At 43.4% G+C, this 121,896-nt stretch overlaps 2 protein-coding genes across 2 annotated transcripts in view; one reads left to right on the plus strand and one right to left on the minus strand.

Moving 5' to 3' along the window:
* The window catches only part of DSCAM (DS cell adhesion molecule), a 432,936-nt gene extending 396,324 nt beyond the window's left edge, over positions 1-36,612 (plus strand). Inside the window, exons 28-33 of the mRNA XM_056502042.1 lie at positions 831-861; positions 6,490-6,605; positions 8,867-9,016; positions 12,645-12,842; positions 17,617-17,919; positions 35,725-36,612. Of these exons, the coding sequence (XP_056358017.1) occupies positions 831-861; positions 6,490-6,605; positions 8,867-9,016; positions 12,645-12,842; positions 17,617-17,919; positions 35,725-36,068 (1,142 nt within the window). The 3' untranslated portion in view covers positions 36,069-36,612. The remainder of the gene's footprint in view (positions 1-830; positions 862-6,489; positions 6,606-8,866; positions 9,017-12,644; positions 12,843-17,616; positions 17,920-35,724) is intronic.
* Positions 36,613-73,680: 37,068 nt separating this feature from the next.
* On the minus strand, positions 73,681-121,638 carry PCP4 (Purkinje cell protein 4). Its single transcript, XM_056486104.1, has 3 exons — positions 121,515-121,638; positions 103,197-103,248; positions 73,681-74,488 (listed from the first exon to the last, which is right to left on the minus strand). The coding sequence occupies exons 1-3, from the start codon at positions 121,521-121,523 to the stop codon at positions 74,361-74,363; spliced, it is 189 nt and encodes a 62-aa protein (XP_056342079.1). The 5' UTR covers positions 121,524-121,638; the 3' UTR covers positions 73,681-74,360.
* Positions 121,639-121,896: the final 258 nt, after the last annotated feature.

The following is a 121,896-nucleotide window of genomic DNA, read 5'->3' on the forward strand; positions in this document are numbered from 1 at the left end:
CAGTGTCTTATTTTGCAGGGCTGATCCATGTGGGAATAAACCATTTTATGTTTCATGTGTAGACCATACTCTGAAGACGCAGTGGTAGTTTTTAATTATTGCTAGTGGACAAATATTCATATTTGAGTGCAACCAAGCAAGTTTTTTCCAGGGGAAGTTCAGGTTGGGCATCAGGAAGAGTTTCCCCATGGAAAGGGAGCTCAGGCCTTGGCAGGGGCTGCCCAGGGGGTTTGCAGTGCCCATCCCTGCAGGTGTCCAGGGAAGGGCTGGATGTGCCCTCAGTGCCCTGGGCTGGGGACAGGGTGGGAATCAGGCACAGCTGGGACTCTTGGAGGTCTTTTCCAACCTCAGGGATCCTGGGATTCTAAACTGGCTCCTTGGAGACCTCCCTTGCTTGGTTTGGAAATGACCTGTTGGCAGCTGCTCATCCAGCCTGGCTTCAGCTCTTGCCCAGAGATGGATATCAAAATCCCTATTTTCTTGCCTTTTCTTCTTCCTTCACCTGTTCATTTGCTACCCACAGCATGAAAGAACTCAGATCCTTGTTATTGGTCAAATTGTTCCTATTTCCAATATATTTAAGTAGCTTTTTTTCTAGTTAAGCCAATGGTAACTTGTATTTCTCTAATTATCTTTGGTGCTACTGAGGAACTAAACTGGGCTGTTTGGAGCAGAAATGCAACTTCAGCAAAAGGGACTTTTAGACACTTTTATTGTTGCCACTGATGGAGAAACAGCAGTGGTGTTACACATGGCTGATTCAAATCATTTGGTCATAGATTTGCAAATAGATTTTCATTTGTGATGACATTTCTTCTATTTTCTTCTAGATGCAAAGAGTTTGGCCGAAATGCTTATGAGGTAAGAACAAATTGAATTTTATGTTGGTTTTTTTTTAAATTGAAAAATGCCTGTCAACTATAATATCATATTTAAGAATTTTTATAGGGACAAATGGAGAAGTAAACTTTTTCCTAAACCCTTTTCCAAAACCACACCATTTTTCTGTCTGTTAAGAACTGTGATGCACTGATGGTCAGACAGGATAGAAAAAAGACACTCTGGACAATGTGAGGGGCTACAATGATAAAAAAAAAAAATGATAACTTGTGTTAGTAGATTAAATCATAGAAGATATGTAGGTCCATTTGGACATTTTTCCTACTCTGAAAAAAAAAACTTGTAATATGTATCAAAGTAATTGCTCTTCAGAGATCATCTGATTAAAGGCAATAAATTTCTGACTGTGAAGATCTCTAAACTTTGCAGCTCTGTTTATGTAATTCACTGTTGTTAGCTGCTTATGCCCAAAGGAATAAAAGAGCAGGTAAATCCATTTATTTTTTTCACTTCTGTTCCATCAGCTCAGCATTCAGAAATCTAATTCAGTTGTTGGATTGCATCATAATGACTATTCTGGCACCACAATTCTTTCAAAGATGGAAATTTCATAACTTCAATGTTTATTCTTTTGTCTAGGGAAAATATTGAACTTTAGAACTGCTGCATATATTTGAAACTGGGATCACCAAGGGATTATTTTTGAGTTCAAATGAATTTTGGGTTGCTAGAAAATATTTGTTATATTCAAGCAACAAATTTGAGAATGTCATAGGTATTCCACCACATGGACCACACTCCAAACCTCCTCACCCATGATAAACTTCACTTCTGTTGTAAGAAAAAGCAAAGACATGGTGACAGAAGGGTTTGGTGTAGATTCAGCTCTCTGCCATTACATCTGAATAAGCCCAGTGATGCTAACAGGACTGGTCATGCTGTGCAGGTCACCCCTCCCTGGCTGCCCATGGCAGCAAATTGTGGGATACAGCAGCTTCAGGAGCATTTGCCCTGCTGCTGTCTGGTGCCACAGAAGACAGCACAGATTAGCACACACAGCAAGTGAAGAAGAACCCAGCAGGGATCAGCTGAAACCCCTGGATGGAGATTTCAGTGCCAGCCCCTCAGAGCCCCTCTGCAAAACTGGGAATGCTCTGCCCTGGCTGCTCCACTGTCACCACTCTGCCATTCCAGAGCATTTCTGACACTCAGGAAACTTCACCAAACTTCCAGAAGTGTCCAGGTTTTACTCATTTTTCCTTTGCTGATGGTTACCAAATGAAGGAACCTTTTCCTCCCTATCTGATGTGCTCAGAGAGCAGCCAGGTCCCCCCTCAGTCCTTAGTTCAGAGCTGGTTTTCCAGGTAACTCACCTGCCACCATTTCATTTGGCTTTTGCCTTCACCAGCATTGAAACATGACCATCAAACCAGTTCCTCTCATCCTCTTTTATTAACAAATAATCTTGTCTTTATCACATAAGCATATTTCACATTTCTTTGCTAAAAGTTTGAGCAAAGACAAATGACTTAAATCAGAATTTCAGAGGAAGTAGGGGATATAGACTTACATTTGCAGACATGCCAGAATTGGAAACTCACATTTGTGAAAAATCTGTGAAATACCTTCAACCAAAACCTGAGCTACCCACAAACACCAGATGTTCCTGAAGATGTAATATGTGAATAATCAAAGGATAATAAGCCCTCTCCAAAGCAACAGTCATGTATGATAAAGTTCCTGATAATTTTTTATCTTTAAGATTTTACCAAAATCTGCTGTGATAAAAATATCAAGAAAGGGGGTATTTGGGGAGAGGGCAGAAAAGATGATTCCATGCTTGGAGGCCTGGAGAGAGCTTTGAGTATCTTTCCCTTTGAGGAGATTTTCATGAGTGTGTGTAAAGCAGATTAAAAATGGAGCTTTAGTCTTTGCTTTGAGAGTCACTGGCTTTGGCTGTGTAAGTCAAATGTCTGTGGAGCAGGATAAATCAGCAGTTTAATGTGAGCTGCACAACTCATGTTGATACCTTAAACTCACAAATAAAAATCCCTGCTGCTGGATAAGTACAGCTTTTTAATGTTTCTTTTGGGTGAAAGCACCAGTCTAGCTACATTCTTTGTAACAGCTCACTGTGAATCAGTTTAGCAATTCACTGAATTTTTAAATTTTCAACAGAAGGTGAAGAATCTTTTATCCCCAAATATTCTGACTGCTTACAAGATTTAGTTTCCTGTATGTTTTTACAACAAACTGTGGACTCTTTCAAAATCCCCATACAATGTACTTGCTCTGTACATCTTAAAAGAAGGCCTTTTTATTCACAGACTCAACATAAAAGCTGTAATCAGACCAAAGTACCACCTGCCCAAATACCTGTTTTAAATAGTGACAAAAGCAGGAACTTTAGTAGAATAAAAGAATACAGCAAAATACTGAGAGAGCTGGGATTCTTCAGAATGGAGAAATCTTTGGGGAGATCTCATTGAGGCATTTCAGCAGCTGGAAGGATCTTAGGAAAAGGAGAAGGACTTTTAATATGGGCAGACAGTGACAGGAACAGGGGCAAGGGTTTCAAACTGAAAGAGGGCAGGTTTAGATTAAATATTAGGAAAAATTCTTTACTCAGAGGGCAATGAGGCACTGGAACATGTTGTCCAAAGAAGTTGTGGATTCCTCCTCCCTGGAATGTCCAAGGCCAGGCTGGACAGAGCTTGGAGCAACCTGGGATAGTGGGAGGTGTCCCTGCCCATGGCAGGGGGTGGAATGGGATGATCTTTAAGGTCTTTTCCAACCCAAGACATGATTGTGTGATTCTGTGACTCAGCCTCCTGACAGGCTCCAGTGCCTGAAGATTTGGAGCTCAGAGATTCTTTGAACTAGATGGAATTAATTCTGTTATACACAGATCTTTACAAGGTCTGATAAGTAAAGAAAAGCACATGCTTATGTTTGGGAATTTTATGTCTGTAAATACAAAAAAAATAAACATAGATACATTTTAGCCCTTTAAAAATATAGTCATTGGACTCCTCATCCACCAGACCATTAAAATATTTTTGCCTGAATTCAGTTTAGGAAATACTTCCAACCAAGCTTCAAAACTGAAACCTTAAAACACTTTGCCCTCCTTCCAAGCTCTAGAGGCATTTCATTGCTGTGGGCACTTTAGGATTTTCTAACTTGAAAGCTGAGCTGTTGTGGTCTGCAAAAAAGAATTTAAAATTCACTTAGCCAGAATGAGACATCATCCTAATCAGCACCAACCCCCTTGCTTCTGCCTGAGCTGTGTTTGGACACCCCATGTCACTGCTGCATGCAGGGGAATTAATTAGATCAGCAAGGAGGAGGAGAGACAGCCCACAAACCAAGGAACAACTCTCAGGAATAGCAGGGAATATTCCTGAATATAGAGAGGCCTGGGTTCCAGTTCTGGCTTGAAAGACCTGCCACATATTTTGCATTAAGATATCCCTGGAGCCAAGGTTGAGATTGGGAATTCTCTCTGGTCAGGTGGAAAACTCTGCTCCTGCTCCCTGTGGTCCAAACAATGCTTCCTGTGTTGGTTGTACTTTCTAATAATGGAATACAGAGCATTCATCCTGCAGAAGAGGCTCTGGCACTCTGGGATCTGCATTCTCTGAGCAGGAGTCTGATCCCATCCCTTCATCTCCTGCATCCCCAGTGAATGCAGAGGGGTGCAGTGATGCATTTCCCAGGCTCAGTTATGTGCTGCAAAGATTCTAGATGCATCTGACTCTGTGTATCCCATTGGATTATTGAAATTGGAAAAATCAGTTTCCTACTCTAAACTGAAAAAGGGCAGGTTTAGATTAAATATTAGGAAAAAGTTCTTTACTCAGAGGGCAGTGAGGCACTGGAACAGGTGCTCTGTGTTTGCTCTATGACCCTGGGCAAGCCCAGAGCAGTCCAGCTTTCCAAGGGCCTGTGTCCAATCATATTTGGAATGCAATTAAATTATTATTGATAAAATATAGATAAAATATAAAACATTATAATATTTCAGCAACTTGAATGGCATCCACCCCATGCAGAGATTTGAAGAACACCAGTGTGGAATTTATCTGCATTTGACAACACTAAATGTCTTTGAAAATTTATGTTCTTAATAAGAGCCTGTGATGACCATTCTCCCCTGATTATACATGGAGAAAAGTCTGGAAGCCTTTGGGAGGCTCTCCTGATATTTTGCTTCCTTGATGATTGAATGAGGCACCTGTGGCCTGTTTGAATGCAGGGAGCAACACCATCTAATCACCCAGGAGAAGGGAGAGAATAAATTTTGGATATATAGATGGTGTTAATGCTAGGGATCACATCAACAGGGAAAGGCAGGGGGTGAAAATCAGATGAGTGCTCCTATGTGCCTTGTGGGTCTCACCCTTGGATTTGAGCAGAAGCACTGACCACATGGCCAGAAAATTCCTCCAAAAAGTGACTCCAGGAGAACCTCCAAGCCTGAGTTCATCAGGTGTTGCTGATGTGGAGACACAGCAGGAAGTTAACACAAATTTCCTGGAGATGTGAGCTCATCACACTGGATTAATTCTTTGTGCTCACAGAAGAACTGAGCTCATCACTTTAACAGTCCTCTGCTGATTCCTTTAACAACAATAATTCTCTGCCAAAGCAGAATTAAACTGAGTGATCTGCAGCTATTTTAAACTAGAAAATTAGCTTCCACTTGGATCTTACAGCTCTTTGAAGCCTGAGCACCTGGATCACACTGCTGCCTGATTTGTCTCAGCTCTCCTCAGCCTCCTGCGTGAAATATTTGCAAATATTTCATTTCATCCCGAGAGTAATTACATCTAAAAGGGCAAAATGTTCCTGGGTTTTTAGTGCAATGTGAAGGTTTCTTGGTGCAAGCTCTGTGCTAGAAATGATTGTGGCACTTGGTTTTACCATCCATTTTCATTTGCTTTTGGTAGACAGCTCATTTAAGAAGTCATTTTCTGGTACACAAACTTCAAAATGAAATTGTTTCAATTTGCATGATGATAAAATAATTGGTTTACGTTCTTTTTTAGATTATTGCATCAATCAATTAGACATAATCCACAAATGTAAACAAGATTTGCAATTTTTGTCTTGGAACATCAATGGGACTAAAGCCTTTATTTATTTTATGCAATCTATTAATAGTACTCCTAGTTATTAATTTGCTTTTTCATTTATCAGTCGAAGTGATATTTGGAACTTAGCTAATTAAAAATAATGAAAAGATAAAAAAACAATTAGAAATTACTCAAGACATCATTTTCCTACCAACCTGTTTGATCAGCTGTGTCTTGCTTTTACTCAGATTCCTGAGAAGTGAAAGGTCCATCTTCCAAAGTGCTTTTACTAATTTTATTATGACAACACTTGAAGAAAACTGTGTGAAATTCTCAGATTCCTACTGATGGAGGACAGACCACATCCCTCCACACTGTGCATTCATTAAGTGCATAAATTAATACCATGCACTTGTTCTGAAGAAGGCAAAATCAGATGTGTGAGTGGTTTTTTTGCTGATTATGGTTACATTGAGGTTTCTTGAGCTGGACAGATTGAAAACGAGGAAGTTTGCAAATATCTTTTAATTTAAGCTGAATGTTAACATGTTCACTTCTCTTTTGTTTTCAGCAAGAACACCAGGACATCAGACACACTTAATAAGCAGCAGCAAACACTGAGGATGCACATAGACATTCCCAGAGCACAGCTGCTGATAGAGGAGAGGGACACCATGGAGACCATTGGTAAATCTGAGCTTTTTTCTCCCCTGCTTAATGTAACAGGTTCTTTTAGGCTCAGTTCCTTTACTCCTCACCTTTTCCCTGCTGCACAATCAAGAGTAAAGAGTAATTTGAAAACCAAACTGGATTGTTTTGGGCTTTTTCCCCTTCTCTTTGAGTCATTTCCCAGTAAAAGTAATCTCAGTATAGGATCTAAAATAATGCAGGACATTAGGAAAATGAAACTGTTGGAAACAGTTTGTTGAAGAAAATGTAATTGAGGACTGGCAGTTTTATGATTTTCATACTGATTTCTCATTTGGCTCTGACTAGGCAGTTGGATCACTGACATTACTTAAAGAAAAAATGTAATTGTGAAACTGCACTCTCAGTATCAGGATTTGCTACAGCCAGCTTTTAAAATTTACACATTACATATTGTATCCACCTGTTCATAGCACATGATATTTCAACATTTTGATCAGTTTTCAGCTTCTGTGTATCCATGCAAAATTGAAATCTAAACTGTTTGACGCAGCAGAAAACAAGATTTCTCATGGGGCTGGTACTTAACTGAACTGTCACAAGAAATAGAATTGTTTGGTGTTGGGTTTTTTTTCCCAAATGATTTAAAAATATCTGAAAACCCAGAATGGAAATGCAGCCTGTTGTCATGACTGTATGAGCACACACTGTGACAAGACACTCCTGACTGGCCTTGTTAGACTTCTAATTTTACTTTTTTGGGATAAAAATCTGTATAAAAGAAGCATCCAGGGATGGTGTGGCCAGAGAGGAGAGCCAGCAAGCTGAGAGCAGCAGCTCTGTCCATGCCCATTCCAGGTTTGAAAAGGAGACCTACAGATTTTTTTAAAATCATTATTTGGGCTTTCCAAAATCTGCCCTTTGTGCCAGGCTTCATCCTAAAGGCAGCTTTAATTTTTGAGAGGCAGATGCTGAGCAGTGGGGGGGTTACAGTGAAAATACTCTTAGAGCCTGAACTGCAGCAATGTGATCAGGGCCTTGGTAAGAGGCAGCTTTCCACCCAGAATAAGCAGGGATTTTGGCAGGGTTTGACAGAGTTTGCTGCCAAGAGGCTTTATTCCCAACCTGAACAAGAGCTCATCCTTTGCCAGAGACAGAGTGGTTTGATTCCTAATGTTATTCTATTTATAGCCTTCTTTGGGTAAAAAATGTGACTTCTGTTATAGTGCAGGACTGTTCACCCTAATGGTGTCTTGTCAAGTTGAAAAAAAAAAAAAAAAAAAAAAAAAAAAAAAGCAGGAAAGCTTAAAAGAAGTGGATCAACCTCTGCTGACTAGTAAATGCCCAGAAGTCACATTATAAAACTATATAGCAAGCACAGCAGGAAATCCCTGAGGCTTTTATTGCAATTCTGAATGGATAAAAAGACTGTAAAGATTGCAAAAGAGAGTCTGATATCACCCCAAACAGTTGTTCTGCAAGCATAAAGGCAGTAAAAGATTTATTGTTATTAAACCATCCATGATCAAGTGGACCAGATTCCTCCTTGGATCAAAAAATAAATACGATACAGAGATCACAACTGAAAAAAAGTAATAATTAAAAAAGGAAGCAAGTGCTGTATAGCAATGCAATGATCAAGGTCTGTGTAGAAATTTGGTGAATATATCCTACCTCTCAGGGAAGAACACAGCAGTAAAGGTTAGTGTTCACCTTTTTCTTCCTTCCCAAGGTCAGGCTTAACCTCACACCTTTTTTTGAAGCTGCAGAAAAAAAGAAAAAAAGCCCTGAGTCAGGGTCATCCCTTCTGCCATATTGTGTCTCTGCAGAAAAAGGGGAGAGAGGGCTGGTTAGCAACACTCCCTTATGGTGTTGTAACACCTCCTTTTGGGAGGATGGGATGGTTTCACTGAGGACATGGCTAATCATGCTAATAAAAAGAAATAAATGGAATACGTTGTTAAAAAGCTCATCTGAGCTCTCTGAAAGTGAAGGGGAAGAAGGCAGTGTTCAAAGGATGGGAATGAAGGAATGAGGGCCACAAATCAGGTCTCTGTGAGGACGTTTGACAGTCTGCCCCACGTCTCTAAGGTGAAATCACCAGCAAAAATGAAAGTCATTCTTTAGTTTTATGTGGGCTTTGAGTTTAAGTTCAGAGGCTGCCTCCCTTCCAAGGCACCTCAGCCCTGCAGGGAGCAGCTCTGCCCGTGGTGTCACTGCCCAGGGACCCTGGGGACTCGCTGCAGAGAAGGCAGAACCAACATTCTGTGCTCATTATCTGGTTGTTTTTCCACTTCCAGACGACAGATCCACGGTGCTGCTCACTGATGCTGACTTTGGAGAGACGTCCAAGCAGAAGTCCCTGACTGTCACCCACACTGTCCACTACCAGTCAGTGTCACAAGCCACGGGGCCACTGGTGGATGTCTCTGATGCCCGGCCTGGAACAAGTAAGCACATCAGAAAAAAGAGGTTTTTTTAGAGAAGATAAAGCTGTAACAAAAGAAATACTCTGCTCCTCCATTTGTGTCCTCATCCTTGTGTGTGAGAGTGGAGAGAAATCTATTTAGGTCAGCAGAGGCCATTTCTTAAACTATTGCATTTGTGATTCAATATGGGGAAAATTGCATATGCATCTGAAATGGAGGTGTAATTCGAAATAATTCATACCTGGCCTTCATTAAACCAAATGCATGTTAGATTTTAATTTCCAGAATTTATTGGGTAAATTACCCTAATGGCTTTTAGTGTCTAATATACTTTTTTTTTCCTCTGTGATCAATCTTTATTGTATTTCAAAAACAGCTTTCCCCCTACCTCTCCATCAGGAAAAAAAAGCAATTCTCATTATTACTTTTTCTGAAAAAGTTATATTTCTGGCTTTAGTTATTATGGTAAATTACTTTTCCCAGATATATTCATGCCAAGTAATCCTTCCAGTGATTAAAATACTATCATAAATTAATATACTGATGCAATCCATTCTTCTCATTCTTCTCATGAATATGTTCCATATCTATGTAAATGGCTTAAAAAAAATACTAGGTTGATTGATTAGTTATGAGTTAGAAATTTTACCAAAATGTAGTTCACTGCAGTGTGCAATTTCTGAAATCTCTTGGATTATTTCTGTCCCCTGATTGTTTCAGAATTTACTTGTTGAATTTGGTGAACATAAATGCTGAAAGCTCAGTTGCTAGACTGCAGATGATTTGAAAAATCCATTCCCACCACAGTCTTTTAAATAATAGGTGTTCTAGTCCTGGCCTTGGTGTTTTTATAGCTCTTCCATCTTTTTTCAGGTCATTCCTCGAGGACTAGATTTTCTAATAAGGAAAGAGGCATCACCCCAAAACTCATGCCTGTGTCATACCACAGAACTTCTTAGCACCTTCCTTACTAATGGCTCTTTGTGTGCAGTTCTGTGCTTCATTCCTCTGCAGCCAGAGAGAGAATTCCTTCAAATTAAATGTGGATTAACTCATGTGTAAGAATATGATCTGTGTCCTGCCCTGCTTGGAAATAAAAATCCACCAGCACTTTTATTAAGCAGTACAGATCAGATTGCAGCAGGGCACAGGGCTGGGTCAAAGACTTCCAGGTAATGTTCTCTGGATTTAAGGCACTAATCCAGCTTTGCTGCAGGCTGGGTGATGGGACTTTGTCTAGAGCCACCACTTGTGCTGGGAAGAGGAGAGCAGAGCCCAGCTGGGTGGCTCAGAGGTTATGGACCCTCCTGTCTGAGCCCACTCACATTCACTGAGTGACAAATATTCCTTTACAGCTGTTTTAAGTTATTCAATTGTCCTTATTTATTTACTTATGAAAGAGATGCTCTGTGAACCTTTGCCTTGCTGACCTCAGCTCTCTCCAGTTGTGTTTGAGAGCAGAGCTGCCATAACCAGGCACCAGCTGTGTTTGCAGCCCACTGCCAGCTCTGGACTTGCTGTGCCTGTGCTGCACAGCCCCTCACAGGGCACAGCAGGGCTGGAACACAGCTCATCAGGAGGAGGGCTGAGCTCCTGTGTGCTGCAGAGCCTCTCCCAGCTCATTCCCACTGCTGATGAGATCCTCCCAAGTCACAGGATCAGAGGTTGAGGTCCAGAGGGACATCTGGGCACTGGTCAGTCCAGCCCCAGGTCAGCAGGGGCTGGCTGCTGGCTCAGGAGCATCCCCAGGTGGCTTCTGGATGTCCCCAAGGGGGAAACTCCAGCACCTGCATGGGCAGCCTGTGCCAGGGCTCGGTCTCCCTCACATTAGTGTTTCCTGATGTTCAGGACAAAGCTCCCAAGTTTCTCCTTGTGGCCATTTCCCCTGCTCTCCTCACTGGGCACCACTGACACTGACAGAAACTTGGCTCTCATCCTCTTGCCCTTCAGGTATTTCTGTACATTGCTGGCATTCCCCCAGACCTTCTCTTCTCCAGACCACTGTGCCAGGAGCTGTTCCCACCAGCACTCTCCTGCTCTCCACGTTCTCCCTTGAGTGAGGCTCACTCCTGGCCACACCAGAGCCACGTGCCACATTCCCCAGAGTTGCTTTGCACCACACTGAGCACGGATTTGGATGCTGTCCATGTCAGGCAGCTCTGTGCTGCACTGCCAGGAGGATCACTTATCAATGGCACTGGCTTCTAATTTTTCCACTGCTGTAGGGGGAAAAAAGGGAGAAGGATCAGACCATTATTTGTAAATAAAAGCCTTGTTTTTCTAAGCAGCAGAATACAAATTCTCACTGGGGATGCTTAGGCAGAAGCAGTGCTCTGAGTCATTATCTGGGTGTTGCTTTTTCTTTCAATTTCTTCTGCTAAAGTCTCTTACCTCAAAGACTGACAACTTCACCATTTGAATGTCAAAGAACATTTTGAATAGATTTGAATTTTTCATTTCTAATACCCTTTCTATTGTTAGTGATATTCTTTCAGAAGCTTTGAAGAGAAATCCTTCAGTGCTGATGTAGTCACTCTCTGTTTGCCACATAATTATTTTTTTCTCTTTCCCTTGCTTTGTTAGACACACTCTTAGGGCAGAACTCTTTATTAATAAGTTCAAGGAGGTCGATTTTGGCACACAGTTTGCTTTTGCAATCTTGGTCACTATATTATCTCTAAGTTAATTTAAAAAGTGCAACATTGCTGACCTTAAACCAGTGGCAGGTGATTTTTAAAGTTTGAGAAATTGTATTAATTTACTAATTGTTCCAAAGCAGTCAAATCTTTTTGAACCTATTCCCACTGAAACTCTGATGGCATGATTACACCTTATGTTTTATGTCTTGGCCACTTGTTAAAATAGGAAATCTGTAGCTGATCAATACTGTAATAAAATAACAGTATGTCCAGAGCAGGGAGTTACAGCCCCACATTTCTGAGCACATCTGTTTAAAAAAACTGACAGCAGGTACCTGGTGCAGGGTGTTTCTGAGGGTACATCTATGCTGATAATTTGCCTTGCACTTCACTTGAGCTGTGAAATCCCTGACCAGATCTACTTGCCTTGTGCTCTTTCAGTTCTCAGGGTGGAGAATTGCTTGTCTTGGAGTAAAGGGATAATTAATGTGTCAATGGAAGAATGATGGGGCCTTCAGCTCTTCAGTTCCACCCTTGATAAAATGTAGAGTTTCATTGGAAAGAGGGCAGTTCTAGAAAAGCATCAGCAGTTTGGTAATGATCAGCATTAACACTGTTCGTTTTTTTCTCCTCAAAAAAGAATGTCTTGAGTTTGTTTTTTTTAACAAATATGATTTCTGGAAGGGGGAAGTGAAGGGCCAGGCATTGATCTCTCTAATGACCAGGGAGAGGACACAAGGAAATGGCTGGAGCTGTGTCAGGGAGGGGTTTGCTTGGATATCAGGAACAGGTTCCTCACCCAGAGGTGGTTGGATGAATGGTCACAGCCCCGAGGCTGCCAGAGCTCCGGGAGAGTTTGGACAGCACTGCCAGGGATGCCCAGCCTGGGATTTGGGGGGGTCTGTGCAGGACCAGGGGTGGGACTCAATGATCCCTGTGTGTCCCTCCAGCTCAGGCCATTCTAGGACTCAGTGATTCTGACAGGGCTGCTTTGTTCCCATCCCTCACAGATCCCACCACGAGGCGGAATGCCAAAACCGGACCCACCGCGCGCAACCGCTACGCCAGCCAGTGGACCCTCAACAGACCCCACCCCACCATATCAGCCCACACCCTCACCACGGACTGGAGGCTGCCCACGCCCAGGCCAGCAGGCTCAGTGGACAAGGAGAGTGACAGCTACAGCGTCAGCCCCTCGCAGGACACAGGTACGGACCGGGCTCCCCGCAGGGACAGCAGCAGCTGCAGGACCCCTCCTGCTCCTGGCTGTGCCTTTTTGGAGCCCAGGTGGTGTAATTCCCTTGCCAGGGTGGTTTTTGTGTAGGTGTCCTGGTTTGAAGGACAGGTATCTGCCAATAAATGCAGAAGCTTCTCTTTGAAATGGAGAATGTAAACACCCTCCCTCCAAATTATTATAATTTTGAAATTAAGGGGCTCTCAGGCAAAGAGATGGGAATTAGGAATAACAGTTCTTTACTAGGAAAATTAAAATAGAAATGCAGTATTACACAGAACAATCCCAGCCCTGCCAGAGTCAGAATCCAAGCTGACACCCGTCAGTCAGTCAGGGTGTTGGCACAGTCCCATTCAATGGTGGCTGCATCCTCCTGCAGTGGCAGATGTGGTTCAGCTGGAGCAGTGCTCCTGGAGAAGGTGCAGTTTCCTCTGAAGCTCCAGGGATGATGTGGAAAGGTCTGGTTTTCCTCTGGAATCCAGTGGGAAGAAGGTTCCTTGGTGTCCAAAATGTCAGTTTTGATCTGGGCAGGAAAGGCTTGGCTCCTCCCCTGGCTGGAGCATCTCCCAGTGGGATGATGGAATTTTATCAGTCATGCACTGGGACTCAGTGGCCCAGCAGCAGATGATATCTTCCTGGAGGGAGTATGGGTTGTGGAAAAGAGAAACATGATTGCAATCTTATCTTAAAGATGGCCCATGAGCAGATAATGTGTGCCATGGAGATAAGGAAATCACTACCCCACCTGGTTTTAACAGATGGTGATAGAATACACATTTCTGGCCACATCAACCCAACACACTAGATTATTTATGAGGAGTGCCACAAATGCTTGCAGTGATAATGATGACAAATATTTTGTCTCTGGTTTCTCATTCCACATGCATCCTTTGAAAGACGTCCTTCCTTTAAAAGAAAGGTGGTAAATTTAACTGTAGCTTCCCAAAACAAACAGCAAAAGTAGGAGAATTTGACTAGGAATGGACAATATTAGTCTGCAAGAATATCCTTGAGTCATATTTGGAGTAGTTTTTAGGATTTGAACAACCTTCAGGTTAGTATTTCTGTTTTCCCATTCATGTAATATGTTAATTATCAATGGGGAAAAAATAAAAGAAAACTCTGGAATTAGAGTCCAAGTAAAAATCCATTCATAGGACTGAATTCTGCAGCAGCTGGCCAGGATTTTCCTGAGAAATGGCGAGCATGGCGTTTATTCCTCTAGATGACAAGTGGGGAGACACTGAATACATATTCTGCCTGCAGTACTCATCTCTTCTTGATGTCTTTACATCACAAATGCAACTGGAACTGGAAAAAAAGCTTTCTCCACTGTCCTATGCTGAAAAATCAACAAAAAAAAAGGCAAATAAATGAGTAAATTATTAACTAGAAGAACAATCATGAAGTAAATCTGATAAAGGTTAAAAAGGGAGAAATGTAAAATATTTCTCAGATGGAAATCTGACCAAAGGGAATCCAGGCTTGGTCTGGCTTCCTCAGAAGGAATTGCCAACTGTCTGTCCTGATTTTAGGAGAAAGGTGCTCATGATGTGTTAGAGCTACAAAGCAGTGGATGTGAGTAGCCTGTCACCATAAAAACCAGTATGACTGGTTTGTTTTCTGTATAGGAACAAACATTTGACTTCATTCATATTTAGTAATTTACAGCCTGGAGTTCTCAGTGTTTCATAATTCACCCTCTTAAACCCCAATGTTGTCTCCATGGGGTAATGGCAGTCACTAGATACCTCCAGCCAGCTGACAACATTCAGGTAGAATTACCATAAATTGTTAAGATTATTAAATAGACAAATCTAAATATAAATAGAAAATCTCCTCTCAGAAGCCCTTTCTGTAGATCCTCCAGATTTCAGGTGCATTTGGATGTGTTCCAACCTCTTGTCACCCAGGGATATTTTCCAATATGTGTGGCAAAGGGCAGAAATTAAATTTACTGTGTGGTTTAGTAGATAAACTACATCCAATTATGTAAACAGACTCTATAATCTATATTTTAACAAGGCTGCTTTTCTACTCTGTGTCTACCTTTGAGCTCACAGTGATTTATGTAAGGGATAGCAAGCTTTAGATCAAGAAAGGTTTTCTTGTGCCAAAAAGCAGCTCTATTACACCACTTGGTTTCTGGGAAAAGAGTCCATTTAATTTAAGTGCTTCAGAAGTTTAAAACTTTCAAATAAACATATGTAGCCAAATTATGTGTTCAAGAATCAATTGAGCTAATGTGCACATTTGATCACTTCTCCAATCTGGAGCTGAGATTTCAGGAACTGGTTGATGCAGCTGATATTTGGCAGAATTTAGCACTTATCAAAACAATTCCAGGCTTACAAAGCAGTAGCTTTTGAGCTGAGCAGAAATGCCTGGCAGCAGTTCATAGCTGTGACCGAGTTCTAATGTTCTAACTAGAGGCCATTAGAAATTTCCTGATCAATCTGTACACATGAAGTTCAAGAAGTTTCATAAAGTTCACCCTGGGCTTGGATAAACTTTCCCCAAATCTAAAGCAAGTGCTCAGGCAGATTGGTTCTGGAATATTCTCCCTCTTGGCATGGGGTATGGGGAGCTGCAGGTGCTGAGCTTCAATGGACCAAGCTGTGACCTTTGCATGACCATGATATTCACATGCACTGCTCCATGGCACTGGTCAGCTGCTGCCTCCTGGGAGTTCCCAGCTGACCACAAACATGGGAAGACATCACTGAGGTCTGATGTGCAAATCAAATGTGAAACACAGAATGATGTTTCCTATGGGTGGAAAGACAAAAAAAAAAAAATCTAAAGTAACCCTGTTAAGTTCTGGTCAGCTCCAAATCTTAAGTGAATTACAGCATCTTGGAGAAGTACTTGTCATTTTAAATAATGGATGGTCATGTTTAAAAGTGGCAGGAATATCATTCTTTGTGCACAATGAAAACTGATGCAGGGGTGCAGGCACACAGTAAAAAAGATAAAGATTTGCAATAATGACACACTTGCCTCTGGCTGCTGCAGAGGGTCCATTTTTATGAATTAGCTATTATACTGTGCTTGTTTATTGAACATCACCAAAAATGTCTGAAATTGCACAGATCTTGTGATGAAGGAACTGCCCAAGGAACTTTTCTAACTCCTCTGCTCTTCCAGCCCACTGGAGTAGAAACACTGTGGGTACAGCAGCCCAGCAATTCTGTCCCTGCAGAAATGAGCCCTACATTTCCAGAGTACTTTTTAATGTATCAGTAGCCATTTACATCTTCAATAACAGTGTTGTTTAAGAGACATTGATATTCTCAGAAACTCATCAGCAGAAAAGAACAGCTTGTAGGTCATAATAACCTGTGTGTCAAATATGAATTCCTCTATTAGCTTCAGAGCACTGAAAAAAGGCTACTGAGTGACTGCAGGCTGTAGTTGCCAAATATTGCTTTCTGAAGACCTTTGTTCCGAATGAAATGAGTTAGTGTTTTACCTGGTGTCAAGAGAGACAATATCTGAGAGCTACTACCTTTCTATTTGACCTTTGCTCCAGTACTTTAAAAAAAAAAAAATATATATATATATATATATATATGTATGATGGAAACAGGACAAAAAGACTTTTCTTTCCAACCTGTGTGTAACCCCAGTGAAATATTTCTGAGATGCATTAAAAAGATAATGGAAAGAAGCTGTTTCTTATTTTGCTAAATCTGGTTTGTGGGTTTGAAACCTTTTGAAGGCATTAAAGATTGAGAGAAAGGGGGTTTTGTTGTTGAAAAAGTAACGTTTTTCCTGTAGTGAAGGTTATTTTTTATAAAAGTGTCCTGGTTTTGAGGACAAGTGTCTGCTAAGAAAGGCAGAACCTTCTCTTTGAAAAGGAGAATGTAAATCCCCTCCCTCCAAATTATTATAATTTTGAAATTAAGGGGCTCTCAGGCAAAGAGATGGGAATTAGGAATAACAGTTCTTTACTAGGAAAATTAAAATAGCAATGCAGTATTACACAGAGCAATCCCAACCCTGCCAGAGTCAGAATCCAAGCTGACACCCGTCAGTCAGTCAGGGTGTTGGCACAGTCCCATTCAATGGTGGCTGCATCCTCCTGCAGGGGCAGATGTGGTTCAGCTGGAGCAGTGCTCCTGGAGAAGGTGCAGTTTCCTCTGAAGCTCCAGGGATGATGTGCAAAGGTCTGGTTTTCCTCTGGAATCCAGTGGAAAGAAGGTTCCTTGGTGTCCAAAATGTCAGTTTTTATCTGGGTAGGAAAGGCTTGGCTGCTCCCCTGGCTGGAGCATCTCCCAGTGGGATGATGGAATTTTATCAGTCATGCCCTGGGACTCAGTGGCCATGAACAGGAGATATCTCCTGGAGGGAGGATGGGCTGTGGGAAGATAAAGATGATTGCCCAGCTGGTTTAAAGATGGCCCATGAGCAGATAATGTGTGCCAGGAGATCAGGGGCACTGCCCCACCCGGCTGCAGCAGATGGGGACAGAATTCACATTGCTGGTCACATCCTGTATTGAAACCCAAGACAAAAAGAGACATGAATTTAATGCTAAGGTGCTCACAGGATAAGGCTTCACTTTCCATTATCTGCAATTATCAGGTTCCTGACTAAACTAACACTTGTGCAGGCATTTGAAGCAGATTCATCTAAATCACCTCAATAACTTCAAGGGCTTTACTCTGAGATACCATGCTTGTGGCTTTCCTCCCAGAAAGGGCCTGAGCAGATGTTTTCTCTCTCCCGTTGTTCCTGGCGCTCAGATCGGGCGAGGAGCAGCATGGTCTCCACAGAAAGTGCCTCCTCCACCTACGAAGAGCTGGCGAGGGCCTACGAGCACGCCAAGATGGAAGAGCAGCTGAGGCACGCCAAGTTCACCATCACAGAGTGCTTCATATCAGACACCTCCTCGGAGCAGCTCACGGCAGGGACCAACGACTACACGGACAGCCTGACGTCCAGCACGCCGTCCGAGTCGGGCATCTGCAGGTTCACAGCGTCCCCCCCAAAGCCTCAGGACGGAGGGAGGGTGATGAACATGGCAGTTCCCAAGGCACACCGCCCAGGTGAGGCAGCACAAAGAGCCTTCTGGGCACTCTGGGGGATTTCATCCCATACCCAGCTTGGGAAGGAGAGGGTGGGTGACAATATCTCCTGTAGCGGCTCATGATATAACTGGGGTGTGTGGTGATGTTTTTTGGGCTAAAAACAGAGGCCAGACAAAATTAAGGGAGTAATGATGCCTAGACCTAAAACAGAGTTTAGACACAGTTAAAGGAATAAAGTAGGGATTTATTAAAAGGCCTTCAAAGGTTCATCTTGGGCACTACAAGAGCCTGGCCATGGCTACACCCAAGATGGATGGCGTGTCAAAAACATGTCAAAAGTATTCACACTTTTATAAGTTTTGGTCCATTCCCATATTGGGGTTAATCATCCAATCCCAGCTCCAGGCTCTGCAGTCCCACCCTCCCAGATTCTCTCCTCCATTCTCTCTGTTTGCACTTTTTGGGGCTGAGGCTGCAGCGTGTCCTTGGTTCTGGGGCTGGACAAGGATTGTTTTGTGTGACTGAGCTGTGAGGAGAACTTGCTAACACTGTATGAAGTTCAGAGTTACACACCAATGCAGTGCAGAATCTGGAAAATATGAAAGCTAAAACTGACATCAGTAAACAGTATAATGGTAAAAAACAGTTATATTTATTGAAAGGTACATTTCAGGCAGATGAAGCCCCCCAAGGCTACACCCAAAATAGACAATGGGTCACAAGTTTTCACACTTTTATAAGTTTGGTCCATTTGTATATTGGGGATTAATCTTCCAATTATAGCTTCAGGTAATGAAGTCATTCACCCCAAGTTTGCCTCCCCCCCAACTCACTTTTGTTTCCATCTCTCAGGGCCTGAGGCAGTGAGGTGTCCTTGATTGCCAGGCCTGGAGAGGAATGGTTGTGTCTGGCCAAAATGGGAAAGCAGCAGCTAACACTCTATGTGGAGTTTAGAGTTATACACTGAAGAATTGCAGGATTAAAAATATATGAAAAATATAAAAGCTAAAATCCTAAGGCATCAGTCCCAGCTAATGGAACATGTGAGCATATTCTCCCATATACAGAAAACATGAGAATTTAGTAGCAGAAAGAGGCTGAGCCATCAAATCCTCTCCTCACACTTGCAGCCATCAGGCCATTACCCTTCTGGGATAAATAAGACCATATGTGGGTGCATCTGCCCATCTCCAGTGAAACCAGCCTCTAATAAACCGTGTCTCACTGCCGTGCTTGGGAGCCAGAGCTGGCTCTCATCAACTGCTCATAAGGACAGATTGCAGGAGGTGTGCTTGTCCCTTCTGCCTTGGGGCTTGTCAGACTTGTAACAACCCTCTGGTGATGTCCTGGAACTGTTCCACTCTCTCTTTTTGACATCACCTAATATCAGACTCGGGATATCTAAATCGGGAGGGAACAAAATAAAGGAGAAAATTAAGATTTCAGCTCTTTGCTGACTGAAGGTACTTGAGGTGCATGAAACTTTTGTGCTTAGCCAAATTTCCATATCACAAACAAACACAGTGTTTCTACTGATACCTTAGTTGCCAACAGCACAGGTAGGTTATTTGTGGTACTCTGAGATCATCAGGTTATAAAATCTCAGAAGATTTGTCAGTCTTTGTTACAGGATACAGGATGTGACAAAGCAGAGTAGGATTCAAATGGGAAAAAGGCATAATTATATTGTATGCTTTCTGAAAACATAATTTATTTTATTTTATTTTGTATTATTTTATTTTATTTTGTATTATTTTATTTTAGTATAGAATTTTATAGTAGTATAGTACAGTATAGTATATCCATTTGCCAGTGTGAGTGCTGCTACTCAGATCCACAGAAAGCAATCAGTGGTGCTCACCTGTGTGAAAAAGAGTACTGAATAATCTGTGGAGGGTCTTTTGTTCACTATTCACCATAACAAGCAGTGGTTGTGAGGACAGAGGAATGGAAGGGAGACAATGGGATCAGGAAGGGTCATTCAAAAGCAAGAACTCTGAAAAGAAAGCATCAAGGATTTGGCTGGAGAAAGCTAAAAGAAAAATGTGGGAAGAAAAAGCCCAAGCAGAAGGTAGAGACAGTTATAATACTCAAGGCAGGAAATTAGTGTGTCAGATAGATAAGAGGGAAAATAAGTAGGAAATAAAGTAGTGGGAGAAATTGCTGATTTCTGTGTAGTCACAGGGTAGAACCACAAACCCAGGAGCTGTAGAAATAGATAAAGATGGAAATACTTTTCATTTCTAACTCCAAAGAAGTAAGATAAATATTTGTCCCTGCTCTGCTGAAGGGAAGCATCTGCATTCACAGCTAAGTCAAAACTGAACTCTCTCCTTCCAAGCAGTCAACAGATATTTTTTATCATTTCTTTAACAAATATCTTGCTCTCTTTCCTTTCATGTTCCAAATACATTACTTATGCATATTTAGTATTTGGAAATATTCTAATAAATTCCATATAGAGCTGATTTTCTTGAGGGCAAATAGAACCAAAATTTGGTCCCTGTGCTTGAGTAAAAAATCTTTCAGGAACAACTGCAGAGTTCCTCCAGTGATTTACAGACTTGTAGTCATGTTTAGCTCTGTTAGTTTTAATGGCTTTATTTTTTTTCCCTACTTTTCTTGATTAGCTTTAGCTTTCCTTTGCAGCAAGGAAATGAAATATTTTATAAAATTAATAATTAGCTTCATTACCTTGAAAGAATAATTGAGGGTTCCAGTGGGGCCATTTGAATGTTGGCCCATAAATATTGAATAATGCATTATTAAATGTCACTTTATTTTAAACAAAACATATGGATGGAAAGAACTTTCAGCAGTAGCAGACAGACCAATATTTTAATTTTCAAGTCAGTGAGGAAACACTGGGCATCTTCCCTCTTTTACCCACCACTTCAGAAATTTGCCAGAGGTAATTAGTAATTCAAATACAATTAATCAAAGTCATTCTCTAATTAAGGACATGGCGAAGAAATAAAATAACTTAAGGTATTTGGTTTCAGTGGATGAGAACATTTGAGATAAATCACTCTGCTGCTTCAGCACACCTTTATTCTTCCTTGAAGTAAATCTTTTCTTTCAAGAGAACTCTTACCTGTTTTCATGGTGCTTTGCTTTTCTTCTCAGCCAATTCAATCTTCCTGGGAAAATGTCACTTTCAATCACTTCTGCCTCCTCCTTCCTGATTTCTGACCTCCCTTTTCAAACTGCTGCCTGCTGCATCTTATGGTTGCAGTAAAGTTTCAAGAGTTTGCAATATGTACTGCTTGTTTCTCAAAATAATTCCCAAGGATTATAAGACAGCTGGAAAAAAGACTGTTAGAAAAAGTTATTTTGATAAATGGGGCATTTGGAAATGAATCCACCCAATGGCAAAGCTGAAATTTAGTTCATGGAAGGTAACAATGGAGTTTGCTGGTGAATTCCCAGGGATGGAGATGAGGCTGAGAGGATTCTTGCTTCCTGCATCCTCTTTTTTGTCCTTCTTGAGGACAGGCATTTGCTTTTCCCCAGTCTTCAGGCACTTCCTCCAGTCACCATGACCAATCAAAGACTATTTGCATTCTGGCATCTGCCAGTTCCCTCTGCACTTGCAGGCACATTCCATCAAAGCCATGGATTTACCAGTATGCAGTTTGTTTAAGCATTCCCTGACCTGATCCTTGTCAGGGCTGAGTCTCTGGCTCCAGACTGTCCCACTAATCTCTTGGACCTTGGCATTCCTGGAGGCTGCTCTGGCTAGTGAGGACTGAGGCAAATTCAGCCTTTTCCATGCCCTGTGTCACCAGGTTCCTGTCAGCAGTGGGGCCACATTTTTCCTGACCTTTCTGTTGTCACCTATAAACTTACAGAATTTTCCTGTTGTCTTTGACATCCCTGGACAAATTCAGCTGGGTTTGGGCTTTCCTAGCCAGGTTTCTCAATGTCCCTGTATTCCCACTGGGTTATTCTTGCCTGCTTCCACCCTCTTGGGTACTCCCTCTCTGTGTCTGAGTTTTGCCAGGAGCTCTTCGTTCATCCTTAGAGGCCTCCTAGAATTTTTGCCTGAGAATTTCTGCTCACTGAGCTTGGAGAAGGTGATCCTTGAATATCAGCCAGCTCTCCTAGACAGGAGGATACTTTAGATGATGGTACAAACTTTAGCTGATGGTACAAGCAGCTGTAGGTGTTTTCTGCATCATTGTCCTTACACCAGGCCAAAACTTTCAAGTATACAGAAAACATTTTTCTAAACAGTCTTAAATTTAAAAAAAAAAAAAAAAAAAAAAAAACAACCAAACTTTAGGAGTTTTTCTGAGTTTTCAAAAGTCTTAGCTACAAGAAATGGAATATGGAAGTAAGATTTTTTCTTTTGATAATTCCTACATTTGGTGTTTTGAAAGCATGTCACACACATCCTTGTGTTGTGACCTTTGCAACAGCCCAAGCAGATATTTTGGAAAAAGATAAGATTAGAACAGATTCCTAGAGCAGCTGTGGCTGCCCCTGGATCCCTGGAATGTTCAATTCCAGGTTGGACACTGGAGCAGCCTGGGACAGTGGGAGGTGTCCCTGCCATGGCTGGGGTGGCACTGGATGGACTTTAAGGTCCTTTTCAACCCAAACCATTCTGACATTCTGTGATTATTTGTATTCATGCTTCACCATTAACCACACCACCATTATTTTCCCTTTTATAGAATCACATTACAAATCAAGCAAACTGGAATTGCTGCTTAACAACAGCCCCTGCACAGCTTCCAAAAAGTGAAGGGATGGATGCAGACCTGCACATGAGGTTCTGTGGACTGCACAGAGCTGTCAGACCTCATCTGCCCAGACCTTGAAGGTGACCCACTGTAGATGGTGACATTTTTCAGGAAGCCATCAGAACAGTCATGTGTCCCAGGAGGCACCTTAAGAGAGAAAATTGAAGCAGTTAAAACAGCACAGCAGGATTTTAAAGCTGTGGGATAAATCACATTTTTTACAAAAGTGGGTCTTCTTAGCTCCTGCACCATGTTAAAATCTTTCATGCTGTAAAAATGGTGGCAAATCATTGTTTTCATTGCATCTTTCTCAGCATCAGAACTCCCAGAAGTTTGGGATTTGGATTATTGTTCTCCTTCCCACAGCTGTCATTAACTACAAGTTTGGTTAGTAAGATCAGGTCCTCAAGGAGTCATTTAAGCAGAGCAAAACTGAGGCAGTTTTTCACATAAATATTAATAAATTTCAGCAATTGTAACCCCAAGTTTACCTGTGAGGTTGACAAATGAGTCAGTCCCTCATCCTCCAAAAAAGGGACAGGAATTGGAAAGAAATGCACTCTCTTCCTACCTCCCACTGTGCCATCAAAGAGTCTGTAATGTAAAAAAATGGAAGATAATTGCAGAGGTTCAAAGAGTTTTATAATAATGTTCCTTTTTTTCTCTTTTAAGGACAATAATCACAAATTGAGTTATCATAACAGTTATTCTTCACTGCAATAAACATTGCTGGAGCAGTTTATTAAAAATAGATTCCCATTATTGTAATTTTAAATCTCAGTAATAGCCTCAGCCAAGAAGCCTGCTGGGTTTTTTCTTCTCTTTACTCCTAAATCATTGTGCTGGAGAAAAGAACCACTATTAACTGGGAAATATTTTGATATTCTTTGCATCCCAAGTGCTATTTATGTCTGGGGTTCTTTAGTGGACAGACCACTTACTTGCATCCCCTGGCAATGGAGTTCATGCTTGCAAGGAATAACATCAGGGCTTGAAGGGGAGATATCTAGAAAATTATAATTTCTTTCAATTTGTAGAAACCTCCTTTCCCACAGGGGTACAGCAAAAGTCAGACCCCCAATTATATTTTTCTCTTTTGCTAATCAGCAGTAAAAAGAACCTTTGCTTATATATTGTCCTTAAGGGTTTGTTTGATTTGGACCAGGAATTTCTCTACCTGTTGTCACAGAAAAAGTTCAAGATCATTTTTGATCATCCCACCTCCTCAAAGTGGGGAGAGATCACATGAATATAAAACCCCTGAAGGACTAAAGCATCCCAAATATCATCCCAGGGAAGAAATGCCTCTCAAGGGGTGTATCAGACTAGTAGATTTGGAAATCCATTTAAAGCATCACTAGGTTTTATATCTCAGAACTTCCTCCAGAAACTTTCAGCTGATGAAAGGAACCAGTTTGGAAAGAAACCTGCTTGTGAGTGGGGGAAAATGGCATTTTTGGAGAGGCAGGCTCTGAAAAAATGAATTTTCAAGGTTGTGATTTCACAGCCATGAGGATGTCAGAGATTCCCCACTCCTCCATAGGGAACCTGAGTGCTTTCCTGGGTCCTCCACCTGCACAAAGCAGGAGCCCCCCTTCTCCAAGCCCCTGCTCCCTTGGAAACACTTTCCTCCTCTGTCCTTGTGCAGGATCACCATTTCTCTCCTCTCCATTTTCCAGCCCTTCTCCTTGGCCCCCATGTCCCAGAGGAGATTTGGCCAGCTGACATTGCCTTTTAACATAGCCAAGGACAGGCCAGACCTGCTCTCAGACTTGGACACTTTTTGGGTTTTTTACAGCTGGGCACCTCAGTCCAGCAGCCCAAGTCTAGCCCTTAAACCTACTGCATATTAACTAGGAAAAAATACTGATTTAACTTCTCCAGCTTTGCTGAATGATCAGGTTCTCTCAGTTTTTCAAATGCCTTAATTAGCATTCTTGACCCAATTTAGAAGTTTCTGGCTGTTTTGACTAATCCAGATGATTGAATAGCAAAGCCTTAACATGCAGACAAGCCTTGAGCTAAAGAATGCAAGTATTTTATTAAAAGATTTACAAGGGTCCCTTAAATGCAGTCTGGATATCACCTGCAGTGCCTAAATGTTGTTTTAAACACCCAAGTCAAGAAACAAATCTTCTTTTCCAGCATTCAGTCACTGCAGCTAAAAATAAGCTACTTAGCATAATGAGAAAAATAAGAAGCAGGCAGCAATAGAAGGCAGTGCAGTATTTTTCCAGTGTCAGCCCCGTAACCCGAGATGTGAACTCTTTTCCAGTGCCCTGTGAGTTCAAGGGTGAAGGAGTTGTTTCCCTCTGACACTGATTGGAGTCTATTTAGGGACTGGGTTTTTGTTGGGAAGCTGCTGACAGAGCTCCACTGCTGTGACTGAATCCGAAACAAATTCGGCCACTGGGGATTCAGCAGAGGCTGGGACTTGGCTGCTCACTTTTAGCCTTGCTATATCATCCTGCCTTGGCTGAAAATGGGGAATAATTCCATTAATTCCATGGTTTCCACATCCAAAACTGAATTTCTTGAAGTTACAGAAGAATCTGTGTATCTTCCTGTTGTTGTTGTTGTTCAGAAATCCCTACAAAGCACACAGAGGCTGAGATATGGGTTGTTTTCAGGTTTAGTTTTACATTTGCACTGTTTAGTTTCAAATGCAATAGAATATATATGAAAAAATATGAATATGTATACACACAGTGTATATCATGTGCATACAGAACAAAGAAATCAGCATCCTGACTCCACAGGAGACCAAGATCCACTTTTGGGAGAAGTACATAAGGAGACAAATCAAAATAAGCAGGTGGAAAAACAGAAGGACAGGCACAGAGTGGGGAATAAACCTTCTTGCCTACATTTTACCAGTAGTAAATACTCCTATGACTGATAACTTGTATATTTACTTATGTGATGTATCCTGAAGTTACTCCCCTAGATGAGCATCTCTAATGTTTCCATATTAAATCCTTCTGTGCATGGAAAACCCTCTTTTTATTTTCTGCTGCACTGTTGGAAAAGCTGGAGCATGTCACAAAGAGACAGACTGTGCCATTTGCTGCTTATCCTAGAAATGGCACATCAGTGATGAGAGGAAATTGCCTTTATCTTGTCTCAGGTTTTATTTCTGTGGAGTATCAGGAGCTTTTTCTCCTTCAGCTGAGAAAAGCTGAATGTTCTGCAGGGATGAAAATCATTTAATTCTGCATTTAATTTGACGTGACTACATACTTGATATCATTGGCTTTTCATTTTTATTCTGGTGCATTTGCAGACAGGAAGGCTCACACTGCAAGTTTTTTAACCTTGCCAGTACAATAAAAATGAACTTACACAGGTTCAGATCAGAGACTAAAATATTCTGAGATCAGAAAGGAGAACTATATTGGTGTGAATCTTGATTTTAAATAGGGCAGCTGTTCAGTTACAAGGTTTCTGTGCAATTGTGATGTGAAAGTTCCACTTTAGGAACTATAGAAGACAACTGTAACACAAATTGAAGTCATTGATGGCACTGAAACAGGTTTTCCAGAGAAACTGTGGCTGCCTCATCCCTGGATGGGTTCAGAGCCAGGTTGGACTGGGCTTGGAACAACCTGGGATAGTGGAAGGATTTGAAACTAAATGATCTTTAACATCCAACTCAAAGCCTTCTGTGAATCTATGTTTAAAGTAATCTAAATTATTTTTACAATTGTCACCCATGGATCAGTGATACTGCTATCAGGAAGATATTTTTTAATTAGAGGAGAGAAACAAGTGGTACCAATTCCTCGAAGACTCTGTGAGGAGTGTGTAGCAGCAAAATTTCCTGTTGCTTCCTAATTTATTCTTTATTTTGATTTTAAAATTAAAACTGGCTTTGGAAAAAAAAACAAACCATTCCAAACTGTGCTGGTTCAGGATACTCTTGGGAGTTTTCCTTTCTATTTCTTCTAGACTAAAATTTGCACATTAAGAAAACCCCCTATTCCCCCAAGAATGCCCATTTCCTATCTTTTGATTAGCAACAAGATCTTTATTATTAAAAAGTGAGAGTTTTTAAAAATTTAATTTCATTCTGATTTTCTAAAGTGGATTATTTGCTTTGTGTTCCATATATATATGTGTGTGTGTATATATATATATATATATATATATATGCTGCAGCTATTACCCATGTTGTCTGTAGCTGTAGACACATTTGACTGAGATTTAGTTACTGAAGAGTTTTATGCCTTAAGCAAGGATTACATTTATCAGTAAATTTTCAGCTACTTTCATGTTCTTACATTCATAACTTCACTATTAAATTGTTAAAACTACCAGCAAAAGTTCCAAATCAAACCAAAGATGCTGTGTCCAATTAACACAACAGATATTTTAGAGCACTTCTGTTAAGTGTCCCTAACTTGAACCTCACTTCTACAAAAACTAGATTTTTAATTTAGAAAATGCCAAGAAATTTCACCTTTACAGTGTTGGGACAGAGTTTGTGTGGTTTTTGCAGCAGCAGGGGTTTCCATGCAGCCCTGAACAGACCCAGCCCTGCTTTAAGGTCCTTGCAGATATTTACAGCCATTCCTGGTTTAACTGATGTCAGGCTCTGTTATTTCCCCCGTGCCAAGGGAACCTGAGTGTAATCTGAGCTCTACAGGAGAGCTGGCACTACTACCTGAAAATGGAAACCAAATCTTACCTGCAAGAAAGGTCATGCTTGTGCTCTTCTTGGAAATTAAAGCAGGCAATCATATCACTAGGAAAAAAACCCTTTAGTTTTCACAGTCCTAACCTGGCTGTAGTGATGGTCTGTGCCATCCATGGAAGAGCTTTATGTGCTGGCCTTTAAAGCACAGCTCTGCAGATGTATTCCAATTCTGAAATATTTATTCAGCATCCCTCATTTAAGTGTGAGAGCTGTGAGAACCCCTGATCCCAGGGGTTTGATTAACAAAAATGCAGTGCTGCACCTCGTCAGCATCACCCAGGGGATTCAGACTAATGGAGAGGGGAGACTGAGTGACAGAAAGTCACCCCTAACTCAGAGGAGCAGGGCACTGCTGGTATTGCTGTCCCTGACCTGCCCAGCCTGTTTTGCTCTCCCGGTGCCGTGGCATGGTCAGGTTCAGCCCTGAACTCACAGCAATGACTCAGAGCCTGGAGAGGTCAGCAGAGCATCTCCTGCTGATTCCAGTGAGCCCTGAAAACTCCTCACCTCCCCAGCCTCTCTGCTGAATCCAGGCTCCCAACTTCTCTCAGGAATAAACTTGTTTCCATGGAGTCACGATCGATTTAACCCCCAGCTGACGTGATGTATAATTGAACAGTTTCTGTTCACTGCACCCACGGCCAGCAAATGAGTTCTAAAACTCCAGCCTTGCTAACCAGGGGCACCTCACTGACGTTTTCAGCAGTTTTCCAAGTTTTCCCAGCCACTGGGCAGGAGAGTGCTGTCTCAGAACATCCTTAAAAATGCATGAAGCCTCTCGCGTGGCAGGCGCAGTCGGAACGGGAGCGCTCCTGGGCTCACCTTTTCTGTCACCATTTCATTATTTATTGACAAATTTGCTGACTTTAGTTCTGAGGTGGATATTGATTTACACAGTGAGGCCCCTTTTACATGTTTTTATAATTTAGACACCTCATTAAATCCAAGCAGGAAGGGATCAGTTGTGCAGGTGCCCCAGCCCTGCATGGCTTATCTGTAGGGTCTAAATCTATCTGACCCCTGGAGTTAATCAATTTTTCCTTCCTTACTCAGCTCATTGTCAGAAAAGCCCTTAAAAATACATCAGTTCTCCTTAAAGTTACTTCTGGAAAGGACAAAGCACCTGGCAGGTCTTTTGAAAATGCAGCACTGTGTTAGAGACCCGAGTTCTGCTTAGAGAAATGCAAGCCAAAAACGTGTTTCCATTCCTGTTCCATTAGATCTTCCAGGAAGAGGTAACAATGTGATAATCAAGGCTCCTGCCATCCTCTCAGGCAGCTGCACAGTCTGTTATGTCAATGGAGTTCAGATGGATGATCTCAGTCCAGCTACAGCAGTCATGCTTTTGCTTTAAGACATCTTGATCAAAGGCTTTTTCTTGGAATCAGAAGGCTTAAATCTAAATAACAAAATGAATCACCTTTAAAAAAAAAAGAAAAAAAACCTCACATTAGTTGGAATCCTCATTTTCAGTCACTTAAACCTAATCTCCAGCAAGTAGAAATCAATTTATAGTCTTGCTGAAATCAATAGAGTCAGTGATTTATAGCAGCAGCAAATTTGGCTCCTGAGCTCCAGATTTACTGATACCCTGGTGTTCTTTAAGAGATAACTCCAACGATTGTAGTCAACAGCAACTGTTGTTTTTATTTTGCTCTGTGAATCACAGCTGGTATTTTGAGTATTTTTATGAAAATGCCAGTTTTAGCAGACTGCATTGTGAAACATTTAACTAGGTGTTATGGATCTCCAAACAGTCTATGAGGGTGCAGTTTTTGTGTAGAAAGTTATAAACTACAGCCCTGCAGGGCTGACAGGGAATTGTGATTTCTCCAGCTAGAAATGGGAAACCTGGCTATTTCTCTAGCATTTTTCACTTATTAAGGTGAAAAATATAAACTGCATAAGGGTGAGGTGTTGTTCTACCTGCTGAAACACAGAGAGAAGCACAAGAGGATGCTGTGGGTCAGAGAGCCAGGAAGGGCAGGTTGGCAGCTGAAATGAGTCCTGAATTTAATCAGTTTTAAAGTACCCCAAATGCTGAGCACTTCAATCTTTTTTCCTGGACACCTGAGCAGAGGCTGAGGCTGCTCTGGAGAAGGGAAGGGCACGTGCCTGCTCTCACAGCAGCTTTTGCACTAAAGAGGAAGCTGTGCCCTGTGTCCTCCCTCCTTCCTTTCCCCTCCTGCTGCTTGGCTGTTCTCAGACCTTCTGCCATTTATTTTGGATCACCTCAGAGAATTACTAAATCCAGTTTTTGTCTTGCAAACCTCAGAAGGAGCCTGTGAGCTCCTGAATGTGCTGGTAATGGTGTTCTCCTGTTGACAGAGAGTGAGCTGAGACTGTCACTCATTTTAGCCAGTCAGAAATTTGCACATGGAAATTCCATCTCCATTTTGCATTACTGATCGAGAATGGCTCTAGAGAGTGGAGCCCTGGCATTCAAAGCACTCTTCAGAAATTTTTACTCTCTACTTGTGGCATTTTACTGCAAGAAAACAACAATCATCCAGCGAGTTGGGAAGGCAGTTCCACGCTGAGCAGACCCTGGGGCTGAGCAAGGAGGTGCAGGACTGATCCTCTTCACTCCCCTTCTTGGCTGAGCAGGACACAGGCCCAGCTAACCAGCTAACTGGCTTTACTGCTCACTCAGTGTGTTTGTCCCTGGTGCTGCAGAGCCTGGTGAGCCCTGCAGGCTGGGGATGGTTCGGCGCAGTGCGGACGGGGATGGACGGGAGGGAGCACCAGCAGCTTTCCAACCCTGACAGCAGCAATTGTGAGAAATGCTACTGCTGCTATCAGCCTGGCTTCAGACCAAGCTGATGCTGTCCAAGAAAGCTTTGCCTGCTAGTTTTTTAATGGTGTGTCAGTTCTGGATGTGACAAAGGCCTCTGAGTATCACTTACACTCTTTTTTTTTCAGCAAACTTCTCACCTTGTCCTTGCAAACCCTCCACTCTTCCCTTGTTTCTAAAGCAAGTTTTCCCTTACAGGCAGTCTTTGTCCTGAAAAACAGCCTGTGAGTAGCAGCAAAGGCTTCACTGATTTATTTATTGTGCTAGTGAGCTGGAAAAACCAACTCTAATTTTTAAATCAGCATAAACCTGAGTGCAGAACTACGTCAGCAGCTCTGTCTCCTTTAGTTCTCTTCAAAGGAAAACACAATATCCCATCAGTGCTTCCCCTTCCAAAGTCAGCACAAGCCAAGAGATGCCCAGCAGAGTGGGACCCCATCTACCCAGCACTTGTACACCCCCAGCCCTGCACAAGGTCAAAATTTGCTCCTAAATTAACATAATTACACCAGCACCTTCCCTGAGCTAACAGGGCTGAATGGACTCACCCTGGCATGGTTTTTGATCCCATGGAATCAGCCCAGAGAGACCTCTGAGAGTTTTATTTTTTTACTCACTCACCTTTTTAAAGCAGGATGTGTGAATTCCCTATTCAAGCAGCCTTATCCTCACCTTTGTTAAATAAAACACCCTGTCATAGTCACCAGCACTACTTCTCAAAATTTTCTGAGATAACCTCTCAAATAGCACAGAATTTCCTCCACATGGCAACCAAAACTTGAAAACCCTCAGGCTGTCAGCCTCACTCTGTTGGAGTGTTGTGAGGATAAATTGCTTTTGCTTTATTGGAGGTTCTGATTCATGAGAAAATGCATAGACCTCTCAGGTAAAGACTTGGTAAGAGCATCCTTTTTTTGCAGTCTTTGATGATCCTTGTATTGAAAATGGCACAAATACTTAGAATTTTTTTTCTGGAGTAGATGAAAGCAAAAAAAAAAAAAAAAAAGAAAAAGAAAAAAAACACCATGCAAGCTCTCTGGCATTTGAAAGAGGAATGAGGTAAATCTTTTGGGAGAAAGGAGTGCTTCTCAGCTTGGTTTAGTTCTGCAGATGAGATGAGGCTATCTTGAATAAAATCCAAGAAAAATTCAGCAGTGATCTTTTTCCCTGCATGTAGCCTGTCAAATTCATCCCAACCCTTCCCACACCTGAAGCTGACCTCTGGAATACAGCTGAAAATGTCTGGTTTTTTTTTTTTTCAAAGTGTTTTATATCAGCTTAGCTGTACTGAAATAAGGATAAATTATTTTTATTCAGAGTCTCATTAACTCAGAAAATACTCCCTGTTTGGTAGATTGTGTTGCTCATTGTAAATATCACAGTAAGTGATTTTTAGCATTTGTTTACAAATATTTATTTGAACTAACATTTTCTTAAATGTACTGCACTAAATAATTAATTAGAGGGCTGGCCATTTAGGAAAAAAAAAAGACTGAGGTAGCTCAGGCTTAAGTTGCAGCACTCAGATTGGACTGGATGTTTATTATTTCTGTACAAACAAAGAACTCTAAGGCTCTTATAAAGCAAATTCTCCTTTCTTAAAAATTGCAGAATCACTGAAAGGTCAGGGTGGGAAGGGACCTCTGAAGATCATTCAGTCCAAACCCCATTTTTAAAAATGCATCAGAAAAATATAGTTTTGGAATGTCTTTTGTACTAATTAAGCCAAAATGCATGAATTATTAAACATGCTCATTTGCAGTGCTCATGCACTTGAAAGGTTTGCTTTCATTACTAATAAGGCACAAACATAGCTGAAAAGAGGTAATTAGAGCATCAAAGGCAATGAACCATCCTGAAACTTCATAATGTTTTGCCCAAAAAACATCATTCAGCTGAACAGCAAGAAACCAAAAAAATGCCTGTACAGTTGTGTCCAGAGGATAAGAACCAAAGTCTTCCCAAGCAGCTCCAGAGATACAGCAAGAAGCTTTTTTTTTCTGCTCAAAAATACCTTCAGAATTTATGTAGGAATGGCAAAGGTGAACCCCTGTGGTTATATTTCAAAGATTGTGTTTTCAAGTCAGAAACCCATTAGTTCTTCTAAATCAAAGACTTTTTTGTTGTTGTTTTATCCTGTGAGACCCTTTCAACCTTGCACAGAAGGAAAAGTTCCATTCTCAAATTTTTTCTTTGCCAGTGATTTTAATAATGTGCCCTGTTTTGCAAGCAGTTGCAGGGAGAGATGCTCCTTGCAGATGAGAAGGAGCACTGAGGCTTTTTATGATGGGAAAATGTGTACATCACATCAAATAATGAGGGCTCTGCATAAGCCATGTCAGAGACTGTGCTCTGAGTACCCAGCTTTGGAGAACAAGTTACACTCTCTGGTTTCTCATTACTGAAATCCTGCTGGAACTTTGCCCCCAGACATTTAGAAAATTGCAGTAAAATGACTGCATATTGTTTACACAGATTATTGACTATGCTTTCTTATGCAGATTCAAGGAGGGGGGAAAAGGGTCTTTTTTACATAGCTTGAAGCTCCTAAATACACTAGAGAAATGTCTAGACAGCAGCTTGAAAACCAACCTCCATCTCTGTAGGGTTCAATGCTCACCTTTTTTGTAGTCCACTCATACCTGTGGCTCTCAAGAAGCAGCAAATGTGCCAAGGCACAGGAGCAGCTCCGAGAGGAACCCACGGGGAGCTGCCAGTGAGCCACGCTGCAGCTGCTGCTCCTTCCTGGAAAGTCAACAAAACAAGCAGAAAATGCACTAGAAAGAGGGAGGGGGTGTGAAATGTCCTGGCTGCTGTTGACAAAGCAGTGGCAGCCCCTCACAGGCAGTGAGGGGTGACAGACACCTTTGGGAAAAGGCCCATTCTTGTGGGAAGAAGAAACGTGGAGGGGTTTGGGTTGGAAGGGATGGCAAAGATCATCCAGTTCCAACCCTCCTGCCATGGCAGAGACACCTCCCACTGTCCCAGGCTGCTCCAGCCCCAGTGTCCAACCTGGCCTTGGGCACTGCCAGGGATCCAGGGGCAGCCACAGCTGCTCTGGGAATTCTGTGCCAGGTCCTGCCTACCCTCACAGGGAACAATTCCTGCCCCATATCCCATCTAATCCTACTCTCTTTTAGTTTGAAGCCATTATTCATTATTGTATCACCCCATGCCCTTGTCCCCAGTCCCTCTCCAGCTCTCCTGGAGCCCCTTTAGGTCCTGAGCTCACCCTGGGTCCTTGTCTTCTCCAGGCTGAACAACCACAGCTCTCCCCTCCTATCTCCACAGGGGTGCTCCAGTACTGGGTTCAACATAGAAATTCTTCCTCTTCTGCTGGGGCTGAGGAACCCCTGTGGAGCATGGGAGTGGGAGAAAGATCCCCCTTTCTGCCCCAGCAGTGTCTATAAACATTCCTGGTGAGAGGGAAGTCATCACTTTGGTATTATAATTAATCACAAAGCTCTCACACCTGCTGTTGCCATGCTCTGAGGTGCATTTTGCTGGCCTTGACAGTGAAATCCCAACTCCTCAGGCAGCCAAATCAAGCTCCTGAAAACCTTCATTAGACAGAGAGCAGAGACAGGTGTGGGGAGCAGCACATCCTGCACTCCTGCCTCTCTCCCAGTGGGGTAGGAACAGGGCTCCTTCTCTGGATATTGCAGTGCTGCACAAGAACAGCCACAGGGAGCAAGTGACACAAGAACTTCCCATCCTGGCTGTCTCCTCCCCTCACAGGGAATGCTCTTTGGAGCAAACCAACCCCACAACTGCATTTTGGGAGGACTTGGACTACAAGGGGATGCAGAAGCAGAAGAACTGATGTGGTCAGGGTGTCTGGGTCTGGGTGCCAAGGGGACAGCATGGATGTACCCACGGGCAGCTTGGCTCCATGCCTGGGCAGAAGTGCAGGGATTTTGTGCCTCCCTGCTCCTGTGCCCATGTCCTGCTCTCCTTCACCCCAGCAGCAGCAGCAGCATTGCTGTCTCAGCTGAAACAGGCCTGACATGCAGAATTGTGCTTGGCATGAAAGGTACTGTAGGAGAATCTGGCACACCAACGAGTAAAACCAATTAAAGTTAGCACAGCTCCTTTTTCAAGAGGCAATCAGTGTGATTATCATCACAAACCTCCCCCTCTCCCTCCAACTCCACGGTGTGTGTCAGCCTCATCCTGATCCTCCCATCTTACTCCACGGGGGTAAAGCACCACGTGCTGTGAGCCTGTGCTGGAGATGCATCCAGAAAAAAACATATGGTGTTAGACTGTGCCTGAGGGATTTCTATAGGAATAAACACAGATTCTGGCCAAATGCAACTCCTCAGCAATTCTCTGTCTGTGACCTGGAATTACAGACAGAGCAGATGCTGTTGGTTTTTAGGTAAGATTTTTGCCTTGACTTACGTGGGAAAGCAGAGGACCTGTTTTATTTTAGGTCATTGGACAGCTTTTAGCTGGACTAGAAAGAACAAAATTGTTATACATTGTTTTATTATGAAGAACTGCTTTCCTGGGCTGTTGTTTATGCCACTGGCACAGGTCAGCCTTAATTTCTCCTGCTGTAAATAGCTCATGGAGAGCTACACAGGTGCTGTGGTGCCAAGAGTCTCCTACTTTAAACATTCAGGATGCATCCCATCTGTAGATGAGACTCTAGGTTTGATATCAACCATAAAAAAATGAAGTTCCATACCTGCAGAGATCTGTAAAGATGAGAAAATACTGTTCTGAATGCTGCTGTAACTGTGCTCTTTTTTTTATACATAGGTGAAGTTACACCATCAAATATTTTTAGCAGGGAATGTCATTATGTGCCTGATTGCCTCTCATTTCCTTGAAGGAATGTCATGAATGCCTAACAGGCCCAGGAGTCAGAGAAATAATGAATAAGAGGTTTTCTTGACAATACAAAGCAGAAAGTTGATGCAAGAACTCAGGTGCCAGTCCCAGTGCATTTAGTTACCACAAAACCAGCAGCATCTTGGTGGTCACAGGAGTAAAAAAATTATTAGTGAATTAAACTCAGTGGTGATGATTGACATTAAATTTTGTTATATAAGGACAAGAATTTTTCTGTTTTATTCAGAAATCTCTTGAAGACTATGGTCTTATCACTCTTGCATCCATTTTAAATAATTCAGTCATTCTTACTCATGACTGGGGCTCGTTAATTGGAATTGTGAAGGTTTCCATTTGAAATGGAAAATAAAAATTGGAAATTTACTAAGCCTCTACATTTTCCAAGTTTTTGACAAAGGAAAACCAAGATCTTTTCAGATTTTGAGAAAAACTCCTGGTCTTTTAATTTTATCTCCTTCATGCCGTGAGTGCGTGTAAAGCACATCACACTCCTCATTTCATTGTGAAAATAAATATTAACAGTGAATCCTCGTGGATCTGCCCAAAAGGAGTTCATTGCACAGTTCTGTAAGATCACAGCACAGTAAATGGCTGACAAATTCAAAGTCAATTACAAATTTTGATCACAGATCCTCCCTTTTGGTGGCCAAACCAGCTCGAGCCGCTCTCGCCACACAACGCGCGACCCGAAATAAAGACTCACTTCTCCCTCTTTGCCTCCCCAGGTGATCTCATGCATTTGCCACCCTACCTTAGGATGGACTTTTTATTGAACCGTGGCGTGCAGGGCACGAGCAGAGACCTGGGTTTGGGGCAAGCCTGCTTGGAGCCGCAGAAAAGCCGAACCTTGAAGCGTCCCACCGTGCTGGAGCCGATCCCCATGGAGACATCCTCCACGAGAGATGTCCAGTCATGGCAACCTGGTGCTGTGGCAACGTTACCTCAGCGAGAAGGAGCTGAGCTAGGACAGGCTCAAGCAAAAATGAGCAGCTCCCAAGAATCCCTGCTGGACTCCCGGGGCCACTTGAAAGGAAACAATCCCTACGCAAAATCTTACACCCTGGTATAACGAAAAGAGCATGGCTGGACAGTGGCTGTAAATATTTACACTGAAAAACAAAACACAAAAAAAAAAATTCCATTGAAAGCTACCTTTTTTTTATTGAATTCCAATATTTATAATTAAAGAAGAAGATTGCCAAAATATTTGACAAAAAAAAAATAATAATATGAGCGACAGACAGTGCAAAGACTCTCTTGCTTTTTTTCTGTCTGAGTGTGAGCTTCATCTGACTGGGCATCTGAATTTTTGGGTAAAAGAGTCCAGTTTTCTGATCTTCACAAGCGTTTGTGTTTTTACTGATTTTCTACGAAGTGCATGGAGACTTAAAAAAACATTTTAACTGGAAGTTCCATCAGACAAGATTTAAAAGGGAAAAAAAAAAATCACAAAAAAAAAAGAAAATCACCCTCTTTGTGAATTCAACAGGAACATTGATTTGGAAAAACAAAAAGTCTTTTGTCATGTTTGCACTTTTTTTTTTTTTTAATTAGAAAATGGGTCCTTGATTGTTCTTTTTTTGTTGTTAATTAGGATGAGTGATGTCAGTGGAGTGAGGAGATTGATTTGGGTTTTTTTTTAAATATTAATTTAATGAGACACTCTTTGCATTTTGTCTATGCGAAATAAAAGGGTCTTCTGCCTTTATTTGTGATGTCTGCTTCCATCATCTTTTGCTGTGGTTTTCCTGAAATGTGACAATCATGTAAGTGCCATCCTCTGAGTTATGTCTCCTTGTGCCTTGGGGAAAAAAAAGAAGAGGAACTCAGGGGTCACATTTTTTGAAAAAAATTTGGGTTCACTCACTTTTTTTTTTTTTTTTTTTTTTTGCTGCCATGGGGCAAAGAGGCAGAAGGGTGTGAGCCCTGAGTGCTCTGAACCAAACCCACTCAGGGCTCTCAGCATTTGGTTCATCTCACACCAGAAGGCTTTGGTGCAGCTTCAGTAATTTTTTGGATCAGAAGAAATGCGTTAACATTACTTTACTTCCTCCTTAGAAATGGATCTTTAGTCCGTTTGGGGGCAGCTCTTACGGAAATTCTTTGCTTACGTAAGAACCAGGGTGGAAAAATACGACAACTTTTCCCATAATAGGAAAAATGGGAGGAAAAAGTTATTCCAGGTCTTTCTGTTGAGGGAAAAAAAAGCTTGTTACGTGGGAGCTGTCAGCTCATATTACTTTGTTGCATCCTCTGATTCCGTGAGAAGTGATATTGCGTGTTTTATGCAGGGTGTAAATGATTGAAGACCACAGTTGGTGTTTTTAACGCAACAACCCCGCAGCCGCCTCACTAACTGCTCCCTGTGTGTGTCCTGGTCACTTCTGTGTGCCCTGGCCAAGGGAACACGGAGCAGAGCATCCCAAATTGGTGCCAACACGCTGTTGAGCACTGGCTGAGGTACCAGCTGTGCTCTGGCAGCAGCAGAGCTCAGAGCAGGGCGGGAACTCCCCGTGATTTCCCTGGAGAACATTCCTGCACCGTGCCCAACTCTGTTCTAAAACAGAAAAGTGCAGCAAGGCATGGTTGTTCTGTCAGTTTTTAATGGGATTATTATGCTGTTGAAAGGGCACTAAGTGAGCAAAGTGTCTTGAAATGAATCAGGTTGCTCTTGCATCCGTAGCTTTGCCAAGCCCAAGGGCTAAAGGTCTGCAGAGTTGGACAGAAGAGAGCAAATGAAGACATCCTCAAGGTATGTACTTCTTCTAGACCTGCAGATTGCTGAGGTGTCACTCAGTTAAGGGATCATTTCCCATCTAGCCTGCATGTCTGACCAATATGTTTGTAAAACATTAAAATATTTTTTTTAACGTACCCCAAAAAATAAACAAAATCAAACCCACAAAAACCCCCAAACAAAAAAAACCCAACAGACAACTTTTTGCTTGCAAACCAGAAATTAAAGTGTTAAGGATTACCCATGAAGTGTTTCCAAACAGAATGAAGTAACTATCTGTTAGCACTGTGTTTTAATTGATATGGGGGTGTTTGGGCAAAGGTTGGGCTCAATGATCTTGGAGGTCTTTTCAAAGCTTAACGACTCCATGAAAAAAAAAAGATTAAGCTATTCATTTGCTTTGGTTTGATGTGTTACTTCTTTTTTCCATAGAGAAAAATGGTGTTAATAAGAACCTAATTAAAACATGCAGAAAGACATTTCTTTTACTATTTCCATTGAAAAAGCACAGAAAATGAAACTTTTATAGAAGATTTTGGGGCAATTCAGTCCTATTTTATTCCCTCAAAAGTCTTTCTGCTGTGCTCAGCTTGAGGTGGATGGAGCATTAGCACTGCATGAAGAAATAAAATTTGATTTACTCAGTAGCATTCAGGACTTTTGAGTCTCCAAACACTTTTATATTCTATATTCAAAGCTTCCTCCTTGTCCTCTGTAAAAAGGTGAAAGGCTTTTAGACAAAATTGAGGTTTGAGCATTTGTTCCTGTGGCTCTTGGCTTCCCTCAAGCACAGGGGTGGTGGGTCCTGTGGCTGCCCATCAAAACTTCAGTGGCAGGCAAGAATGAAGCAGCAATGGAGGCAGGAAATAGCCACATTTTAAACTCCTGGTGCCTGCTGATAGTGGAAATATTCCAGCATCTCCTTGCATCTACATTTGGCTGATGATCTGGAAAAGTGTCAACTGTCCTTGACTTAATGAGACTTCCTCCTCATCTGTATTCAATGTGCCAGCTAATATCCATCCTCCTCATGAACTCAGGATGCCTTTGGGGGGCCCATATTCAAATAAATTCACTGCAAGTCTCCTGCTGGTTGAAATCAGAGTGGGAGCAGGCTGCTGCTTCCCAGAGGAGCTGCGGGGAGCCTGGCTCGCTGCCCCCATCCCGGGGATCTCCAGCGCTCACAGCTGGGAACAAGAGCACGTTCCCCCCTTGGCTTGGGGCTTTTATTGGCTTCTCATCTTCCCAGCAGCACTGGATAAACATGGAGCAGGGCTCGGAGGGACTGCCTGTTCTGCTGCCATCCAGGCCAGCTACAGGAATGGTTTCTTGGATCAGTGCAGCTGGATGCACGGATCTGCAGGACCCAGGTGACAGGGACAGAGCTGGTGTGTCTGTGCCAGCACCATGTGAAACACTGGAAGAGAACCGTCAAAATCCATGGATCCTGTGTGCCTGTATCCTGGTGTGTCAGAATCACGGAGTCATTGAGGCTGGAAAATCCCTCCCAGCCCGTGCAGTCCCAGCTGTGCCCATCCCCACCTTGTCCCCAGCCCAGAGCTCTGAGTGCCACCTCCAGGTGCCACCTGCAGGGATGGGCACTGCAAACCTCCCTGGGCAGTTCCAACCCCTGAGCTCCCTTTCCATGGGGAAATTCCTGCTGCTGTCACCCTGAGCCTGCCCTGCCCAGCCTGAGGCCGTTCCCTCTCCTCCTGTCCCTGTTCCTGGAGCAGAGCCCGACCCCCCTCCCTGCCCCTCCTGTCAGGGAGTTGTGCAGAGCCACAAGGTCCCCCCTGAGCCTCCTTTTCTCCAGCCTGAGCCCCTTCCCAGCTCCCTCAGCCCCTTCCCCAGCTCTGGCCCTGCCCTGGACACCTCCAGCCCCTCCAGGGCTCTCCTGCAGGAGCCACAGCTGGACACAGCCCTCGAGGGGCTCTCAGTGCCAGCACAGAGGGACAATCCCTGCCCTGCTCCTGCTGGACACACAATTCCTGAGCCAGCCCAGCTGCCAGGGGCCTTCTTGGCTAGCTGGGATCACCACTTCCCCCATTGCACCAAATGCCCTCTTGGAAAATATTCATAGAAATGAGAACAGCAATTGGCATCAGCAGGAGCTCTCCAAAGAAAAGCCCTGAAGGTATCAGAACATCAAGGTATCAGTGGGAGCACATCTTGCACAAAACTGTGACTCCACCTTAGTCCTGAGGGCGATTGGAGAATTTACTTCAAAAGATGAATTTAAGAGCTAAAATTCTTCCCTGTCTTCTGTCTCCTAGAAATCTTACATCTTGAGAGAGACTCACTCTTTTCCATGTTACACTTTTCCTCATACCCCAACCTCAGGTAACCCTTTAATGACTCACACATAGCAATTAAGTCTCCTTTTTTGTCTCAAATGAGTTAGCAACTCCCTCACTCCTTGCCTTTTCTAAGAACCCTTTTATCCTTTATTCCATTACTGCTTCATTTAAATTGTCTGATTAACACAACTGCAGTTTAACTCAGTAGAGTTTTTCCCTCTCCTTGTTTTCAGGCTGAAACTTGCTTTTCCTATCCAGACCTGAAGAAATTTTGACTGTTTCAATGTTTATCTTTTGGTCACTTAGTTTTTTACACAGGTGAGTTCCATGGCAGCAGAACTATAGCTAAGAGTTAGGAATTATGAGCAAGGTGAGGTATTATTACACCAAATAACACAGTTGAAAAACAAACAAAACAACCCTGTCTGGGACAAAAGAGAGTCCAGAGGAGCTTTGTGCAACCAGATTTCCCATTTTCCAGGTAGCTGGAGGATTGATGTCAATCCCTGACTTGCAGGTGGGCAACAGGTCTCTTCTTGAATCCATTAATTCAGTGATTAGGGGTAAAAGTCCCCAGCCTTTGACACCCAACTCACTTTGGCAGCACAGCCAGGTGTGTATGAAGAGGAAATTTTGCTTTTTATTTTGGGGGGTGTCTTTTTTATTCTGAAGATATGAACAGCCAAGATGTGGGAAAAAGGGGCAGCTGGACAGGCAAACTCTGCCAGCACATTTTCCTGAGCAGGCTGAAAAACTCTCCCAGGAAAGGAAGCTTTATTTTAAAAGGAAGGAGAGGCAAAAATAAGGAAAAAAAAACATAGAGCCTGCTCATAGTTTTAGTGCTATTCAGGTTATTTTAGGTCACAGCAGTTGCTTAATGGGCTCTCTTGGTTGACTATGAAGCATTCCAGCAGGGAAAAGAGAGTGCTTTTCACCATTAATTTTCTCTGAGCTTGCCTGAGCCTCCCAAGGGAAATCTCCCCTCCTGCCCAGAATGAAAATGCCTTTGCAGGAAGGGCAGGAGCCCAGCACAGGCTGCCCACAGTGCTGGGGGGTCGTGCAGAGCACCTCCCTGGGGAGTGGGCAGTACTTCCCAAACTATTCCTCCTTTTTCCACACTGAGTGTTCTGCTCACTGCTTTCAGGATTTCAGGACAGAAGGTGCTAGAGTGGACACCAAAAATGGCCCCATAACTATTTTCAGGGTTGACAAGGGCCCTGCAAACCTCCCAGCAGGAATTCAGTATGGACAGTTTGACACATCCTGCAGCACCCTCCTCCTGGCTCTGCCCTCCCAGGTTAAGGATTTTCCCCTTCACAGGCACCTGATTTTTGGGCCAGATGGTGGGTAAGGGGACAAGTGACAGGCAGGACCTTGAGATAGGGCTGGCCAAACACAGCCAGGGTGAGAGGGGACAGATTTCCCTCCTGTTGGAGCAGCCATCCAAGCAGAAAATGCAGGCCTGTCTCCCTGCAAGGTGTTTTTCAGGGAAAGCTACTGCAGGTATTTGTTCTGGTGGTGCTGGATGCTCAGGATTTCTAGAACTTCGAATTTATTTATTTTTTTTTTAATTAATGGGAAATAGATGGACATAAAAGATTTTGAAATCTGTGACTGAGCATGAGAGAAAGTGATCCCTGCCCTTGCCAATGGGACAGTAATGCCAACACCAGTTTCTCACAGTACCTAAACTAAAAAACTTGATATGAGAGAAATTGGCAAATTTCTGTTTTTACATTGGAACTGCCAAGATTTCATCCCCTGAGCCTGTCAGAAAGCACAACCCACCCCCTCCAGAGCTCAAACCTTTGGACTCTTGTTTAATTGGAAGTGAGAAAGATAGGTGTTTCATAAAAAGATAGCACATGATGGTGAGAGAAATCCACTACACAATGGCAAGAAAAAGTGGGAAACCTGAAGAAATGCTGTCATCACAGCAGTAATATGAGCTTGGAATATTGCCCAGGCTCATTCAAGCCACATCTTTGCACCTTTTCTTTGCTCCTAAAGTTTTCCTGTGTGCTTTCTTTAGGGGTTCCAGTCTCAGTGGGATAGCAAAATCACCTGATTCAACACTTTGAGAAAGCAGATATTTCAGTGTAATTTGTAGTGCAATGGATGCTTTGGATGGTGTGGGGAGGGAAAAGAGCATTGCAGCACATATTGAAACATGTATTGCCATATTTTTTTCCATTGCCTATGGCTGATCCTGCAGATTTTCCATGAAGAAAGCACATGGACAGGCTGACAATCATCTCTCCTCCCACACCCTTCCAGGTCTCATCCTTTCTCCCCCATCCCATCCTGCCCTCAATTTTCAGAGGGTTGAAGAAACTCAGTGCAGCTGCCTCTGGATCCTAGGGAACACCTTCCCCTCTTCTCTGCTGGCATCTCCAGCATCTCCCAGTCCCTCTCACACCCCAGGCAGAGCTCTGCACCCCTGGTGCTCCCTCTGGCACCCACCACCCTGCTTCTGTAAGACCAGAAAAGTGGGGCCAGGGGCTCCCCTGTGGCCAGGACAAGTCTCAGTGCAGACCATTCCCAAACATCCTGGAGACTGAAGCACAGACAGCTCAGCTCTGATGGATAAAGGTCTGTCCAGAGGCTGGAAATCCAACAGCCACCCTGCCTGCCTTGCCCAGCAGCTCCCAGCCTTCCCAAATAAAGCAGCTCTGTTTTATTGGAGAAGATAAACAGCCTGGCAACATTAAAGACCTCAGCTCTGTTCCTAGGTGGGGCACTTCACCTCTGGTCTGCCTGGAAAAGTGGGAGCTCACTGGGACTGTGGTGGATTTAAATAAAATTACACCAAAAATACAAGGCTGGGACATTCTGCTCATTCTCTCATAAGAGAAGCATTAGAGAGCTGTAAGGTTCTGCTCTGCACCAGATTCTTCACCCCTGTGTAATTGCTCCAACATTAGTAATAGTAAAATTATATGCTTCCATAAGGAAATTGAAATTAAATGTAACCTAAATCAATTTAAGCTTTAAAACACTGAGCTCGTACCACCCGTTCTTCCTATAGAACAAAATATATTTAAGCCCCAAGGTCAGCAGCAAAGGGAAAGCCTAATTAAAGTTGGTGGCAGACTACCTAATCACACCTGAACCTACATACAAATAGATGAAGAAGCACCAGGAGCCACTTATTTTATTCTGATATCCTTGCCTGGGCTCTAATAAGATTTTCCTTTTAAAATGGCAACAGCTCCAGTTGCATTTCATCTTACACAGTGCAGGAGGGAATGGATCCCTTGGCAAGCTGCTCTCCACCAACCACAAAAGCTTCATTAGTCCCTGACACATTGGGCCATAGCTCTTTGCACTTGTAATTAAAATATCATCTCTGAAGGTGAACCCTCTCCAGTGTTTGTAAGCAGAATCACCTCAGGTGGAGGAGCCAATGTGCTCAGAACACAGAACTGATGAGGTGCTGCTAAAAATAACTCTGCAGCTTTCCTGTCACTTCAGAGAGAGCCAAGAGAACGCTCCTGAGAGAGGGTGAAGCTCGTTTTGGATTCTGTCTGAGGAGGATTTGGGACTGGGCAGCTGGGAAAGAGTGGGAGTGACCCCACAAGGGGGTCAGCTTGCAACACATGGGGTGGGTTGGGATTTAGGGGTGGGTTGGGATTTAGGGGGGGGTTTGGGATTTAGGGGTGGTGTTGGGATTTAGGGGGGGGTTTGGGATTTAGGGGAGGGTTTGGGATTTAGGGGTGGGTTTGGGATTTAGAGGGGTGGTTTGGATTTAGGGGAGGGTTTGGGATTTAGGGGTGGTGTTGGGATTTAGGGGAGGGTTTGGGATTTAGAGGTGGGGTTGGGATTTAGGGGAGGGTTTGGGATTTGGGGGGGGGTTGGGATTTAGAGGGGTGGTTTGGATTTAGGGGTGGGTTTGGGATTTAGAGGGGTGGTTGGGATTTAGGGGGGAGTTTGGGGTTTAGGGGGGAGTTTGGGATTTAGAGGGGTGGTTGGGATTTAGGGGGGAGTTTGGGGTTTAGGGGGGAGTTTGGGGTTTAGGGGGGGTTGGGATTTAGGGGAGGGTTTGGGATTTAGGGGGGAGTTTGGGATTTAGGGGTGGGTGTTTGGGATTTAGGCTGCTCTTCCCAGCACAGCTGGGTGTGTTTTCAGAGCAAACAAGGAGTTGGAGCACTGGGAAGGGGTGGGATTGTGGGTTCTTTGTGCTCAGCCTGGCCTTACAGACCAGCTGTCCCCTGCTCTTTGTGCTGATGGTGTGGGCATTGTCCCCAAGTGTCACAGGGGCCATCACAGCCCTTCCACTGCCTTCCACGTGGGGGAAGGGAGCAGGGAAAATGTTGAAACCACAGCACCAGCTCCTTCCAGCCACATCCCTCTCCTGGGTTTGTCTCAGCCCTGTGTGAGCACAGGCAAATCTGAATTTTTCTGGCTCACCCTTCAGCCAGTATTGCCCTATCCAGCAGACAATGTCCCCTGGTTATCTTTACACATTTTTATTCTATTCTTTCCCCCTCACAGCAAAAATTGAGCTCCTTAATCCATTCAGCAGCAGATCACAAGTCAGGGACTTGGAGAGACAAAAGCTCAGGGCAAGGTGAAGGGAGTGATTTACACTGAGTAGAACTAGAAGACAAGAAAAAGAATTGGATGAAGTCTAAGTGCTAGAAAGTCTCTGCATCAAACCTTAAAGGTATGGACAGCCCATGAACTCCCCTCTCAGCTGTGAACCACTTTTCAGACCCACATGTTCCCAGCAGGTCTCTGGGAGCCACATTCAGAGCTGCCCCATCCCTTCCAGGGCAAAGAGGAACCCCACAGGTGAAAAATGGAAATGGTCAGTGTTTTCCACCCCAGGAAAATGCAGAAAGCTTTATGCCAGAGCTGCCAGTGGCAGCAGGAACAGGTTTGGTATAAAGATTGCTGCTACTAATTCTGATTATTCTCACCAGATTTGTTCCAGCACAGCCTGCTTAGGGATCTCACTAGAAAAGTCCACACAGTGGACCCAAAATTTTCATGCCAGTCCCCCATTTTCAGGAACAACCACCTTAAAACCAGCTGGTTTCCTTCCAGTTCAATCAGCAAGCCCAAGATGAATAAGGCCAACAGAAGCTCTCCTGGCATTCCAAGGCATCTGCCTGTTGGTAGCCTCTTTCTCCTGGATTTGGGCTCTAGCAGAGGCTTCTGGGGATTCAGCTTCCAGGTGGGGCCTTTGAGAGCCCCTTCCCAACATCTGGGCAAATCTCCATCCTTGGGTGACCCTGGCACCTTCCCTCAGTTCCCAGCAGCCCAAGCCTCCATCTGCAGCCACAACAGCCTGGGATTGGAAAATAAACATTTGCATTTATGGTTCTGCAGAGGTTTTTTTTTCCTTATAAAATGAAGTAAGGCAAATTTCCATTATCCAGATTCTTTTTCCCTTAGAGGCAAATAAAGGATTTACAGCACTCCCATTACCTAAGAGGAAGGGGTGGTTTTGGCCACATCCAGTGATGACCACACTGACAGATTTTCTCTGTTTTGTCTGGAAACCAGAGCAGCCAGGACAAGGCTGGATAAAGCCTGGGGCACAGTGAAATCAGTCCTTACTGAGCCCAGGGTACCAACACTGAGAGTTCCCAATTTTTCTAGCTGTCCATGCTGGGCCTGAGAGAAGACTGAAATTTTTCCATGCAAATTAATAATTGCTCAAATGGCCAGGCAGTGAAGCAGCAGAGCTGGAGCTGGTGCTGAAATGTTTGAATTTAGCCGTGAGATTGAGATCCACAGAGCTCAGGGCACATCCCAGTCCCAGGGGCAACCTCCAAACACTAACAAAAAGCAAAGTTTCTGGAGGAAAACAGCACATTATGTGCATGAGAACGAAACCACTTCCAGCCCATGAGATCTGAAACAGCTCAATAAAGAGAATTAGCCAAGCTCATGGAAGAAAAGAGCAAGTCTTGCCCATTACCTAGCAATACATTGACTTGTTTCTTACATGGTTTCACAACAGAAACTCATCTCCAAAGCCTGCATACTTCCAGTTTTATTTCCCAGTAAAACAAACATCTGGTTCTGACAGGGCAAAACCCATCTTATTTTCACTGAAGACCCAAAGTAGGGGTTTGCAATGAGAGAAGCAGGCAGATAAATAAATGGGGGATAAAGACAAAGTGACCCACTTGGGGAAGAAAAATGGCAGAGACCAGGAGTTAAGACATTGGCAAAATTCACCACAACTTCAAATTCATTAAGATGTGCACAGCTGGTGTCTGTATTAGGAAGCTGCTTGACAATACAGCTTCCATCCTTGCAGTTTTAGTCAAAATCAAAAATTTCAGCATTTAGTAACAGCAGCATTAATAATTAAATATTCATGTGATTCTGAGAGTGACATGATGCAGTCTCCAAGACAGCAAAACGTTAAAGTCAGATGTCTCTGAGCTTTTAATTTGGTGTTATTTGCACTGATAAAGATGGTACTCTGCCCCCTGTATAGGTGCAGCAACATTTCCTTTGCTAAAAGCTCAGGAGCTGCAGACCTCAGAGGGGAAAGCTGCAGGTAAAGTCTCTGCTGGAACTTCTGCAAGACATTTTTAGGGGTGGAACCAAATAACTCAGGAGGCTGAGTGCTTGACAAGCCCCCACATCACAGTCATGGAAGGGAAAGCTGCAGGGATCAGATGATTTCCCCAAGGTCATTCTGGAGATTTCACCCTGCTTTACACCAAGGGGGTTTGGCTCAGACTGAACCTGGTGGCAGGTTGCCCAAGGAAGTTGTAGATCAAAGAACATCAGGATCTTAAAATGGTTTGAGTTGGAAGGGGCCTTAAAATCATCTCTTAAAGATTAGCCTGGCCTTGGACACTTGCAGGGATGAGGCAGCCACAGCTTCTCTGGGCAACCTGTGCCAATAGCTGCTTCATAAATGAGGGAGAGGACCAGAGAAAGGAGCCTTAAGCTGAGGCAGGGAAAATTCAAATCACATATCAAAAAAGAAAAAAAAACCCACAAAAAAAAAAATAAAAACAAAACAAAACAAAACAAAACAAAAACAAAAACAAAAAAAAAAAAAAAAAAAAAAAAAAAAACACCATTAGGGTGGCCAGGCATGGAACACCATTCCTGGAGGTGTTCAGGAGGCATCAGGAGGTGGTGCTGGGTGATGGAGTTTATGGTTTAGGGGTTGCAGTGTCGGTGCTGGGTTAAGGGTTGGACTTCAGCATCCTAAAGGCCTTTTCTAGCCTTGATGGTTTTATGATTCCAGGATTTTAGGAGGAGAATTGAAATGGAGAGGAGAGGAGAGGAGAGGAGAGGAGAGGAGAGGAGAGGAGAGGAGAGGAGAGGAGAGGAGAGGAGAGGAGAGGAGAGGAGAGGAGAGGAGAGGAGAGGAGAGGAGAGGAGAGGAGAGGAGAGGAGAGGAGAGGAGAGGAGAGGAGAGGAGAGGAGAGGAGAGGAGAGGAGAGGAGAGGAGAGGAGGAGTAGAAGGTCTATTGGTCTTTCTTTTTTTGTGCATTTTTTGCGAAATGATAATGTATCATAATACAACATATTGTATATTCATGTTTTTATATTATAGACTGTATACAAATACACAAAATATAATAAAATAAGTAAATTTGCTAGTTTTATTTATTCACTCGTTTATTTTCATTTCTGAATCCTGAAATTATGCTTATTTTTCTCATTCTCCTTGTTTATAACTACTATTCTTTGCTATTCTAACTACTTCTTCTTCCTTTTCTTCTTCTTCACAATTCTAACTATTCTTCTCCGCTTCTTCTACGTTTCTAAATTTTTATTCAATTCCTATTCCTATTGCTATTGCTATTCCTATTCCTCTCTTCTTCTATGAATTCTTAAATTCTTACAACTATTCCCCTGTTCTTAAACTCGTGACTATTCTTCTCATATGTATTTTGAAATTATTCTTCTTTGTCTTCTCTGTATTCTTCGTCTTCATCGTCTTTGTCTTTGTCTGCTTTGTCGTCGTCATGTTCTTTGCCTTTGTCTTCGTCTTCTTCTTCGTCATCTTCATCTTCATCTTCATCTGCTTTGTTGTTGTCGTCATGTTTATCTCCTTCATCTTCTTCCTCCCCTCTTTCAGTCCTCGGGCTGTGGCCTCAGGCAGCCAGAGCGGAACAGCCCCCGCAGCGCCCGCAGCGCCCGCCTGAAGCGGGAGGGGCGTTTCCTGGGGGCAGCCGGCTGCCCGGGGAGGGCCTTCTATTGGGGACAGCTGGTGATCACTCCTGCTGTCCTCTGGACTGATGTCAATGTCCTCTTCCACTGAGGACGTCTCCACATCAGTCATGTTGTCCTCTGGAACGACATCAATGGTCTCTTCCACTGAGGACAGCTCCTGGTCATTAATGCTGTTCTCTGGGCCAACCTCTATGTCTTCACCAACTGGGGACAACTCCTGGTCACTTGAGCTGTCCTCTGGACCGACCTCAATGTCTTCTTCTACTGGGGACAGCTCCTTCTCCCTCACGCTGTCCCCTGAAACCACCATGACATCTTCGTCCCCTGGGCACAGCTCCTGGTCACTCCTGCTGTCCTCTGGAATTACCTCAATGTCCTCTTCCACTGAGGACGTCTCCACATCAGTCAGGTTGTCCTCTGGAACAACATCAATGTCTTCTTCCACTTGAGACAGCTCCTGGTCATTAATGCTGCTCTCTGGACAAACCTCTATGTCTTCTTCTATTGGGGACAGCTGGTGGTCACTTGGGCTGTCCTCTGGACCGACCTCAATGTCTTCTCCTACTGGGGACAGCTGGTGGTCGCTTGTGCTGTCCTCTGGAGCAACTTCAGTGGCCTCTTCCACTTGGGACAGCTCCTCTTCACATGCACTGGCATCTGAAGTGGCCTCTATGGCCTCTTCCACTTCAGACAGGTCTGGCTCTGTGTCACTGTCCCCTGGAGCGAGCTTGATGGCCTCTTCTACTTGGGACAGCTGCTCGTCACTTGCGCTGTCGTCTGGAGAGAGCTCGCTGTCGTCTTCCACAGGGGACAGCTCCTGCTCACTCAGGGTGTCCCCTTGAAAGAGCTCGATGTCTTCTATCACCTGGAACAGCTCCTGGTCAGTGCCATGTTCCTCTTGGGAACCCTGGTTGTCATTATCCTGCCTCTCAGGCCTGTGCCCCTGAGGCTGCGCTCCACGGCTCCAGCCCCCGCGGGGATGGGTGGCAAAGGCAGCAGCTGCCAGCTCAGGGACACACGGGCTGTGCCCTCCGGGGACACCCTGAGCGGGGGCAGGAGCACCCTGAGCAAGGGGCTGTACGGCTGCCGAGGACAGGGGCTGCAGGGCTGCGGCCCCTTCTCCCCTGCACTGCCCAGCTCTGTGCCCCGGCTCTCAGTGTCCCTGGGGCTCAGCAGGCGGGGCAGTGATGGTGGCCGTGGCACAGGTGACAGCGGTGGCAGCCTGTCCCCACAGAGGGACAGGGCCTGGCTCCGGCTGCCCTGCGGCGCTGCCTGTGACTGCCTGAGCTCCACCTCTGGGACTGTGAGGGGTTGCATATTTTTGAGTCCCGACTTTGGCTGCCCGTGGTGCACTGGTGGTAGCTTGACGGGCACCAGTGAAGAGCAAGATGAGAATGAGGATGAGGATGAGGTTGAGGATGGAGACGGCTCCCTTGGCAGAGCAAAGATCCTGGCCTTCTCCATCCACTGGCCACTCCTTCCTTCCTCATCCATCGCTCTTGGCCTCCTCCTCAGGCTCAGCAGTGGGCCTTGGGTGGCCTGGCTGTTGGGCTTCTTGTCCATCCTCTCCAGAATTTCTACTGTCTTCAAGCGGAGACAGGTCCAGGGAGCTGCTTCCTCCTCAGAGAGCGACTCTCCTTGGACTGAGCACTCCAGGGCTCTGCGCCCCTTAAATACCCCCAGGCCAGGATGGGGCTCCCTGATGTCACAAGGGTCTCTGGCCACCACCATGTCCCACGTCACAAAGGGCCATGACACGACGTGTCCGTGTTACCAAGGGCCACTCCGGCACCCCACGAGCAGTGGAGCAGCCAGGAACTGGCTCGGAGCAGCCCCGCACTCGTGGCCTTGTGGCCCCTGCTGTGCCCAGAGCCCTGAGAGGCTTTGGCCACGCTGGCACACGGCAGCCCCAGCCCCAGGCTGCAGAGCCCTGGGTTTGCAGGCTGCGCTGCCCAGGGCACGAGCAATCGGTCCCAGGGACGTGCCGGGGCCTTGTGGGCAGCGGCTCCGCGTGGGCGGGAGGCCGGGGAGCAGGGCTGTCCCTCAGGGCTCTGCCCGGGCCCGGGGCTCGTCCCCGCCTTCAGCAGTGCCAGCCGGGGGCAGCGAGCGCAGCCTCGGCGCCTTTGCCGGCCACGGGAAGCTGAGCGGGGCAGGGGCACCAGGCGAGGCCGGGGCCGTGCACGGGCACCCGGCCGAGCTGCCCAAGGGGCACGGCGAGAGCCTCCTGCGCTTCCCCGAGCCAGGGGCGGCTGCTGCACCCGCCTCGGGCCCATGGCCGAGCATGGCAGCCGCTCTCGCAGGTGTCCCCTGGGCTCTGCGGCGCCGCGGGCACAGAGCCCGGGGCCGGGGCTCGGTCCCTGCTGCCAGCAGGGCGCTGCCGAGGGCTCCCCGCCCGCCGGGGCCGGGCCCGGGCGCTGAGGGAGCGGCGCCGCCATCGCTGCCGCCCTCAGGGGCTGTGAGGGGAGCGCGGCTCCCGCCAGCCCCGCTCCGCCCGCACGGGCAGCACAAACACGGAGCACAGAGACAGACGGCGCTGAAATGGTGTCCTGCCCTTCCAAATGCACTCAGACAGCGGCCCCAAGGGCTGCGCTCGGCTGCGGCAGCATCGCCACACGGCTGCCCCGGGACACATCCCCTGTGCAGATACCGGGGCCGGGGCGTGCGATGGGACACGAAACACACGGGGTTCAGTCTCTTTGGGGAAACAAACACACTTTGGGCGTGTTTTAGCCTCTTTGGCAGAGAAAAGTACTTTTGATGGCACTTGTCTGTTGTACCTGAAGTTCAAAAGGCACAATAAATAATATTAATAAATAATTATGAACATGTGTGGTTCAAAAGTCATCAAGAGGTTGTTAGGAGCAACATGTCTACTCACAAAAAATTTAACAAAAGAAAAAGTGCTATAAAATCTTACACAGTTTTGTTTCCTGTTGTCTTCTTGAACTTTTGAATTTGCTCCCCGTGCTCTCTTTAGTTTGGAAACATTGAAGGCAAGCGGAGCAACACCAGGGAAAAAATCAACATCTGGGTCCAGATCAAGTGTAGTTCTGGATAATTTGCTTTCTCTCACGTTTTCCTCACAGTTGGCTGTGCACTGGCAACCTGCAGGTGGGACCACACCTGCCATTTCCTGAAGCCTCTCCTCTGGGATGGAGCCCTGCAGGGCAACTCCAGCAAGAACAATTGCTTTTCCCATTGCAGGAGTCTCCTTTGGTGTGTGAAAGGAAGGAAAGAAAAGAAAGAAAGGGAAGGAAAGGGAAGGAAGGAAGGAAGGAAGGAAGGAAGGAAGGAAGGAAGGAAGGAAGGAAGGAAGGAAGGAAGGAAGGAAGGAAGGAAGGAAGGAAGGAAGGAAGGAAGGAAGGAAGGAAGGAAGGAAGGAAGGAAGGAAAGAAAGAAAGAAAGGGAAGGAAAGGGAAGGAAGGAAGGAAGGAAGGAAGGAAGGAAGGAAGGAAGGGGAAAGAAAGAAAGGAAGGAAGAAAGGAAGAAAGAAAGGAAAGGAAAGGAAAGGAAAGGAAAGGAAAGGAAAGGAAAGGAAAGGAAAGGAAAGGAAAGGAAAGGAAAGGAAAGGAAAGGAAAGGAAAGGAAAGGAAAGGAAAGGGAAAAAGGAAAGAAAAGGGAGAGGAGAGGAAAAGGAAAGGAGAGGAAAAAGAAAAAGAAAAAAGAAGAAAAAAGAAAAAGAAAATTAAAAGAGAATAAAGAAAAAAAGAAAAAAGAAAAGAATAGAAAAGAAAAGAAGAAAAGGAAAAGAAAAAAGAAAAGAAAAGAAAAGAAAAGAAGAAAAGAAAAGAAAAGAAAAGAAAAGAAAAGAAAAGAAAAGAAAAGAAAAGAAAAGAAAAGAAATACTCTTCTTGTCTGGCTGGCAGGGATGTGATGATATGATGATATGATCCTGGCCAGCCCTGTTTGATCCATTTTCCTTGGCCTTTCACAGACAGAATGCTCCAAGTATTTTCCAGCTCTGGCCGTTCTGTCAGGTCCCAAAAGCCAGGTGGGGCTTTGTCCTTCACGTGCTGCGTCATCTCACTGTGACCCCGTGCAGGGAAGCTCAGAATCTTTGTGGAACACCTGGACACTGTCTGCCAGTGTCTGGGAAATGAAATTAGAGTCAGGGAATCTCCAGGGAGACAGTGAATAATTTTATGTTCATTTCAGCCTGTGAACAGTGAATTCTGAATAAAATGCAGGTAATAGAAAAGAAATATATCCCTTTTCCTATGAATAGGAGTGGGCTGGGGGAGGGGGGACAGAGGGTGGTGGAGTCAAAACCTGTGTCATAACACATTTCATCATGGAAGAGCAAGAACCATTAATACTGCAGGGGTATCTAATTCTGGCCTTTCTCCACTTCAGATGGCTGCCTTTGCAACCCAGTTATTTCTGATGTGCTTTATAGTGTGCAGAAACTTTCTGATGGGTTCCTAACCAATGACCTTGCCTGAAAAGATCATTGATGGTATTTTAATGACTTTCAGATAACTTTTATAGAGCTGAGGTTTTCAACCAGCAGGGTAGTCTTGGGTCTATACCTAAATATATTCTGTCTGAAGAAGTGTCAATTTTAAAAAAGCAGTGAAGGATGCCAATTACATCTCATTCCCCAGAGTGCTGGAAAATATCAATACATATATACATTTGTTTAAAAAAAATCACAACAAAACAGCAACAAAGTATGTTATGCTGGAGAAAAACTTGCAAGCTTGACTTATTTATAAAAATTGAAATATTTTCTGTACTTTTAGGAAAAGATTGCTATTTATCCCTCTGGTTTTTTTTGCTACGGTATTTATTACATGATTTCTACAGACATTATTTGCCTTATGGATGTAATTTTTTATGCTGTCTGAATACATTCAGAACATTCAGTATATGAATATAACCAGAATGTCTTGTGAACACATTCAGGATTTATTCAGTAGGCTTTTACTGCAGGACACTTTTATTCCAATACTCTTCATTATCAAAATCAAATTTTCACATATACAGAAAACATCCTAGGATTTTCAAAAATTGGTCACATCAGAAGATTTCAGGTATAACTGAATTCTTCAAATTCTTTAAGGCTGAGCAATCACCTCAGAAGAAGATTTAAAGGACAAAGACAGAATTTCTTTGACACATGCAGCCCAAATGCCTTCCAGTTGCAGAGACAAATCTGTATTTGTGGAGGGTTTCCAGCATTAAATGTCCTGGTGGGGTGGTGCTGCTGGCTGCCAGGGCTGGGCTGGGCTGGGTTTGGTTTTTCCTGGGCACTCAGCTCCAGGGATGCTGGATGGGACAGTGATGCCACCCTGCTGCTGGCACTGGCTGGTCCCTGCTGGGGATGCTCCAGGAGCTGTGGCTGATGCCACTGAAGTCATGAAAATGCTGCTGCAGGCTGCTACAGCAAAATTTGGGCTTTTTTTTTTTCCCTTTAAATGCAAAAACATTTTAAAGGTTATCCTCTCTGTGACATTTCCATGTCTCTCCTCTTGCTGGTGACAAATTGAAGCCAAAGTGTAATTTGAATAACTGTTCTCTGGAGTCCCCTGTTTTCTCTTCTTGGCTCCCTCTGAGAGCTGGGAGTGTTCCTGGGGCTGCTCAGAAATGCTGCAGAATGCTGAATGCTGAATTGGGCCCCTCACAGCCCAGAGAGCATCTCTCAAATGGCAAAAAACAGCTCCTGACTAAGAGAAGAGCAAATAAAAATCAGGGTGTTGGGAACAGCTTCTAAACCCATGTGATCATATGAGAGAATATCCAGCAAGGCTATTCCATGTTTTATGAAACCTTTAATAATTGTCATTGCACTTTTGGAGGGGCTGTTCTGTCTCAGATTTAACCTCCAAAGAAGTTATAATTTCTGCAAGAAAGCTTTTCCTGAACAGCTCCTGCAGAAAGATCCCTGCTTCCCTTCCCTGTGTCCCATAAAATGGGAGCTCAGGCTGCAGGCCACATCCCAGCTGGTAAAATTCAGCCCTTCTTGTCCAGCTGAGGACAATTTCTTGATTTACACTACTAATAAAACAAGTCTTCTCCTTATATTTTATTTTTTAGGATTGTCTGACTACAGGTACAGAAATGTTTTTGTATCTGTGTACAACACATACTCTTTTAAATTACAGGTACCTATGTATGCACAAACATTTAAATTCCTGTGTGTTTATAACATAAACAGCAAGCCTTCAGTTCAAACACGGGTATTAGGTAATATATTACCTTATACATAAAAGTAATTGAGGTAAAGTGTATGGGGAATAACTTCTGTTAGACCAAAGGCTGGAAAACAGAGAGGTTTCAAGGCAGGTGAGTTTTCTTCAGGTCATTTTCAGGGCTCATGTACCTTCAGACTTGTCTTTCTTCTCTTTTTAATGTTAGGTAAGCTAAAAATAATTGTGTTTTTACCCCCAGGCCTTATCCCATCCTGGTTACCCAGGGCTGAGCACAAACTGCTGCTTTTTCCTGGATACATTACAGGCCTGAAGCAGTCCCCATTTCCTCTCTTTTTTACTTTTCTGGGGTGTGTTTGGGTGGTTTGTCCTCTCACAGTCCCAGGGGCTCCTCTGTCTGGGGACTACCTGAGATCTGCTAATTTCTGTGGTGACTGAGGAGAGAAGGGTTAATTAAATCTGTCCATCAGGAGGTGAAAACTTCCCTTTCCCATTTTTTTTTTTATTTTTTTTTTTTTACAATGGGAAGATACACAAGTAATTGCCTGTTTTGTGTCCCCTCCTGTATCAGGGCTGCTGGCAAAGGGCATGAAGGAATTGTTCCCTGGGACTCAGAGAGAAAAGGGGAGAAAATGTGGGGGATTTGTCCAGTTTTGGAAAAGCATCTGGGAACAGCCTGGGAGAAGTTCATCAGTTCTGCAAGATGAAGCTCAGAAGCTGAAGCTTTTTCTCTTTTCTAAAAGTAAACCAAGATTCTGCTGCAATGAATTATTAAAAGCAGTTCCTTTAACATCATTGTGATTTGGCTGAAGTACAGACAGGGCAAAGTGGTTTCCCAAATCTTATTGACTTCCCTAAGTGTCCTATTAGAGGACAAAAATGTGAGTTTGTCAGCAAAAAACAACACAGAGTAAAATTCTCTTTGGAGAAACAAGAGAGTTGAGTTGGAGCTCCTGGCGAACAAACAATTTTAAAATTGCAATATTTTATTTTTAAGCGGCTTGTTAAATAAAAATGTGCTCTGGCAGTTGTGTCATACATCAGACTCCCCCTCTCCTTTGCCCTCTTCTGCCCTGGACACTATTTTAATGAGTCATATTTCACCATCTGACTTCAGAGCAGGATTCAGGGAATCACAGAATGGGTTGGGAAGGACCATAAAGATCACCCAGTTCCTGCCATGAGCAGGGACACCTTCCACCATCCCAGATTGTTCTGAGTCCCATCCAGTTTTGGCCTTCAGAGTTTCCAGGGATGGGGCATTCACCACCTCTCTGGGCAGCCTGTTCCAGTGCCTCATCCTGCTCATCATTAAAAATTCCTTCCTTCCAGCTAAATCTGCCCTGATTGAAACTATTGCCCCTTGTCCTATTGCAACAGGCCCTGCTAAAATGATTCTTCTCAATTCTTGCAGCAGAATTTTTCACTTTCTCCAGTTGTTCTTTCCTTGCAGTTCAGTTCCTCACAGCCCTGTTAGCTTTGTCAGCAGGGCTTTTAATTTCTGCAATTTTTAATTTTGCAACCACGAGTCCCAGATCACTGAGCAAAGCCAGGCTATGCCCCAAAACCCTAAAACTGTGAAGTTCAGTCTCCAAGGCAAAGCTCCTGTTAATTCAGGATGGCCAGAACTTCTTGTAATGGATCTCACATAAAAATGTGTGGGTAACTCACAAGTAAAGCTCCTAAGTGCTTTAATAAATGGATAATGGTGCAGAAAGGCTTTAGGGCTCCTCTTTTTCTCTCCTTCCATTTTTCTGTTCTTTAATATATGACAGAAAATAATAACTATCTCCAAAACAATTAATTAGAAAGAAAAGAACCCTGTAAATACACATTACCAACTGAACTGTTGAATAAAGAAAATTTAAATACACAATCCCTGAAGACAGTTCCAATATGTTTTGCATTGCTGCTACTACCAGGAAATTAATAAAATATGCAGAAAACCACATTCAGTTCATATCTGACTGAAGATTTAAAGGGCTCTGTCAAAAAACCTTTACCACAAACATTTGTTGAATTTTTGTTTCCTCCTGATTTCCAGTGGGATGGTGCAAAAATTGTCTCTGGAAAACTTTCCCATCTTTAACATGAATTGTTGTCTTCAGTAAGTCTAATAATGGAAAAGGATCTGGGAGGGAGTTTGAACAAGACCATCTTTATCCCTTCTAACCCTAACCATTCCATGATTCCATTCTCATGTGTGCCTTTCTAAAGCATGATGGCAGCCAGGATTTTTAACATCCACAGGCAGGAAGATCCTTGGGAAGCACAGCTGTACATGGAATACTAAACCAGGTAGAAGAAGACATATGGTGCTTTTAATTTCCTGGTAGTTCCCTCAATCTCGTCAAGAATCAGTGGAAATTAACTTCCTAAAGAGCTGCATTTTGCAGCTAATGGGAGTCCTTGGTTACCACATGATTATTTCCTAAATGGAAAAAAAAAAAAAAAAGCACATTAACATGAATATTCAAATGAGACTGCAAATCATTAAAGAGCCATTTGTTCTACAAATAGAGCTGCAGTGACTTTTGGAATAAATTCCTCGAGAAAAGCAGTTTTCTCTAGATGTGAGAGGCCAGAAATTATTTACTCACAGTTGTTTTGAAAGAGAGCAACTAAACAGACCTAGGAGATCAATCTGTTTTTCTGCCTAGGTTTTCATAATTGCTGGTTTTTGCCATTTTCAACAGGATAATCAAGTCCCTAGGTGAACTTGAATAAAATTCTGTGTTCTTTTGAGTTTGATGGACTGGTTATTTTTAGTTAGGTTTAGATGCTAGAAGCAAATTCCAGTTTTTTTAGAGAGTTTGCACAGATCCTTAAGGATTTTTATAACACTTTAGAAGCACAGGGAAGAACATTCTACTGCACTTATGACGCTTTCAAAGAAGTTTAAAATGCTTTCATGAAAAACTTGACAAAATCTCTCCAAGAAACAAGAAAGATGCAAGAAAGAAGGAATGAGATTATTTACAAGGGATGGAATGACAGGACAAGGGGGAATAGCTTCATACTGGAAGAGAGTGGGGTTAGGTGGAGTATTGGGAAAAAAATTGTTCCCTGTGAGGGTGGTGAAGCCCTGGCACCAAAAAGTTGTGGCTGTCCCATTCCTGGAAATGTCCAAGGCCAGGCTGGATGGGGCTTGGAACACCCTGGGATAGTGGGAGGTGGAATTGGATGATGTTTAAGGTCTTTTCCAACCCAAGCCATCCCATGATTCTATATATCTGTATATAAATATATGATTATTTTTATTGACATGCCCATGTTTACTGTAATATAAAAAAGATTGTTAAAATAAGAAAAGAAAGAGGGAAGCCCCAGGCCAGCATCCTCAGACTACTCCAAATAATTTTGATTCACAAAAATGATACATTTCCTGGCATATCCAACAGTATTTGTGTGCAGCCACAGGCTCTGGGCATTTGTAAACTACATTTATAAACCAGATAATAAACATTGCACAGACTTCTGTACACCCTGCACATTTTCCTTCCTATTTCCTCCTGATTTTCCTCCTGCTTTTCCTGAGGAAGTTTACACATGGATGCTGAAGCACTGAAACACGAGGTTTGCTCTTTCCTTCACCAAGTGAGTGTTTTCCTCTTTAGATGGCTTTTAAGGCTTGGAAAATGGATATTGCAATCTCAGTGCACAACTGATGCACGGTGCACAGATGCAGAGCCTTGGAAAACATTTGCATTGACTATCATGATGCTTTCCTAATTAGATGCCTCTGAATATAGATCTATTTCCAGCATGGTTTTTACGTCGAACTGCACAACAAATTCAGTTCAACTGGCAGTTTAGCTTATCCAAATGCCATCCACGGGAGTTAGCTGAAATAAATTAAAGAGGCAGTAATGTGCTCGTAGCGTTAACATTAGCATTTCGTGGCCTTTAGCTAGCTCAGGCAATAAACAAGGCAGGATTGTGAAAAGTTTCCTGCTTCTGTGGACAGAAGGGTGTCTGATGGCTGAGGGCTGATTGCTGCTTCTCATCAGGCTCTGCCTGGCTCCCCTCTCCTGGCAGGGCTCCTGAGAGGGTGGAACCATCCCAGAGAGGGTTAAAGGTGGGAAATCAGAGGAATTTCATGGGGTCTCAAGGTGTGAGGTGCTGCAGCTGGATTGGGGTACCAGCACTGGGGTTGGGGATGACAAAATCGAGAGCAGCTCTGCCAGGAAGGGTTTGGAGGTGCTGGAGGAGTGAGAGGGTGAGATGTCCCAAAAACCTTCATGTCCTGGGCTCATCCCAGTGTAGCCAGCAAGGGAAGGGGGAATTCTGTCCCTGTGCCCTGCTCAGGTGTGACTCCACCTGCAGAGCTGCCCCAGCCCTGTCCCAGCCCAGGGAGGAGCTGGAGCTGCTGCAGAGCCCAGAGGAGCAGCAGGATGAGCAGAGGGATGGAGCAGCTCTGCTGGGAGGAAAGGCTGGCACAGCTGGGATTGTTCACCTGCACAGGAGAAGCTTTGGGCTGAGCTCAGGGTGGCCTTGCAGGGCCTGAAGGAGCTGCAGGAAACATGGAGAGAGACAATTGCCAAGGGCTGGAGGGACAGGACACAGGGAATGGAGGGACAGACACAGGGAATGGAGGGACAGACACAGGGAATGGCTTCCCACTGCCAGAGGGCAGGGCTGGATTGAATATTAGGTGTAAATTCTTCCCTGTAATGGTGGGCAGGGCTGGCACAGGGTGCCCAGAGATTTTGTGGCTGCCCCTGGATCCCTGGCAGTGCCCAAGGTCAGGCTGGATGGGGCTTGAAGCCACCTGGGATAATGGAGATTGTCCCAGCTCATGGGAGGGATGTTAGAACAAGATGATCTTTAAGTTCCCTTACAACCCAAACCATTCCATGATCCCCTCATTCCATAAAACAGAACAAAGGAAGGCAAAAGGGGGATGGATGTCAAAGGAACCTCGTAATGAGCTAATGGAAGGGGCAGCTCAGCAGCTGGGGATGCAGCAGGTGCCACTCCCTGGGTGCTGCCTGCAGGGATGGAGCTCTGCTGACAGAATCCAGCCAGTGTGAATTGCAATTAAGTGTTTTTCCCTCTGCTTGTCCTTCAGCAAACAGCTCGAGTGAAACTCTGGCTACAGCGACAGTGAGACGACCTCAGTCAGGATTTTTGGGGAATTCAGAAGAGGCATCAATGTTTTCTCCTATCATCCTCCTCCTTCCACAGCTGATGGAAGCAAAAATTGCTTTTAAGTACCTGGAGCTGCAGATATAAATTACAGCTGAATTAGGCTTTGAAACACTGCCTTGGGCTGCTTTCCTGGAGTCTCAAACAGCCAGGGACATATGTGGCAGAATTCTTGTTACTGAGAGAAAGTGGTTTTTCTAGAAATTACCCACCATAGAGGGAAACATGATTTTGCTCAGTAATTAATGTCATGACTTTATGAAATTGTGGCACAGGAAAGGAAGGGACAGTGCAGAGCTGGCAGAAGGCACAAAGGGACAGAGGAGCTTTTCTGGCAGGACAAAAGGGTGTCAAAAGCTGAGCAGAGATGGGAATTAGATGAGAAGGAGAAAAGGAAAAATATCACCTTTATGAAAGTCCAAACTGTAGAATTGCTGTCATTTTATATCAAATTGCCTCTTTTTCTTTTTCCTCCCCAAGGAACATGGATTACCTCAAGTATTAGGAGTGAAGAAGTACTGCAGCAAAGGAAAAGCTCAAAATGGAGTTGTTTCATTAGGTGAACCCTATGCTTTCCCAGGAATCGTGCTGGAGCCCCAGATTTGGGTAAAGAAGGAGAGCTGCTTTCTGCCATGCTTGAAGCAGATTTCCTGCCCCAGGTTTAACTTCAGATGAACAGGAATGGAGTTTGGCTCTGACAAGAAAGCCTCAGGAAGGAGCAGGGGACAGGAGTGGTGGCTTTATGGCCCCTGGGGCTGATGGAGCACTGGAACAAGAGCCAGAGAGGGGCAGGGAGCTGGGATGAGCTCCCTGATGATGGTGAGATCTTCCCCTCAAATCCCAGAATGGTTTGGGCTGGAAGGGACCTTAAATCCCACCCAGTGTCACCCCTGCCATGGCAGGGACACCTCCCACTGTCCCCAGTGTCCAGCCTGGCCTTGGGCACTGCCAGGGATCCAGGGGCAGCCACAGCTGCTCTGGGAATTCCATCCCAGCCCCTCCCCACCCTCCCAGGGAAGAATTCCTGACTCCCAACATCCCATTTAAACCTGCCCTCTTTCAGTCTAAAGCAATTTCCCCTTTTTCTGCCACTAAATGTCCTTCAAAATGTTTCTCTCCACCTCCTGAGTGTCTGAGCTGGCCACCACATGCTGCTTAGCTTCTCCCAAATGAGGTCATTGCTTGAGAACAAATTCTAGCATGTTATCACAAAAATTCTGCATATTGCCACCAAAGAACCATCAGTATTTCCATTAATTTATATAAATACGCCTTCAGCCACCACGAGGACTGCAACTCCAAAGAGCAAACATTTTAATCGTGTTCCAGAAGATTGCAGTTTGCTCAAGCACCTGCCAGCTTTATCCTGGCAGACCAGGCTAGGATTGCTCTGGCATTTTATTGTGACTTGCTGTTTGATGATCAATTTATCCCTTTTTTTTTTTTTTTTTTTTTTTTTTTTTTTTTTTTTTGGGCAATAAATACTTGCTGTATGTGGCAAAGCATCTGGAGCCACTTGTTAGTCCAGCACACAAGGGATGCAGAGCAGTCAGCACAGCCACTGTCTAATTTTGAAGCTAGAATTTATTTATTTATGTCAGCTGGTCAAGCTACATCCTTTCCTGTACTGTGATTGTAAAAGTAGCTGTTACAGTCGTGGTGCACAATTTTGAAAAGCAGTAATGGCCCATCAGTGAGGCAGCAGCACCTGCAGAAAGGAGAAAGGGCTTTTTGGACAGGTTTGTGTGGCAGAGCAGGGAACAGCCCTGAGATTCAGCACAGCTCCAGCTGAAGCCATTGGCATCTCCTTGGTGCTGAACCAAGGGGATGATTGCCAGGGCAGCAGAGATCCAGCAGAGCTTGGAGAACAATTCAAAACCCACTTTTGCTGCCTAGAAATGTGGGAATGCAGCAGGCAACATGAGTGCTGCACCATAAAAAAAAAAATTACAGCCTGGTGTTGTTCAGGCTTGATCTCATCTTTTAATTAGACAATGACAAAAGGTTGTTTTCCAAGACTTTACACACCTTAAAAATTAAAAACCTTGATAAGGAGTGCATTCCTGCCAGCAATATATTAGCTGAGGAAGGGAGCAAAGACTGAAGAGAGGGGAGCTTGGTGTGGTGTGGTCACTGCTGGCTCAAAGCAAAATCAAAACGTTCCCAGAGTTTGCTGTACAATTATTCCAAAGGGGAATAGGTTTGCATAAATATTTCCAAGACTGGAGTGGATGGTCAGCACTGTTTGCAAACACAAACACTGTGGCACCATAAAACTTCCTTGGCTGGGCCTCGTGCTGATGTGCACTAAAATCAACTTTTGAAGAGATCCCTGCGTCCTCAAATGGAAAAAGGGAATTACTGAGTGCTTGTTGAGCTCAGGCACTGCAGGAGCAGCAACCACACTCTAAGGCAGGAGTTTAACTTTTAAAGACAGGACAGGAGGTTTCTGTCACGTTTCCCTCCCTGCCAGCAGATTGCTCCTGTCAGCCTTGACAAAGGGGAAACTTGGAGGCAAAGAAACTGAAAACGTTCTGCAGATATAGCAAATGACTCTTTAATATTAATTTATATTTGCTAAGTTGTGATTCTTAAGCCTCTTAAAGACTGTGAAGGTGCAGATGGGCAAATGCAGATTTTTTTAATATTAAAAACTAAAACAATCTTATAATTAGAACAATCTCATCTTGTACGTGCTGAAGTTTGACACAGTGCATTAGCTGAAGGTTAAATTACAACCAAGCACAGCTGAAAAGTTCAGAAGAATAAAACTTCTCTAAAAATATATATTAAATTATTTAATTCACTGCCACACATTTGTTCTCCAGTAGCTGGATTCACATTTTGATTCCTGGGAGGGAAATTTTCATTCCCTGTTCAAAGTGGTTTTTTGAAGGAAGGAAAAAGGTCACTTTGAAAACTGTTGACGCCTGCAAACGGGGGAGAACTCCTGATTGATTTATGTTTGTTTGTACCATGTGTGATGGGAACTGAAATATTAAGTAAAGGGTGTGGGGAGGGCATCAGGAATCCTGTATTAGAGAAGGTCAGGTTCTATTTTCAAGCATCTTAATTTTTCAGGACTCTGGCTTCCTCTCACACTTAATAGTTATGGCATTTGCTGTGTAAATTCCTAACTCAAATATATCAGCAGAAAGATGACCTTGCCAGATTGCAGAAATATGCTAAATATTAAATCCCTTAAGGCTTAGGCTTCGCTCACACATGCAAAGAAGTTTCAAGAAATGGTTATGAAATACAAATACGCATCACAGCTACACTGAACTTACATAATATCTTAGACAAGAAAGTTAAGTTTTAATAACTGACTTTTAGATGTCACTGCCACAGGAAAACTCAGGAAAAAAGATCATGTTGGGATGCTAAGGGAAACATACTCCACCAAATCCCCTATTTTTCATCCAGGAAAGGCAGCAGCTCTCTTAGTTTCCCTCAAACTTGAGCTGAATCAAAATACCAAATCAAAATGCTTTTATCCCCCATAATTATTTAAATATCCATCTGTTTGTTCCCATATGAGCAATATCTGGAGCTAAACACAACAGCTGGATGCCCTGGCCAAAAACTCACCTCATTCCTTCATATCTCAGAGCTGGTATCATCTTTAATTGATTGATTGTCCAGAAAAAAAGAGCTGAAAATAACCTGTGCTTTGACTGACAGTTCAGTTAATGAGCTTAACTAGATAATCCTGTGAGGTCTGAAATTAAATACCACAGCTAAGGAAAGGTATTACCCCTGTTTTTCTCCTCACTCTGACTTCACCAAGTGCACAGTTCCAAGACAAAAGACAAGGAGCACAGCCCAGTGCCCAGAAAAAAATCCCAACTACTTCAATTCTTTTGTTAAAGAAGAACAAAGACAGCCAACTTCCATCTCAACAAAGTTTTAAAAGGTGGCTTCTCTTTTTTTTTTCTGGGAGAAATTACACGACTCTTGAAACTAGTAAACAAATAAAATAATAGAAAAACCCAAAAACAACAGGGAAAAAAAGAGAGAAAAAGAACTTGTAACCCCAGAGACTGCAACTTGCTTCTTATTTTAGCAATGCAGCTCTTACCAAGGTGAGGGAGCAGAGGTGCAGGGCACTTCTCTAAAACTTCAGCTGAATCCAGAATCTCTCATGTTGCACTAAGTGGGAGAGTAGCACAGTTATTTTGCTGAATAGGGTATTTAGAAAGAAACCTCTCTTAGATCAATTAGCTTGGTTGACTGTGTGTAGGCGAGAAACAGATTTCTCTGAAATGTTTGACCTTAGTTAATCAGAGAAGTGATCAGGCTGTGTCAGTGTCAGGCTGCAGCAATCAGCTCTTTTTCTTTCCTTTCAGGTTAGAGGAAGAAGGATCCTGCAAAAATTTTCAATTTCTCAATTATGATTCCTAACTAATTTTTGACTGCAGAATGAAAACCTCTAAATTGCTGTGAAGTCATAAATACCCTGGGTTATATAATACAGCCTCACATCCTCATTAAAAGTGATGTCTTCAGCATCATTTACTAATTCCTCACTTTTTCCCAGCTTTGGAGAAAACTGCCTAGCAAGGAGTCCACCTCCAACACCCAGCCCCTGTCACTGAGGGGTTTATTGGATGTGCTTCCAAGTCTCCATTATCTGTGATTTCCAGTCTATTAACTATTTACCTCTGCTAGCCCATGAGCATTTCTAACATAAATCCTGCTGCAGTCAACATGGATGCTCGATATAAATAAGGAAGGAGCAGTGGATTGGATCAGCTCCATCTGGAAATGGGATAAACTCCTCCCTGTCTCACCAAACTCAGGTGATTTTGCTGCAGGAGGCTGGACACTTTCAAGGTTTGGCAGCCAGACTAAAGTCTGAGGAAGGGCTTCAATAGGCAGTGGGTCAGCTTGGTTTGCTGTCTGAAAAAAGGAATTTGAGCACCAGGAAAAGGTCCTGCTCCTCCAGAGTTCCTCCAAACGCTCTCTGCAGGCAATTCCTGCACAGCAGATAATAGATGCTGATATGTAACCAGACAGAATTTGTTTGGCTTTGTTTCTGATGCAGCAGACACATCAAAAAACAATCAGATGTCACTGCAGCTATATTTACAAATGGATGGCTAATAACTGGAAGCTGGTGCAAATTAAGTCAGATTTATTTCACTCTAGGTGAGAGCTTGTTAATAACAGTGAAATGCACGAGGAAGAGAGGCTCTGCTAAATCTCCCTGCTTGGCAGAAGCCTCATCCATCACAGAATTGCTGCAGTTGAATATGGCACATTTACACAGTCTGTGAAAGATTTGCAAAAGCACCCAGGGGATTAAAGTGCACGAGTGCCAATGACTTTAAATGGTACTTGCTTTTGCAAATTTTATCCCCTGAGACTCCAGTAAACTTCATAATGCACGAAAATACAGTCTGAAGTGCAATCCAGCTTTACATAAGTCTTATTTTAATTTGGCTGATACATTAAGGGCAAAACAAAAATGACTGGTTGGGGATTTTTTTGTTGTTGTTGTTGTTGTTGTTTTTAAAAGAAATTATCAGATTGGAAAGTAGATTTTTAAACAATACTTAACTCCTAGGCTCACAAATACAAAAGTCCCTAACAGCCAACAGATTAGATTTTTTTTCAGTGGGAATCAACAGGTTTTATGTCAGAGAAGAGACAGGCAAAAGGAATTAAGTGGCCTTGACTAATCATCTCACCTAAAGAATATCGCTGCTGACAGAGCACAGGAAAAGGGAGTTACAAGAGGGAACAGAATAGCCTAAAGCACACAAACAAAAATAACCTTTTAAAGTTGATTTGCATCAGAGGCTGTGGACCATTGTCTGAAAACACTCGTGTTGACTCCAGCAACCCAATCAAGCCTTATGTATTGTACCAGGAGAAAAGCTGTTCAGCTGGGAATGCTTTAACAGGAAGCAGAAGGAAAATTGAGAGTGAAATTTGGTTGCTAGGACAAAGAACAAGCAAGCAAAGTGCCTGCCTGCTCATGCCACAATAACTGAGGCATGCCCTGAAAGCCTGGAAGAGCTGAGAACCCAAATTTTCTGTGTACACGAGTCCTCCTTGGCCATGTGGTTTTTATATTCCTGAGCTGCAAAAACATTTTTCAGTGGCGTTTTGCAAGTCCCAGATCCATCACCTGCTTATTGTCAGCTCCTTCCAGGGCAGACAGGGAGAAGGGCACTCCAGAAGTGGCAATTAGGAGGGGATGTCTTCAAGGTTTTCTGATGAATTATCTTCTTGGGGGAAGGAGTGGCTTCCACACACACAGCGGGTGACGTGTTTTGTATCATGTATTACAATTTCACTCAGGTCTGGCTGGGTGGGAAGACAGCAAAGCTCACCAAAACAGCCCAAAACTCTGCCTGCAGAGAATCCCAGAATCAGCTAGGCTGGAAAACACCTCCAAGACTGAGTCCAAGCTGTGCCCCATCCCCAGCCCAGGGCACTGAGTGCCACGTCCTTGGACACCTCCAGGGATGGGCACTCCACTGCCAGCCTGAACATCTGTCCCAGTATTCAACAACCCCTTCCCTGGAAGACCTGAATTTCAGAGGAAATTGCTCCTGATGCCCAGGCTGAACCTCCCCTGGCACATCCTGAAGCCCCCTGCCCTCCCCAGCACGGGAGGCTGAGCTCCAGAGCCGCAGGGTGATAAATTCTGAGGTGATAACTTTCAGCACCAGGAGCCAGGAGGCAGCTCCAGGAGTTGTATCTCACCTTTATGGAGCACATCCTCCCTCGTGCTGCAGCCCTGCAGTGAGGTGGCACCTGAGGAAAATCAAAATCAAGGGCAAGTTTTGTGTTGTGCTGGTGCACCCAGGGAAGCCTGGCTCTGACTGTGCACTGGCACTGCAGGAAATGCTGTGCAGATGAAAAAGGGATGTTTACCTTTTGGGGGATTGTTTCCTCAAAGGAGAATTATCTGTTTCTGTGCAGGCAGAAAAAAAAAAAAAAAAAAAAAAAAAAAAGTCATAAGGAGAATTTCCCCACCTCGCTGGATAACTTTCAGGATTTCCTTTATTCTTCTTACTTTTACTTTTTGCTTTGTTGCTAGTCCTTGAAGCTTTGGCAGCTCTAAACCAAAGATACTACTGAAAATTAGTACTATTGACTACAAAATGTGCAGGATTACAATTTCAATGTGCAGCACAGAATCAAGGAAATGGACTTTTAATTCAGATGACAGGCACTAAGTCATGTACATCTGTGAGAAGGAAGCAAAAGCAGGTAGCTCTCTGATGCCAAGAAAACTTGTATTAATGGAAAGTGCTTCTATGAAAGGACCATTAACTTCTTCTGTATAAAAGTGTGAAGAATATGATGCATAATCCAAGCTTTCCCCTTGTGGGCATCCACACAGCAGCTCTGAAAAAAGCAGAAATAGAGAAGCTAATCATCCATCTTCTTGCTATGCAGCAGATGTCAATAAACTGGAGTTTGTGTTCCATTCCACTAAAATCCCAATGTCCCAGGCAATAACCTGTCTTTCAATAAACCCAGGGCTAATGTCCATGGAGATGTGAGCTAATGCCGAGTGGAAAATGACTTCTCTGTTTACCTACACCCAAATTGCATTTTATTCATTTTCATTTACCAGATAAAAACAATTGATTGCCTCAGCTTATCCTTTGTAAAGAAAAGGCCTTTGTGAACAGGGGAGCATTGATGGCACAAGAATTCTAGAGGAATAAAATTGCTTTCCCTGCAAACAATGATTCTAATTTCTCCACAGATGATGTCTCCCAATTCACTTTTTAAGCCCTGGATGCAAGAGGTTGTTTGGGTGCTCTCCAGAGGCTGTGGGCACCATATGCCAGGAGGAAGTCTAGAGGGCAAACTGCAGGCTGACTGATCAAAACTGAGGCTTTTATGTCTGGCTGTGCCAGAATTTGCAGTGCACAGCTGTGCTGCTCAGCTGCTGCTGCCTTGCATAACCTTTGATGCTCAGCACTGCTGCCCAGGTATCCCTGAAGACAGCACCACCTTTACAGGACATGAAGGGGAAATCTCTGAAGCAATTCACCTCATCAGCACGGCAGTGGGTGGGAAATGAGGAGCTGCAGCTCCTCAGCATCAGGCAGCCACCTCCCATCCCTTCACCTCCCTGCCCACGCCCTGTGCCTCCCCCTCAAAGTGCTCTTATTTCATCTGTCACAGAATCACAGAATCACAGAATCACAGAATCATTGGGTTGGAAGAGACCTTCAAGATCAAGTCCAACCCATGCCCTGAGACCTCAACCATGGCACTGAGTGCCACATCCAGTCCTTTTTAAACACATCCAGGGATGGTGACTCCACCACCTCCCTGGGCAGACCATTCCAGTACTTATCACTCTTTCCATAAAAATCTTTTTCCTAATATCCAACCTAATTTTCCCTTGATGTAGCTTGAGGCTGTGTCCTCTTGTTCTGTCAGTGCTGCCTGGAGAAAGAGACCAACCCCCCTGAGCACAGCCACCTTTCAGGGAGCTGTACAGAGTGCTGAGGTCACCCCTGAGTCTCCTTTTCTCCAGGTTAAACACCCCCAGCTCCCTCAGCCGTTCCTCACAGGGTTTGTGTTCCCTCACCAGCCTTTTTCCCTCCTCTGGACGTGCTCAAGCATCTCAACTTCACCTTTTCCAAACCCCTTCCCATCCCAGTGCAGAATCCCCCTTGCTGCTCCCAGGCCCTGCTGCCATCTCCCCACCCATCCATGCTCTGTCCCTGGGGTACCCAGGGCTGCTCTGGGCTCCAGGGCAGGGTGGTGACTGCACAGCTGGTGACCAGCCCAAAGCTCTCGTGCTGATGCTATTTTGGCTTTTTTTTGCTGGTGTTTTGGCAATGAGATTTGCCTGTTCAGTGTGGGTTTGTTGCTCCCACAATACAACATTTCGTGGGGATTCTTTCTTGAATGAGACAGAGAGACAGGACTTTTAGTTGTTCTAGAAAGTGCAGTTTATTTTTCTTATCTTCTACATAAAGCAAGAATTTTTGTTACAGGTGTTGAGAGCATAGTTAGAAATCACAAGACTTATAGCTACAAGGTTTTTTAAGGATTTTTTAACTAATAAAACACTGCTAACATATTTATGTTTCTAATTCAATAGCAAGATATTTCATTTTATTGATTTATACTACTGAACTTTTTAAGCTAATCATATCACAAGACACAAACTTACATTGCTGCACTCTAAAACTTCTTGTTACCTTTGTAACTACTTTTATTCCTTCTATATCTCAAACTCTATAGCTAAACTTTTCTCTACTTAACATGTCTCTGCTTTAAGCTTTAAATCTACATTCTTGCCTCTAGCACCTAAACTTGGAAGCTTTTCCTAAGGCCTCAGATTAAATCCTGTGTTTATTTCAAAGCTTTGGCTTATGTTCTGAGAATTCCCAACTTTCTGAGAATTCCTTGCATTTTTAATTCCAACAGTTCAGGGCACCCAGGTATGTGCCACCATCATCCCCTAAAAGGCCATAATCTGCTGGTTTTTTGGGTTTTTTTTTCAATTATTCACTCCATTAAATACAGGCTTGGCTCCCAATAAGAAATTACCATGGCTCAAGGAATACAGGGATATAATTCTGCCAAGATCTGCAAACCAAGCACAGAAAGTCACTGTACTTTGTGTACTTGATGAGGCCACCAGTTCATGTGCTCACACCCCCTCCCTTTGTCACATTAGTCCTGAAGATTTCTGCAGGAATCTTCATGCTGGAAACTACCACAGAATGTGAGTAATAGTATCAGTTTGGCCTTTGTGAAAAGATCATTAAATCACAGCACACTGAGAAGGGACAAGAGTCCTCAGGCTTATTTCAAAAGCTATTTTTAGCTGTAGATGTGAAGACTTTTCTTATCAAATAATTACTCATCACCACTAAAGGCAAGTTAACTTTTCAGAATAAAATAGGAAGTCATTGAAACCTTTTCTGAGTTTCCAAAAAAGGTTGAGTTAATGATCATTGAAGCCTCTGCACCTGACTGTAATTATTTAGTAACAAAAAATGGGAAAGCACAAAAAAAAAAATTTGAAACTATTACAATTCCTGCCTTCTTGCCTTATTTGAAGGAAAAAGTGCTACAGATAAAGACATTTACCCAGATTTCTGTGTCATCCCGGTATTGCAGAGGTGCAGGGGGATTATAAAATTTAAAAAAAGAAAAAGATGTTTTACAGCCAGAGTAGGATTTTGCAGGGAAGAAAAAAAAAAAAAAAAAGGTGAAATCCTGACCAGCCAGAGATCACAGAGCAGCTCCATATTCTTGGGAAATGATGTTCTGACTAGAAGCCAGCACAATAATGCTGTCACAAAAAATGCCAAAAGTCGTGTAAATTTGTGGTGAGGGGCTCGTCACTTGTAAAATTGTGGAGATAAAATAATTAATCTGCTGTGCCTGCCACTGGGTCCATTTCATCTGGATGGCTGCATTTCATCCCAGGCACACAGAGAAATTGGCAGGGTTCAAAGGAGAATGACAAAAAATAACAAAAAGGGTTGAAAAGGAGACCTACAAGATAAGATTAGGGAAACTGGGTATAGCTGGACTGGAACAAATTAATCTATATGGCAGGAGGGAGGATTTAGGTTTTAAGTACAAACCAACCTTTTGTAGCTTTAAGAAAAGTTCAGCCATGGAACAAGCTGCCAAGGAAGGTTTTAGCCTTACCATCACTAGAGATACTAAAAGGCAGGAGACCATCTGTCAGGGAGAGTTTAGGGATTAAAAAAAAAAAAAAAAAACAGAAAAAAAAATGCACAGCCTTAATTTAAGAATTGAGCCAAATAACCCATTCGTGACTAGACTTTAATGGATTAGAAATGGCAGAGCTTCTCTTTTGAGGGGAAGTTCCTGGATCTCTCCACTCTGAAGATTGCCTTGATCACATAAACCAATACAAGGGATTTCTGCTGTTTTCAGATTGAGAAGGATATTTGCATTTAAATGCTTCCAGGAGATAGATGTCTAAATATTAATTTCACCATATTGATAGTACACTCTCTTTTTTCCCATCAGGCTTTGAACACTCATATTGAGCTAATATTGAAAAAAGAATTATGGAATGTCCTGAGCGGGAAGGGACCCACAGGGATCATCAAAGTCCAGCTCCTGGCCCTGCACAGACATCCCAAAATCCCACCCTGTGCCTGAGAGCATTTCCCAAACACTCCTGGAGCTCTGGCAGCCTTGGTACCACTGCCCTGGGGAGCCTGTATAACAAATTGTCACCTTACTTTTGTTTTTTCTGTGGGACCCTTTCTTCCCACACCTCAGCTCCTCTAAGAGGCACTCAAGGCAGTCCTGTTAAAACTCCTGGAAAATCCAGGTGCCCCTGGGTTACCACTTCCCACCAGTCATCTCCACCAGCAGCAGATTTGGGAATCAGTGTGGCCAGTGCTGATTACATCATATCCTTGTTTCTCTCTCAGATCTCCTAATGAAGTTGCTCTTTGGAATTCTCTGAATTCTGCTAGAGCCCTTTCTAAATAACATTTCTAAAATATGTTATTAATGTTCCCAGGAGCTGAAGCAAGTGGGGGCAATGGTTTGGACAAGGCAGGTGTTGTGCATCTGAGCTCCTCCAGCAGCTGTTGGGGAACCTCGTGCACTCCTGGTGATTTGTTGATGTTCATTTGCTGTTACTAAGAGAATCAGCTCAGATGGATATTGGGAATTAGGAATTGTTCCCTGGGAGGGGCTGGGATGGAATTCCCAGAGCAGCTGTGGCTGCCCCTGGATCCCTGGCAGTGCCCAAGGCCAGGCTGGACATTGGGGCTGGAGCAGCCTGGGACAGTGGATGTTCCCTTCCTATGGAAAAGAAGAGCTGAGCTTTAAGAACCCTTCCAACCCAACCCATTCCATGGCTTGATTCTGTGATCCTGTGACATTGCCAGGTTGCTCCAAACTCTGACTGAGTTGTGGGAGCCTCTGCTCTGGGCATTAATCCAAGGCTCATTTCTACTTTCTGTAAAACCTCCACTTCCCCACTTCCCCCACAGGTTTGGCTGTGGGTTGCTTTTCTGTCTTTAACTTGATAGACTCCACATTCTTTGCTGTTCTCCTTGTGTGGGCATTCCTGTGCTTTTTGATGGCTTTTGCTTCCTTCTGTTAGTCTCCTCTGTGTTTACTTCCACAGGTTATTTTATGGTCCAGGCAATGATGTGAACTAAGGATTTCAAAGGCTCAGGCAATTGTTCTGATCACTCAGCTGTAGGTTATTCTCATTTGGGATAATCTGGCAGCAATTTGGAGCAGAGGCAGCATGGATGTGTCTGGGGAGGGTGTGGGTGTCAGTGGTGGGAGCCATAACCCCATTTCCTGCAAAATCTGCTGCTCTGAATATTCTTCCATGTCACCTATGGGGACTTTGGGACTTACAAGCACAGATATCCCCCTAATTTAAATATTTCTTTCCATTACTGGGTTGCTCACAGTTAGGCAGAGCTCAGTGAGTGTCTGAAGTTAAAAGACCCACATTATCCCTGGAATATTTAACTGTCCTCCTTCACCCATCCTGGTTGAATCCAATTCCTCTTCCCACCTCAGCCAAACCCAGATAGGTCTTTGAAAAGTGTGAGTTAGTGATAAGAAAAGAAATTAACAGCTGTCACCTTGGATATGGGCAAAGGATGAGTGAAGAGCAAGACTCAGGAGTGAGAAAGCTGTGCTGGGAACATGAACTGAATCAGTGTGCAAACACATTCACATAAATAGGAAATTGTCTGACAGGGCCAGCCACAATTATTCCAAATTTCATGCCAGAGACTGTTTCCTCATTATGTTTCACTGTACATTAGGGCTGTGTCTAGAAGATGCACTCTGAACTTCACATTGAAGAAAAGCCCTGCTGCTGAAAGTGCCATAATTCATTTACTAACAGCCCCTGTTGCTGTGCTTCAATAATGCCATCATTTTCTCTGTCCCAACCATATGATTATTTCTGTTGTGGAGGAAATTTAAGTCCAAGGAATGTCAGATCAAATATAAAAGCCTAGTGCTTACCCATAGTTTTTATTCAATTAAGTAGCCATTACAGAGCTCATGCTGTTTCAAATGACATAATGCAGAACACAAATGCAGTCTTTTATTACAAATATATGTTCATCTAAACAAAATGGCACCAAAACAATCCAAAGCCATTACAATTTTCAGATTATTAAGCTTAGGCTATTATTATATGGTGAGCAGTTGCTGTGAAAGACAAGTGGGGGAACTGGGGCCTCCACAAACCACACTTTGAGCACAGCAGTGCTGTTGTTTGAGGTTTATTTGTGAAATTCTTAAATGCAGAGGAACAAAGCTGATTTATAAAAATAATGCAAGCAGTGAGCTGCAGCTTGGAGGATGCTGACTTTGCAGGTGATGAAAGTCATGCCTAGGGCCTGGACCTGACAAACAGAGGTGCTACAGGCAGGACCTGGGCAGGATTTAGGTGTTTCCCCCCAGATGAGTTCTAAAACACTCTGTGCTTCCCCACCCAGTCTCAGGCAGCTCACAGGTCATGTTTGCACATGCTTTCTTCACTGCCCACAGGATTTCTCCTGCTCAGCATCCCTGTAACCAGCATGGGGCCAGAGCTCTTGGCACCACCACTGAAATGGTGCCCAGCATCACAAGTGCCTTAACCTGCAGAAGGTTTTTCCTTTTCCTTTGTAATCCCACAGCTCTGCAGCTCTCCAGCACTGCTGCCCTGATGGGCTTCTGTGGCAAGGACATGAGATCCCTCCCTGCCCTCCATTCCTGCCCCCTGCTCTGGCTTTCTGTTCAAATTTGACTAATGATTCATTTGTCCCTTGCCTGGTGATCAAACCCTCTGTGGAAGGTGGGAGAGGAAGAAAAGAATCCCCCTGGGCAGAGCTGGGAATGACACCTGGATCTGTCCCCCCTGAAGGAGTGAAAGGCTGGCAGGCTGTCACCACTCACTTCCCAATTTCAGACATGTTGTTGTAGCTGCTTTTTGTTGATCCAAAGCTGGGCTAACACACCAACAAAAGGGCTCAAAGCTGAATACAGAACAGTGCAAATGGACACAGGAAGCCCATTACAACTTACTCCTCAAATTCTGAAAATAACATGGAAATAAAGAGATGGCACAGGAACAGTTGTTGATTATGTAGAGACTGAAAATCTGCATCAAGAAACAGAGTTTAGACAGTCGGTTTCTATTTTTACACACAAAAATCAATCCCAAACTTCCAAAGGTATTTTGTGTCTGGTTTATTATTTTCTTTCCATAACAGTCAATGCAGTCCAAGATCTCTGAATGTTATCATGCAAAGAGGAAGGACAGGCACAATTTCCCCACTCAAACCACTTTATTGACACACTTGCAAGACAAAAATAAACTGCTCCCTGCTTCCTACACCCCTCATGCCAGCTTCTGTCTGCAACTTTTTATTATTTTTTTTTATTACTTTCAGCTCATTACAAGAAAGTCATTTTATTTTTCACATTTTGCTGGCAGCTGGAATTCTCCAAATGAGGGAAGCAGGGCTGAGAAGCATCTATCTCATCCCTCAGCAAAAATCCCTGCAACATACGGTGCTGTTATGACTCTGAGCTTTAGGTGGAGAGGGAAACAGGCATCTGGGCTGGGTTCATTTGTAACGCTGCACTTGCTGGATTAATATGGAAAGACAGATGAAGGCAGACACTTTAATTACTTCACCCTAACTTTTTATTACAACATCAAGTAAAATGGTGAGTTACAGAGGATAATGGGCGTGAAACATCTGGGATGAAGTCGCACACAAGCTCATGGGTCGTTATCTGCCAATGGGGTTTTAAATATTGATAATTTCTGTACATGCATCTTTGTGTTATTTCTGATCTTCTGGATAAATCATCTCAGGATTACTTTGTTCTGCGCTGTGAGGTAGCTACTAGGACTGGGACCCCGCTTTTTTCTTCTGGAATTTTCTGAACTGGGACTGTATCGCCACGGCCGCCCGCTCTGTCTCTGGCGCGTCCATGTCTATGTCAAACTCCTCTTGGACCTTCTTTTGCCCATCTGCTCAGAGGAAACAGAACAAAAACAGGTTTTTCAGATAGAGGTAATCACTGAACAGCACAGGTGGAAAATGCTGCTTCTCTTTCTTCCTAAATATCGAGGTAAAAGCTCTTTCTCCCTTAACCACATCTGGCTCTCAGTTTTAAGACCAAGGAAGAGGCATCAGTAGACACAGCCATGGCAGTAGAGCAGATTCAGGGGGGGAAAGCCTGGCTCAAGTTTCATCAAACCCCTCCCAATAACAGAGTTTGTGACAGCCCATGGGGAGCTGGGCACTGAGGAGCAACATCCAAAGGGTGCTCAGGTCTCAGCCAGCATCTGGGCAAGTGCCCCCCAGCCCAGGGAGCCAACAGGGACTCCTGTGTGCCACCCAGCAGGGAGAACTTAAAGGTCTTTTCCAGCCTAAATTATTCTATGTTAACTCTAAAAAAAAGGCAGATTAAAATATTTCAAAGCAGAGGCATTAAGACCCTGTTCTTATCACACCTCCAACACGACAGGAAGAGCTAATACTTCCCAAGGCTAATTTCCATCCTTTCCCCTCGTTTCCTGCCTCATCCCTTCCAACACGCACAGCTCTTCCCCTTTGAATCATTTATGTCCAATCTCTCCACCACTGTGCTGCTTCCCTCACTTCTCTCCAGGCTCTGCTCTTGTCTTTCATCCTCAATCCTTGGCTCTTTGCCTTCCTTTATTCCCAGGCCCCAGCTTTCCCTTCAGCTGCATTTGGCCTCCACGTGGACAACCCAGCTGACTCTGCTGAATTTTCCTTCACCCACCTATGAGCTAAAAGTGCAGCCCTGGGAAAATTCCTGCCCTGGTTTGCAAAGATAACCCTAAACTGCCTGGCCTGAGTCAGTGGGAGCACATGTTTACCCTGCTAACCTCACCACAGCACCGAGTTTTTCACCATAAACTTGTTTGTTAAACTCACTTATGTAACTGTGGTGTGCCAGCAGGCAGTGAACGTCACTCCAGCAGTCTGCAGGGAGCTCTGCTCGGGGGAATTCACCCATTTTGAACCACTTTGCCTTTAATTCCTGACATTAATACCTCCAGGATGCTCATCCCCAAGTGCTGCTAATGCAAATAAAGGCAAAGCTTTCAATGCATTATTAAAATGAAAAGAGACTTATCCCCATTGCCTCTGTCCTGCACACTAGGAAACAAAGATGCCACTCCATGATTTTAGCATGAGTCCTGCAGAATTCCTTGCCTTCACTTCTTGTTCTTACCCAGAACTCAGTTTTTGTGTCCATTTTTATGAACCACTTTCAACTGAGAAAATATTTAAAGGGAAGGTTTTGCAATATTCCATATTGATTTTATTTTAACTACAACAATCAAATAAATGCAGCCATGTAAGAGAATGTAAGAGAAATGTTCACTTAGTATTTTGTTTTATTTAGAAAACATTTAAGAAGAAAGATGAAAATGGAAGAAGAAAGAGAAAATCTGGTAAGAACAGCTTGAGAGCTCACTAAGTTTTATTATACAGGCTAATGAAAAGCTAAGCTATCAAAACAAAGATTTTCGTGGAAGAAAATCAATCCATTAACTTTATGTCATTAAATCACAGAATCATGTCATTAAATCCAAGAATCTGCATGGTTTGTGTAACTATTCAAGCAATACAACCACCCTAAGTACAGGAATACAATTATAGTTTAATTTCCATGGGGAAAGGGATGTGAAGGTCGGAAGTGACACAGCCAAGGAGAAACTGGAACTGATTTGGATTTGGTATTTATGGGTTAAAGGCAACCTAAGAGTAAAAGTGGAGTCTATCCATTGATTTTAGCCTTTCAGTGCATTAATTACTGTCCTTTGGAAATGCCAGTTGGGAAAACCAGATGGGTGGACGAACAGACACAATTGGGTTTGTACCTCTTGATGAAATCTGGCTTGTACAGCTCATTTCCTATTACAGCCAAGTTTTAGCACTATCTTCACTTGCAACAGTGACTCAGCAATCTCATGTTAAGACTTAAGAAAATGCAGCATTTAGTGTAATGTGTCTCTAGAATTTCCAGGACACTTAGATCTTTGCTTGATGTATATCATCATCACTGCCTAAAAATCAACTGTAATACAGTAATTTACAATATATCTTAAGGTTTGACTTCCTTTTATTTTTTTTTGACTCACTGTTGTTAACATCAAAACCAAAATTCAATATGAACTCTTCCTATATTTCTGTTTTCCTATCACCACTGAGAAATGGTAGGACAAGAAGTTTTCAGCCATGACTTAGACTTGTAATTAAGAAATTAGAAGTGTCCAAAAGGGCCAAGACATTCATAGGAATAATGAAGAAATACATAATTAGCAGATGGTAGGGAAATATAATGATTACACATATGTGCATAATATACATTATAAAACAACGTGAATTATCTATATATAAATATATATGTATGTCTAATGTGTAATTTTGTATAATAATGTATATCTGTATAATTTTCTTTCTCTCTATGCCCATATTTCACTTTTTTATACATGCATGGTCCATCTACATTTGCATACACAGAGAACACTACTTTTTATATGTATGTATGTATATATATATATATATATATATATACATATAATTGCACAGACATATTTGCTTAGAGAGTTTAAGTCCTGTGTTAGGCTGAAAAGAGCTGGATTGGGTATTTCCCAAAATTTGGAAGTGGATTTTCTTGGAGTTCTCCCCAAACCATTTGCTATTGATACCTGTCACAACACAGATACTTTGGCAGATGGACTGTCAATCTGGAGAGAAAATTCAGTGGGGTGCCAGCTCAGGCTTTGTCTAAGGGAGTAAAATTTTAACTTTTACCTTGAGCTGCTTTCCTATAAGCAGCCTTGTGATTTAAAAAGTATCACACCCTGAAAAATACATGGTTTTACTGGTTAGGAGCAGGAGTTCCAACTCCCTCTTGAGAGAGGAGCTGGAACCAGGTGATCTTTAAGGTCCCTTCCAACCCACACCATTCCACGATTCTACAAATTAAGAATTAACCAATTAATTACAATGAAAACCCAGCCTGGGCTCAGGACCTGCACAGATTAGAAATCACCTCACTGCACTGATAAAAAACCCTAAAAGGCTTTCTGCACCCTTCCTGCTCCATATGCACCCATGCCACACTAACTTTTACCTGTCAGTAGTTGTTCACCTATCTCAGGCGTGCAGGCTGTTGGATTTGAGTCCTCAAATCATTAAATTTCTGCAGAGAGCTGAAAGCAAGCCTGTAGCAATGCTCCTCTTTCATGCACCGTCTCCCAGTCCTGATTTTTCTTTCAGAAGGGATAATTAGCTTGGAAATGGTCTGAAAACCCAGGAAATTCTCACTCTCAGCAGAGCACAGGTAAGCACTGGCACAGGTTTCACTCCTGGAGTTGATTTTTCCCTTCCTGCTGGTGGGGGCCAAGCATCCTGATAACAAACCACCCTCTTCCAAGCTACCTTTATGTGGGAATAAAGGTGGATCAGGATTCCCTCCCCACCCTCTGCCACACACACAACCTTTTGTTGGTATCTTCACTTTCTAAATTACATGATGATTCCTTCTACATGGATATCTGAGGATCCCTACACCCACCCCCATGAGGAAATGACGGAAAACAAAACTGTTGTCAGCAAACTTAAACTCAGGAGCTTCTTGTGATTTTACAGGATTCAGAGATGGTTGATGAGCCCTGGCCTGCACTTTCTGCTTTCAGAGGGAGGATCTGCTTTTGTTAGCACCATAATAAATAACCCCCCCACCCCTTCCCACTAAACTCAGCTATTTCAAGGCTTTCCCTGAAAGATTTCTTCATACTTGGCTGCACTCTCCTGAACACACCCTGACAAACCAGGGCAGTCAGGCATGTCCCTGCTGGGCTCTGATCACTGCCAACAGGGGAGGTGAACAACCCCACACCACCAGTTGCTGGCCACAAAGAAAGACTGCTCCCCAGTGAATTTTCCAAAATCATGTTTTTAACCATGGACTGGCTCTGGTGCCAACTGATCAGTGTGATCAATTGTGATCAAATGTGAACAAATGTGGGACAAACTCCTTGGAGCACACCATGGACTGCTGCTGACAAGGGGCACCCACATCCCATTACACTGCAGGGCTGAAGTCAGACACAATTTATGGGGTGCAGGCTTTCCCTCACCACAGGCAGCACTCATCCCAGCAGGAGAGCCTGAAGCAGCATCTAATGAGCTGCTTTCCAAGTCTCCCATCATCTTGCACTGTTGCAGCTGAAAAAAAAAAGATCTGTATTCCCTTTCCAGATGAAACACTCAGCATTAGAATGCTGTCTCCATGATCTGCTACAGAGCCGCGTGATCCATGGCAAACACTGGATGGATAATGAAGCTGAAGGAAAACAATAAAATCTTACACACAAATCTACCCATCAAACTCTAAAGAAATGTGGTGCAAATGTAATTATTCACAAATGTGCCTCCAGCTATTTCTTTCATTTACTTTTCAGCTATGAGGTAAAATGAATTGTGACAACGCTGGGAAAAGGAAACATTGCTTATTCCACGTGGGCCAGAAGTTTAAAGCACAAAAGATGTCTTTTGTGACATCTGAACTCAGCCTAAACAGACCAGTCCTGCCCAAAACTGCACAGGGAAGGGAAGAGGTTAGTGGGGTGGAAAAAGGGACTCAGCCTTTATTCTCAGAAATTCCCACCTTCCAGATGAAACAGAAATTGCTTGTCACATTCTGGATGTGACAGAATGGAACACATTCATAAAAGCACTGCATTTTTCAGGGGCTAAACTGCAGCGTTTGGGAAAAAAGGTTCAATGGAGTGTGGGACAGAATCACAGTGCCCTGTATCAGGCCAGAAGCAGTTTTGTGCCTCAGGCAGGATCATTACCTCCCACTGCTCCAAAGATTTTTCAAGCTGTGACAATCTTTATCCCAAGCTATTACACCAGCCTGGCCAATGAGGCAGAACAGCCCCTAATTAAAGAGGACCAAAATGGGCAGGAATCACATGGATGTTGACATCCGTGTGGAGCATTATCTTTATGTGATGGGAAGAGTCATTTTGTCTGCCCAGACTCCACAGAGAACCAGCCAGCTGGAGAAAACATATGGATGCTCAGAGCTGTGGAGGCCACACTTAACTCCTCACAAGCAACAGTTTTAAAAGCCAAGAGTTGATGTTGGCCATTCTTTCCCCTCTGTATGTCCCTGAGGGTGAGAAAGTACAAGACTCATTTTTTAGGGGAGTTACAGAATTATGGAGTAGCCTGGGTTGGAAGGGACTTTAGCAATCATCCAGTTCCACCCCTGCCATGGCAGGGACACCTCCCACTGTCCCAGGCTGCTCCAGCCCCAGTGTCCAACCTGGCCTTGGGCACTGCCAGGGATCCAGGGGCATCCATAAAATTTCTGGACAAGCTGTTACAGTTCCTCATTAAGCTCACAATTCTCTCTCTCTTCCCAGCTCCTTCAGGCCCTGCAAGGCCACCCTGAGCTCAGCCCAAAGCTTCTCCTGTGCAGGTGAACAATCCCAGCTGTGCCAGCCTTTCCTCCCAGCAGAGCTGCTCCATCCCTCTGCTCATCCTGCTGCTCCTCTGGGCTCTGCAGCAGCTCCAGCTCCTCCCTGGGCTGGGGCAGGGCTGGGGCAGCAGAACCTCTCCCTGTCCCTCCTGTCAGGGAGTTGTGCAGAGCCACAAGGTCCCCCCTAAGCCTCCTTTTCTCCAGCCTGAGCCCCTTCCCAGCTCCCTCAGCCCCTTCCCCAGCTCTGTCCCTGCCCTGGACACCTCCAGCCCCTCCAGGGCTCTCCTGCAGGAGCCACAGCTGGACACAGCCCTCGAGGGGCTCTCAGTGCCAGCACAGAGGGACAATCCCTGCCCTGCTCCTGCTGGACACACAATTCCTGAGCCAGCCCAGCTGCCAGGGGCCTTCCTGGCCACAAACATTCCACTTCTTCATTAACAAGCACGGAGTTTTTCTCTAATTAGAGAAGGAACAACAATAATTTTCCTTCCTGCTCATTAGAAGTGCTGCAGGGTGAGATGCTCGTTCTGTGACCAGGACTCCATCCCTAAAGCTGTTCTTGTTTCATCACTCCAAAGGAACCCAGACATTCCAGGGCCGCCTTCCAGAGTCCAACCTCCCTGTTCTGTTTGTCAGGAAAGAGGCATCAATGGTGGGGAATTACAGCTTTACACAAGGGATTTTTGTTTTCATGTTTTTGAAGGTGGAAGATGCTGGGGAAGTGGAAAGTCCACAAAGGAACCAGCTCTGAAACTGAAAAGCAACCCCTGGAGCTCAGCAGTCTCCTGAGACTTCAAAAGCTCCATGTGAAAAAAAAAAATAAAGGTTATCATTAATGATAAGACTAAATGTAACAGCTATTTTTATCTGAACTACACCAACTAGCCCCAGAATATCACTCAAAGCAAGCCAGAAATAATTAATATCACTTGATTCCACTGTAAATTACAATTTGGTATAAAGAACACGACCTTATTAGGCAACCAGAATCTTTTATTTTTCAAATTGACCTTTACTCTCAGAATATGGTGTTGCTATCTCAAACTCAAAAAATTAGTTTTGCTGTAGAAAATAATGGTTGTTCTTCTATAATTTTAAAAATGTTATTTCAGCATGAGGCTTTTGAAATGTCTGATTAATCTTTTCTTTTTCCTAGTTGTAATAATGTTTGAGAACAGGAATATTATTTCTGACATAAGATAAATGAAGGAGCACAAAAAATATGTACATTGGGGTAACATAATGGAACAGAAAGGAATAGCAATAAAATTCAGTTTACAAAAATTGCATTCCCAAGTAGATTATAGCCAACTACAGATGAATTGATTTTGCTCAACAATTAATATAGAGACAAATATTGTTTTTCCTTAAATGCTAATATTATTTAAGCAATCATTCCTCATCTTCAAAGTAATTAATGGATCACTGCCAGCCTTTTAAAATGGTTTACAAATGCATAGCTGATGCATAGGTAGGCACATAATTCATGGGAGGCATTCTGGGAATGAAACCAGAGGCCCTAATTCACATTCCTGTGTGGAGATCAAACTTTGTGCAAGTTTAACTGGAAACCTAGTGAATAAAAATGGCCATTTCAGCTCTAGAATCTCATCTCTTACCAGCTAAAGCTGTGTCTGAGGAGTGCTAAGCTGCCAAATTCAGTGGGAGCCTCTGGGAGCTGAAAGGAAATGGTGCTGGGGATCAAGTGCTGGCACTGACACAGAATCACAGAATTTCCTGAGTTGGAAAGAGCCACAAGGACTGTGGAGCCCAGCTCCTGTCAGGTCCCTGCTGAGAGGAATGTTGCATTTGTCTTTACAAACAAGCTGTGGGTCTGCTAGTGCATAAGACCAGCACAAAAAGATAAAAGAAACAATGGGAAGGACTCCACTGATTGATGAATGGAAAAAGATGTTTGTCTTTACAAACAAACTGTAGGTTTGCTGAAAATTGAAACTGGATATTGGAAGATGACAGAAGCAATGGGGAAAAACTATGAACTGTATAAGAATTAAAAATTAAAAGGGAGAGTTGTACATTAGAGGGGAATCTCAGGTATCAGGTGTTCTGGAAGTCTGTGCCTCTCAAGTACCTCAGCCAGTGGGAAACAGAGAGGGAGATGTGGCTGGGAAATTGGGATAAAAAGGAGGCTGCATCCTCCAAAAATTTGAGAGATCCCAGGGGAATGCCCCATGGCCTCTCCCTTTATTCAAATAAAGTAAAAAGGACTCCTCTGTCTCCTTTTTAAATATAAATCTCTGGTGTTTGTGGATTAATTTTCCTGGCACTGTGTCCCTGCAGAACGATGCCCCACCAGCAGGGATAACACACCCAGCCCCAACCCAGCCTCTCCTCCAGGTCAGGATGCCAAGATCCTCTCACAAATTCTGCCCAGAGTTGTGGGAGTCTCGTTCTGCAGCTGCCTGTGAGGCCCCAGCCAAGTTTTAAATGGGAATTGTTACAACACGGTTTTAATTTCCTCTGCCATTTCCAGTTCTCATTTCCCCAGTTAAACACTGTGCCTTTAACCAGCTTTGCTGTGGAGGGAGCTGCATTTCAGCAGTGCATGAAGCAAGGTGCCCTCCTGACTCTCCCCTCGACTGCTTGATTAATATATGATCAGTAATTTCCCTATTATGGTAGCATCCAGGCGCTCCCAGCCCGAGCCGGGAGCCCTAATGTGGTTACAAATGCAGAACAATAAATTCTTTCCCCTCCGCCACCCCTCAGTGCTCTGACCTTTGCAAAAGTGTCTCCAGCAATAACGTTTAAAATAACAACTGGAGAACTTCCTCAGGGCTACCTCGACACCAGCACATTATCCAAGGTCCCAGCAGGGCTCAGGCATCATCCACAGCTTCCCTAAACCTCTGAGAGCTGGTGCAGCCCCGGGCACGGCTGGGATTGCCCAGACAGACTCTGCCAAGGGACTGTGGTGGTGATGTGGGACCCCTGGGGGTTGAGGGAAATACAGTTCAGCCCTTTTGATTCAAGGCATGCTGCACCACTTTCCATCAAAATCACGTAAAAGGCTCTAAACCCATTTTCTGTGGTTGCCCCCAGCACTTCCAAACACTTTCCTGCTCCAGACTGCAAAGGAGCTGCTTCACAATGGGCTGGCACTCCCTGTTAATTGTGGGGTGACCAAGGGTACCTGAGAGCACTCAGGAAAACACAAAATGAGAATTTTATCTACCAGTGTGGCACTGTCTCCTTTGGCTTTGCTTTCCAGGGATGCTCCCTAAAGAGCAGCTGGGGAAGAAGCTCGGGGAAGTGGCAGCAATCACAACATGCCACACAGGAGTGGCAGGAAAGGGGGATCAGATCCGTGCCTGCCAAAGTGACAGGAGCTGGGGAAGGTGGCACAGGTTACAGAGCAAAACCTGTCAGTCACAGAAAGGAGAGCAATCAATCAAAAGCACCGTGATATGGAGTCAGAAGATGTTTTTCCACACACAAAGAGAAGCCAGACTTTGCCCTGCTCATCTTCAAAGTGGAAAATAAGGGCATTTTCTTGGAGTCACTGGATACCAGCATATCTGTTAGCAACTAATGAGAGGCTATTTTAAGTTTACAGGGTAATTTTAATAAAAACTGCTTTATGAGCACTTGGAAAGTCACAGTGAGAAAACACTCTCCTCTTGTAAAATCCATCACAGATTTTAATTACAAATGACTTAATCCCACACCCAGAGGTGCACAGCATAAGGTACAGGAACTGAGCTTTGCTATTCAATATCACATTCTTAAGCAAAGGAGATATTGCAGAGAAATTGTTCCCTGTGAGGGTGGGCAGACACTGGCACAGGGTGCCCAGAGCAGCTGTGGCTGCCCCTGGATCCCTGGAAATGTCCAAGGCCAGGTTGGACAGGGCTTGGAGCATCCTGGGACAGTGGATATTCCCTTCCTGTGGAAGAGGTGGTTGGAATGAGATGAGCTTGAAGAACCCTTCCAATCCAAACCATTCCATGATTCTATTTCAGTATCTTCTAAGCCTTGTAAATATTATCAGTAAGAAGCACTCACTTTACTGCACAGAAACAAACAACTTTAATAATGGCCAAAGAGTGCAGCTTTTATTTGCACAAAGGTGGGCATTGCTCCATGATGTAATAGGTAATTAATTTAGCACAATCACAGCACAAAAAAGCCACTCCTTTAATACATGGTCCATGGTTTTTTTTAATATCTTGTACTACTTGCCAGTTTGGGAGTGCTTGTGGAGGCAACTAGTCAGTAACTGGAGAATTGGAAATAGAAGTGGAGCTTGTGAGGGTAAAAATGACCAAATGAAGTACCTGGAGTCCTTTACTGACAGAACAGAATTGTCAGAGGGTAAAAACAGGCTGGGATGAACAAAACTGCTCTAAGATAGGTTTAGGAGAGTGTTTGGCAAAACAAAGTTTGTCACCCTTCCATAAAACCAAACTCATCCCTTCAGGAGAGCCCCAAAGATGTGATGGATGTAAAATCCAAGCTTCTGGAGCAGCTCCAAAGTAGTTCAGCCTGCAAAGACCAGGATGCTCTGATGGACATCAATTTAAAATGAAACTTGGCCTGCCAGTGGGTCTCACATGCTCCTGCATCACTTGGCTTTGTCACTTCTGCTCCAGCATAGCCAGAGTGCTGGAGAGATTCAGTCTGACCAGAAGTTTTACTGAATGTTCCACAAAATGAAATTTTCTCACAAAAGGTACAGAATTTTAACATCCCTGGCTCCTGAAAGCAGTCACTCAGCTGTAGTTTTCCACCATAAAGTAAAGAAATCCTGTTGCAGGAGGGCTGGTTCTGGGAAATTTCCACTGTTTTCTTTTGCTTGGGCTGTTACCCGAACAGAATCATTAATTTGAGTTTACCATGTCTCCACTGAACGCAAAAAGCCACATTCTCTGTTTATTTCCCCTGCAGGCTGCCTTGCTTAACTTTCTTAGGAAGAGAGGAGGGGCTCCTCAGAATGTAGGATAGCACTGAAACAGCAGCACAGGGGAGATAAATTAAGGTCCAGGGGCAGCATGGCTCTGCAAGAAGATGAGAAGGAATTAAATGCTGGAGGGTACTGTCAGTGTGTTCCAGGCTGTCTTGCCCAAGAGCCACTTGCAAAGCCATGTTACATGTTCTGCAGAAGCTCATTAAGCCAAATATTTCAAAACCAGATTCTAGGTAAAAAGCTCTGGCCGATTCCTAGGGGGGGTGGGAAAAAATCCTTAAGCTAACTTAGAATCATAGACTCATTTAGGATGGAAAAGATCTTTGAGATCATCAAGTCCAGCTGTAAAGAAAGCCAAACTTGCAGGTGTTTAGAAATACATCAGTGGAGAAAAGCAAGGATTCCAAGGGTGCAATTCCAACATGTTTTGGACAGTGTGAATCTCACCCTTGAATCCCCTCCCCAGACTGGTGAGCTCTCTATTAGTTGTAAAGGCAGCTCAGAGGGACTGGTTCAGGTGTAGATATTGTTCTTTAAATGAGTTCCATTGCCTGAGCCTGAGTGATGCTTGAACTACACATTGAACTACAATTCTACACTAGAATTTCAGATGAACATACTTATCTTCTATTTCATGAGAAATTCTTTCTCACCAAATGAATTATTTAGCCCTTCTGAAAGGTACTACACTGAAACTGCAGCAGCTAAGAAATCTTATTTGCTCCAGGAAAGAAGAGAAGAAAATAAAGGTAGGCACACCTTCTCACACAACTCCATCCATGTGCTGTGATGGAGAAGGAGAGAACAGCTCACCTTCAACACAGGGTCAAGAATGAACATTTGTTCCCTCTGCTGAGAGAGCCAGGGAAGCTGCCAGTCCTGCAGCTGATCTGGATCCTCTCATGCTCCCTCAGGAGCTGACTGAACAGTGTGCATACACTTTTCTTTTTATAGAAATATAGTTGAACAGACAAAAAAACCCTGTATCAGCACCTCTGGCTCTCCTTTCAATTTAATTCAGAGATAGTGAATTTTTGTGTACACTGTGTGCCTTTATGTGTACATCAATAAGACTCCTTCTATCCCTCTAATAAGGGATTACAGCTAACACCACGACAAGCAATATCAAATGCTTCATGTGAACAAGCAGTCAAATGACAGTTTCTGTGAGAACTGTAATTGAATTCACCAGCTACAGCAAACACCAAACCTCTGCTCTGCTTCTCAGCTAAGAAAGAGCCAGGTGATGGCTGCTGCCATCCTGAAGGGTGGAGGTGCTCCAAGGAACCCTGCAAACAGCACTGGGAATGCAGGAGGAATAAAACAGGGGTGGCAGATGTGCTGGGTGGCCATCTGTAGATGTAGAATTATATCTGTAGAATGAAAGGTATTGCCATGATTCTCATGGCTGATTCAAACCAAGGAACACTGACTTGAGACTGGGATCTGCATGCAGAGCTCAGAAAACCACCTTATAGTGTTGCTCTCCAGCATGGGGCACTCAACAGGGAATTCAGATTTCCCAGCACAATTACACTCACATGCTCCTCACATGCCAAAGCACACAAGTTGCTGCTTCACCATTCCTTAATGGAAGAAATACAGCCCCACCACCCATCCTTGCCATGATTTTTTCTTTCCCCTCCCCTGTTGTGGAAGCTGATGCTGAGGTGTACATGACTACTGGCTCTGAGACAGAACTGGAGCACAGCTCTGCTCTTCCACTAATTTCCTGCCCCACAGTAATAGAAAAGACCCTATTGTCACATAGGACAATTTACTGTTTAGTACAAGGGAGTAAAAAATGGCAGTGAACAGATCCTATAAAAGAGGGGGGAATGAATCCAGAAGGTCAAGGTGTCCTTGTGAGCAGCCTGTTCATTACCTAAAGGCAGTTACTGTACTGGGAGCCTAAAGCCCAGAATTCTAACAAGTCAATACCAAAGCTCTGTGGGATTTCTTGTCCCTGCCTTTAGCCTCTGTATTTATTGAGTGAGGACTGGTGGTTGTAGGGTAATGTAATTTTCCAAGCCTTTCCAAAGCAACAAAGATAATGAGCAAGGTCGGGCTCCAAAGCCACTAGACAATACTTCAAATCCTGCTTCTGCATTTTTTTTCCCTTTCCCCCATGTCATAAAAAAAACAGATTTCCAAAACTTCTAAGTCCTAGGCACTGACTCAGCAACACCCTCTTTTGAACTCGATGCTATTTCAGATAAAGGGTGGAGGGGTTGTTCTCCCCTAAGAGTGCAGTTTTATGCTCTGACAAGCATCTGACAAGCATCTGACTAAAGTGTAGATCATCATCATTTCAGGTGTGTAGCAAGAAGTATCCACCTTTTTATAGCCTGTGTATTGATTAATCACACCCACACACCTTTTTTTTTTTTCTTTTTTTTTAATGTGGGTAAAAGCAAGCATGTTTTTCCAATAAAGCCCCTGTGGAAGGAGAAGGCAGGTCCATATTCTGAGCTCTTTATCTACATCAGGAGGTTATGGAGCAGGGAGTGAAAATGCCTCATTATCCTGACAGATGGTGCACTTACCAAACCCACACAGAACGCTGAGGACACAAGGAAGGTTGTACGTGCTGGAAGTGTGGTGCATTTCCGAGGTACCACACTGGCCCTCCAGCCTTGCTGCTTTCAGAGCTGGAACAAATCCCTTTTGTCATTCCCTGCCTCCTTCTCCAGAAGGGACTGTCTCCCCTTTTAATCCTCCCATCCTGCAACATCTCAAAGGAAGCTCAGAAAGTTTCCTCTGTGACTTCGACTTTTTTTTTTTCAATGCAAAAACATGTTAAGGCAAAACAAAACAAAAAGCAAACTTTATTAACATGAGCTGTCTAGAAGAAAAGGAAAGTTCCTATCCATCTTATCTTGGTTTTCACCTCACTAAGTTTTCACCAGGTGCCTTTAAACAACAGCTATTTAAAATCAATTTTATCAGGAGGGGTGGCCATTGATTTAGCTAAGTGCTGCAATTGCAATTAGAAAGTTATTAAACCCTGTGCCAGATAGACTAATTGACATGAAAATCTAACTGAGGCCAGGGGATAAAGGTTTCTCTCCTGCTTCAGCTCTAAGTTTATTGCACACATAAAGCTATCTTAAAAGAACATTCAGAACATGAGAAAGTTAATAAATGACAAAATGAACTGATACCATTAGCCAAAATTAACTGAATAATTGAGTGGAGAACTTTAATTTTTGACATTGAAACTTTCAGGGTCTTAGGATCACAGTGCTTCTTAGATTAAAAGCAGAAAAAATGTATTTTGATGCAACATATGGACACCCACATGGCTCCTCAGCACAGCTGCTTGGAACTGTTAAATCCAACACCAGTTTTAATTGGAGTAACTGGAAGTGGTGGGAGGCTGCTGTCCTGTTCCTGAATCAGCAGGAAAGGGAATGAACTTGGCTGTTTTTTGGGTGAAGGCTGATGGGAAAGAACAGTGAGAAAACTGCTGCCTTCAGATGTGGTGGCTGCTCCTGTTCCACCTCCTCTGTCCAGCCCCAGCCCTGATGGTCACCACAGTTCCCAGCAGACCTCACAAATGCTTTGTCTTTATTTGGCTATTCCTGCTCCCCAGAACTGCACCAGGACATTCCCTAACCTCAACATTCCAGCCCAGCCCCTTCCCACACCAGCCAACTCCTGCTCTGCCCTCCAGTTCTCACATCCCAGCCCATATTCCTCCCTCCCAGAATTATCAAATTCTGCCTAATCCTCTTCCTGGCAAGACCTACTGAACTCCTTTGTCACTCCATTCTGGGACCCTCTGCTTCCAATGAAGGAGACACATTTTTTTCCTAAGCAATTGTGATGTTCTGGGAGCACAGGAAGGGCACAACCCTGCCTTTGGCTTCAGCTCCTGGCTAAAGCATCACTGAATGCAGAAGCAATTAAGGAAAACTATGATTTCCTTAAGCCTTTCAAAAGCAGTGTTGGTTTAATTGCTTTTGTGTTTACTATTTTGCTCAGTGATGTTGAGTTTTCATGGCAAGCAAAATAATTAACTGCTTCACTGAATTCACACAAATGTAAGACTTGTCCTTCTAAACATTTATAACTTGGCCTCTATAAAAGATAGAAAAGTCACATCCCAGATGACAAATCTTACATTTCTGTTCAAAATGACAAAGGCTCAAAGCAGTCAGACAAAAGGCCACCAGAAATTGTTTTTAATTTCTTGATGTGCTAACATTTTGCTCAAGCCTCATTTTTGGAAACTACCAGAATGACTTTGCTGAACCCTTCCAAAATAATTCTGCTTGAGGCAAGCAATCAAAATGACAAATTTCAGCCTGAGCAATTGGATTTTGGCAAGGTTGTGTACAACTGAAAAGGGAGCTCTTAACCAGCAGAGTTCAGCAGCTGTTAATCGGACTTGCCACCAGTTCAGATTGCAATCAGCAAAATAACTGCATATAATACCAATGAAGGAATGTAAACTAAATGAAATAAAAGTTATGGATAGCTGGAAAATCTTTAAAAGAGATCAAAAGCAGAGGGTGAATGTTATTCTGCTGCTCTTTTGAGAGTTGCCAATGATTTCTTGAAGATTTAAGCACGGCAAAAAAATTGCAAAACAGTTGAATCACTTAAAATGAATACATGAAAGACAAAAATTAATCTGAGTAGTGCTTTACACATTCTGTGCTGAGGAATTTCTCACACACTTATCTCTGCTACTCATTTAAAAATTCTCTAGAAAACATTTTCCCTGGTGTGAATTTAAACCCTGATGGGCAGTTTTTAAGGTCTGTCTGGATTTACAGACATGTCAGGTTGTCAGTAAAGCTGGTCAGAAAGAGCATCTGAGCTGACACACAGCTGGCCAACCTCAGATGATCTCTGCAGCCTCTGTGTTCTGATCTAGAGAGATCCACTCTTCCTCTCCCTGTTTCTGAGGATTACAAGGACATGAGTTTGCAAGCATCTGGAAGAAGGACTGAACCTTTCATGCATCTGCTCTGCTTCAGAAAACACAAGCTGGGTTGGGGCAAGGAAGGGCTTAAATTGGGACTCACATCCCTCACTGCCTCCACACAGGATACAGCACATCCCAGTCCCTGTTCCACTAAAACCCACCTAGGTGTCTACTGCTGAAATTTTAGATGTGAATGTAAACAGAACCAATTATTTATTTTTTTTCTCCTCTTTTGCTCAGGAAACCAAACCAACCTTCCTTCTTCCTTTCCTTTTCCCTTTCCTTTCCTTTCCTTTCCTTTCCTTTCCTTTCCTTTCCTTTCCTTTCCTTTCCTTTCCTTTCCTTTCCTTTCCTTTCCTTTCCTTTCCTTTCCTTTCCTTTCCTTTCCTTTCCTTTCCATTCCATTCCATTCCATTCCATTTCCTTCTTTGTCTCTTACATGTTTCCCTCCTTCCAGGTAACTCCTCACCTGGCCCTTGCTTAAATCTAATCTGGGAAATTGTTTGTGAGACTGCAGAGGAACAAGAAACTTCAGGTGAGGGTCACTATGACCCCAAATTAGAGCATTGGTCAGGAATCTTCTTTTTGGCAAATTAATTTTCTTTACTAATGACCCAGACTGCAACTCTGCCTGGGAAAAGAGGAGGGGAAAAATGAGCCAGTTAGAGGGAGAAGAAGCACTTGACCTGGCTGTGCTGAAGAGACACAAAATTCCCTGAGGGGGAGAAGGAATGAGAGGTGAGACAGAAGAAATGAGGGAGAAAAGGAGGCAGACAGAGGAAACCCTACTTGTGGAAAAGATGAAAGGAAAATGTCAGGTTTTATGAAGAAAGTAAGGAATAACTGACTTGACCCATCCTAGCAGGCTGGCCTGCCTGGCAGGAAGCACCAGGAATTTGGAATCACCCCAGAGCATCCCCAGAGCACCACGGGCTCCATCCCACATTCAACTGTTGCCTGTAACAAGGGGTCAGAGTGGCAGGAAAATATCTACTTACACAAGCCAGTGACTGGTTAAAAGCTTCAATATTGTGAGTGAATGTCTCTTGAGCCTTGCAAAAACCAGCAGAAACCACTTGCAGGAGAGCTCTGGCAATGTGCACCAAGAATCTGAGTGTTTTCTAGTGCTCACCTCAGTCTGTGCAGCCTCTCCTGACTAGCAAAATGCAAAACCTTCTTTTTTTTTTAACCAAATCGATCAGATTTTCTCCTGAAACAACTCACTGGTGGGGGCAGAACACTCTGGGGTTTTTTGAACTGCCTGGATTGAAATTCCACATTGCTTTTGTTTTGTTTTCTGGCATGCTTGGCCAAGCTTATCAAGTGTTTTGTCACATTCAGACAGCATCACTTACAACAACAAAAGGTATCCCTGACACTGGCAAAGGAGGCTGGCAGCTCTGGGCTGCATCACTCCCTATCTCAGCAATTACACTGAAATAAAAAAAAAAAAGTAAACTCAGCCTTTTGCCAGGCCAGAACCCCCACAAATACACAGCAGAACAGAGGCAGCTGCTCTCTAACTCAGCTGAGGTTAATTGTTGGTTTCTACTCTGCAAGTTCAGTCAAGAAATTCAGCCCCAAATATGCTCCATAGTACTACAGAATCCTGCAGAAAACTACTTACAGGCACAGAAAATTACTGTCATGTCCAAACTGTTGTGGGAGACTCAAAACAAGGGTCAAATTGATGGCAGTCAAAAAACCTTTTCATGCCAAGTTTCAAGTCAATTTGGATATGTTTATAGTTAAGAGAGGAAAACAGTCAATTCTTAGTGGTCTCTCATAGTACCCACTCTAAAATAATGGCAGTTTGGATGTGCTTATATTTAATTCATTTAAACTTGACATTTAGAACCAAACTGAGTTGGAATTAAAAGCTCACACGAACAGTTGTATGGGGAGAAACTACAAAACACAGATATCCCTTGATGCAGCTTTCTTCACTGGCTTTTTTGTGTCCATCATCTTCTACTGCAAGAAGAAAAAGAACTAATAAAAGGAAAGAAGTAAGTATTCTAATTCCAGCTCAGTCTGGACTTCAGCCAGTCCACCGTGTAATAGCAAAAATGCTAATGTTAACTGCAGTAATCTTCTTAAGATGATGAACAGAGACCAAAAATCTACACTAACTCTGCTGCATCTGAGAACAGCTTCTAGACTGTGTTGTTCCCAAGGTTTGCCCATGGCATGGAGAGGAATGGGGGGATTTGCCAAAAATTACATTTTCTTTTTGATGTTCTTCCATAATGGAATGGTTCTGAGCTGAGGAACCTCCAGAGGATTCCACCTCATGACTTAAGTCTTTTGCTTTTTATTTCTGTGGTCCCTGCTGTGAACACCATAAATACTTAAACAAGAATTGTGACACACTTCTCTGGCACAGCTCTGTAAAAGCTTCAAAGAGGTCCAGCAGTGAGGGCAGACAATGTCCACCACCCCTCCCACACCTGGTCCTGCTGGGCAAATGGCACAGGAATACACACCACTGTTTATGGATCATTTATCTCCAAACTTCTTCCCCTGGGGTCTAGAGAAGCTATTTCTTTCTCTTTAATTTGACAGAGGAAGGAATTTAGGCCAAAGAAGTTTGTCTGAGATGAGACCAAGTGATGCTGATGGAGAGAATGATTGATTGGCAAAACCAATGTCTTGCCCTCTGCTGACAGCATCCATCAGCCTTTGACAGCAAAGGTCCAAACCTCCACATCTTCCATTTGTCTTCTTCCCTTCTTGGCTAAAATAAGCCAGGAATGTTTTTTCCCCCAGTTTCTCCACATCTTTGCCTGCCGGAGGCAGAGCTCTCACCAGAGAACATGGAGTTTTATTGTGAACAGATTCATTGGAAAGGTCACAAAAAAATTTCTGCCAGTGACAAATACAGGAGTCTGCTTGGTGAATACAATCATCAGGTGAGATTAAAACACACATTTTCTGCTAGTAATTATTCTGCTGACTGCTAGACCCAGAGGTGGCTGCTTCAGGACACCAAACAGCCTTAGATCCAGCTCAGCTGTGTCTCAATGTCCTTCCCTTGATGGATTCTGTCCCCTGGGAGGTGAAAAGAAGGAGGTTGTCTGATCCTCACCTCTGCTCTATGAACCTGGAAAAGCCAGGATGGGGGTTTATGTGCTCCCATCATTCCTCAGGATGGGACCCAAATGCAACTGGAGGTCTGGAATACACACAGGTGTATCCACATCTTCCCTCAAAGGTACCACACCTGATAACCAACATTCAGCCTGAAATCAAAGGCCATAATAAACAATTATTCAGGCCTAATTAATCTCATCTCTGCCACCCTTTGGTTCTACCACGCAACAAAGGATGTTGATCAGAATTTTCTCCACAGCTAATTCCTGTAGCCTAGAATTTTCTCCATGGGCAATCCCTGTTCCCTGTCAGACACCTGGGTCAGAATTTCTCTGCAATGTCTGTGGGCACTATAAACTAAATTTTAGGTGTCCATTAGTATGAGATTTTTAACTCAGATTAGGAGTTGCAGTGATAGCAACTGCTGGATTAGCACAGGCACATAATGAATTCCAAAACCCTGCAGTAATGTGATGTGCTCCTGGCTATTAGCCTGGTTTTAATTAGTTTGTGCTAATGAATATATTTGTACATGTCCATCTTTTATTGGCAGCTTTTAGAGGAGTAGTAAATTGGTCACTGTGGAGTGCCAGTGTTTCACTAAAACCTAAGGAATAATTAATGCTTTCTCCACCTAGAGTCAACCAGCAGTCTCAGGGGGTTTTAGGTATAAATTAGAATGAAAGATGAGATACTCAAAATACAGTTAGAGAACTCATTCATCAATGGTGATTAAATAATGTCACTGTGAGACCCTGGAGAAATGCTGAGAGCTGATTTCCTGCTCTGGAATACCCACACCATCTCCTAGGAACTGCCAGAGCACCCTGCCCTATTTTTTTTTTTTCCACTGTGACTTTCAAAATGCCTTTTCCATATCCGGTGCTATCCAACTTTCTTCTGTTCTTGGAAATTCCTCCTTGGAAAATATGTATTTTTCTCAGTCTTTCCTATTCATAACGAATGTGGGCTGGGGGAAAAATGAACCAATACCAAGAGTGCTTCTCTAAAGCAAATGCTTACATCAAATCCAGTATCCTAGCTAACAAAAGCCTCAAGTCAGAAAATATTTGGATGTTTCCACATCCATATTTCCACAAGAAAAGGACTGTGAGAGCTGGCAAAAGATGATCAGGATAAGTCAAATCTGAATAAGAATGGAGGGGTTTGAGATGAATTTAAGGAAAGACATTAAATGTCCAGGTACAAACCAGACATTCTGAAATACCCTGCTGAGCATCCCCTTAAATCCAGAGATAGACAAAATAACTCTTCTATTTATTATATTATTTTTATTATTTTGTAATATTAGTGTTACCCACAAATTCCTCAGTCTTGAGAGAGCTAAGTGAATTAGAAGCCTAAATCAAATAAAGGTCTGTGAACACCAGGCTCTCCAGAGGAGGTCATTCTGATAAACACAAAAAAAAGTCACCACAAAAAACATTTTTTCTGTTGATAACAACCAGATCTTTAGGTCTCTCACATGGATGTGCACTCAAAGAGCCAGACATGAAGAATTTCACCCAAACTTATAGAGAGAGGCACAGGCACCCAAAACACACACGGGGGTGACTGTGAGACACCCCTCTCTTCCCTTGGACAAGCAACCAAAGCATTTTATATGAGGTCCTGAAATATTCTGAGCACAGGGACTGAAGGTGAAGCGTTGTGCTGGTTCCTGATGCAGCATCTAATTCCTTCCTGCTTTTGGTTCTGCCCCCAGTTCAGCAAAGGACCACATTTTCATCATGTCTGTAACACTCCTGCTGTTCTGAATTCTGGTGCCTGCTTACACAAGGGAGCCTGATAACACCAAATTACAAGCTAATTTTGGAGCATCGAGCTAAGTGCCTGAAGACAGCTGTGTGCTACAAATTAAAATCTTAAAAACCTTCAGAAAAAAAAATATGATTAATCATTTACCGATTGCTAACGGAGGAGCTCTTATGTAGGAAAGTATTTTCATCTCATTTACAAACCCAAGTCAGAAGAAAACAAAAGCCTGTGGTGTGAAGTAAAACAGAACTGTGTACAGTCATGTGTGTACAGTCAAGAAGAAAAGTGATGTTTCCACAACAGTAAATCCTGGTAACCACTGTTGGGCATTGATTGTGTTCCTCTTTCATTTTTCACTTCCACTAAATTAAAAAAAACATGCTGCTCAGCTATATGCACCTCTTGTAGCCTTTTAATCATCTCTTGTTAGTGTTGGGGAATGTGAAGAGATGAATCTCCAAGTTGTGCCAGCCAGCCCAGCTCCATGGATTCCCAATGTAAATATTCCAGCTCCCACATCCCATTGACTCCAACTGACACACCCCAAACCCCTCTCAATGATGCAGGGGCAGATTCATTTCAGAGGAAACTTTATGGGTGTTACCAGGATTATTGAGGGGCTGGCTTGAGCTGTGTCCTCCCTCTGGATCAGCACAGCACCAGAGCAGAACCACAGGCTCCTGCTCCCAAAAAACCCTTTTTCCAGGCAGTGCACATTTGTGGAAGCCAGCCAGTTACGTGCCAGTCACGGAAAAAGGCTCCTTCTCCCTGGTGCACAGTCAGGCAGCTCACTGATAATTACAGACTGATTTCCAGAAGAAATATGGCACTTGTCAAAGGCATCATTTCAATTCTGTCTTTTCTCGTTAACACTTGATGGGAACTCCAGCATATTTATGACTCATCCAAAAGGCAAAACCCACCAGCATCACCACAGCTTTATTTTCTTTTGCTTAATCTAATTTTTTCTTCATTTCTAATCACTGACTTTTTTTTTCCCCTAATGACCTTGGCTGATTTTCCAGACAGATTCTCAGGAAGGAGCTGGGCTATCCCCACCTTTCAGGTGTTCAAATGCCCTCTTGAATGAGGCACCTCATGATGATTTCCTTGGGCTTCTGATCTCAGTGCTGCAGGAATGCTGCAGTTCTACTGACTTCTACCTCCTGCAAAGGAGCAGACTGTGAGGGACCATATAGAAATATATATAACTCCCATACATGTGTTCATCTCTCACATTTTTAGAAATGCAGCCGGATTTTTGGATGCACTGGGTTTGAGAACATCTCATCCACGCAGGCACACAAGGTTCCCAAGCTGTGTGCAGGCACTGTGTGCAAAACAAAGATCCCATAAATTAATCAAGTTGTTCTCCTGGCAGGCTGGAAAGAAAGAGGTGGACCAGGGCAAGAATTGTTATTGTTATCTCTATTTTTAAATACTTGGAAGACTCTCAGTAACTATGGTGGTGAGGACCATATAAGTACCTAGACAGATTCATTGGTAGCACAAGGATTAAGTGGGAAGATTCTCCATGTCAAAGGTACCTGTTAATAGAAGCTTTATATTTTGTAATAAGTTCCCATTTTTAAGTCCTTAAAAAGCAGGTTTAAAAAAATGAAATTTTTATTCTATGCTTGTGCTGTTCTGCTCTATATTTTCTTTTCCTTGTGGGACTTCTGCATTAAATAAAAGAAAAAAAAGAAACCCAAAACATGCCAGAAAAAGCTGCTTAATTAACATTATATAGCAACATACTGACAGATATCCTTCATGTGGATAGTGCTGTATTCTTTGTGTGGGAAGATGGACTTATTTGGGAGTCATGAGAGTGGTTATAAATGATACACAAAATGAAAACTTGTGAGGAATTCCAGAGCCGGGGCACAAGCCAGACTACAAGAGCACTGCTGTTAATTGATGAAATTAATGCAATCTTTTTTTTTTTAAAGCTATTTCTGCTTAAACTTTAAAAAAAATGAAAGCTCCTCATTACCAGATGAGGTGCAGCTGTAACACACAGTGTCAAAGCCAACTTGACAGATAACAGAAAAATAAGAACAGTATCTACTCTTTGAGAAGTATTACTTCAGTTTAGATCACACACATTGATCAAACTCCCCCAGAGGCTCCCCTCCACCAAACCAGATGGTCACTGCACATGGACAGGCACATGTGGGTGTAGGTGAAGTTTCAGTGCAAAAGATGTCTCAAATACACATAAAAATCATCACTTTGTAAGTTTTCTTGCTGGATAAAGACCAAAAATTGCTGATCAGAGACTTTTTGTGAACAATCCTTCACTGCCTTCATCACCCCAAATAAATAAACATGGTATCCCCCTGGAAAGGACTCATGCTCAGCCCTGGCCTCCAGAAATGAAAATTCACCTAGGAGAGGAAATAAAGTTGATGTACAATTCCCTTCTCTTCCTCTCAGCATCCTCTCCAGGGAAGATCTGTGAGCAATCCCAGAGCCTTGCTATTAAAGCTCAACCTGCCTTTGACTGAGCCCTGCAGGGATGGGCACATTCCTTGATAAACACACCAGGATGGGCAAAGGAAGAGAACCAGGCAGGGCAGGATCTGAGACATCTTTGCTTTGGTTCTGGGCAAACTTTATGTGCAGCTGTCCCCAGGGAAATGCCTAAACTGTAACTCAGCAGTTTCCTGCAGTGTTTTTTAGCATGCCTTGAGATGGGATTCATCTACAACTGTTCACTTGGGAATTTTCACCTCTCATCTGATCCACCCTCAGCTACAGATCAGAGTGTTGAGTTCTCCCAGGGTTTTTACACCTCTCTCTGAGCCTGAGTGATCTGTACATGACCGAACACAACTTATGTAACCACGCTGAGGGTTCAGACACTTCTGGGTTTAGGCTCTGTGAAGGTGTTATGGTATTTGGTGGTTGCAGACACGTCTGGGAATGTTGCTGAGGCACAGATTTTTTATTTTAAGAGATGTGGGATGAGGTACAACAAATCATTCTCATTTCACTTCCCAAATCCCCACTAGTGATGGCTAGACTGGATGAAATAGGGCAGAATTTGGCTTTGGATGTAGGCTGAAAGTAGAATAAGAGAGACTGCATTACTGGGAGATCATATCTGAAGCACCACTTAAAAGGGATGAGAGAATTTTAGAACAGCATGGTGAAAAGAGACAACAAGCTAATTTCCCTGCAGCTCTCAACCCATCACCCAGGAGAACTCAATATTAATTACCTCCATCCAATACTCCCCACCCTAACCCCTGATTAGTGCTGTGGGGGTGAAATATCAGAGAGCAGCAGTTTAAAAGGGTTGGGTGGGTTTTTTTACATTGATTCAGCACTTGCTTGCAATACTGAAAATTCATCTCTTACCACACAAGCAATGTTGGGTAGGAAAGAAAATGCATGAGCATTGCAATGCAGCAGTTCAGGCTCTGTCCTTTCCTTGGACTAAAAATGTGACCTCCAGGCCCGGGAAGATGCAGCAAACCATGTTCCATGAGGTCCCTTGAATATTTATACAAGTTACCCTCATGTGCTCCCCTCCCTCCTCAGAATCGTTTTTTCCACCAGTAAGTTTATTTGTAGGGCTGTTCCCAAAAACAGCACATTTTTTACGCAGTCATTGGAGAATATTAGTGGAAAATTAATTTTGAGTTCTTAAAGAGATATTTATATTAGCCCATACTACAATAATGATCCTGGCCTCTAGCCAGGAATTGAAGCTCTATTAAGCTAAGCACTCTACATAAATAACTATGAAGATTATTATTCACTCTGTCGGATCTGGCAAGATTTTTTTTCTTTATTCCTGAATGCAGTGAGCAGAATTTCCCAAATTTCTTGAGTAGAGGGAGTGGGTGAATAGACTGTTGATAACACTGCAAGATGGCTATCCCTACACCAGGAAAACTTACTAGAGAGAGATCTCTATTCTCCCACACAGAGTTGCTTTGCAATTATTTACCCTTACCCTTAATGTTTTCTAGAAGCATTCAGACTGAAGTGACTCCATTTTAGATGTAAAATATAAGAATTTACTTTATTAACTCTGCTGTATCTTCATCTTTTACATAGAGGCATCCCATGGACAGGATGAAACACAATATTTATTCATGCATAATTTTCTGAATGCCTCAAAGCAGAGCTCATACACTGACAAGTGTTTGGGAATGAGATGAAACTCAAAATACAACTGACCATCTTGTTGTGATTGGATTAATCCACCATGACATCTCAGTTCATGCAAAACCTACTCATTTTCCTTTCACTCAAAGTCAGGAAGGCATAGAATTCATCCCATGAAAACACTTATTTTGTTATCATAAATATTCATGTGACTGAATGATAAATCTCATCTTCCAAGAAAAATTATTAATACCAATTAATAATCACATGCTTTATGTACTTTGAGAAGAAAGGGCGAGATCTATTAATAGGAAAAAGAGCGATTCTAAATTTGAAGATAGAAATAATTGGTTCTGATGCAATTGTTTCCCTGGCAGTTGTGCTGGGCTATTAAAAAGTAGATTGCATGAGAGCAGCTTGCAAATTACACCACAAGAAAAAAAAACAATACAGGGCAATGTGAAGCAGAACAAGAAGTGACAAGTGTTAACCTACAAAGGAACTTTGTGACATTGCCAAGGTCACAGAGAAGAATCACTTATTCACTAAGAATAGTCGGGGGGAACATTCTGTTTTCATATTTGCATCTGCACATATGATTGTCCCAACTAATCAAACCAGGTGAGCATAAAGGAAATTACAGCTTCTTATCCCACACTGAGCTGTGTGGGATAGTAGTGCTGCCTTCCCTTTGGATTTTCTACCACAGAGAACAGAGTTATGTAACAGGTTTACAAGCTACCTTTGCAGTTTCACAGACAAGCATCTCTTGGCTTTCAGGTAGACTTAGGACTCCCAAGGTCCCAGTGAGGTTATGGGTTCAGTAATGGGCCAGATATTTAACTTGTTCATCATGGATGAAGGGGCAGAAGCCTCCTCAGCAAGCCTGACAATGACACAGAGCCTGGAGGAGCAGCTGATCCCCCGAGGGCTGTGCTGGCTTTCAGGGGGATCTCAACAGGTTGGAGAGATGGGCAGAGAAGAATTGTCTGAAATTCAGACAAATACAGGGTCCTTCACCTGGGAATAAATAACTGCAGGCACAGCACAGGCTGGGGGTGACCTGCTGGAGAAGGATGTGGGAGTCCTGAGGGGCACTGAGCTGTCCCTGAGCCAGCAGAGTGTCCAGGGGTGTCCTGGGGGCACTGGGATGAGCATCCCCACAGCCAGGGGTGACCCTGCCCCTGTGCCAGCCCTGGAGGCTCCTCTGGGTGCTGAGCCCAGCTCTGGCTGCTCAGCACAGCAGGGACAGGAGCTCCTGGGGCTGAGCAAGGGCCTGGAGCATCTCCGTGCCCAGGAAAGGCTGAGGGAGCTGGGGCTGCTCAGCTGGAGAGGAGCCAGAGAGAGGGGCTCAGCCCTGGCTGTCCCTGTCTGTCTGTCTGTCTGTCTGTCCCTGTGTGCAGGGAGGGCAGAGCAGTCCCAGGCTCTGCTCCAGGCCCCAGCAATGGCCCCAGAGCCAGGGGCAGGGGCTGAGCCCAGCAATTCCCCCTGCACAGGAGGCACAACTTCTGCCCTGGGCAGGGAGCAGAGAGGGGCTGGAGTCTCCTCCCTGGGGATATTCCAGAATATTCACCTGGACACAGCCCTGTGCTGTGGGAGCAGGGAGATGGCACCAAGATGTCCCTCTGTGCTCCCTGCCACCCTCACCCATGCTGTGTGCAGCAGAGCAGTCCCTGCTGCTGAAAGGAGCTTTGCTGAGAGCTGCCACTGCTGCTCTGGGGGTAGGAACTGAACACAGTTTAGGAGAGACTGCTCCTGTCCAAGGAAGGTCAAACAAGAACATGCATTTGTGTCTACCCAAACCATCCCTGCTATAAAAGGAATCCTCAGAGACTGAATTTCCCTGGGTGCTGCTTGGTGACAGCAAGGCCATACATGTCTTCAAAGAGGGACACTGCTGATTGCCATGGTCATTATTTCCTTTTCTTCAGTTTCAGCCTAACCTAGAGGCGAGCTCAAAATTCATTTTCTACTGCAATGCATGAACAAAGCTCGACCCCACAGTGTCTCACTGTGTGAATCAAACCCTGAGAAAAGCCAAGCATCTTTATTTGTTGTCTAAGCCAGTTTTCAGCAGCTTTTCCTGATCTGTAAACAAGAGCAAAGACAGCAACCAAACCAGTTTGCCTTTGCAGACATTGTCAGAGAATGACTTTTCTTTTTTTTTCTTTTCTTTTTTTATTAGATGAAAGACTTTTTTGTTTCTCCACCCTCCCTCCTTTTCAACAAGAGGGAAACAAGAGGGAAAGTTTCCTTTTGACAGGGAAACAAACACTTGAAGAAGAGGCTAATAACATTTAAGACATGGACATATTGCAGACTTCTGGCCAGAAAAACATGGAACAGAGGATTTATATTGTGCATGCAGGTTTACAGCACACCCCAATTTTCAGAGCAATAAATCATTGCTTGAGTTCTAACCACACAGAGCTAATAAAGACAAAGAGTTACACATTTCTGCTTCTTTGATTTAGCATTCAATCTCAGGTTCAAAGTTCTGATTCTGCTTTATTTTTATGCAAGCATGTGGGCTGGGGAGATCAGAGGACTCTATTCCATCTCCCCTGCTGCTCCTGTGTTTTATGTAGGTGACAGTTTTTCTGCTGTAATTTCATTACAAAAAATAATTGCTATCTATTTGCCTAAGATTAACTGTGCCACTGTATATGTATGCTATACATAAAATTATGCTACAACTAGAACCATATATATTTTTGAATTAATGATGCAGCCCTTGCTCACTCAAAATCCCCACTAAGAAAAAAAAAAAAAATTGCTTTTAAAAAGGCTGCAGGATCAGTAAATCTAAGCTAAATTTGACAACAGGACGATTTTATTCCGGGAAAAAAATTTATTTGGGAAAGAAATTCAAGGCAAATGAGCTGAGCTCATAATGTGCTCAAACAGAAAAGAGAAAAACATGCTTCCCATGCTGCCCAAATGGCTGACATAATTTTGCTTGCTTTCCTTTCCTGTTAAGTTGAAAATGCAAATTGCTTTGCTGTCAGGGTACATTTGTTCCCACTAATTCAAGACACGGTAACAAGCCAAAATATTTATTTGGGTTTTTTTTTTTTCCACTCCAATTTGTGTTTTATCATAGTGGGAGCATCATCTATGGATTTCATTTACTGAAGCATTATGCAAACAGCCCTTATGGGAAAGTCACCTCCCTGTAATAGGAAAACTACCCATAAAGAAGGCTCTTAATGCTTTAGGATGTGTTGCCTCAAAGGGCCCAAAAATTCTACTCTGACCAACACTTAAAAGGTCAAAACACATATCCAAAATATCTGCTCAAATGACCATTGGAAAAGCCTTGGCTTTTCAGAGGAGGGATTTGGATCTTTCCTGCTTTTCAGGGGATGGGATGGACACAGAACATGTTCTTTTAATTAGAACTGGATGAGCAAACAGAAGCAGAGAGCACATTTTATAGTTCAATCCTCTTTCTGATGCTGCTTCTTTTTCAGCTGGGTATATTAAAAAAATGTAAAATATTTTTTAATATTCTCCTTTGAAAAATGTTTTCTAATGGTAACTGGCTTTTAATCAATAATCACTTGTGTGTAAAGCATTCCTGCACCTATAAGAAATAAAATGAGGTTTCAGCTGTTAAAACCCCGAACAATTACTGTTTTCCTGAAAATTCAGTTTTGCTATCTTCTGGGGGGAAAAAAATCAACATTTTTAAATTAGAATTGTTTGTTCCACTTAAAGGGCTGAAATTGGTCTCTGCCAGCCCCTTTGTTAAGGTCTGAAAAAGCCCCATGGGGCTCCTTGGAGGAATGGAGATGAGTCCAGACTCACTCCAGTGATGAAATTTGGAGCCTCTTTGCCATCTGCTCCTCCCATGAGAGCTGCTCCATCCACAGCTTCTCTCTAGCAACACTCAAAGGAGCTCTAAACAAGTGGATTTTAACTTTGGTATCTTAGTTCTGGGCCTAAAATTAGGTAGGATTAATCAGATTACAGAAATTCTATGAGGAAATCCTTTGAAACTTTATTTCTCTTCACCCTCCTCAATCATGGAGCAGCTCATAATACCTCACCTTGTTTTTGGTGTCATTTTCACATATATCTAATCTTTTTTAGCCCCATTTCTGCTTTCTGTGAAGTCCTTTGTTTTACACAGTCCACACTCAGAAAAGAGACTCTACTTTAGCAAAGGGTTTAAACATACAAATAAAAAGAAACCCACTGAAGCCCTTCTAGTTTCTCAAACACAATCAAAAGATAAATTATGGCACCAAAGCCTTCACTACAGGATCTGTCATTACAGTAAAAAGTATTTTGGCTCATTTTATTCAGTGTTCTCCATCCAGAAATAAGGCCAACCCTTACCATTCTCACCAGACGTCTTGTCTTTGCCATTTGTAGCCCCGGTTCCTTGTCTCTGTTAGGAGGGACAAAAAACACAAAAAAGAGGTTAGAACACACTTGAACATGCATTTTCCCCTTGAAATTCCTGGTAATTACACCTGGTTTCTCCTCAGTACATTGGATAATCCATTCACCCTCATGCAACTCTGCTGTGAGACACTGCCAGTGAACCAGGAATGCTTAATTCCATTTCAAGGTTGGATTCTGTGATCCTGGACTTCTGTTCTGCAAGTGGTTAGTTTTGGGTTTTTTTCTTTTTTTGTTTTTACTTAGAGTCAGGATTGACTGCTCGAGAGATGGATTTCTTGTTTGGACTCGGCTGTTTATTAAATCTTATTTATAGTACAGAGAGTTTTTTCAGCACTTTCAGTTATCAAGCCAAAAGTGAGAGAACACAGAGCTGAATTTAGCCAGTTACAAGGCCTTTTAAAGCCTAACTATCCAATTAAAATCTAACATCTATACTATTTATACTTTTGACCCAATAACTAAACACTTGTGACCTGCACTGCAATACTTTCTATCTAACCAAAAACTATTACCTGAAATCACGAAGAAGGAACAAGAAGGAAGAAAGAGACAACGCCCAAGAACCTCCATCTTGTCCCATACTTATTACTATATTCTAAAACCCCAAATTCAAAACCTTTCACCATGTGAAAGCACACACTTCTATTTTAACTATACACCAGTGATTCTAACTTTATTTCTCAATTTTGGAAGCCTTCTCCAAGGCCCCAAGTCAAAAGCAGTGTTCTTTTGGAGGTCAGAGTCAGAAAGCACAGAAAGTTCAAAATTTCCAGGCTTCAGGGTTCCAACACTTTTCCCATATAAGAGACTCTGGTTTAGGTCCAGCTGCATCCCTCTTTGTGCCCCTGGATGCAATTATCACAATGAGTGATGTGTGTGTGTGCAATCAGGTTCCCAGCAGTACAGGGGCAGGAGCTACACTCAGAATTTCATTTCTTCAGCTCCCTGCTGTGCCTCCCTCTCCATGACTCAGAAGGACTACAGGGAGGTTTTCCAGGGACAAAATCATAAGGGTCAAAGCCCAGCCTGAAGTTAATTTGGACAATGCCATAAAAAAAGACACAATAACAATGTTCCTAGAAATACATTAGCAATGAAAGGAGAGCTAAGGAGAATCTCCAGACCTCATTTTGGCTAGAAGATTCATTTTCTGCTTTGGCAACAAGAGAAGATGGAATTTCCCGCTTTAATTCACTTTGTCCAAAATATAGCCTCCTGAATTTCCATGAAAAAGAACTGATTTAGATCACTCTACCAAGTGGCAGGTGGCAAACACCAGGGCATATTCACAGTGGCAGAGTACCAGAGTGGTTACAACAGTAGGGAAATTTCCAGCTTAGGAATGGTCACCTCATGAAAACTATCCTGCATCCCCCAGATAAAGCATCTCAAGGTGGATGAAGGTATTTAAGGGGTATGGGAAAACTAATATTTTTTTATGTAAAATTATTCATACTTGTGTGTGTTACTGAAATAGAACTGAAGAAATCATGCTGTAGGCTTGTACACATAAAAATCTAGAATATTAAACCCAGAGAATATATCCAGCTGCTCTCAGCCATCAGAGGTAGCACATCCTCAAGCACCAGGGAAGTGAGCAGCTACAGGAGCACTGCAGACCTAATGGTTTTTACCAACATCTGGACAGTCATGTGGATTCTCCCATGAAAATTCATACAGCCATATTTATCTGAAAGCATTTTCTCTAAAATTTTTAGTTTAAAACCTCTCTGCTTTGGTTTCTGTATTTTGCCTTCCCAAGCAGTGGTATTTCCAAGATATTTTTTATATACAGACCTAATCATGAGGTAAGTACAAAACCTTCATGTGTGCTCTTAGCTCTGACATGGAAAATGGAAATAGATTTTTTTTCTCCCTGGAGCCTCAGAGCCAAGACAAAAACTTGGCCAATAACAGAGAATGGGATTCTGAAGGGATAAACACCTTTGACAAAAGCATAAGTTACCAACAGCCAGAAATCAATACATCCACCCAACAGCCAGTTTTGCTTTGTGCCTTTATTTAAAGCCTGGTTAATAATTCCATGTTTCAACTCTAAATAGCACTTTAAAGAAGATTCTAGTGTTCATTTACAGAATACTTTATTTTTCCTATCAATAAAAAGGTACCTATATTCCTTTTTTTCCTCTGTATATTTTTAAATGCTTTTCCAAGTTATCTTATTTCCTGAGCATTTCAGGCTGTGCTGCTTAAGCTTTATGAAAGCTTCTCTTTCCTCCCTAGGCTATACCTGTCAGGTTCAGTCTGCTTATGATGGAGTGCTGGAATATGGATTCACACATTTATTTCGTGTCTCGAGATTTCCCCTCGGGGAGAGCAGAATGTTGTCAAAGAAAAAAGAATAAAAACTTGGGTTCGGTAAATTAAGGTTTTTCTATTCATGAGGTCACAGTATTTTTCTTTAAGTCTGAAATCAGTTGCAATATTCTGCAGCCATTTGTTTGATTGGTGACCACTGGACTTGTAGAGAAAGAAACCTGAAAGTCTGCCAAACCAGCTGCTGAGAGTTTTTCCTTTAGTTATAGATGTATTTTGATCTATAAGCCCTGTGCTGTCTTCCAAGTGACTGCAATGGATTTGAAAGTGAGAATCAGCTTCTCATTAACAAGGCACTGAAACTCAGGAAAAAGCCAGATATAATGGGATCATCCTCCTGCAAAGCCTTTAGTCTTTTATTTCAATACATTCAGTGGACCTACTTTTCAAAACATTTTCAAGGTGTTGGTATTATTAGCAGCTGGAACTTCTTTCTTCTTTCATCACCTTTCATGATGGTACTGCAGGTTGCAGAACAAAGCTGAGCTTTTTTATGTGGTTCAGAGTAAAAGGGGACTAAACATGAGGAGGAGTTACTGGGGGCATTTTCAAGAAGCAATGGATGAAATGCTGGTATAGCATGTATAGATAAAACAGATGAAATTAAAATCACTGAAATACAAGAAAACCAATATTAATTTCTGGATCTGACAGGCTGAACAGCCCCAGCTCCCTCAGCCTTTCCTCCCAAGAGAAGATTCCCATCCCCTATAACTTGCAGCCAGCTCCCTTCATTCAAAGATCACTTCTGGAATTCCACAGCATCTTTAAGGCAAGCACCAGGATAGAAACATTGAATAAACTTTTCCACCAGCCATCAAAGAAACATCAGAGCTAAAATGAACATGAGTGCAGACCCATAACGATTATACAGTAAAACATGATAAACAGTTTTGTTGCTATGTTGTGTAGGAGGAAACAGAGTTTATGACTGCTTTGGGCTATATTAATTTTTAACTCAGTGGTTTTACAAAACACCAAAGACACATAATTTAAAATGTCTCTAAAAATCAAAGTGACTCCCAATTTGTCAGTAAAGGAAGTTAAAAAGACTTCTGCCATATGCTCAAAATCCCAGTAAGAAAAGAACAGGTCTGCTTTCCTGTTAAACTCTCACAGCTATGTGCAGAGGCCAGTTAATGTGGTATGAAAATCTGTACTAAATTAGTCCCCAAGGCGAGCAAACTAAGGTCAAAAGTAAACTTGTAGCCAGGAGGACATTTCAAGAAGAATGTTAAATTACTGCAGCAGCTTTTCTACTCATTCTTCTAGCCCCTGCTGCACCCCCGAGCCTAATTTTTGCCTTTAATCTTACATTCTGTTCTTGTCTTCAAACAGCCTGACCTTTTCAGCAATGCTTTTAATTAGCACCTCAGTGTTAGGGATTGCAGCCAGGTGTTGATTAGAGAATTTTTGGGGGCAGAAGGGCTGTTTGTTTTATGGTGAGCCACAGAAAGTCCAAGATCAGGGACATGAAACTGCCAGAACGTTCTGACAAATGGGCTCCTCCAGATAATAACATCATGCTGATGCTTTGCCTCAGTGCAGGGTCAACAAGGTGCAGAGGGCTGTATTCCAGAAAAGCAGTGGCTGCAGGTTTTCAACAGGATGTGTTTCTACATAAAAGAATGGAAAAAAGACCCAAGAGTGGAATTAAATAACAGAAACAGGTGGAAAGTTTCAGTAAAGTGGACAGAAGAAAAAGTCAGCATAGACTGACAGGGGTGACACGTATGAAATGTTATTTAGGATGTTCCATATTGGCAATGAGAACAGCAGGGAAAATTGTGCATATCCTAAACTTTTCCTAAACTGTGTTTTGATACCCTAAGGAGTGATAAAAGGAAGTACATGTTGGTTCTAAGCAACACAAAAAAGCTGTGGCTTTGCCAGCACTGTGCCAAGCAAGCCTTTCCTCTGGAACACCACCCATCTTCCATACAAAGATTTCTCTTTGAGAAACATAAATTGAATCCAACTAAACTTCACAAGGACCTTAATTTTTATAGTATTCTGCTTTAATTAAAAAAAAAAAAAAAAAAAAAAAAAAAAAAACACCAAAAAAAACCAAAAAACCTAATCTGTTTCAGCCTTGATGTCAAAAAAGCACTGAAAAAAATACATTTTGAAGATTTATGAAGTTTATGATCTTTCTACAAATAAAAATGTCACTGAAAATATCACTTGGGGACTTGTGGAGTTTTCCAAGAAAGGAAAGCTTCCCAATCACAGCAGAATGATCAGGAGATACATCAGAATCTAAATGAAGATCTAGAATTTAAGTAGGGGCAAGAAGCAAACAGCTATGATCTGAGTGGCTACACTCTCACTGCAGAATGTGGGATTTCAGTAGGATTTTTAGGCAAAGTTCTCCTTTACTGGAGATTTCTGTGTCACCATCTCTTTCTAACGTCATGTACTGACCTCAAACTATGGCACTCAGCATTTCACACCCTGAGGTGTGAAAAACATTACTCTTAGCCACAACACAGTAATAACTGGGTTTAGAAATAGATAAAATAAATCAAAATGCTCAAAATAAAAATTAAGAGCAGGAAAAATTATGTTGCTGTGACAAAAAAAAAAGATTTTGGTTGCTAAAGCTTCAAGGGATTACTGGGCTCTAAGTAACGGGACTGGAATTTTAGCACCACAGTATTTTTTGGAATTACATATCATAAAGCATGAAAATGAACAGCTGGGAGAGATAAAGTGCACTGCTGGAGAGCCAGGCACAACTTCTATCATTTCACTCATTTCCTTCTAATTATTTCTTCTCCAAACTGGTCTGCAGCACAGACAGATGGCAAATCCCAAACCAACTCTGTGACGTACAGGTTCACTCACATCAGTCACCTAAAGAACATCTGCAGACAGAGCTGAAGGATCCCTGACAGGAGCTTGAATAAAGCAATAAAAATTGCACAAGACACCACACAAATAAACCTTCCTCACTTGTCTACTTGTGCCTCCTTTACAAGTTCCTCCGCTCTTCCACACATTTTATAGATGTGGTAGTGAATATTTATGAGATGAAAGTATCCTTCAAAGGCCACTTTTAAGGGAATTGCACCAGGTAGAAAACACCTAGCCAAGATTTTGTCAGAATGATGGATAAATCTGATAATGTGTCTGTTACTTCTGTCTCACACATCACCGTGAGAAATCGCAGACCGCATTTCCTGGGCAGCCTGACAGAAAGAAAAATTATTTATCAACTTCTACTTCCTCACCTATGTATCTGCTCCTCCCTGCATGCTCCTCTACTCCAAGGGAGTTTTCCACAGCCAGTTTTCTGTCTGTTTTGCTTTGCCAGGGCAGCACAATGTTGCCAGAGCAAGAGCACCAGAATCCATCTTTCCATACCAGCTGTCAAAGCTAAATGATCCCTGGCTCTTGGACAATTCTTGTAATTATCCTCATGGGTCAGACAGTTTTCTACATGACTGGGCTCCTGATTGTCCCTAATTTTATTAAAGCTTTCCTACAGCTATTTTAATAAATTAAAACCACGCAGGTGGGCTGAGATGAGCCGATGGGATTCAAATTGCAGTGGCTACAAGCTGACAGAGGGACAGTGGTTTTTGTGATTTTTTTAGTCACTGAAGGGACACGGTTATGCACATGAATGCACCTTGTCATCCTGGAAAGTATTATCTGTCCAAAATTAACAAGTCTCTGATAACTACAAATGGTGCTGTTTGCAGTGTGGCCATTGCCCATGTGGAGCACACATTTTTATTTACATGGCTATACAAAATGCACACAGAGTGCTCAATCACATGGTTCCTCATAGGCTTAGGGCATTTGCTTCTATTTAGGAGATGTGATTTGTTAATTTTTGCCCAGACAGAAATTCTGGCTTGAGGTAAATGCTCAGAACAGGCATTTCTGAGGACACACAGACAGCAGGAGCTCCTTCAGTGCTGGGCATGCTTAGAACCATGGAAGGGTTTGGGTTGGAAAGGACCTTGAACAACCAGGTCCAATTCCTGCCATGGCAGGGACACCTCCCACTGTCCCAGGCTGCTCCAGCCCCAGTGTCCAACCTGGCCTGGGACACTGCCAGGGATCCAGGGGCAGCCACAGCTGTGCCAGCCCCTGCCCACCCTCCTAGGAACAATTCCTAATTCCCAATATCCCACTCAGCCCTGCCCTCTGGCAGTGGGAGCCATTCCCTGTGTCCTGTCCCTCCATTCCCTGTGTCTGTCCCTCCATTCCCTGTGTCCTGTCCCTCCATTCCCTGTGTCCTGTCCCTCCAGCCCTTGGCAATTGTCTCTCTCCATGTTTCCTGCAGCTCCTTCAGGCCCTGCAAGGCCACCCTGAGCTCAGCCCAAAGCTTCTCCTGTGCAGGTGAACAATCCCAGCTGTGCCAGCCTTTCCTCCCAGCAGAGCTGCTCCATCCCTCTGCTCATCCTGCTGCTCCTCTGGGCTCTGCAGCAGCTCCAGCTCCTCCCTGGGCTGGGGCAGCTCCCAGGATAAATTAGGAGGCATCTGATGAAAATGGGCTGAGGGAATCACTGTCTGGGATAGAGGAACCTACTTAAAGTGCTGACTTTAAATATTCTAAGAGCACAGAAAAGAAGTTTAGCTGTGCCCCACTTTTGCCGATGCTGGGCTGCAATTTATAAATCAGCACAGTGAGAACCTGCTGATTTTGTATTCAGATTCCATATAATGTTCTAAACGGAATATTTATACCAACACCAAATGTAATCAACATAATTAGCACAAACAGTAGCTTGCTTAATATTTAGGTTATTAGCATATTTTGAATTAAAACATTATTTCTCCAAAGACATTGTAATCACAAATTTTTATTTTTTTTTCTTCAGAGGCAGGGATTAATGGAATCTTTGAAGTTAATTTTGAAAGCAGCTGCAAGAATGTATTTCCCAAATCCTGTTAATTACCATGCCAGCCATGAGAAGTAATCCCTTTTTTTTTTTTCTTGCAGGAAATGGAAGATTTGATCCAGCATGGTCTATTTACAGGGTGAACTCAGATGTGGACAAGGAGTTGTCTTTGACTCAGCAGAATTACTTTTATGAGTGGAATTGGAACCTCAGTGTGGTACTGTGGAATTTCCCTAAATTGTGTGTTGGGTTTTGTTTAGCAAAGGGCAAAGAGAGTAAAATCAACTACAAAAAAACCTTCTCACACCACTTGCCAAAAAGTGACCTCAGTTCTCACTTGGCCGTGGGTGATGCAGCCCAAATCCCAATTACACTGAGGTCTCCTCTTTATCCATTTCCCAGGTGACCCAAGAGGAATATTTCAATTACATTAAAAATTGGTTAAGCTAGATGGCATAAATAAAAACTGACTGTGGTTCTTAAGGTGGTTTTTTCTGTTTTTTCTCCTATTATTTCTTATCTATTGGTAGCATCAGACCTGGCATTACTGTTCCAAAATGGGCATTTTTGGGCAGGAAATCTGCCTTAAGAACTCCTACTTCCCATTAGAAGCCAATCCAACCACACCTTCCCATCCCCAAGGCCTCATTTCTTTGGAAACAATTGTTTGCAAGGTCACACGGAAAATAGGAGCACTAAAATTATTCAAGTTAAAAATAACCCTTCAGCAGAGCTGTGTTGAAAACAATCATTGAAATGATCCAGCTAAAAAAAGAAAGAAATATTTCAACCGTTTCTGTTGATCATTTCAGTCATGTAGTTGATGTCTGTGATCCACAAACAGTTGCATCAGGGCAACCTAAATTATCAACCTTGGTCCCCTGTATGGGAAACACAGGCAGGGCACCTGATTAGGAACAAGAGAACCTTGGGGATCTGCAAAGAGCATTTGGATACAGACAGTATCCTGGGAATCCTTTCATATCAGCATCCCCAGATAGGGAGAGTGTCCTAAGCCAATTAAGGTGTCAGAGTCCCTGCCTAGGCATAATATAACTGATTTATTGATAGTGGTTTTGTAGCAAAACATTTACTTTAAATTTTATTCTTCCCAGCCCTTCAGAAGTTTTGGGTAATGCAATTTGCTGAGCTCTGAACCCAGCTGGAATTGAGTTAGAGGTTGTCTTCAAGGGACAGCTTGGATTATTCACAGTAAAAATCAGCACTGACAAATTGCTTCATCTCTGATCATACTGGCTATCATTATTAAAACAGGCTGCTTCTTCCCAGACCGCAGAAATTCTGGTGGCTGTTTTTTTTTCTGTTGGCATGTTTTTATTTCCAGTTGTACAATTTAAATAAAAAATCTGTTCTTATTTCCCTGCTGTTTCCCTACATATTTAAGAGCTAAACAGGTATTATCACAGCCAGTTAGACTGCTCTAGTAACTGGGCCAGCCAGGATTTTCCAAAAATATTAATTACGGCAGTTTCAAGCCACCATGCAAAGGAACTTTCTGCCTCCAGCCTCGGGCAAAGCCTTTGATTTCCAAGACAAGAGCAAGACCAAGTGGCAGGGATGTTTCTGCATCACTTACTCCACTGCTCCACCCACCCTGGGAAGTCTGTCTGGTCAGAGGGAGAGACTCAGAGCAGCCCCTCAGCATCTGCTGGGATGACACAACTTCTCCAGGGCCTTTCCAGCAGCAGGGAATCTCTGCACTGCAGCCCTGCCCAGGGGGATGATGCAAACCCAGCACATCCCTGCCAGGGGGATGATGCCAACCCGGCACATCCCAGCCAGGGGACCCGGGATGGGCTGCTGGAGCTGCCCTTGACGTGGGGCATCACTCAACAGAGGATTAGTCCAGCATTGTTCCAATCTGGATCAGGAGTGATCTGCTGAGAGCTTTAGGGGAGCTGCTTTGTTAGGGGGGAGGAAATGGTTCAGAGCAGAGCTGTTGGCACTGGGAGGAAAAACCACAGCCAAGGGATTAGAAACAACCCTGCCACAGTGAAAGGAAAATGGGCAGGGTGAGGCACAAGGTCACCTTGACAGCCAGGAGTTAGGGACAGTGACCAAACAAGATCATATGTGGTGGGCAGAAGACAGGTCACTGCCTCTGTCCAAGAGATGGACAGAAAATTGGCATTTCCACAAACCAGCAGCTCTGAGGACTCTGCAGCTGATGGGGGAAATTGTTGCTGCGATCCATTTCATTGCTAACAGCTGCAGAGAAGATAAAGCATTTTTCACAGGAAAGCTGTAGGAGTTCCCAGGTTTCCTGGCCCCAGCACAGACATATCAGCTTACCTGCCCTAAGACTAAATCCATCCCTGGGAGGGTGGGGAGGCCCTGGCACTTGAGAATCTGTGACTGCCCCTGGATCCCTGGAAGTGTCCAAGGCCAAGTGGGACGGGGCTTGGAGCAACCTGGGTCAGTGGAAGGTGTCCCTGCCCATGGCAGGGTTGGAACAAGATCTTTAAGGTCCTTTCCAAACCAAACCATTCTGTGATTCTATGAACTGTGTTTTCCAACTCAAGTTCAATGAAAACTATCAAGTTTCTCCATGTAGTTCTCTTTTATTCTCTCTGAAACAGGCTCCACTCTGCACTTTGTGCCTTGCATAGGAAGCAAAAGAGAAAACATTACCCATCTAAACATTTACATCTCATTCACACATGAACATGGCAAAACATCCTGCAATGCCATTAGAAATGGTTCTTAGGTGCTCCTACAAGAAAAGTCATGCATTTAGGTAACAGTCTCCCATACTTATCTCCCATGACTAGAGAGAAAAGAGGTTCCTTAGAAGTTCCATTCAGAAAGCAGATTTAGATCCAGCTGTGCTGCCTGATACACTGCACACAGACAAAAACATCTATTAAAGACTTACATGGCATGACTGCAAAAGCTATTGCTACAATTCAGGTCATTTGCAATTTGGGTTCTCTGCAAGTCACAATATTAAGGTAGAACCTTTGCTACCAATGCTCCCACACCTGCAGATCTATCCCCTAAATCAAATTCCAGGACAGAAACACACAAAGCTTTTGATCCACACAAGGAATACAAAGCAATGCTCAGAACAAAAGTCCTGTGAGAAAGAGAAGATCTCCTGTAATCTCTCCTGAGAGGTTCATTCAGCTTCCTTTGGGTGTTAGTGCTCTCCAGTAGCTTGCAAAATATGCTGAAGGAAAAAAGTGATAACTAGCCAAGTCTGAGTGGCAAATTAAAATTGGCATCAAGCTGGCCTGCCTTAGGCATTTGGCTGCCCTGCTTAAACTGCAGCACATGTGTGCTGGCACATGGACTCTCAAGTGTGCCAAGCCAACAATATGTTTGCTCTCTTCCAGGGGTGTGTATCTGTCAGCTCTGACTGGAACAGTGATATGTGTGATTTCTCTCCCATATCATCTGTCTGCCCAGCCATCCTTCTTCCTCCTCCTTCCTTCCCATCAGCTTAATGCTTCTAATTTCTGGCAGTTTATCTTCCGCCTCCCTCGACCTCACATTTTCTAAGTACTCTTTTGGAATTCCAAGAAACAGATTTCCATGTCATTCAGATTTCCTCCTGGAACACTGCAATAAAAAGTTCAAATAAAAGTCATTCTTCAGAGCATTTCCATTAGTGTTAAAATTATGTGCTTTAGAGTCAACATGCAGGGTATTCAGTATTTTAATATAAGAGTAATTTAATGCTGGTTAGTGCAAAGAGAAGCCTATTTGCTCCAAGAGAAAAAGAAAGATCCCCAAGAGAAAAAAGAGCCCCATTTCTTGAAAGATTAAGGCTAGAGAATGAAAATCACTAAAATTCAAATGAAGAACACACTTTTGATTGTTATGAGGATTATTTTTCTGCTTCTGTACCTCTCACTTAAACTTGGACTTCAGCCTTTTAAAATGTGCTTTCATATTTATCTAGGCATTACACCCTGATATTCACCTGGTCAAACCAACCTCACCCTACTTCCTGGTGAGGCAAACATGTCATGGGAAAATGCTATCATGTCTGTAAAAACCCATTCTCACAAATCCCTGGTTTTCCTTCATGTCCTGAGTGTCACTAGAGAAAGGTCTAATAACATCTAAACCCTCAAGAAATCTCTTGTGTTCTCAGATCTATTCATTTTTGCTTCATCTGCTGTTACAACCTGGCTGTTGAGATCATGGTACCTGCTGGGTGACAAGCTGATTTTGTTGGTCACAGTGGACATGTGGAGATGCAAAATCATTCCCAGATATTGTTAAATGGGTGTTAACAGCTTCCCAACACTCTGCCCAGGGATTATGAAGCTGTGCAGACCCCAAGTTTTCTTTTATGGTCTCTTCCACTCTGATTCACTCCAGAAGAGTCTGCAAAGTCTTGTCAAGCTGATTTAGCAGGACATGGCTTTGTCCCATTTCCAGGGTCAGTCCTGCTCAGAGCTGGCTTGAGCATTTCTGAGCTGTGCTCCATCACTCCCAGAAAAGGTGCACCCAAAATCCCTACAAATCCATCCACAGCAGTGAGTGCAGCCAGCCAGGATCCCCAAAGGGATCTGTTCCTTTCACTGTTAGAAGACTGTAGTACAGTGATCCCTGCTCACTCCTTCCAAGTTTAAACCATCAGAACCCACCAAGAATCCAACTGCCAGCCAAGGAACACCAGGTAAGGCTGGTGACAAAGCAGCTCAGAGCCTTCTGTCAGACATTTGGACATTAAAGATATTAAACACACACCTCCAAACTTTTTGGCAGAGCTGGAGTCTGTGTTTCCAAGATCTGATGCCCTCCTACCTGCTGCCTCCCTTCTCACCAGCTCCTTATCTCAGTGCAGGAATCTCTGAGGTCTCCAAGGTCAGACAGAAGGACACAAGATTTTGCAAGTTTTTTTTCCTTTCTTCTTTTTGTTTCTTACTTTCATCTCTTACAAAAGATCTCTCTAACATCATTCTACAGTCTACTGTTACAGCACTCACAGTGTCTCAGCTACACCACTGGTTAGGGTCATATTTCATGCACTCTAGACTAAGGTGATTAATGCAAGAACATCCAGTGTCTATAAAGTAATACTTTTCAGAGGAAAGACAGTTCAGCTTAAACTAATATTCAAATCATGCAGGCAGACAATTTTCTTCTCTGACTAAAGTTGTGCTTCTCCCTCCAAATTCCATGTTAGTGCATAAATAAGGCTTTACCCCTCTTGGTAGGAATTGATGAGATGAAACAGCACCAGCCAAAGACCTGCTCTGTGTGACACTCACCCAATTTACCTCTAAGTAGACTTAGTGTGGTCTGAGGAAACAGACATGGAGAGTGGGGATAAACTGTGACCCCAAATCCTGTCATTTATCATGTTTCACAACTAAATTCCTTTGTAGTTTCTCACCATTTATTTTCCTAGGAAAATAAATGTATAGAGTCTGTCTTCTACCTCTTTTTATAAGAGAACTAGAGATCTGAATTAAAATTAGAAGACAAAGTTAAAAAGGGATTATTTATGGTTTGACCTAGTTTATAGGTATCTACCATTTTTTATTTATTTGGAAATCCAATATCCAAATCAACTGAAGAAACAGGAGAGCTTTCCTTAGAAAGAGGGGGAATGTATGTTTTTCATCTTCAGGAGAAGATCCTGTGCCTTTCAGAGAACATGGTGCATGGCTCAGAGAATTTAAGGCTCTGATGCAAGTGAGGCTGAAGGAAGGCAATGCTTTTCCCCTGCTGCTTTCTCCCATCCTTTTCAGCCAAGGGGGTGTCTCAGGATAGACATACCCAGTGCTTAGCCTATTCTGTTACAAGCTCTTCCATAGCAGAGGCAAAACATGCAAATACATTTCTCAAGACATTCCTACAAAAAACTGAGACAGACAATAGCAAGTGACAGTATAGAAATCAAATATTTTATTCAAATTAAAAAATATATAAGAGCAAAAACCCAGAAATCTTCAATGGAAAGGCCACCCCTACTCCTGCTGAATTAACTGCTACTTTACACCACAATTCATCATAGCATCATCTAGATAATGCAATAACTGTTGGATGGTGACTCCTATAAGCTTGCCAATTCATTACAAATTTAGGGATATTGGACTAGAAACTAATATTCCTTTGCAACCTGAAATTATATTGTATTGTCAAGTCCTGCAGCACAAAGGTTGGAGTAAGTTATTCTTTTACAAGGAAACATGATATTGAAGCACACTATTAAAACCAAATGTCCTTTTTTAGAGTGTGTTGCCTGAATCTGTTGGCATTCTATACATGGCAAGAAAACCCGTGAGCTTCTGCCAGTGTCATCAAATTAAGATCAATTTCCAACATCACTTCTAAGTGCTATTTTAGAAGATGCTTGATCCCACTGAAACCACACTGATGGAAAGAGTAGGCAAAGTGACAGATGTAAAACTTATTGTTCTCTCTTCTTCCTCCTCTTTTGAGCTGCAATTTACCACTCATCTAATAAATAGATGTGAGTTAAAATTAAAAACTGATGTTCATGTGCTTATCGATCCCACCCCCATCCTGTAACAGCTGCAGAATTTCCTCCTCCACTCTGCCATGTTCTTGCTGGGGTTTTTAGAGCTGCACAGTTTTTGTACCTACTGTGGGTATAATGAGGCAAATAATTAACAATTGGGGTCATGGCAAAAATCAGAAAAATGCAACCAGAAGGGCCCCCCCTAGGGTGAGGGGCTGGCTCAGACACCTGCCAGGACTGGAAACAGAGCAGAGAACAGGAGCTGCCCAGAACAAATATGGTGTGTTCTTCCCTTACAAACACCAGTTCTTTGATTTAGTGCCATCAGGATTATGGTTGTATAATCCTCATTTGTGTTTATGTGGTTCCAAGATGCTAAATACCATTTCAATGGGATGGTTTCAAGGGAATTCAGGAGAACAACCTAGGAAGGAAGCCCAGTTTTACCATTTAACCACCTGAAGCAGACACAGTTTCAGCCAAAAACCTCCACTTACACCTAACATTTCACATATTCCCTGTCCTTCTCCAAGAACCTCCTGCTGAACACCTGTGCAGAGGGATAGGGAGATAATTTCAGGTTCTCCCTCAAGTCTGTGGGAAAAGGACACTCTCTCCAAGTCTCCCTGCTGTGGGACATGCCCAAACCGTGGGGGATCACTTCTTTGGAAAGCAGAGGCTGCCTTGCTGATGGGTGTCTTACAGACACACCTCAAGCATTGGTGAAGCTCCTGTTTCAGAAGAACACCTTTGACCCCAGAGTTACCCCATGCCAGCCTGCATCTCTGCTGCACTGGCTGCTTGGACACCTCCCAGTGAGGATGGTCTGAGCTCCAAAGCAGAGATTCAGCTCTCCAGGCTGCAGAGCAGAGCTGTCTGCAGTACAGCTCATTCCCCAGGAATGCCCTGACACCATCCATGATCCTTTTGAAGGAAGGCACAGCACAGCAGTGGCTGCAGGATTCCAAAGCCAACCTAAGGCAAACCTTGCTGTAGCTCAAAGAAGCAAGATTTGGTTTTCTTTGCTTTCAAAGCCTGACCAAAAACTCTGCATTTATGCAGAGATCAAGCCCCCAGCTCTTCACCTTCCCAACTGAGAGAGTCAGGCCCCTAACAGCTCTCTGAATTTCATGTGCCTGGTTGCTTGACACCGGTTTCCAAAGGAAAGCCAGAATATTTTTGCTGCAGTCTGGTAACTAGGCTGATTCTCAAACATAAAAAGCTCAAAGTACAGACCACTCAAGTGGTTCACATCAGCATCCTGGCAATCAGGGCTACACCTCACTCACATTGCACAAGGCTCTTCCAGTGCATGTTCTTCAATGGTAAGTGCCTCAGGCAATCAAAAAGAGATTTCCCAAATGGCTCTCCTAAAATCAGACACCTAAATAACATGTATTAAAGCTGAGCTTGTCCCCCACATCAGCAAACCACTCTGGCCCTTTATAATCAAAGGGAAATAAATGCAGTCTCTGCTGGAGACTCCTCATCCCTGAGCCACTGGGACAGCACCCAGGGCTGTAGGACCACACTGTTGAAGTGCTCTCCTTCCTAAGCCCAGACCTGATTCCTGATGACAGCCATGAACATTCCACACAGGAGGCAAGAGTGAACATCATAAAAATGTCTATGTGATTGAATACTTCTTGTGAATCCTCATGGCAGGGGAATACCATGACCTAACATCATCTGCAGCATGTCAGGATAGTTAAATGACTGATCAGATGACAGGGTTCCCTGTGGTGAATCAAGTTTATGCCAGGTGTGAGCCTAGAGGCTGACTATGAATAGAGATTTGGCATTGGTCTGTGGGCCCATTACCCCAGATCTCTTCCCCCAGTTCAGCCTGTGTGACTGGAGATCTTTAATGGAAGCCAGGCTGTATCTCATGGCTGCTCATTGACAGGTATCTTCCAGCACAGCTCTCCTCTCCAGGCTCATTAAAACAACAGAACAGCCACAGACCCACAGAAAAGGCTCCCCAGTTACTTGAGGACAGACTTTCAGAGCTAAAGATGCATTTTAATGTACCCTGACATTCCCAAGGAATTCCCATACAGCTAAAGGATCTGTCTGCCACTAAACCAGGCAGCATAAATCACAATTTGCAAAGCCACCTCACATTCCCACTGACTACTTACTTATGGGGCCAGACTTCTGCCCAGCAGAAGGAACTCATTAAACACATTTTCAGATAAATACTGCAGAGAAAGGAGTGTAGTGTTCTTCCTGTAGAAAAGGTCCTTATCCTTCCTGAAAAAAATATACGCTAGCTGCTAGAAAATAGAAAAATACTACAGTCAGATTAATGACTGCTTCCTTTTCAGCTTTTTCTACCAGGAGACTGGTGATCACAGAATGGTTTGGGTTAGAAGGGACCTTAAAGCCCATCCAGTTCCAGCCCTTGCCATGGAAGGGACACCTCCCACTATCCCAAGTTGCTCAGAGCCACATCCAGCCTCTCCTTGAACACTTCCAGAGATCCAGGGGCAGCCACAGGTTCTTGGCACAACCTGTTGAAGTGCCTCACCACACTCATAAATCACCCAGATCACATAAACAAGAAAAGTTAATTTTGCTTGAAGCAGTAAAATGAGAATTCATGCAAAGTCTCAGTAAATAACTCAGGGAGATGAAAGCTCTTTTTAGAGATTTCCGTGACCGCATTTCCAGCGCTGCTCAAATCCAGGCAATTGGTACCATAGAGCAAAAAACCCCTTCCCACCCTCCCAACACTGTTGTATGTGGGATAATCTTTTGAGGGCTCTAACTGAGCCTCTTTTCAAACACCCCATCCACAGATTTATTTTTTTTTTTTAGCAGATTAAACCAAAAATAAAAATCTTTCAATTACAGCATTGCAAGCTAAAACCACCAAGAACCCCCAAAACAGGAGTTATCTAAGAGCTTCCCTTCTGCTCAGTGGGGTTTTTGCCTCATTTTTTAACAACAGTCTTTTGCAGTGAGGCGGTTTGAGGTGGTGTAGTTGGTCTCCTCTGCCTTTTGGGGAAGAGCTGACAGCAAGGAACAGGAGGGAGGCTTTTCCTCACTGGAGCTGTGAGTGATTAACTCCCCAATTTTGTCAGGGAATTGACAGCAGCACTGAAAACACGAGTGCAGTGCTCAGTGTCACAGGCACAGGACACAGCTCTGCACCAGGGAAACATCTCCCAGCTCCAGGGGTTTGCCAGGAATACAGCTCTGTCAGGCATAAATAAATGCACTGTAAATAAAGAATTCCTGTGCTGGTAGCAGGGAGGATCTTTACCCTCACTGTGTCTCTTTAAATCCAAAAGGCAATCAGTAATTCAAATTATGAAAGGTAATTACCAAGCAAATACAGCCCAGCACAAAGCTGTGAGAAGAATGCCTTCTATAGTTATAGTAGGTACAGCAGCACCACCCAACCATTACTCCTCTCCTAAAGATTTCCCCCCAAATTACCAATTTACAGAGTGAAATAGCACTGCTGCATCTCACAGCACACCTCAGCCAGCCTGGGCAGCAAAGTCACAGTGGCTGAAACAGAAAAAAAAAAAGCACCAAAAACCCAAAGCCACACTGCATGAACTCCAGCCAGGTGATAGAAATACAACAGCAGCAAAGGAGAGGTCGTGAAGAGACGAGGATTTTCCTCTGCTCTCCCCACCTGGCACGACCTGAAAGCCAAAATGTGAGCTGCTCCTCACAAATCCCTGCACCACAAAAGCAGCTCCTGCTTTTCATCTCTGGCTTACACCTCGTGGAAAACCACAGCCGAGTGTAACACCTGCACAGCAGTCACAGCTCATCCGGTGTCACTCTCCATTTTGCTTCTAAAAAAGGAAAATCCCATTTGTTAATGGAGCAGCAGGTGTTTTGTAACAAACAGCCGCCAAAAATAGGTGCTGGGCAAAGCGTAGCTCTAGGTACCTGTGCTGATTCCCAAAAAATGAGCTGCACCAGAAAACGTGGGATCTCTCTGCTGAACCTAAGGAGCCATTCTGTCTAACAATACACTTAACTAAAAATAATTCTAGTTTGAACTTTTCCACTGCAGAGAATTTAAAAAAAAAAAAAAAAGCGATCAAAACCCTCCACAACTGCAGAATTTCAGCTTATTTATTTACACGAGTACAAGTGATCCTTGCATGTTTGGCACTATTTACATTTTTTCGCCTCGATTGTAATCCTTCTCAGGACACCACTCACAAAGTTTACATCAGCACCAACCACAAACAGGGCGGTTTTTTCCATGAGCTCTAGCAGGCAACTTTCCCACAACTTACTAAATCCTCCTTTCTACACGGGAAAGCGCTGAGTAGATATGAGAAATTATGGGGGATTTTTAATTAGGAATCTCCATCGGCGTGCCTGGTCCTTCAAAGAGCAAAACCCCGACTCTGCTTTAGCTGGCCAAGCACACACACACCTGTGGGGATGCGTTTTTAGGGGTTAGGAGGAGATGCTGAGGCACCCCCGCCCTCCCTCCCGGGATCTCCGGAGCATCCCCGCGTTCCCAGCCCGGGATGCGCCTTTCCCTTGACGGAGAGGCGAAGGTGACACTGGGTGTCACCTCCGAGGGTGCCCCCCGCCCCGCTCAGCCCGGCTCACCTCGCTCATGTCGCGACAGTGACAGTGGCAGCGGCCCCGCCGGCGCTCAGCGCTCCCGCCGCCCCGCGACCCGCTTTAAGAAGCGGCGCCGCGCGCCCGGCCCGGCCCGCGCCAGCCAATCAGCGCCGCGCGCGCGCGGGCCCCACCCAATCCCCGCGCTGCCCGCGTCCCGAGAGCGCGCGGCGCCCCCTGGCGGCCCTCACGGCCCTCACGGCCGGGAGCGCTTCCAGCCTCCTCCTCCTCCTCATCCTCCTCTTTTTTTTCCTCATTTTTTTTCCTCCTTTTCCTCCTCTTCCTCCTCCTCTCCTTTCCCCCCGCACCTCCCCGAGTGTGCGGCACCATGCGCGCCGCTTTGGGATGGCTTCGAGCATCCCCACACAGG

The sequence above is a fragment of the Oenanthe melanoleuca genome, chromosome 1 (assembly GCF_029582105.1).
Source record: "Oenanthe melanoleuca isolate GR-GAL-2019-014 chromosome 1, OMel1.0, whole genome shotgun sequence".
Taxonomy (NCBI): Eukaryota; Metazoa; Chordata; class Aves; order Passeriformes; family Muscicapidae; genus Oenanthe; species Oenanthe melanoleuca.

What these genes read in the sequence shown, in the direction of transcription:
- PCP4 (XM_056486104.1), bottom strand. An exon ending in CAAGACGTCTGGTGAGAATG is followed by an intron (nt 74,489 to 103,196) that starts GTAAGGGTTGGC and finishes TCCTCTGAGCAG; the next exon opens with ATGGGCAAAAGAAGGTCCAA.